Source organism: Hippoglossus stenolepis, chromosome 18 (assembly GCF_022539355.2).
Source record: "Hippoglossus stenolepis isolate QCI-W04-F060 chromosome 18, HSTE1.2, whole genome shotgun sequence".
In the NCBI taxonomy this organism is placed as follows: Eukaryota; Metazoa; Chordata; class Actinopteri; order Pleuronectiformes; family Pleuronectidae; genus Hippoglossus; species Hippoglossus stenolepis.
In genome coordinates, this window is record NC_061500.1 from 3,410,302 (window position 1) to 3,554,480 (window position 144,179).

The 144,179-nt window shown below is 44.5% G+C and overlaps 1 protein-coding gene across 1 annotated transcript; it reads right to left on the reverse strand.

Annotated features, from left to right (window-relative positions):
- Positions 1-12,229: 12,229 nt before the first annotated feature.
- LOC118125829 (leucine-rich repeat transmembrane neuronal protein 4) lies at positions 12,230-96,748 on the reverse strand. The gene is made up of 3 exons (XM_035184852.2): positions 95,883-96,748; positions 88,651-90,212; positions 12,230-13,571 (listed from the first exon to the last, which is right to left on the reverse strand). The coding sequence occupies exons 1-3, from the start codon at positions 95,884-95,886 to the stop codon at positions 13,257-13,259; spliced, it is 1,881 nt and encodes a 626-aa protein (XP_035040743.1). The 5' UTR covers positions 95,887-96,748; the 3' UTR covers positions 12,230-13,256.
- Between the last annotated feature and the right edge of the window lie 47,431 nt (positions 96,749-144,179).

Genomic DNA, 144,179 nt, shown 5'->3' on the forward strand with positions numbered 1-144,179 from the left:
CTCCCAGCGGCACAGTCTGTCTGAATACACCGAACTCTGAGAGATTAAGTACATACAGTGTGTGATGTGGACACATTGTGGGAGAATTTATTTCACAGAGAATTCAATTATATGCCAATAGCACCAATTTGACACAGCGTCTCTATCACCTCGGACGGTTGAGTCCAGGAGAGTTGAAGATGTATTGCAGAAAACTGCGGCTCCATGGATCAATGGGTGGAACAGCGTGGTTCCCAGTTGGCGGCGTGAAGAGATAATCCTTCGTCCACTTTAATGTTTGTTGTATTTCACATGTGGCAGCTGCGTGTGTGTGTAATCGGTGGAACATTGTTTGTTTGTGCCGATGCTTTGTGTCGCTGTGAAACCCCGATTGACTTGATTAAGGACACTTTGATTCAGTGGCCACGTGGAAAATAATGACGCCACCTCACCTGGGAACTTGTGTATGTTTACACTTGTGTCTTTTTTATTAACGTGTCGCCGGGAAGTAAACAACTGAGAAGGCAATTAGTATTTGGCCATCCCTCGCTGAGAGCATCACCGTTGGATAATGAGACTCTTCTGTCCCTGGTGCACAATTGCCTTGAATGCAGAGTTCGATTGCATTTGGGATAAGAGGACTCCTCTCGGTTAGCAACGCAACTCTGTGCCAGAAACAAGGGAGTGTAAAAAAGGAGGAGAACCAAAACAGAGGCATTGTCTTTTTTTATTCCATTAATCCTTTGTCAAATTCTCAAGTTTTGTGTTACAGCATTTAGAATAATGGTGCTGGAGACGGTAGCGACCTCCAGGTGGTGGAAGCATATACAGAGGATACAGACTTGAGTTATGCTCGTGTCACATGTCATGTCTTCCTGCTGCTAATGTGTCCTTGACTAACCCGAAGTTCGGCGGTTCGATCCCCAGCTCCCCGAGTGTGCGTTCAAAACTTTCCCTGGGCGAGATACTGAACCCCCGATTGCTCCTGATGTGAATGTGACTTTTACTGTTAAGCACTTTGAGTGGGCGGGACTAGAAAAGCGCGACATAAACACCTTCCGATTATATTTAAAATGTCGTGGTTTTATTTAAAATCAAACTACTTTATCATTATGTTACGTCTACTTTCTAACTGTTTAATGTTACTTGATTTATTGGTGTCCCAGTATAAGTAAGTTATGACCCCTCAGGGGGTTTCAACCCCTTGTTTGGGAATTGCTGTCATATTCAGTTCTGGGTATATGAGCACACGTGTTGTCTAATGGTTGAATGTGCTCGTGTCTTAAGCTGCAGTGCGTTGAGTCCTCTGGAATAAATGTGATTAAGTTAGTAAATGCATGTTCCTGTTCTTACTCTTACTCTCTCTAATCAATCCTTGAATAAATTTTTTCTTTGTGCTTCTATCTGAACAATGTCTCAACATGTTCCCACTTAGTGTTTCTATAACAAATTTAAAATTCCCTGCTGCTGTAAAGCTTTAATAACACCACTCACCACTATAGCCTTGGGTTTCGTTCCTCGCCTACAGAAGTCTCATCCTCTCATCTGCTCCACTTTGCTTTGTTGCGCTGTAATGAAGTCCACTTCTCCTCCGCGATGCTAAGAGCTCGACCCAGCGGAGCAGGAATCGGTAGATTTTTCAAATAACGTGCACGGGGACTTTGTGTCTCGCTGTGTGTGTTCTGCCTTGGGAGGCCGTACATCAGGGGGAAGCACCAATTTAGACAAAAGTGGTTTAAGTTGGGGAAGAGAGGCCCAGTTCTGTGGAGTGATTGCTCCCCATGAGAGACTTAAACCTCCACATGAGGTCGTTACACATGCTTTTTTTAAGTATAAAAGCACGATGGATTGAACCCTCGTGAAGAACAAGTAACAGCATGTGTCCACTGACAAGCAAACATAGAAAACACGAGTGTTCAAGCCCAAACTATTGTAAATCAATCAAGTCCTGGCTGCTGCAATTACTGTACGATGCACCAAAGATGAGTAGAAATGATTCATGAGAGGCTTTTGATTTAAAAATTGATAAACCAAATCAACTGCTTGTAGGATTTTGCAGCAAGAAGGAACCTGGAGTCTTTAAACTTTGGGAGGAAACATTGTGTTTGTCTAAATGTCAACGCAAATATTTCTGATGCTTCCTTTTGTTGGAAGATGAAGAGGAAACTGCAGCAGATGAATGCTTCACCTACCTGTGATTTCCCCCTATAAACCAAGGACAAGTACAAACATAAAAGGAAACAGGCCACAGATCTATTATTTACTTATTAAATAATGTATTTATATCATGTGCAGTTTTTTATTATGTATTCATATCAGAACAAATGTATGGTTGAGGAAACTTATTGAAGGGTTTTGTAAGATTACGCGTCTCAGAGAACTGCTTTCACTTTTGTTACATTTCTGTATTTGTCATCCTCTCGTATGTGATTCGTCCCTGGAGGGAAAAACATAAATAGCAGCTCAGATAGAAACAGCCTCACATAACAGACCCTCGATGAGAAGATTCAATATCCCAGAGACCTATTTACACATCTGGATCGTGCTCATACTTTGACAGATCTTGAAACATCAAGTTTCATCTCACCTGTGCATCCTCTGCACGCTTTATTTATGTGCAACAACATCTTTTCCTGATGTGTCCCTGATTAACTATGTGGTTTAGACATGATTCCAACACCTTCAGTGGACAGATCCCAGTTTTTCACGATTTTAAAAAACATATTTTTAATGCACTTGGTGTTTTAAAAGTTAATTTAGACATTTTCTCTGAACACGTTTGTTACTGACTTTGCGATTTGTTCAGGAAACTTTTGTTGACCTTCAATGTGCATCTTCAAATCTGTCTCTGTCTCCGACGCAGCAGTCGAGCTGCTCCTCCGCTCTGTCACCGGGGGGGTCGACTCTCCCTCGACTGAATCCATTACAAAAAGAAACTGCTCTTTCCTTCTCTAATTGAGTTTCAACATTTGAAATGCATTAGTCCACTGTCATTGAGATTAATTCCAAAGCATTTAATGGAATTTTAAGTTATATTTTTGAATATCTAGCTTTTTAAATAAAACATCCTAATGTACGGTTTCTTTATTTTGGGAAACACTGAGAGAGAAAAAACCTGCATGGATGCACAAAGCAAACGAGAGCAAATAAAGCACAACATGTACATAACGTCTATTTTTAAATGTTGACTGCTCGTTTCAGGTCAAGGGGAAGACACGACACAGTGTGTAACAAGAGAGCGCCGAGGGGAACAGGAAAAGGGCTCTTTCTATAGAGGGCGACGATTGTGGATGAAATTTACTTAAGCCGGTTGCAGACTGCGGGAGGACGCAGCTGAAAGCCAGTGGAGGTTGTGTGAGGACAAACCATTAACATCCCCGAGGAGCTCCATTACTCTGGATGTAGGTCTAACAATGCCATAAAAATCTGTGGCTGGCTGAGTCTGGAAACGGAAAAAAAAAACAAAAAAAAAGGAGAAGCAAGTGTTACGGTTGCAAATCAGAGAGGAAACAACCTGGGATTGTCTGAGACCCACGAGTTTCTCCCTCCAGCAGCAGAGTTTCCAGCCATCACACTGCGTTAAAGGTCACAGGGAATCGCACACACACTTACCAGGCCACCTGACCCGGGCCAATCAAACAGCAGCCACGGGGTTTTCTCACACAGACTGAGACGAGGTGGGCTGTGTGCAATCAGCTGAGAGAGCCTGACCCCTCAGCCATGTCAGACCTTAACCTTTCCGATAAGGTGTGTGTGGCTTTTTGCAGAGGAGAAAAGCTGGTGCCCTTCCAAAGGCTTCGCAATTTGGTGCGTTTTTTTGATTTGATACCGCTCGCAGCATTTCTCATCACACACACACACACACACTTTGGTAATTTTTCATCCTGCAAATCGCAATTGTCGCTAGTTCAGTTCACGGAAACTAGCGAATCCTCTCTATTCATACGAGCACGACTTCTTTACCAATTACTGCAGTTCTAGATGAGCCAATTTGCATTAATTAGGTCATTAGCGGTATCCATTAGCAACGCCGCCTATCTGCCGGTTCCCTGGCGAGACGATACCTCTGTGTCGACCCGCCCCCCCCCGGAAAGGTGTGCGACCACTGGAGGAGAAAAAAAAGTAAAAGATAGCGAGAGACCCCATGTCCTGAAAAACCGCTGTGAGCCAGACGGTGAGCGGGGCCTGTCATGTTCCTCCGAGGCGGTGACGGCGTGATGTGTGCACTTGAAGTGACAGCCGGCTGAAGAGAACAGATCTGCCGTCTCGGTGACACCGACGGTACACTCCCGCTCGCTGAGGGTATTCGCTTCGCTCGGAACAAGTCAGCCGCATGCGTCAAGTTGGCTTTGTGATCGTCGGTGAGCCGGCGCTGTCTCCAGAAAAGTTTTGTAAAAATAAACACCAACTCTGAAATGTTGGGAATATGGCCACTTCTTTTTTTATTTCTCTCGGGTGTTATTTCTTCCTCCCTCCCTCGACTCTGCCTCCTCAGTATTTTTGGTAACTCTCTGTGCTTCAGTTGGAATAAAGGCAGGAGTGTCACTGGTTATAGATTTTTGCACTACAACTTTATAATAACTGGGTAAAAAGCACAGCTGCATTTGCGTCCTCTTACCTCAGATTGTATATAAATATTCACTTGCATATATTCATATTCTCATTATAATTTTACATTTCTGTGCATTTATCTTGCATGTCTACTTATTTATTACTTATTCCGATCTCCTCTTTGCTGCTGCAACACAAAATTGTGATCCAAGATTTAAAGTGTTGAGATGCATCGGGGACAGATGCTCTCTTCTCTGTGTCATGTGTAATTTCTGCTTCAATTTTCAAATATTTTACCACATATCATATTTCTGAACGTTCAGCGTCTTCCTTGCGTCTTCGTCACTTAACTTCCTGTTTGTATCCGGTTTCCGTCCTCATTGGTTTCATCAGTGTCATGTAAACTTATGTATTTAACTTCTTTACTAGTTTGTCTGTCTGTGAGAGCTCCACTGGTTTTCTCTTATTCTTCGTGTGTTCAAGTTTTTTTAGATTTAGAAATTATATTTGATGTTTTACGGACCTGGTACCGATCCGGGGGTTTGTCTCTTTTTTCTTGCACGGCAGCGATCCGCCTCTGTAGCTCTGAATCCACTGCTGCGATGATCTGTGTCTGTGTCTGGCCTCATGTCTGTGGCCTCAACCGGCTCATGTGGTGTTTAGAGTCTGACGTCTGTGTGTGACACAGGTGGACCATGCATCTGCAGCCACAACAAGGAAATAGAAGTGCACTCTAGTGAGCGCTTGACTGCACTTTACATCCCATGCAGTGGATATAAATCAGTGTCAGAACGAGCCCATCTTCTCCCTCACTGGACTTTTATTCTGGAACACCTCAGTGGTTTCTTCTTATCACAAAATATGAAATAAAACTCATATAATTTGTTATTATGAAGCTGATGCTTTGTCAAACTGGAATTATTCTCTTCTGCTGGGCTCCTGTTTGAAGAACTAGAAGCCACCTCAACACTGTGTGAAACAAATATAGATATTCTGACTGAATGGCGCTGTGGATTGCTTGCTATTTAGAGGAAAATCCCTCGTCAGACTAACCACAGGCTGCCAGCGCCTGCTGAGCTCTGTTCCCGTCTCCTTGGGCCCTTGATTGCAGTCCTGCAGGTGGTGGAAGGTCCAGATTACACTAATTACTGTGAATGTGTTTGGACGAGCGTCAAAAAGTCATTACCCTGTCAGTTACACTGAAATCAGGCGCAGTTTGTGTATTTTTGGACATCGAACCGTGACGGAGTCGGAGGCTCTCCAGATACAATCGTGGCACAATGTGCTGCAGAAACCCGTACGTCAGAGCAGGGAATTGAGAAGACAGCGAGAAGGGTTGCGGGCTAAAGGAGTCGCATCTGCTTTAGCACCGATGCATCTGGAACGGAGTCCGATCCCAGACGGAACAAAGTGGATTCACTGTAAAACACCAGAGCTCATAAAAGCTCGAACATGGCGCAGAGAGAAGAGAAGAACAAATGGAAAGGACACGTTTATTAACCGTCGCTTTTATGGTCAATCACCAACAACTATTCCAAAGTGCTGGTGTTATAAAGCACAGGAACTGAGGGTATGAAGTTTAATTTAGCATGAACGGCTTTGTTTCCGGAGGGTTTTGCAAATACTGTATTTCACCGGACTCTTATCATTCTGCTCGGTGACTTACCGTAGTTTTAAGAATCACTGGACCGCTCACTGCTCGGAAACAAGCCGCCTTCTCCAGGAATCGTAGGCTATCAACTCAAAATCCATTATTAAATGTCGTCCTCATGAAATTCAGAAGCGTGTTGAATGATATCTGCTTGTATCTGCTCGTCTCATCCATGTAATCCCTATGATGAGGAACCACGCAACTCTTTCCTATGGATTGTGTGAATTATGGAGGTCAAGTGTCTGCAAAATGGATCCAGTTGTGATGTGAGACCACAGATATTGTCTCCTTGCACCAGTTGGGTTCTGGGTACTGTCAGGTTCTTGATTTTTTTATTTCTGGTAAAAATGTGCCATCTACCGAATGTGGGTTATTCCCGAGAAGAGTAGAACAGGATGCATGAGACCGGTGACGGTTCCTCCTCATCGCTGAACTGCACTCTGTTGTAGTTTCTGTCTTTGTCTAGTTGTTGTTCCCGAACATGAAACCCACACCGAGCGCAGAGCTGCAGTCACCAGAGGAGGACGCCGGGCCCGGGTCCAACTCCCCAGTCCAGTGAGCGACGAGTGGAGCGGCCACGGAGAACTCATCAACGCTGGTTAGAGAGCGCTCGGGGATTTAGTGTTGCACTTTCATGAAGTCCAAAAAGAAAGAATGTGTGTGTGATGCAGCAGAGACAATTCTGAGTTGGATGATTTAACTTGATTTGTTTATTTAAACCTTTTTTTTTGGCTTTGACTTTATTCAACTTTGAAAAATTTACTTTGGGCTTCCATCAAAATCTCTGATATGATCCACTCTATCCACCGTCATAAAATTATATCTCAGGAAAGATGCACGCTGGTAAGTAGATGTGAATAATTAATTAATTTGATAATTCAGGTAAAATATCCATGAACATTTTGTCCAACTAAATTAATCCAGGTTTAAAAAATTGTTTATTTAGAGATAAACCTGCAATTTAGTAACTTTAAGCAGCACATGTATGTTTGGAGCAGTTTACAGAACCGTACATTCAGACACCGGAGACGTCACAACTCCCATCTTCAGATGTTTATTTTTGATATCATCATCAAAATTTTTACAAAACATTTTTCTGACAATAATATACTCAAAGAAGAGCCATATTTTTGCGCTTGGACCAGGTCTCCACAAAAATGCGTAAAGGTCTGAATACAGTTAAAAGAACCCAACAAAATAAAAAAAATCCAAAATAAGAAATAAAAAAAACAACCAACTACCAAAGAAAAACAATGCAGCGCATATTTACACCCTACAGAAATCAATGCTCTCTGCAAGAAATGAATGAGGAGACAGCGGGGGGAGGGGGGGGTGTCCTGTGGTTTGTGTGGAAAGCATTTTTTTTAGAGGGGGAAAGTGGTTTGAGGCTGCAAAGAAACACAGACTAATTCTGATATTGCTTTCTGTCAGTGTCTCTCTCTCTCTCTCTCTCTCTGGACTGCGGGAGTGCAGCCCGTTTAAATGAAAGCCTTCCTTTCTTCGGCGCTCGCGTTCGGACCAATTAGGGGCATAAACGGGCTTTGTCGGACCCAACCAAGAAGTGTGTTTTTCTCCGACAGAGGTTAATGACCGTGCCGTCCCCTTTCTGTGTCTCCCCCCCCCCCACGACATGAGCAACAACAGAAAAACACAGTCAGGACAATGCGGGTCAGAGGTTAAAGACTTCCTGCTAATGTGGAACAGCGTGGAACAATAAGAATCAATGGGGACCGGCCTGAACATCAGTAATGGTTGTTTCAGAGGAGGTAGAGGAGTGGGTGCTGCTTTAGATACACACGCACACGCACACGCACACACTTAGGCCTTCTGGGTACATGCAGGGTCGCTAACTCACTAGCAGGGCTTCCTGTCTCGCTCGGCGCCTTCTTAGCACGACACACTTATTAATTCTCACCACTTTGCAGTCTGCACACGCGCTAATGACACACTAACAAAAATAGAAAGTGGAAATCTTGAAGTGGCAGATGGGGAGCATTAGCCTGTTTATTCATTCATTTCCTCTTCTTCTTCTTCTTCATCTTTTTTTCCTGCTCGCTTCCCCCCCCGATCCGTACGTATACGTGCTCCAGTCGGAGGCGCGGGGATGTGCTCCGGCGCTGCCTGCAGGTAAGACGCAGATGTGTGGCAGAGGAGGAAAAAAGGCTGCAAATCCTCGTCTGGCTTGGAATTCAATCTATTTATCAGGTAATGGATTAGAACCTGTTGACGCTCGCAGATGGCCGGGGGGGGGGTGAACTGGAATGAATGAGAACGTCAAAACCTGGAGTGCTTATTTATCAAGTGTGTGTGTGTGTGGATGTGTGTTTTTTTTCCCACTTGTGTTTTGGGATTGCAATGATTGTTTCTGCAATTAAAGACTGACGAGGTGAAGTGGATTCTGTGTGATGAAGTGCACATCATTAAACTGAAGTCCAAGAAGGTGTTTAAACTATAGATGTGTGTTTTTCTATGCACGCATGCATATTACATAGTTTAGAGGATGCAAGTATGCCTTTTGATTTGTGTGAGCCATATGTTACTCTACAGGATACTAGTGTGTGTGTGTGTGTGTGTGTGTGTGTGTGTGCGTGTGTGAGCTTGGCAGGAGAAAACTAACTCTCCTTCTGCACATGTGTCACCAGGGTCGGACGGGAATCGGCCATGACGTGTCACTTCCTGCGCCAACAGTCGTCTTGGCCGTTCGCACCAGAAGAGCATTTCTCCACAACCGGTCATGAAGCCATCCTGCTCCTTTTTTTCCCAATCACACGCTGAACTGACCTTTCTAACGACCTCATGAATTTATAACGTAAAGCTTCTCATGTGCTCCTGGAGACGCAGGCGGTTGCTACCTCTGCAACAATGACGTGAAGAGACCATTGTCTTCTGTGAGGATCTGCTGGGAGAGGCATTTTCTGCACAAATACTAATACATGGAATAACTTAAAAAACGACTCGTATTCTTTCTACTAAATTTAGTCGATGAGCCGATTTTGAAGGTCCTGGAAAATAAAAAAACGTCTCCTGCAGGAAAAGATTGAGAAAAGGTAAACACGTGTGTGTGTGTGTGTGGGCGGGGCCGCAGGGTGGAGTATCTCAATGGCATCAGTCGGGGAGAGAACGCCAGGCTGCGGCACATGAAACATGAACTCGCCTGACATTATCATGTATGAAACCGCCAATCAGATTTGTTTACCACGTTATCGAGGGTGCCAGACGCTCGGATCGTTTCCAGCCCCAATTTAACCCCTGGCTGAAGCTGTTTGTGTCATTTCTTAAAGTGGAATAAAAGCCGCCTGGGGCGTTTTTTGTCTGTAACAAAATAAAATGTCCTTGAACTTACCCATTTGTCCCTCAATATATATTCTCTGTCTCTCTCTCTCCGCCCCTCTTGCCTCTTCCGATTCTCCTCTCCCCTCCGAGATTTGCATTTAGCTTTTCCTCTGAGCATAAACACTGAAATATGAAAGTTTTCGCTGCGATTCTTCAGACCTTTATTCACCCCACCCGGAGCAAAAGCGGAAAAAGAGGGGAAGGAAGAGAACAAGCTCCCAGTGAAGACTTGAGCCCAAACTCTGAGATCGGAGGAGGAGGGGGGGGGTCGGGGTGTACGCAACCATAAACAAACAAAAGCAGAAGAGAAAATAAAGCCTGTTGGCGTTGTGGGGCTGTAGCGCGCACGGTCCTGGAGTTCAGCTCAAACATGCATCATTAGCATGCAGCGCCGGTGCTCCCCAGCTCTCTGATGGCAAAGGAAATGGACAAAAGACGAAATAATTACTGGCGGCAGGATTCGAACATTCCACTGAACGTATATCCAAACCTTTATCAGGGAGGGAGCCGCGATGAATCGAATGCTTATTAGTAGGAGATTTAATTGTTAATACACAGAGATTTGTGAGCTTTTTTTCTAATTACGCGTGAAGGCCAACGTGAAGCTTTGATCGTTGTGTTGAGGGCGATGTTGAATCGGCGTCGCTGAGGTAATCACTACATGTGGGGGTTTTTGGCAGGAGACTATTAAATGGGGAAAGTCTGTCCCCGGAGCGAGCGGCCCACACGAACCTCTTTCTCAGCCTTACACGGCGCCAGGGAATCCTACTGTAGGCGAGACCGGGGCAGGAATGGGTCGGCAGACGAGTTGCCGTAAGAGCGACGGAGTTGTCGCGTGACACGTTGCGTCTGGCGTTCGTGGCACAGGCGACAGGAAACACCTCTGTGGCTGTTCACGTCTCCGGGTCAGTGCTCTTCCCTAACCGGGCGCAAGTTTCCCAAAATATCAGCATGCGGACAGAAATAGAACATCGTTAAACAGGTTCACCCGAGTCACCAAGAGGCAGACATGAAATTCAGGCCAAGGAGTTAGCAGGGGTGATATAGAGCAAGGCAAGACAATACATGGATAGAATTGAGAGAGCTCCCATTATAAAGACATTGGCACAGCTGCTATTACAAAAGTAAACTCCACCAGCACTATGAAGCAACCGTACTGAGCGAATCAGCTTTTTATGCAATGTCCTGTACACGAAGGGGGAACTGAGCCCTTCTTAGTCTCAGACTTTTGGGGTCGCTTGTCTTTTTCGGGGGCTGGTTTTTTGGTAAAAAAACAAACAAAAAAACATTTAACACAGGAAGAAATTATGGCACATCAAAAAAGAAACATCCTGTCACAAGTTTAAACTCTCGTTGTAAAGAATATCACACTACGTCCCCTTGAGTAGACCTTAAAATGGCAGAGTTGGAATTCATCAACGAGAGGAGTGGGATGTAATAAACGACACGTCACACGGCCGCCTCCTGCACGATCAGCTCTCACACGTCGGAACGGAAAACACGGGATCTCGGTGTTTAAACGACAACAGGCCTCCAAACCCCCTCTTTTTCTTCATGTGATTCACTAAAAACGGTTTTGGATTTGAGAAACAACCTCGGTAACTTCTGTTGAATGGCGTGGTGTGTGGAATAGTGACGGGAGCAGATAGAAAAATATTTATCATCGAAACAACAGGAGCGTCGCGGCAGGAAACCTCCTCGGGACAGATTCCCGCCGCAGAGTGAATAAGGCTCCTCTTCTGGTCACAAGCAGTTTGTGTTTCAGAAGAAGTGAAGTTCATTTTTCTTTTTTTTTCTCCTCCTCCTCCTCCTCCTCCGCCTCCTCCTCCATTAAAGATTCACTATTTACACGATAAATAAGTTCTATTTGATTTTTGTCCTTTGATTAGTCTTATAGAATTTCTTGACATCATCTGTGAACACCTCGAAAAAAAAATTTGTCTCTTCTGTTCAAAGCCAGAATAACAAACAGAAACAAAACAAAACAAAAAAAGTCTATTTTTTTCTTCTTATCTTGAGGACACACCCACATTTACTGGGGGTTTATTTTGCCCCCTTATCAGTTTCATCTGTGGATGAATCCGCTGCTCTGTGGGAGGACCGAGTTTCCTCCAACTCCCGCGAGCACGTCCACTGACATGTAGAGGGATGGCCCCGGCGCTCTGCTCGGATTAAGCCGGTGGATGATGTTTGACAGGCCGTCGCGGTCGTATCCGTACCGGCTCCCCTAAGTCAATAAGTAGCAGTGCTCGACGTGGTGGCCGAGGGGTTAGCGGGTGCAATAAAGTCCAGCACCGCAGGCCCCCCCCCCCTTTGCTGCAGGGGAACAAAAGAAAAGGGGAGATGTCAGGCGATATTCCCAGTCCAGTCCGACGGGTTCACACGCAGGTCGAGGAGAAGTCAACGTGCCGGCTCCACGCGCTCCCACTAGGCACCGATGTTCTCTGTGGCCGAGACGGGAGCAACGTGGCCCGGAGCTTCGCCAAAAACCCAGCGAGGACGGCGCTCTCCAAACTGTCCGGAGCGGGCGGGAGTCAAACGGCGACTCGACAAATGTTCTGTTCGGGGCAGTGAGAGTGGTTCGGCCTTCAGTAGAGTGGACCTTTTTTTAAGAATATGTACAATTCGTTTTGCATTCAAATGTACTTATTTTTATCACAACAAAACAACCCCCCCTCCCATCCCCTCCCATCCCTCCCCCATGATTACCTCTTTAAAGCATAGTGAATAATTCAGCTGGGATATGATCATATACAACAAAAACCTGCCATTCTGAAGTGGAAAGGGCCCCGTGTCATGTGTAAGAGAAAGTTATGGATCATGCTGTGATGTGTCTGTGGTTGTTGAGATCAGCTACGATACGTAATCATGAGAAAAAAAAACTTTTTTTGTTGTTTATCTGTGCAGACGAGCTCGGTCCGCCTGAGACCACCGGCAGATTTTGGTTGTAATTGTGACGTTGAGGTTGGCAGAGGCCAGGTGACGTTTTAAGAACGGCCCTCGGCTGAAGTAGCACATGTGCATTAAAATGAAAAAAAAAAACAGAAAAAGTAAACTCTTTGGTTCGACATGCACATTAATGGAGCTCAGCATGAAATCCAACATCCGAAGGAAAAAAGAAACAGAAACTCTTGCAGTCACTCGTCTGAAGGGAGTGACTCATCTCTACGAAATAAAGAGATAGATTTTTTTTTTTTGTGAACGACTACCGACTATAAAAAGTAAAAATAATCACAGTAAGAAGCCGCCTGCTCTTCACGCCACGTTCAGTGTCTTTTTATGTTACGTTTTATGACTGAAAACTCGTGTTTATTGCACTTTCCCTTTCCCTCCTGCCTCGGCGCAGGTGGACTGTCCGTTAGGCTGTGAGCAGGAGCCCCGTGATGCCGACATGGCAAAGACCAGATATCATTTTTGTCACATTCCAGATCACCTCCCGTTCAGTCAGTAGTGATACGTTTCCAATAAGGTGCTTCGGAAAAACAACAAAACCAAAAAGAAAATGATCAGCGATGGCGTCTCAACCTCGACTGTATACTGGTGAGTCGGTGTGTTTCTGATGGCAAATCCCCTCCAGGCAGAATGTGATATATATATATATTTTTTTTTTACATTTTTTCCTGTAGTCATGTTCTGAAAACAAGGCCCCCACTGAATAAACCAGCTCACCTGCCCCTTCATTTCAAAGTCAGGGTTAATCAAAGGCCCCTTGCCCCCATTTCTAACAACCAGGCTTGGCTCGCTAGCGTCCGAATTTGAGTGTGCCGGTGCGCTCGGCGGAGGGAAAGGGCCCGCCGCTGGGACCGTCGGTCGGTGGTCTGAGGGAAGGCGGAGGGGAGCGAGGCCCTGGCATAGGGGCGCCTATGCTGGCAGCGGAGGGCACGGCGGGCAGCGCCACTGTCTGTATGGTGCCCCTATCACGCGGCCCCAGGTCGTCCAGGCCCTGTGGGGGTCCCTCGTAGCCCATGTTGAGCCGCAGGGGTTGATGGGCCTGGCAGTAGTCGACAATGGGCTGCTCGTAGCGGTAGAAGGTCAGTGCACCCATCTGGTGGGGGACCTGTTTAGAGAGAGAGAGCGGAGAGGGACGAGAAGAGGACATGAAGAAAGAGAATGAGACACAAAGGTTCTCAGCAAACTGTGGAATTCAAATTTACCAAAAACAAGAAAAACTGATGAAAATGAAATGAGAGAATTATGTCCAATGATGTCATAAATGATTATGCACAATGATCTGTTACTAGTCACATTATGTTTCCTGTTTTTATTTGATATTCATTTCATTTTAACTGAACTATTGTGTGTTGAAGCTAATTTTGTGTTTGTGTTTGACGGCCCCAGCTGAGGTTCACCACCTTTCACCCCGAATGACTGGAGGTGAGAGGAATTTCATTTGTGTTGTGTGCACATATCCAGCTGCTGTTGTGTATTTTTTTTGTTTTGTGATGCAGGTGAACCAAGCTTTTTATTTTATCTAAAATAAACACGGATTAAATGCAGACTGTTGTCCAACTAGAACAAACCCCCCCCCGGATGTTCTGCGGCGACCACAGACACAGCTGTTTACCTTTCGACATTACATCCTTTCAAATGATGTTGTGTTTGGTTAATTTGTAACACCACATTTCACTGTGCATGTGCGACTCCAACCCGGCAGCACAGTCATCTTGGCAGCTCGCTCCTGGCCCTCTGCAGTCGTCCTCACATGGCGACCACCTGAGCCTGCAGCTACCCAAAACCTGTTTGCTGCAGAATCCCTCCCCCCCCAAAAAAACGAGTGCTCTGGAGCATCTGCGACAAATCCTCTTTTTTTCAGATGTGAGACGTCTCCCCGAGTTTCCCTTCCTGCCCGTGACTTGTGCAGCGACGCTCAGTGCGACTGTCGCACGTTTACGTAGCACCTGAATGACACAAAACCACACTTGCTTTTGTGTTCAACTCGAAAGTACAAGAGTTTGGAGCAAATGGGCCTGTGCCGTGTTCGGCGCCGTGTCACCGCCAGCAGCACACGTCACATCTGGCCGTGTGTCTGATCTCGTGTTTCCCCTCCCCTGACCTCGACGCGGCGCCAGACGCACAGATGAGACTCCTGAGACGCTCCGTCTAGTCCCGGCTTAAAGACGCACAATTAAGAGATTTCTAACGGGCCGTGAAAGCAGCGGGGTGAGATGGCAGCTGACCTGGATTACACGCCGCGCCCTGGCAGAGCGACGGCTCATCACATCTGAACGCAGAGGCGACAAGAAGCACACAACAACAGCAGGAGCTACAGATATGACACCGGCACGGAAGACATGAATAATACAACCCCTGACTCCAGAGGAGGCGTTGGGAGAAGAGCTAGTGTCGCAACTGCATCTGTCTTTCATGCACACTGGTTAAACCTTCTTATCGGCCTTCACCAGTGATGGGGACCAGAGCTCTGAACCAGTACGTAATTGACCCAGTTCCACCAACTTTCAAGCCCACAAACAAACGGACGTGTTTTAAAAGAGAATCCACTTCTGTAAAAGTCAGTTTTTTTACAAGATGCATGTTTTTCTACAATGTTTTTAGACTAAAGACAACAACATTGGCACATGAAACCAAACTTAGTCACTTGGTTAAACACCACAGGTAGAAAAATGGCCCTTTTGAATTGGTGAACTGCAACGTAGAAAATAAATAATAGTCCATGCCAATTACTGCTAAATACTAAATGATGTCCCAGAGAAGCAAAGCATTAGAAGACAGGTTAATAAAGTGGAATTGAAAATAAGAGCGTCATGTACATTCATTAACTTAATATACAAAGAACTTCTGATAAGAGAAATAATATTCGAGGGACTATAAAATAATTTAGGACAGGATTTCTTAAAAGGACGACTCTCTGTGTCAATGAAATGCAGATAAATGCAGAAGGAGACGGGGGAATAGTGTCTGTTTATAAGCGAATGTGTGTGTGTGTGTGTGTGTGTGTGTGTGTGTGTGTGAGAGCGAGCTCACAGATTTCAAAGTCAAATGGAAATGGCGTCGCGCAAACGCAGCCTGGCAGTTCAGGAATTACCCTGAACCAGGGGGCGAAGATAAAGCCACTCTGAAAGCATTAACACCAGTTCTGTTTCAGATAAAAAATGGTGTTATTCCGTAACCTGGAGCGTTACAGTAACACGCCCCCGTGATGCACTGCGGCATCACAATCCAGCAATTGCACAAATAAAACAGCTGCTGAGAGCTCGCTCATCCAGCGACGGGACACATTTTCATAAAATCACTTCTCCAGTCCACACATCCAACGACACCCACGCACCTCCAGAGCCGCCACCTTCCCTTCCTTCCGTACCTCTTTCCTCCCCAAATGGACTCCATTAAGCGAGACTGACTCATTACATTATAGGCACTCAGTGGATTACTCCCCTCATTTAGATACTAAACCCTTCACCAACCCCGCCGTCGCTATAGCCGCCACACCTCCACCGCCTCCGCCACCGCCGCCGCCGCCATCCCCCGTCCTCCGCAGCTCTGCTCACAGCTCCCTGCCCAGGTCCAACGAATTAATTAACCAACATTAACTCCTTACCGTTTCAGTGGATTCTATCAAATTGTCAGGGCATAAATCTGGCCTCGTGCAGATTGCGAGTGTGTGTGTGTGTGTGTGTGTGCACGTGTTTGTGCATGGATGCCTGTCTGAATATATTTGAAAGAATAAGGAGGGTGAAGGAACAGAATGAGACAGAAAAGGGAGAGAGAGAAAATCCACTATATGTATATAAAGAGAGATGAGACGGCAGCTTTGAATTCAACTTGCACTTTTAAAATATTCAGCACGTGTAGAAGAACATGTGACGTTGAGAGATGCAAACCGATCCCTTGGCCAGATGTGGTTTGTCGACCACATACAACCCGAGATGCTCCCTGAATAAAACGTATATCATTGATATTCAGCCCTAATCCGTGTAGTTGAAAGGTACAACTAACTCATTAGGAACAGTATCAGCCTCGTTTTGTGCCTCTCAGCATTATGGGAATTATTAATTCCTCACACTGAATAGTCTGTTGACAGCGAAGACAGCCAAATATGTAAATGGCCAACATCTGGTCAGAAGAACAAAATAATACAAAACAGACACTTCAGTTTACTTTCCAAATGTCCTAGAGATACGTGGTTTGGGTGGGAATGAAACCTGGAAGGTTGCCGGCTTATCAAACCAAACCAAACACTGCAGAGAGATTATTTTTGTATTTCAGCAAAATAAAAGCATCAAAGGGCGAAGTCCGTCCTAATCGCTATAGATACAAATCGATTCCCCTTTGATTCAGTATCCACCAATGGAATCGCTTATCTCGCCTGTTGGTTTACTGCTTAGCAAACGAAACACGGAGGCCGTTATTAAGATCTAACGTTGACGTCACTTTGAAATCGCAGCAATGCATCTCATCAAAGGTACAAAACCATTTGGTTATCATCTTGATTCCAGCATCTATATATATCTTTGGAGCGATAAGCGACTGCAACCTGAGATCCTTCTGGCGGCTTCTGGGTCTAGTCTGAAGACGCCGCCTCCAGTCAGACGCGAGGACACAAAGACGCCGACTGTCTCACTCGCTAAATCTGACGCTTTCGGGGGCTTGTTGAGCGCTGAGCACATAATTTACATATCCAGCTGAATGGGAGCCCGATGACGTTATCGGGGGCAAAGTGAGCGGATGTAACGTGCTTGACAAATTGGTTCATTTTCCACTGATTGTGGTGTTTTTGCAAGGAAACACTTGAGATACTGTGTCTTTATCTGTGCATTGCATTACATGAAGCATCCTCATATCCAGGATGGAGACAGAACTGGTCCTGGCACCTGATTGCGGCTCTTTACATCGGATCAAGGGTGTGAGTTGTGCCGATCGTGAGCTGGAGCGCCGAGTACAGTAAGGAGGCTAAATGTAGCCCAGGGTCACGTCGCCATGCGCCAGGTAGCAGCGAGGCAGCAGGACATTTGAAAGGCAAAACGGTGAGCACAGCCGCTATGAATTATGTATTTCAGATTACGATAGAAGAGGGAAGCGGCGGCAATTATCCTCCTTCTGAGACGAGCAAGAAACGCGGCGACCGAGAAGGGAACAAAGTCCGTCAGGGGTCAAAGTTGAGAAGGAGCGTTGGAGACATGAAGGGGGAGCGACGGACCAAAATACCACAACGCTGTTAGAACACACAAATCAATTGTGCCGCTGAGCAGTCGAGCTTTAGTTGGTGCAGGTGCAGCCCCGTAACGTTTTATTGTCTAGCGAGCAGCTCCCATCAATTGGAATACATTTGCATTACGAAAAAAAAACACACACACACACACACTCACAACCTCTCATGCTGCAACGCTGGATGGATTTTCTTTTACATCCTTGGATCTCTGCCACCTCTATCAGCATGTGCTTCAACTCACAATGACTGGCACCCTGCCTCCTCCTGGATGTCTGTCACTGAACGCCTGAACGCTCCGCAGGGTGACCTCAGGCCCCGGAGCCTTGACGCAACCTGCCCAAGGAGACTCGGACCGCTGTCTGTCTTGTAAACCCTTTTTCCTTAAACTTTCATTCCTGGGGACTTGAGCTGCTCTTGTGTTCCGAGGTTATTTCTGCATATTTGATGGTCACCGCTGTAAAAACCCGAGTCAGAGAACATGCATGTGTTTCTTCCCCATTCTACAAAACATATATTTCTAAAATACAGCTCTAATTTGTTCGGTTTCATGAGTAACTTCAAAAACAAATCCCCCCCAAATTAATTTTCCACACCATCCCAGTGCCCCTCTGAAGTCGTGTTTTTCTCTCTTTTGCCTTCATGCTTTCATGAGCAGCTAAGGAGGCAGCGCCGGTGCCACGGGCAGACAATGCTAATGCCTCCGTGGGCTTTAGGAGCATTACAGTTCAAAAAGTCTGCAGCCCTTTCCCCGGCCAAACACTTTGATCCCCTCCCGTCACTGAATTATGGGACACAGCAGCAGAACCAAGTCGAGAGGAGGCGCACTAAGAGTCTCCCACTAAAATGTTGCCCAGGCTTTAGTTTTTTTTTTTTTTTATGACTGTGTAAACCCATGAAGAAGGGAATTGTTTGTTTACCAGTTTTGAGTGGGAAGTGTTTTTTGTCTTCCTCTGTTAACATGAGAATTATCAACATTTCTTTTTTATATTTTTGTGAATATTAGCCGTTGTTGTTCTGCTCCAACATGTCAACAATGTCTATTGCGTTATTAAATATAAAAACAATTTGCAGGATACCGATTCACTCCTGAAAGCCACCGTGAACCACGAGCTACTGGAAATAACTGTTTAATTACTCTTCTCTTTGTCCGGTCCTCGTCCCTCTGGTCCTCTTTGTAGAGACGTATTACCATAATTCATTTTTGGTCCATCTATATTTAAAGGAGACTGCAATGCATATTTGATGTAAAGGTTCAGCGTCTGTGCTGTTGGAATTGTCTCAGTGTAACCACATCCCACACAACTGTGCTGTTGTACAAAGTAGTAACTGTCACAGGGAATAAATCTCAGCTTCCACGGGGCTCTGCTTCTCTTTTCAGATATTTTCCACTGAGCTCTACATCATTTTTGGGGCAAATAGGACATAAACAAGAGTGAAATCAACGGGGCTGCGTCGCAGAAACTTAACCTACATGCAAATAAAGTAGGAAACATAGAAATAAACTACGTTGTTCATTCCATACGTCACCTTACAACATGTCACAGTGTTAATGGCATATAAAGAGGTGAGGTGTGTAAATATGTACTTGTACATATGGTCCAACGGTGCCAGATGTCTCTCGCTGACTTTCAAGTGATAAATACATAACTGTGTACTATATGCAAAATGTCACCGTGTGTGTGTGTGTGTGCGTTGCATGAAAGTCCATACGTGCGTGTGGTTCTGCTCACATGCATCTGTCTGTGCGTGAAGAGCCCGTGTGGGTGAGCGCTGCCTCTTGCATGTCTGCTGCCGTGGCGTGCGAGGGGAGGGGGATAGTCGGCACAGATGTTGCTGGGCGGGCATCAGTGACACGGAGCCCACCAGTCGGGCTTTTCAGCAGAGCAGTGTGCGTGGACATGTCTGAGGGGGTGTGAAGCTAAACACCATCAGTTTGCTCTCAGACAGCACATCCCGAGAGGAAGCCTTCCCAGCTGCATGGGGCAAGTGTGTGTGTCTGTGTGTGTGTGAGTCTGTGTCAGTATAACAGACTTATGTGTGTGTGTAGTAGTAGTAGGGCACATCTGTCTTTGTGTTAACATCTGTCGTAACATAATCAAAGGCAGCATGAGAGAATGTTGATGAAGGAGAAATCATCATCATTCCCTGGAAATTACATCTTCTTTAAGAACAAAGCAAAGTGGAACTAGAACGGCAGAAACCCTCCGTCAAGGCCAAACCCTGGAAGAGTGCATTAAATCCATCGTATGCGTTTGGACGTAGTTGTAAAAGTATTAAAGATAAATAAAAACACGTGATCTCAGCTCCAGATTGGTGGCAGTTACAGATTTGTTGCCCGATTTGTAATCTTACAAACAAACAAACCTCGACGGATCCATCAATCACTCTGAAGCTGCGTGTCCATGCATTCATTTCCTTTAACTTCATTTGATTTGATGGGACCAGCGAACCCCTCCCATCATATAGAGCCCCCCCCCCCTTGTTAGCTTGTGGCCCAGTGACACACGTTTAACCCTCTCATTTCCAAAAGTGCAGCGGCTGTGATCGAAGTGCACGACAGAGATTGATCCACTAATCCCCCCCCCTCCACAGGCTGACACCACACTACAAACAGCCCTGTAGCACCGAGTGGAGGATTCACTCTGCTGCTCCGGGACTCTGCCGTCACCGAATAATGCTTCCACTTCCAGTGATCAAATGAAATCCAGGAACACTTTGATCATATCTCCTGGTGAAATCGTATATACCCTCACGTTCCATTTCACAATTTGGGAAGCTAAAGACGCGTGTACCTGCCATTTCACTGTCTTTTTTTTTTTAAGAGCTGCATCCATTGAGTGGGCGTAAAGAGACGAGTCATAAAGGGTCAGTTAACTTCAGAGGCAGAATGTGCAACCTTGATATCCCCTCGTTGAGCCGCGTGTAAAAAAAAACAACCGTCCACATTTTTAAACTAATTGATTCTCTAAACAAGCCGTTAGTCTCCCGCTAATTCCATAATGACTTCAGGTCCTTCTATGTGCAGTGACTCTTGATTACAGGTCTCTGACACAACACAACACACACACAACACAAAACACACACAGGTACACTCCGTATTAAAATCAGGGGAAAGTGAGGGAGAAAAGTGGGGGAAAGTGGGAGCAGGATCGAGAACCCCCTTCACACACCAGTGAGCGCCCATCACGACCTCCTCCCACTTCACGGTACGTACAGTAGAGGAGCTTCTGCCGACCACAGGAAATGGGCCGTGAAATGTTACTCACCGCTCAACACGTGATCTAACACACACACACACACACACACACACACACACACACACTGCAACACACAATCACAGCAGCTAATGAAGCACTTTTTTACTCATTTTACAGTTTCATGTCATCTCACTTCCGTCCTGTACAAATCAGGGCTGCGGTTAATGATAATTATCATTGTTAATTATATTTTGGATTATTTGCTTACTTTACTTTAATTGTTATAATGTCATTAGTCTGTTTGCTTTGACTGACAAACGTTGGTTAATTTATAATGATATAAAAAACCTATTCTCACTTTTGTGAAGCTGTGAGCAGAAAACGTTTTGGTGTTGTTCCCCTTGATGGTGACTAACTCATAATTAATACTCCAGACAAATCTTCGGTCACTTAACCAATCAAGTAAATGAGTAGTTACGCTAATTGTTTCAGCCAGGGGGCGTATGATTGCTGCTATAGCACTGTTCAGCTACTTTAATAAAAAAAATAACAATAATAATAATAATACAAGAGCAATCATCTTATTTGTCTTAACACTCACAGTAATTAGCTTAACGAGGAGTAGAGAGTCAGTGTTTTGCCTCTCAGGCTGCTCCACCTTCGGTCAACTCGACAGAAATGTGAGATAATGATGATAAGAGCATCAATAGAGATTAAACATTATATATATTATGATTAAATCATTGTCATTTTTGTATGTATTATTTGTCGTCAACCAATAATTACAGCAGCTTTATTTTCAGATTAAATCCAGCACTTAACCCATTCAAATCTGCGAGATGTGATTTAACCGAACACCGTAAATGATACTGTTTGTAAATGTTAATGAAGTCCGGGCACTTGCTGATGTTGTTTCATGGCTAAACAAACAAACGTCTCCTCGTGCAGTAAATCTCCTGCGACCCGGCGCCCGGCTGTGTCTGAGGACGGCAGAGTGACGGGCCGTGTCAAAGGAGAACGATTTGTAGTTTCATTTCTGCTGTCCCACAATGAATTCAAAGTTCCCAAATCTCTTGGCTGCCTATGTCTCGCATTATGTGCGGCTTCCCACCGCGGCGGCGGCGGCAGCGGCGGCACCGGCAGTGTGTCTGAGTAATGAGCATGACCTCAACATAAACGCTGTGTGGCCAACTTGGCTCCACACTGGGAGCGTCCGTCGCACTTTAATCAGGGATATTGGGGAGGAGTGTGCCGGGGAAGGCAGTGCCGGGGCTTTTAAAGACCTGACTAATAAGACATGTCAAAGGGAGCTGGGCAGCAGCCAGAACTGATACCCACTCCCTATCTGCTCCCCCCCCATCCCGCCTCGCCGTGCACCAGCCTCGGCAGCGTGTGCACACAGATGGTCTTTTAACAAAGCTGGATATTCACTGATGCACACAAACAACACAGAAGCATCTCGAAGCAGCATGCGCCCTCATGGCTAATCATTTTCTCCCGTCTCTCTTGGCTCGACTCACATTTTTCACCCTTGTCTGACTGTTGGAAAAAGTTGGAAAAAGGTCACATACTTTCTCCCTCCCTCCTCCTCCTAATTATTTTTTTAAAAAACCCATTTTTTCCGCTCCACGAATCAACATGTTCTCTCTTCTGAACGCCAGAAATCGAAGTTTCTTTTAATTATTTTCTTGACCAAATGCTACTTGTCACTCGCTCCTCGGTCGCTGGACAAACGCCATTCGTGCGAAGATGTGTAGCAGCGTAGATAGAGTATAGTAGATGCTATAAGTTATATGATACGTTTTATGATAAAGTAAGTGTACAGTGACTTTTGGTACAATAATAGGTTTTTGTTAGCCAAGGTTATTAATCTAATTCCATAAAACCTTATTCCTGGTCCACATATTTACACATTTTCAATTATTATACATCGGATTTCATGATTTTTTTGGGATGTGAGCTGGTTAAGAAACCCAAAGTAATTAGTACAAGTTTAGCATTTTCATCCTCTGCTTCTTTTAGGTGCACAGACATGCATGGAGCTCCCTTTTTGATTCAGAATCACAGACACTAATTTGAATTAGAGCGATAACAACAACTTATTTGCCAGTAATTATGATAGATTGTGGAGTGCAGAATTAATGAGGAGGCGTATGTTTTCATCTGAAAAGGTAATTAGCCATCGGGCTTAAGTAATCGTAGGAGAATCCAGGTCGCTACAGACGCTCCCCGAGGGGACAGTTTTGCATACGCTCGCAGCCGAGCAAATCCCTGGAGAGACAACCTTTCCACTGATAAACCCTGACCCCACAGTTCCTTTGAGGCAAGAACATCTCCAGACTGAATTTCAATAACGCCGCGAAGGGAACTGAACACTGAGAACTGGAGTCGTCTTGAATTCAGAAGAATTTGCAGCAAATAACCTTTTAGATCACCTTGGTTTTCTTTGACAAGCTGAGACGACGCTGCATATCGGGTTTTTTCTCAGGGTTTATCTGCATCAGTTGGTTTTCAATTCTACTGCTTCACACATTCACCAGAATAAGTAAGTTAGCATCACGTGGTCTTTATTGTATCTCAGCTTTGTCATATTCTCACTGTGTGGTGCTGCTAACTTGTCATTTTTCATCGTATCCTTAAAATTCTCATTCTCTTTTGTGTCAAAGTTGCATTTCCACCTTGAAGTTGTTATTGTATCCACACTGATGCTGCAGCTGCAACATCTGCCCACATGTGACGCCTGCTGCACGTCTGACTTAAGTTTCTCTACCATGGAGACAAACTCATTTCAACAGTACAGTGTACAGGAAAGCTATTATTAAGCTGTTAAGACGTCAGACCCCTTGTTCAACTCTGTAAAGAAATGTGGAGAAGGAGTTTTACCTTTCAGACGATGATGTTCGAGTTCTAAGGGCAAGTTTCAGTATTTGTTTTCACATTGTTGGAATAACTTCATTTCCAGAGTTTATTGCTTCCAGGGCTTCAACAACCTATATCCTTAACGATAAACGCACACAGTCTTATTTTGTCTTATGAATAGTTGTTTATATGTCGTATAAAAACAGACATTTCTCCTGAAATAAATAAAACCACGGTCTGACTTTACAGAGTCCGTCTGTTTTTCTTTTCCGCCTCCGACACTGTCAAGTTGTTTACTCATCTCCAGGTACATGCCAATCACTTCCCTCAGTTTCCTTTGTATCAGCGTTTACAGACGTCCCACTCTTTTGTTAGCCGCACTCATTTGTGTGTCTCTGAAGAACACTGCGTGGCTGCAGCCTATTATGCTCACTACTCATCCTAGCATCTCTCCAGAGCACTTAAATCTTCATGTTTGAGAACATTCTCAACAGCGAGAACAAAAAAAACCCCGATACGTACACGCGGTTGTTTGGCTCATATTCACACTGAAAACAAAGCAACACATGCAGCTGCAAGCCGAGACGAGCACAACGCTGAGTGACGGGACCGATGGCGCCGTAGTAAACCTTGTGAGATGCCTGTTCAGCAAGTGGTAATTAAAAACTGCCTGAATCCTCAAATCCCTGATAAATATTTCATCAGGTTGCTCATGTAATGGAGCAACAATATTCAAATTGCCGTTAGTGAGATAACCACAACACACACACACACACACACACACATTCTACACAATGCAATAAGCAGAAAATATATGTATATTTGTGAAGTTACAGCAGAAATGGGTAAAACTGAGGATTTCTTTGGGTTTTAATATTGTTGGAAACGTTCCGGATGCAAGTCCCCAAGTCAACAAAATGTATAACAAAGGTGTATATGAATAAAAAAGGATAAATGTCACGGCGGCGCACGATACAAAAATAAAACTCTTCTGTTGATATTGAAATAAATATAAACTCTCAAAAAACGACTCGTGGAGCCGCATCACTTGTTTAACATCACACTTCCACCTCCAGTTCCAAACTCTAAAAATTACCCTTGTACCTCCTGAGGAGTTTTTTTTTCCCGGCGTCGGCGCTGCAGGATTTCAGAGACACATCTGTTAACAGATGAGGTTACACAAGCAGAGTTGGAGTGGTCCAGAGGGAGGGGGGGGGGTCCAAACCTGACAGAATTTTTGAACAGCAAAATACCCCAGTCTGGTGCACTTTGACCAGCAGTCTGTCCGAGCCTGCAGCGATATGCTTCCATGCACTGTCAGGCTCCCTGTCACCGTGTCTCTCGCCTCCCTCCTACGCCTCTGTGTTGCTCTATTACCTCGTCGTTTCTTATTTTTCTCCTCTCCCTCATCTGTACCTGCCTCTGTCATCTCATCCCTTCCTCTCTCGGTCGGGTCAGGGTGTGAGAATAACCAGAGGAAACGCAGTAAAATCAACAATATCACCTTTAGTTATTTTCAAGAAAAACAACTGTTTCTCAAAAACCGTGCGTCTCTATCTACTCACTGGTTTTGGTTTGCTTGTTAGAAAATGAAATACAACTGGAGTTAGGATTCAAATACCTTTTGTGCAAAGTTTCTAGCAAATGCGTGTCGCAAACTTCAATGCGTTGCTTTGCATGGGGACAGATGGCGGACGCTGTGCAAACTTTCTGTTTTCCTCATGCAGAACTAGCGTCCTTGTACCTGCGTTATAGTGCAAACCTTCCATTTCACCATATGCTGCCAGCCAAGTCAAGTGTCAACCCAAACCTGCACTCCGCTCTCCATCTGGCGGATAGTGGCGCTCTCCCTTGCCAGGCCCCAACTGACTGATTTCAGCCATCTTTGCAGATTTCACGATCAATTGCCCGTTCAGTCAAGCTGAGCGTGTAGCTGCCTTTTGTCTCTTAGTTCCCAGGAATAGAATTTATAGTTCCTCTGCTTTTCATTCCCTCCTCTTAACCTGCAGCTTTTTTCCACGTACTCAAAATTGCAATCAGCGATTGGCAGAACGGAGCCACAACTAAACACACGGACAAACCAAGCGTACACAGGCAAAAAAAAAAAAAATCAATTTATATCCTGGCATGGACTTCAACGGAATTCAAAGCTGATGTAAAATAACTGATCTGTTCTGAATACTAAACCGAGAGTCCCTCATATTTGTTAACGGTGCAGATCTGAGAGTACTTGGTGGAGAGAGGGGATGGGAATTTGGAAATGAACACCCTCTTGTCCTTGGTGCAGTAACTTATCTCCCCCTGATGGCATCACAGTCAAATTTCTTATGTTTATGGATATTAGAGACGTACATAAATTCATTAATTCAGCCAGAAGTGTCTTGCAGGCATGATCACACTGTTGGAGAATACTAACACCTTGCTTCATGCCCTGTCGAGGCCCTGTCAGACTTCTAATGGGATGTATTTGGACGTCCTTGTCAGAACAGTTCGTTATCGCTCACAATGGAAAGAATAGAAGCCGCAGTCCGGGGGCGTCTGAGGGCAATTAGTTTCTTTACCGCTCTCGTTTTTTTTCCTCTAGTTTAAATTCTCGAACGAGTTAATGCAGTTAAATTATTCTTCTGTTGGCTAATTACACAACAGCTTGTTGAGGCATTTGTGAAAGCTTGATTAAAATAATGTATTATTATTATTATTAAAATAATTACCATCATTATCATTATCGTTTTTCTACAGGCGTGTGGAGTAATTACATGTCTAAGCACCGTCGGCCATATGTTCTTGATTTGGTCTAAAGAAAATCAAAGGTACATATGTGAGTTGTATCATTTGACGGGTGCTAACTGGCTCCATCAGGAAGCAGTTGTTATATTTGCATTAAAAATAAATATAGATATGCATGTAAGATGAAATGAAAAGTATACCCAATTAAATTCTCTTAATATGGACATTTCATTAATAATCCCTTTAAATAAACGTGAAGAACACTTTAATATATTATACTTAATCTTTTCATGTGTTCTTTTATCACGTTTTCTTTGTTAATCTAATATCCTACATCATTCAAAGCATGAGAACTTTATTAAAAAGGGACATTCTGAGCTGCAGCAACAACTGAAAGTAAATCGTATTTTAAAAACTGAATAATATGTTATCGAATTGATTATGAGTCACAGATTCCAGAAGGAGCCACACGTGTGTGTGATCTTTACATCGACTGGGAGCTAAGAGTTAATACCGCGCTGTATCTTGCAGTGGGTGGTTTGCTACCCCGGATTAAACCCTGATATATTGCAAATTAAATAAAGATTGAAGTGAAACACAGATACACAACGAGAGGTCACAAAGGTCGAGTCTGTGAAATGAAACCCTCAAAGACAAATCTGCTGCAAGGGGGGGAGAGGAAAAAATATATAAATTCCCATCAACTGGACAGAACGTGTCAGATTAATGCCGTCGGGTACGAGACGTATCTCTGTATGTGAATCATCTCTTTATCAAACGCCAGATACCGGCAGCGTACCGGTGTGCATGACACGCCGCCGACTGACGATGCTACGAGACTCTTATCAGATCTAAGTGCAACACATTCAAAATGCCACGCAGAGAACACACAAAGGGAAACAGGAGATCGAGGACGCTTCTCCAGCCTCACTGACGTGCACGGAGTCCGTCCTTCGCTTCCTGCGTGTGAGCGTGGAACATGAAAGAGGCCCTGATGGCTCCTGCCTTTCTACCGCAGCCCTCCCAGGGTAATTGCAGTTTCTTCCTTACTTTTAAAGCCCTGTCAGTCTTCCTGGGCTAAATGACATCCTAGTGGTAACCGAATTACAGGGAGGAGAGGGTGCCAAGAATTACCGTCCTCTGCTGCCTGCTAAGTGGTCTGATTGTGTGGTCATGTCCTGGGCATTAAGACGACTGTTTCCATGGCGATTCCTCCCAAAAAAAACATTATCACAGAGTGTTATTTTCTGTTTGAAAAGTCAGCTCGGTTATTACTAATATTTATTTTAATTCCCTGCCTTGACAGGGACAATCAATTATTGTCCAACCATGTAGAAATCACCACGGTGTCACGTATTTCACCTGTAAACAACTTTTCTTTTTTTATATCTATTTGAATGGAAGAGCAGCCGGAATAGAAATGTTCTTGGAAAATAAATGACAGAACTATTATGCTCATGTTGAGTGTGGGAAATAAAAACATGCTCGATTGTTAAGAGGGTGTTTCGGTGCGATCGTACAGCGACGACTCGTCTCTTCAGTGGCAGAGAGATGCTGTTTGAAGAGTGGGGCTGTCGATATCACATAGTTTATTCATCGCAAGTCGTGCACATGTACAAACACTTCTCCGTGGCATGTTTCCACAGTTACATATTTCTGAATCGAACATAAGGCGTCGGTTCTTCATGCTGGCTGGATAATTTGGGCTCTGTGTTTTACTGGGGGGAGTCAGATGAGAACACAACACAATGTTCTTTATGACTTGGTATAAATATGAAGGGGATGATGATGATGATCGTATTGAATATCACAGATTTTCTCTGTTTCTTCCTCAGCTCACATGCTGATAAAACATTAGATTAACCAGCACTAATATATATTAAAGTGTCAATTTAGATGCAATTTGGACACGTGATGCGTTTGATATATTGTAAAATCTTAATAAACAGAAGTGATGCTGTTGATTTTGATGATGGGCGCGGTCACGTCGACTGATTCTCCAGTTTTTAGCTTCACCGAACTTTGAGCAAACTGGTTGAACAGCTCTGTGTGCAGCAGCGGGGGTGCAGCTTCAGGCTCCGGTCCGGCTGCAGCTCTTTACTCGCTGCAGCTCAATTACTGCAGGTGACTTTCACGGTTTCAGAAAGAAAAGCCGCAGCCACCACTTGGCTGTGAACCTGGACTTGCACTGCACCAACAAAACAATTTCCCCAAAAAACTGAATCGTTTAAATGTCATAGCGTGATTTTACTTATTGTTCTTAATCTGCAGTCGGGGGGAAGTGTCTCCATCATGTTAGCACACAAACGCACAGTGAACAAAACTCAGTGTAGAAACACTATCAGTGGAATATATTGGCAGCAGTTACTGTTTGTCTAACTCACCAGATGTCTGACTCTAGATAATTCCACCATTTGGTTCCAGCAGATTTTGGCTTCCTCCACCTGACGTCTGCTCGACGCTAACGGAATTCAAAGCCCCCCCCCCCCTTCAATCTGCAGCCACAACAAAGCTAACGGCACAGCTAGCAGCAAATATTGAGTTTACGATGGGAAACTGCAACCCACCGTTTGATTAATCGCTGGCCGGCCTTCGTGTTCAATCAACTGTTGGCTTAATAACAGTAGATGGAGAGTTTTCGAGCTACAACCTTTGCCTCTGACACTGATGCATTTTTCTTGGTTAGAAAGTGAGTTGTGCCTGATTATTATTCGCTCCTGCTCAAACTAAACCAAATTGGTGATAATGGACTGGCTGAGCAAGACTAACTGTAATTATAATGAGCTTTATTTAAATAAAGTGCTTTTTAGAACGGAGTAACAAAGTGCTTTACAGAGACGGATAAAGATGAAAACATTTATAGACTGGGAGGGAACACAAAACGGCCATAACTCATAAAAGAGGAATGAATCACAGTTGGTACGGAGAGTAGAACGGAGACACTGAATAAAAAGACAAAGACACAGTGGATGAAATGCTAATACGGGAGCAATATAAGACAGGTCCCCACAGAACCACAAAGGAAACAGGCTGGAGTCACTTGGATTTATTCCTCTGGGGACCATGAATGTCTATGCAAACAGATTCATGGCAAATCCCCTCGATAGCTGGATTGTATAAACAATGGCAATATTGATTGAATCGTGATTTAACTACGGGTTAATTTGTACCAATAACAACACAGTTCCAGGATATAGTCAGGGATTATTACCTGTGTATATATATTCCTCCATTTGCAAAGACATCTGCGGCTCAGTGACACTAAGCTGTAAACACGTCTCTCTCCGTTCTGCAGTGCATCAACGCCGCCTTAATGAAACGGTGATTATACCAAATGGTGTGTTTTAAAAAAAATCACCATAAAAACCTTCTAATGACACTGACTGCATGTTTGTAACGTGAGATTGGAGAGCTGCATTTCAAGCCGTTGCAATAAACCCACGTTAAAATTAACCCCGTCTGAATTCCGGCGGGGGAAGCTTCCTGCTGTTGATTGGTGCTAAAATGGAAGATCGCGTTCAGAGTCAAAGTTTTAGTTTTAATCATCGGGTTTCGAGGCGTAAAGGTTGTGCAGGAGATCATTTTCTCCCCGGGAAGATCGAAGGTGGGATTGTACCAGCGAAAGATCACATGGTGTTAACCTTTATCTGTTTGCTTGACTTACAAATGAATCACTAAACATGCGCCGCTATTTTGCCAGGCTTCCTTTCTCCATGTAATATATATATTTATAGATAAAAATAGACGACCGGTCACGGAACATATCAGTGTGATTATTTCTAGGTGGTTATAAAGATGTGCAGGAGGTTGGTGCAGTTTAATAGTCTGATGCATTTTGTGATCTGATTCTTTGGAATAACGGCTACGATGACATTTCACTGGCCAAGAAAATCAAGAATCCTAAAAGCGGCACGATTTCAATCCAAACAACACTGCATGATTTTTCATAATGGCTTTGGAGCGTCCTTCATTTGCTCCATTTGGGTTGTATTCCATTTAAATGATGGCAGCAGAAGCTCGTTCCGGCGCCATAAATACACGGGTCATATCCTCGATCTCGATATTTACTGCAAAGGTTCCAGAGCATCGACTTTCAGAACTGTATTCCTGTGTTGGAGATACAGTACGTGCTTCAATTAGCGTGTAAAGAAAGAACGTAGCCATGTTTGCGTGGGAAGAAGAGATTGATATGTAGAGTAACATAAATAAATGTGAGTCGAGATGGTGAAGACTGAATAAAGACGATTCAGGAAAGGTAAAGACAGACGGGGGGTTGGCGGGACACATTGAGGGAAGGAGAACGAAAGGAGAGGACACATGAGAACACAGTCATGCGCCCACTGAGCCGTGGCGCTCATGGCTGGGCTGTGGCACTCATTATTGATGTAGTAGAAAATTTGCGCCGACAGGAAACAAAGCTGCCAGCTGTCCCCCCCCATTATGACATTATCTCAGAAGAATGGCCCGACAGCGGCGGCGTGTCCCCATCACCCGAGCCGCCCCCCCCTGGCATGTCCAGAGGAGCGGCTCGGGCCCACAGAGGACACGCACGCTCACACACACACACACACACACACACACACACACCGGAATGGAACATCACATAAACATTTATTCGCAGTATCACAATCTGACCCAACTTGGTCAACGTGTCGCTGACAAACCAAACAATACGATTTAAATGAGAGCAGATTGCCCTGTAATTCACTGTGTGATACAGTTATTAAAAATAATGAGCTGAAGAAAAGCAGAACTGGACACGAGGCATATTTCTAATGTGCTTACTCTATAATGTTGCCCCGGTGTTGTCGATGGATATTGACTGGGAGAGCCGTGGCTGCAGCGTTGTGCAAACACAGGAGAGGGAAAGTGAGAGAGAGAAAAGGTCTCGTACTGTTTATAAAAACACATAATATGGGATTTGTTCGACCAACAATAAACACAGAGCATAGGACCAAAAGTGTAAAGTCACCCAGTCCCCAAGTCTTTGTCTACAAGGCTGTGGGACGTGATATAAAACTCTGCTTCGACCTCGTGGCAACAGTCTGACAACGGCTGAAAGTGAGTTTGATTGGTTTGATTAGAGGAGGAGCTGCAGCCGCCTCCATGGATCCCTGACCTCGACCGTATCAATCACCTCAGGGATCAATCACAACCTCAGACTACAAGGATAACTGCCTCCGCACTGTGTCTGACTTCATCTGATCACCTCACGTGAACTGCTGCTCCTGAGTACGTCAATTACACCTGATGTCAAAACGTGTCCTGACTGTGTCGTGTGTATGCAAATACACACTTATTTAGTTGGCGAAGACTTAATGATGTTGTTTTAACCCGATCAGGATTTAGAGGGGAGTCTGATGACAAACAATTAGTATAAGGTGATCAGTGTTGATATTGGTGCAATGGCCACAGACAAAATTAAACTAAGAACCATCCAGTTGAGTAGGTCGTCCTTAATATGTGGCCCAGGACACGTGTGTTCGAATCCCAATCCTCAGAACTCTTCAGGACACATGGGTGCATTTAGACCTTTACCGGGTTTGAACGAGGTCACAGAGACACCAAAAGGGAGCAAACTTTCTACACTAAGTCTAAACTTCTTGGTTGATAAAGTTCCTCCAGAGTTCAGATCGGGAATGACTCGAGCTTTGGGGGAAGCACCCAAGTGAGAGGGAAACTGGATTAAAGCGCCACAACAACCTCTGGCTCGTTGTAAATGTGCAGCGCTGATGTTCAACAGATGAAGACGAATGTGAGTTTCACATCCTCCTGGAGTTAAAAGGCAGTGATAGCACGCGGCTTCGCATGGATTTGAACACCGTACATTGAACCGTCTGGAATGATATGAACACAATAACACCTCGTTGGTCGGAGGGGCAGCAGCGCGCCGTGTGTACAGCTCCTGTACGCCACCTTTCTGTTTAACGCACATTCTAATGAGGATCCTCGTGCTGGGATGGTGCAGGTGGTGATGTGGCTGTTTATAGGCTCATTAAACAGAGAGAGATGGACTTTTCTGGTCGGGGCCCCGGCAGCTTCTTTTACACCTTTTTAATAGGTATAAGCCCGACATCCTGCAGAGGAGGAGCCGCTACAGACCGTAATGGATCTGAACTCTGCCTGGCAACCGGTCGGTGCTGCAGATCCGCACCGCTCCGGGTCAGGACGCAGATGGAACAGGATGGAGCGTGAACAAGTCCTCGTCTTCTGCGCCATCTTTCAAATTGAGCCGTGCAACTCATATATATCTGGACTGTTCCTGCCGTGCCTCTTGTGCAATAAGGCCAAGATGCCTCACTTTTACTTTTACTGTAATCATGACCAAAAAGGGGGGAAAAAGAGAAAGTGCACACAACAGCACTTCCCCCCCCTCCCCCCCGTGCAGCGTTCTTTTTGTAGTTTTGACTGCCACTGAGTCATCCCCACGGGAGATGAGAGAGCATTTTTTGCCTCATTTAAATTCCTCGCTACATCAACGTAGTTGTGTAGCGACTTGTCAGGATATCATCCCGCCGGGACCCGAGTTCTACTCTTAAGTGCAAAACCTGGTCATCGCCAAACAATGGGAGTAGTCGCTGACCTCTGGCGCCGAAGCCCTCCGGTACGATACAAGGCTGTCCGACGTGCTTACACCACAGGAAACACAGACACACTTCAAACTTTCTGTCTGTGTCTCTGAAGGAAATGCAACATCATCGACAAAGCTCATCAAGTTCTACTTTGTTTTACGGGCCTTGGCATCAAACAAACTGCTTATTAATTGCACGTAACGCCAACAATTATTAACTCATCTTGAATTAAAGACTCTCTGAAGAAGTGACGGACATGTGGTTGAAGGTGTAGTTCTCCTTTTTTAATTAACCACTGTCATCCTGAGGCATTTTTAAAACCAACAGTCTCAACTTGCATGCTAATTTGTCTTGTGTAACATTTTTTCAGTGCATCAATTTTGGAACTTCTAGACTTTCGATTTCAGTCACGCTTAGATGCAAGGTAAGACAGAAACGCCCCCCCCCTATAATAACAATTATTATTTATAACTATTGTTAATGTCCTGGGGCCTTTTTTTATATCATTAAAAGAGTTTCAGGTGCTTCCCTGTATTCTGCGCAGGAGTCTCAGCTCTCTCCTCACTTCTTTTCAAGGGTATTAACTCCACTTATTGGCATGAAATGATGAACCAACACTATACAGCATGTTGCGTGTGCACTGAATCCCTAAGCACTTTGCACCGAGTCGCAGTGTGGATTTAAAGTGCAGACGTGAATAACACCAACCGAATATGTATTTTGCTGCAGGAAATCAATTGGCTTTGTGTTAATATGTGTCAGTTGTTCAGGATAACACAGGGAAAGACAATGCCACACTTTATAATTACAGGTAATTCTGTATGTCCTGCGGTCTTACGGTAAATCCAACATTTCACGCGCTGCAGAGGAGCGTGATGGGGAAAGAGAAATGTGTTGGGGCTCACATGTTTGTTCAGCAGAAAAGAGGTAATGCAATGTGCTCTTTCAGCCACTTGCATGAGTATTTACAGCTCGCCTCTAATGGGATTTTCCTCAAATGGTGAAGGAAGGAAAACTGATAGGCAGCGTTTCGAAGCTCTAGCTCTCGGAAACAGGATTTCTTTCTTTTTTTTTTTTTTTGTTACTATTCTGCTGTCGGGGGAGTTTCACATGGACTGTTTTTGACTCTCTTTCACCCCCACGTTGCACAAGAGTGCATTCTGGAGGTCCAATGAATAAAAATGCCATGTCAACGAGGCAAGAAGAAAGAAAATCTCCACTCAGAGCTGTCAGTGATTTTCCCTCCTTGCTTTTTACCATGGAAAAGCTGGTATAAAAAGTTCACCTCCCTCACATAAATTGGCCGGGAGATTTATTTCTCCCCTGACATTCTCTCTGGAGATGCCACCGGGAACCTGGGCATCGGCTCTTTGGAGGGAGATGACAGGGCTATTGTTAGGGGGAGGCAGTGGTTGGAAAGCTCTTCTCTTGCCTCATCCCCCTTTTCTGTCCCTTTTCTATTTCCTCACTCTCCCTCGTTCTCTTTCTTTCCTCTCACGACGCCTGTCAGAAAGGGATGACAGCCACTTAAAAGGCAAAGGCCAAGGCTCACATCCGTCTATTTCACCTTATTAATTTCACTATCATTCCGACCTCATCATATTCAAAATCCCACGAGACAATCCATCCAAATCATTGGTGGTAGGAATGTGCAATATGACGGATGGCGAGTGTGACACTCCCTTGGGTCTAAAAATACTCCGAATTGGTAATTCCCTCGCTCTCTGTCGCTCCGTTTCCCTTTTTTCTCCTGATCTCTAAGAAAAGTGATATATACAGTGGATCAAATATGAGGGGGAAAGAAAAAACGAGAATATTTAACAATCGCTCTATTATGGCTACAGTTTAGGAATGCGGAGAGATAAGCGCCAGGCATTCTCTGCCCATAAGCCGCTCATACGATGCCATTGTGTTCCGGAATCTGGCTGACTGGGTCAAATTGCAGCTGCTGCTCCTCCGGGGCAGTGGAGGCCTCTGGGAAGACGGCGTGGGGCGTCAAGGCAACTGGGACTCGCACACACAGACATCACCGGGGCCAGATTAGGGGAGTGTGACAGGGCAGACCCCTAATCCATCATCTGGGAGATTACAGGAACATGACACAGTGCGCCACCAAAATCCCTTTAATCATCCAAATGTTCCATTCTCCGCCAATGGTGCTGCTTGAGGAACAATAAGGGCTCAGGGGAGAGGAGCTGTCGCAGAATATTTCCTCCCCAGGCCCTGCTGGCTCGCCTCATGACACTCACAAGCAGCTTAGGTTTCCGTAATACGGAAGAGCCACTCTGGACGGGGCCGAGTCAATTAAGCCAGACCAGTGTTTTTGGAAGACAGAGAAGTGGGGACGATGCTTGTCTTAGACGTCCCGTGAGCCCTGTGAGACGTGGTGGTGAGAAAGGGTAATTAAGGAATGCGTGTCATCTGAGAAAATGTTATTAGACTCAGAGAAAACAGATTGTCTTTATCACTTTCCTCAAAAACAGAAAGAAATAAGGTTTATGCATTAATTCAAAGACGAATGCTCGGTTGCGTATGAAGGGAAACACTAGAGACGAGTTTGCAAACAGAGATGATGAAAATACAGAACGTAGTTTTTCACTGCCTTTCAAAATCACTTAGATGACTCATCCGTTGCGAGTGTTTTGTGTTCCTAACCTTAAAGTTGTGTGTTGAAGTGGTGTTTACCATCCACGCCGACGTACACAGTATCCATCTGATAACTCCACAAACCCGTCTGCTTGTGTGTGGAACGGATATCTCGAGAAACATCTGAGTTATCCACATCCCAGAGGAAGTGCCGTGTCGAATTCAGTGCGATTTGAATAAATGACCAAGCAGCCATTTTGTTTCTGAGATCAGCCGGTAGCACCAGGTAGTTAAAGTGTCTCCCTGTGACTCTGTGGGTTTTATTTTGCCTCCACCTGCCTCACCCCCCCCCGCAAAGGACAAGCGGTACAGCTAATGGGCCGATGAATGATTATCACTTCATATCCTGAACTCTGTTTTTAGTTTAAGGCGATGCAATGAAATATAATGTGTGAAATATGAGAGTTTGAATTGACTGTTAAAACTTTGTTTCTTGCGAATAAATACTTCCAGCAAAACTTCTTCATTATGTTGATAAAGAAACGATGGGCATCATTATGTCTCCTTCAAGCTGTTGTTGCACATAATTACAGAGACAGGGTTAGCTGGGTAAATCCAGCACCTCCTCCAACTCCCTGCATTATTATTATTATTATTATTATGATGGAAAATGTCTGCACTAACTTTATTCAGTTTGTTTCATATCTGTCAGGCGAGGAATCTAAATGCACTTGGTCCCAGTACCCTTGCTGGAGGCGATGCAGATCAGTGCTGAACCATGGCCGCCCACCCACTGGCCTTGTCCATACATGCAACGCGTAGTGGGAGGATGTTTAATTGCGCTGAGGATGGAACTGGTTTTTGTACTTCTATATTTTTGGTTTCTTTAATATAAAAAGGTCTTTATCGATCTTTATGGCTGCAAGCAATTAAAAATTCAAATGAAATCAATGCAGAGTGGCCCTCACCAGTGGAATCTACACTGAATGGAAAAAAAGATTCTCTCCAGCTACAGAAGATGAATAAAATATACTTTATGCTAATATACATTCATATTTACTGCGAAGCTTTTAGACATAAATGCAACATAACATCTTGAGAAACAGACTAAACCTGCGTTTGTCGATGCTAAGTGAATGGGAGGAGTCTCTGCAGAGCTCCACATGCATCGCACATGTACTCACCTTTTAATTATTACTCCATAAACTGATTTTCTCTGTAAATGCAACCTGGATTTTCTAGGTTTTTACGTCACTTCTGGTGAATTCATTCCTTCTTCTGCTCTAACCTATGGTGAATGTAAGGTAACGTGTCTATAACTTGTTGAACTCATCAAAAAGTTATTTTCTGCACGTGCAACCAGCCCGATAATAAACTCCGTGCACGATCTTTTTCATATTTCAGGCTTATCTCTAATTCCACACCCACAATCCCCTCTGCTCTGCCGCGACTTGTATGAATCATGCATATGTGAAGCTGAGAGCTGCCGAACATGTCGTAAGGTTCGTAACATTAACATTCAGTGTTGAGTGGGCTTTTTCCAGTCAGTTAATTTGCTTTGAAGCTAATTGTGTGTTTACCTGATAACAGACGATCAATAAAAAAAAATACTGTGACATGCGATATTAGAAAAGATGATCTCCAGACTCCACACATGGCTTTACACAGGTGATTGGAAATTCTTATGTGGGGAAATGGATCGATAACAAGGCGAGGGTAAGCTGCGATGAATCATTCAATCAAGTGATCGATTTGAAACGTCAGAGTTTCATACGTGATCTAATATCTGTGGAGAGGAAAAAAAGGCTTTCGTCCATATTTGCCCCAAGAGCGAGTAGATTAAGTGCAAACTCATTAATCCTGTGTTATGCATCTCACAAGGTATTGAGAGGATCCAACCCTATAAACATCTTAGAAACACCTCTTTAAAACCCACAAATCTTTATTTGTCTTTATCAAAACTAGTCTCATATTGCATTTCTACCCGAACCCATCTGTGGAGGTTTTCAAACACAAGTTCTCTGGCGTCTGGCGACAGGTCAAAGTGCGTCGGTGTATTTCTTGGACCCGTCAGCTGAGAGCAACATGTCAACCGTGTCGCTGGTTCCAGGAGTTGCACCGCAGATGGAGGGGATGCAGATGAAATAGTGTTGCATGCATTTGTTTCTCAGGAGGATGATACACTCAGCTGTATAATTACCCCAAATGACACATTCATATCGTGACTATTTTTGTTCATCTGTAATATTTTTAGTCATATGGTACAGGGTATAATGGGCTTACACCCTGCTGCAGCCAGTCGGATCCGCTTTCAGGGGTTTTGTTGTGTAACTTTAACTCCTACGACAACGTATGCGGTTTTTTTTTTTGATGATGCAAAGAACTGTAGTGTTGAAAAAGCAGCGGTGGCGTCGACGCCGGTGCCGTGTCACTTCAACTCATCATCTCTCACCTGCAGCGCGCCACAGCTGCGTCAAATCAAATGCCTTAATTCAAACGTATTAACACTTAAGGCTTATTATGACAGACATGCCCGTCTGTTTCATCAGTTACTGTAACACTGCTCTCACAGAAGAATCAGCTGAGATCCTGGGAACATGGCGTGTGTCGCTGTGTGTCAAATAAATAACGTCCAGAAGCACCACAATGAGACCCAAGTTGTGACAGACTGGGATTAGCCCTCGAAGAGATGAGACAAGGGATTTTGTTTATTGTGAACATTTGTTTGTCTGATACGAGTAAGAAGAGGATTTATGAAACAGTGTTTTATGGAAAAGCTGTTATTGATAAGCACAAACCTGTCAGGAGACTGATATAGAGATGTATGCTTGAAAGATATAAAGCAAAATGAGAGCCAATAGAAAAGAAAGGATGGACTAGAACAATCTTTGCGGTAACTTAAATGATATGATATGTAATAAAGACGTCTGCAAATGATTTAAATGTTTTTTTAAATTGAGGTAGGAAATGCCAACTCTACATTGTGAGTCAACCTATTTATGTATAAAGGACCAAGTAATGAAGGAGTAAAAAAACAAATATTGCTGTCTATCAATAATCACGAACCATCTGGTATTGACGTCTTACCGAGAAGAGCAATCGGTAGACGAACATATTGTGGCTCAGATTTGCCAAATTCTAAATCTGAGCCTTGTAAGTAATGTTTGTCCCCAAAGCTGAAATCTTGCCACTACCCAAGAAGGCCAGGGCTGCTCCTCCTGCCTCGAACAAACAGATTGTTACCTGCGCTGAACAAACTCCTGGAAAACAAATAAATAAATAAACATGTCGAATCAAATACAAATGCCATTTCTCTGACTGCCTGCAAGAGGGGAGGTCACTTAACATGCATAGTGCTGCTCACACAAATACCACACACACAAATCCATCACATGCATATGATGGCAGCAGAACTGATGAAAAATTATCAAACATTTATGTTGTGGGTTTTGCTCCTTCCATTCTATAATGAATAGAACAGCCTACCTGTCCAATCGAAATGCAGAGTTCTCTGTCTAATGGAGGCTTGTGTGAGTATGCAATTCCACAGGGAGGTTGTTTTCCATCTTTACTAATGATCTTCAACTTGTATGTATGCAGATGACACAACAATATACATGCAATCACTATTCTGAGCACTAGAAAGACTAAAAAACACCTGGAACTATTACCGTGCCAACAACTCGGCCTCGATTGAATCTGATGTTCAACAAACAAAAGTTCTTGGTGTAATTCCAGATTGTAAACGGTCATGGACAGAGCATGACGATTGTCTTGTTGATGAGATGAGGAGGAATAAGACTGTTGCAATCAGGTGCTTTCACCAAACAAGTCCTGCAGACTGTGGCGTTATCACATTCCAGACTATTGCCCCTCTTGATTTGGTCCAGTGTTGCAAAGAAGGATCTACACGTCTTCGAGCCCATTAAGGTCGAATGTAAAAGAAAGTGTACGTCAAACTCTCCAGGCTGAAAGTTGAGGAAAGGTTGTTCACACATTCGGAGCTAACACACACACACACACACACACACCTTCTCCACCAGACATGTCAGCAGAGGTCTCTACACAGTTCCTCCATCTGAACACACGATAAAAAGCAATTCAAAGTGTTGTGTGAACTCAGGGATGAATAGAACTCAGATTGCTGAAGCACACAATGAAGAACAAGCTTTAAAAACAAGCTTTAAAAACACGGCCCTACGCCTGCAACCATATTTTATATAGGAATATAAGTATGTTTATGGATGTGTTGCATGATTTAACCACTTTCATGTGGGCATTTTGTTCGCTGTAGTGTTTCTTTATGTTTAGTGTGAACCCCCAGGATCTAAATAAAATCATTGTACAAAATAAACTTGGTATTGTGGCCTTGTTTGATATATATCACCATAGATATATATATATACTGTGGGGTAGTGGATTTGTATACAGCTCTTCCTTGTTTCCATGTGGAGCTAACCACATAAGAACTTCGGCTAAACTATTTCTGGATTCAGGCAGAGTCGATGGGAGCAGAGCTAAACTGAAACAAGATTAAATTTAGCCGGGTCTCAAAGCACAAAAGCTGCCGCAGATAGTGAGGGAGAGCAAAGTGCATGCAGTGAAGCACCCTGACCTGTTGACAGAGCCCCGCGTGCACCGCCGTGATAACAGCTGGGTCCGTCTGCCTTGTTCTGGGGCAGCTGGGGTGGCTTTGGGATGAGATTCAGGCCAAAGCTCATTCCCTTCGCTAGTCATCACCATTTCTCCCTTCTCCTCTCCCCCCCCTCCCATGTTTGTGCAAGACAGTGTGGTTATGCAGGCACATGTTAGAGCGTGGGTGTGTGTGATAGAGAGAGAGAGAGAGAGAGAGAGAGAGAGAGAGAGAAACAGACAGAAGGAGGGAGAGTGAAAGAAAGCGAGAGGAAAAATAATCAAGAAAGCTGCAGCCTGCTCCTGTTTCCACGTCTTAGAGGAAACAGAAAAACGCTTAGGAAGAGCTACTGCAGGAGCGGAGTGAGGACAACATGCACACATAAGCACACGTGTGTCGCATGTACACACACAGACATATACATGCATTGGAGTATGGCATGTGTGGGCCCTGCAGTGCCATGTGACAGGGGACAATCTGCCTACCTGTACACTCATCCGCTCGGCTGTGGGAGGACGGACATTAAGTCATTACCGCCGGCGCTGCCAGCACACTCATGGCTGCCAGGGTGAGTCTGCTGCCATTGGATCGCTCACGCTGCCTTTTTTCATCACCGCGGCCTCATGAGTGCACGATAAAGAAAACAAAACTGCTGTCGTGGGCACTCGGGAGACACGCAGGCCATTTGGTGGTGGAATGGTCAGAGAAATGTATTGGATGCTATTTTATCCCCATTTTCTCGCATGATGGAAGAACACTGCGGATCCGGGGGAATTAGGAAAAGCTTGAAGAAAAAGTTCTGGAACATTCGGAAAGTACGATGGATGGATTTTTTCGAACACGCTCGAAAAAACGGTGCCTACTTATTACAATCCCTTGATTTTGACTGACTTACTGACGATGCAACCGGACGCAATCTGGATGAAATAGGATTTTAAGGTTTAGTTGGAGGCGGAGTCATTATTTTGGGGAGCGAACAGCACGTGCACGCAGCAAAGCATAAAACTCAATGTCATCCACTTTGTGAAACATACACATGATTACAAAAATCATTGTGTTGCATGTTCACGACCAAAACACGGGAGTGGAAGGCCCAGTTTCCCTCTGTGAAAAACGCTGCATCACAGCAGGAGGCACGGTGCCACACTTTTTTCTCCTGCGGATAAAACGTCAAAACAATGAGCATTGAAAAAACACAACAATGTTACACTTAAGCAGAATTGAAAGGGACGACTGAGAGACTGAGGGGGGGGTGGTTTGTTTACAATGCTTCACACCTGAAAAGATTTTTGGAACATTTCAATGTTTGGAAAGAGGCGAGCGAGCCCCCGTTTTTTTGTGAGCAATGGCAGACTTGACACTCATAATGGTGGCTTCAAGCCGCCGCCGTACACCGGCAAACATCCAACCTCAGCGATGAAACGCCTCTGTTATTACTCCCACCTCCCTTTAGAGAGGTGTACCCAGAGTTTACAAAAACTGCGTTTCCTTTTTTTTCCACCCAAGAATCAACCTCCAGCCAATCTGTTGGTTTATGCATGAGATGGATCGGGGGTGGGGGGGGTATTGGGTGGAGGGATGAAAGGGGAGAACATGAGACATGAGACGGAGGAAGAATTCCTAACTAGATGGGATGAAAAAGTAAACACAATCTTCTGCAATTTGACTATCAATCAGGCCAGCATGTCTCCGGGAGAGGGGGTCTAATTACGGCCCAGATGAACATTGACTGTTCTAATGGAATTATTCAGACAGCCTGTGTGTTTGTCTGTGCCCCTCCCTCGTTTGCTATTCCCATTCATTAAGGCCGCATATTACACTTCGGTGGGATTTGGCGAATGATATCTTTCTTCGTTAATTTCAGAAGCCGGATCAGCCTCAAAGAGAATCCCACCCCAAACACACACACACACACGTCTCGTTGTCTCCTCCCGTCCGGACCCAACACCGCCCTGGTTTTTTCCCGTACTCTGGGTGGCTATTAGCAAACCTGATGAGTTGGGCAGAGGGTTGAGTCTCAGGCCGGTAACCGTGCGTAACAAAAGGAAACACTTAAAGATGAGTGGGCTTTTTCCGCCGCGCTGCATGTTGCAGGGTTGGTCTAATGGAGGTGTGTGGGGGAAGTGGAGGAAAGGGGTTGAAAACAGGCACTGAGCAACAGTCGGGGGACTTGCTGGTGGGAAAGAGCAGCGCGGGAAGAGGACTTCCACTGTCTGAGCGTTAATGAGCTGAGGGATGCCAGTAGGTGTTGCTATGTGTGGACTTCTGCCACCGGAGCTGTAAATCATCCTGAGAAGCCAAACGTGGAACAGAGAAATGGAGCGACAGAGCATGTTGTGCACAAATGACAGAGGAGGAGAGCGAGAGAGATTAAAAAATAATATCCCAGGCCTCATTCAAGCTCCCCAGCTCCTTGGGCCATTGCTGCAGACTAGTGCATCCATTGTGTGCTTGCAGTGACGTCCCTTTGCGAGCTGACCTCCATTTGAGTTATTTGAGGAGCAGCAGCGTGGTTCAAGGTGGCTCGAGGCCACGCTCCAGTGAGTCTTTTGGGAGCGATGCTCCTCTGGTTCCCGGCTCACGGACGTGGATTGTGTGTTTGCGCCGGAGAGACACGGCACCGCGAGCGGCGCGGCTTCCTCATTTGGAGTTGACGAGGCTCCGTGAAGCTCGATGTAAAGTCATCATTAAAGTTGCATAATGCCTCTTGACTGCCAACGACAATAACTTATGACATCTGTCTCAGTGTTTCGTGTTGGCTGTCACAAGCAGTTAACAGCCAGTTCTCGGGGTAATCACCAAGAAGATGGATTACTGGGGATTTTTGGAAGCCACTCCTACATTGTTTGCTGTCGTACGGCAGGGAGATTTAAAATGTCGTGAATAGAAAGGTAACCCTGTCAGCTTAGGGAGACACTAATGATGTGTACCAATACATTTTTTAAACGTCGTCTTTTTATGCAAACACATGTTTTTGTATCCGTACGTATTCTGGGTTTTGTTTTTTGTTGCTCTTTTAATGACATAGAAGGAAAAACACAGTTGACTAGACACAGATGAAACAACAGAGCCGGCTCCCGCTGCATAATGGCGTAGAAATAATAAATGCAACCAAACTAGATGGCAACATTGAGATTCTGGAGGGGAGCTGTTATTAACGTGGCGTCTTGAATCAATCTGTCCCCTCACTTTCGTCTCAAGCGAAACAAGAGAGTCAGGGATGAAAGGCTTGATCGGGAAAGGGGTGGGGGGTGCAGAAGGGACTTATGGGGAAAGGTAAATCTATTTACAGCAGCGACGTCTTGGGAAATACGAGGGGAAGAGAGCGGGGAGGAGAAACAGGGCTCCGGGAAAGATTTCACCGACGAACACGGGGAAAAACAAACAAAACCCCGAACGTGAAATGGAGCGAGAGGCAGAGCATCAAAGGTTGATTTTCAGAAAAGAACGTCATTAGCACACAGTGAACTGAAGGACGTCTCTTTTAAAAGACAAATAAATAAATGTACAACAAAAGAAAACAGCAGAGCCACTGGCCCACGAAATGAAGCCATGCAATCGGCATAGCAGGACAATTACCTTATTCTCTAATGATAGTGATAATTAAATAGAAGCCAGAGCATCATAGAGCCATCAGTGAGAGGACGCTGGGCCTAAAAGTATGGTTAACAGAATTCATATGCAGATAGAGCACATGAGAGGCACTTAGTCAAATCACTAACACTAGATGAAGAAAAGAGCCCGTAGCTCATCGACTGAAATACAAATCGTTCAGCCTCCCCTGGAAATAATTAAGGACTGTCACATCCATGAAGACAAATGGCACGTAGCGACGCTGTCGGGGGTTGTGGCCTCAGACGGCAGCGCTCCTTGGCTTTTTTGGCTCAGGATACGCAGCCGCTCGGCTCCTTTGCTCGCCACGCCGGCCCTTATGTCTCATTCTAGCACCTGTCAGATGTGTCAGTGCAAGTGTTGTGGATGTAGCAGACTCGTCCTCTTGTGCTGGATACACATCCTCTTAACCCGCACGGCTCGGTAAATTGTAGGGGACGGGAGCGGCTCCCGTGCAATTTCACTATGCCGCACCGATAAGGGGCCGGAACAATTGCAACTTCTAAGGCATTTCCAATCTTGGAATCCAATAGCGTGCGCTCTCTCGTGAAGCACCTACGCGAGGAGTGGCTCTCCAGAAGCGTTTTGCCAGATGTCTTATTTAGAATCTATCAGAGAGTAATATCCCAGCGCAACTACTGTATATCTGATAACTGACGGTGCACAACCCCTTACTTCCTCCTCCATTTCCTGAGAGGAAGCCTTCAGAGGGAGCATTGCAGAGCTGATAAAACTCACACAGCCCTTCATTTGCCGGGGTATAAGACTGCCGGAGCGGAGAAGCATTGTATAAGCGGATGGCTGCCGACGTGGTCACCTTAGAGCGCGGGCCCGCACAGTGTTTTTACAAGCCAAGAGTGAAAATAATGGGATCAGCACCACCACACACGCTCCACACGTCAGAGTCCCACAGCCGAGTTTAAAATGCAGAAATGCACGTGGCAAAAAAACCCACTCAACTACACACGGGAACATCTTTTCTCTGCCGTGCTTTTAAGTTGACAAGGCCGTGTTAACATTAACAGATTTATTATGCATCCACTTAAATTGTCACCGCTGCCTGCCGCTGTTAACCGTTCTCTGAGCGAGGCAGGGAATGGATGGCGGTTGTCCGAGGGTGCGCGGTGCACAGGAACCAATTTTAGCTGAAAAACCCACACAGGGGCACGAGGAGTTTTTCTTTCTCCGGTGCGCTACATTTTCCTTTTGACATCTTAAAAGCCATTAGTTCAGCAATGCACACCAATGCTTTGCACAATAGGACTTGGAATGGTGCCTTTTAGACATTATACGGTGGGACAAACGACGGAGCACTTGCATAGAGGGATGAACCGAAAAAAGACTATGAAGCCGAAGTACAGTAGGGGGCGATTCAGGCAAGGGTGGTGGACGGGGGGGGGATACACAAAAGCCTTTGAGAGACTGCTCAGCCAAATCCATTAAGTTTTAATAAAAAGAGCATCGCAAAGGCAGTAAACTTCTTGGATTCTGTGAAGCTCTCCACGACGTGCTTTGTTTTTCTTGAGGTTTCACTTCCCCCTCGTATAATCTTTAGATTCAAACTTTAAAAATAGAGAATAACGATTATACAAAATACATGCACGTTTAGCTCCTGGAGAATACATAACCAGCCTAGACGTTTCAAAAGGACCTTTTTGACACATAGACGGATAGAAGCGCTGACGGTTGTTTAATTTTGGATCGGATATCGAAGGCCAAATTGCAGATCTAAGGACGAAATTGTTGATCAAAATCAAAGTGTCTCTACGTTAAAAGTCCGTCCGTCAGCGGCGATTTCTCAACAAATCCATCACGACGATCAGACAGATGTCGTGGGTTCGTTTGTCTGACCTAGTTTAGGAGGCACCTTGTCATTCTCTCTGAATCCTGCACCGTACTTAAAATTCACTTTCCTTTTGAGGTTCTTTTCTTCCTGCACTCAGACTTTCAGATGAATAATTTTTGGTTATCTCTCCCTCTCCCTCACTGTCTCTCTCTCTCTCTTCCTCGCTGTCTTTTTTTTTTTGTCTGTATGTAAATGGATGACCCAGATAGGGGAAGCATTTGTTGTTCCATTTACTGATATTGGGTAAGTCAACACTGCCACAGTGGGAACAAGCCGAGAAGCTTCGCGTTTTTTTTTAAGGTTTAAATTGGTAAACAGCTTTAAAATCCTAAGTTTTGATGTCAACGCAGATCAGGGCAGATTTCAACCAACTTTTCTGTAAACAATATTGAGGACAACGATACTGGATTTTTTTCTGTCAGGGGCTTGATGCAGATACAAACTTTAGAAATATCAATCATCTCTTTTTCTGCACATCAGACACCATTCAAGCGGAAACCAATACATCTATAATTTCCCCAATACCAGTGGTGCTCTAATTGCAATTGAGCCACTTTTTGATTGACTTTTTCTTTTACCCTCGGTCTCTGAACAGATGCTGCCTGAAAACAAATTGAATAAAATAAAAAGGATTGATTGATTACAAATAGAACCTTTATGAAGTAGATCAACAAACAGGATCCAAAAGATATAAAGCGACAGCAGAAAATAGACAGAAATAAAAGCAGAGAAGGAGACGAGACAGTGTGATCATGGAGTGTGTTCGAATTCAGGGCATGTACAACTCAGCATTCAGCAACGTTACCACCATTGACTGGGCAGCAGCGTTTGATCAGCACTTAATGACACTAAACGCAATCGCTTCAAGACAGCCCTGCTTATTAAGAGCGGAACAGATGTTCACCAAAGTGATCTTGCAGTTTTAATTAGCCATTGATACTAAATGCATTAGCACCAGCAAACAGTGCAGTTTAAAATATAGCCAAGTGCCACCGGAGCCGAATCCCCTGCAAAAATGACAAATGCGAGGAGGAGCTGAGTAAAGGAAAAGCGTATGGCGGGTTGTTAGGAGAGCAAAGATTACGGGGCGCTGTCACAAACAGTGATTTGACCGTATACGCGTTCTGTCATCCGGGCGTCGAGCCGCCGTTAAGAAGAGCCATCGCCAAATCTGCGGGCGCGGGAACATCTGGTGGTTTATCTATGGAGTGGGCCCCCTGCTGCGGCCGTGGAGAACATCTCTAAGAAGAAAACAATCACCATTTCTTTCCCCGCAGGACGCGCCTTAACTGCACAATATTGCGCCGGCCGTTTTTCATTCAAACAGGTGTGCTCATGAGCCCGGTTTGAAACTCAAAGAGTACAGATGGCCGCAGTTGAAAGAATAAAATACAAGTATCATTAACTGCAGGATTGGAAACCTATAGCTCAACGAAAAAAACAATTTCAGAAGCCCATGACACCATGAGGTGCAATACACTCAAAACTATCAATTTACAGTGGAGAATTATTGAACAGCCTCGTGCTTGACACGGAGACTTTATTCTAACCACAATGAATTCGGAGGGGATTTTCCAATAGATGTCTGCTGAGGCTATAATATGAGTCCATCTACAGCAGCACACTCCAGCTCCCCTGAAAGCAATTCTCAACGCCGCACACAATTCTCTGGCTGATCCCACTTTCCCTCTGCGGGTGCATCACACACACACACACAAACAAAGGGTGCACGGGGCTGATTGCCTTTTGTCCACCGCTGAAAGCACGGCCACCTGGCTCCTGCTCACCTTCAATAGGGTTCATTATGGCGGCGAAGCACCCATCCAGCTGCTGCTTAACGCTAAAGACATGCGTGTGTCCGTCTTCCCTGCGTCCACCCCCCTGCCTCTTCTGTGCTCTCAACCCCTCGCCCTGTGTCCGCCTGTCACGCCACAAAAGGCCTTCAAGTTGCTTCCGAGCACTAACCGGCCTGCGCCTCGTCTCCACTACGGCCCCCGAGGCCACATCTTCGACTAGCATCGCAACAATAGCCATCCCTCCTCCTCTAAAGATCTCCGGGCCGGCGTCTGTAAATTACATACGGCTGATGTGCACTGTTTCCCCCCCCCCTTTTAACGGTGACGGGAATGAATCCCCTGTTAGAGATTACTGTGGCATGTAACAGCCCTTGAGCGGCCCGGTTTAGTGAGTTTAACAAGGTTAAATGAGTGTGCTGGGATGGTTAGGAAACAAAGGGGGGTGGGGGGGGCTGACAGTGGGGAGCGAGCGGGAAAGGGTGTGTGGGCTAAGTTTTCATGTCTGCATTTATAAAAGCATGATGGTGCATCATGCGCCTTCATAAACTCATAAACTCCCCCGCTCGCACTGCAGGCAGTAAATAAACGGCGAACAGGGGAACGTCGGTAAAAGCCGCGGCGAGCGGGCGGCGAGCTGGTGGCCGCCTCGATGTAAAAGCCCAGGAAATATAAAGCTTTTAATAGGAAGTATTCCCCATTTAGACTTTAATCTACCAAAGCAGCATATTAACCCGACCTGGTAATGACTCAGTAGCACATAATGCAACCGCAGCACGAAGCGGACAAAAGGTGGCGAAGCAGGGTTCACTCGGTCAGCGCCACTTAGTGCCCGCCCCCACACGCACATGCACACGCACACACACACACACACACACAGGGATTATATTACTTAGACTTGATTGACAGCAAACAAATCTGCACGTCTGAATTTGCATCTTTCTCATGTGGTGTAAATATACAACATACCTCAGCTCTCCTGCACCGTCTCGCTCTTTACTCCGTGTCTCTTGTTTTTATGCACGCACACACACACACACACACACACACACACACACACACAGACACACAGACACACACACACACACACACACACACACACACACACACACACACACACACACACACACACACACACACACACACACACACACACACACACACATTCTGTCTTTTTCACACTTACTTTAAATGAATCCCTGGGTTACCCTAAAATATTAAGGGTGTTTTCACAACCCCTCGCCAAGAAAAACCACACTCCTTCACACACTCACTTTAACTTCCCTACAGGAGGACATGGATGAAATAAATTAGCTCCCCCCTGTATTCACATTGTCACTTCCTCTATAAAGTGGCCTCAAACTATTTAAGTTGACGTCCCCAAGGTCCCCGAGCAGAAAATATCTCCATTCGTCAATAGATTTAAGATTTTCGACGGATTTATTTGTTTCCAAGTTTGTTTATTTCACAAACTTTAGGGGTTTAAGGTTTATAGGAATAAAACCTGCACGAGTATTGGTGTGTAAACATGCAGATTTACTCATTTCATTGTCTAAACAGCTCAAGTACAAACTAGTACAATCGCAAGCAAAACCTTTGCATGGAGACTTGTTGTGTTCGTGCATGTTTGTGTGTTTCCCCCACCAGAGTGAAGGTAAATGGAGAATGCCACTTGTGTGTTTGTGTGTGTGTGTGTGTGTGTGTGTGTGTGTTTCTGATGGGGACTGTGATTGTATTTTCTTTTTCCTGTCCCCTGAGGAGGTGACATGGCTGCTATTGTAATTCCACTCTCATTTCCTACGTTGCAGCGGCGACTGCAGACTTGTCACTCAGGAGGAGCAGAGAATGGTTCTGTCAATCAGTCGAGGAGCCATTACTGCAGCAGGCGGCGTCTGAAAAGCTGCGTGCGCCCTGATCCTTGTTAGCATAACTAAATTTTAACACTTTGTCCATCTGCGCTCGCCGTGATTAGTGGGAGGGGAAATGACTGGGAGCAAGAAGACGGTAGAACAGAGAGCCTGAAGGAGACCATGTGTAAAAAAAAAAAGGTGACATTAGATTATATTGTTTTGTTGGACGACAGTTCTGCAGAGAGAGGAATGTTACACTGCAGATAAGTTCTAGAGTCCTGTGACTAAACAGCAGACAGCTAACAGGTTCACTGGAGGAGACAACATTATTACAGGATATTACCTTGTGCTAAAATGATGGCAATATGCAAATGTGAGGGAGGGGGGGAGGGGGGGGGGAATCACGGAGCTAAGTATGAGACAATGATGGAGTGTCTGCAGCAGACAGATACTGGATGCAAAGACAAATACTGGCAGGCGAGAGTGAAAAGCCAACAAATGGATGGAGAGCCGGAGCAAGGCGGCTTTGAAAGCCGGAGAAGCGGCAGGAGAAAATCTCGGTAATGCAGGGTGACGTGAGCGGGGTGCGGCGTGTGACAGGTAGAGTGGGAGGTGGCTGGGTGCTCCTGCCCCACTGTGTGCCTTAAACAGAGCAGGGCTCTAACCAGAACACCATCCATCACCCAGTCAGTCACAAGTGTGACATGACAGGCGAACCCGTTCCCTGTCAAGGCAGAGAAATATGAAAAGAGAGCTCTGGGAGGACGGGGGGGGTGCAGGCTAAAACAAAACAAAAATAATAGAATGTGAGAAAAAGAGAAACTGTGATTGAAAAGAGTGGCGGTGCTAAAAACAGGCGAGATAGAGGCTGTCATTCCAGACAGGAATAGTCGGAAAGAAATCTACAGTCTAAACTCAAAAAGTGAAATATTGCTTTTGACAAATCGCTCTGACCACAGACGCAACTTCATCCTTGAACTCGGACACTCCAACTCCTCATACCCACAGTGCATACATAACAAAATACACAGTCAGTGGGTTTATATATATATATATAAATAAAAGTGAAGAGCATATATTTTTAAATGGATCAAATACCAGCAATTCTGAGCTTTTTAGCCACTTGTGCTCATTGATTTGCTTTTGTTTCACAGAACCAAACTACTAAAACAACAAAAGTCTGCAGCTGGGTAGTGAGGGACAGTCGGAGACAGATGTTTCTTCTCAAGAATTGGAGGAGACTAAAGCAGAGCAAAAAGGAGAATCCATATTGGACCAATGCATTGTCTGCTGCAGCTGTCAAATGTAATTCAGATGTCATCTCATTTCCTGATTTGGTATCCAAGATAAAGGCTAGTCGAGTATTTCTCGCTTGTAAGCCGTTGACCAGGGACTCTGCTGGACCCTGTGTTGCATTCATTCCTGCATATCGCCAGAGGAAATCTCATAAAACAGCCAAATCCCATTTAATAGTGGGTGTTTTGAATCCCTGACACAAGCCAGCGTGGACCCTGGAGAGCGAGAGAGATCATTCAACCATGTAAAACGCTTTTACTTTCCATTGTGTCTTCTGTAATTCTTTTCAAGGGCGACCGTTTTTTTTCTTTAATCTCTTTCTCATGCAAAGTGAAAACCAAACAAAAACTCACTTTTTTTCCCTCACTGCCACTGGAACAAAGCGCCCTGCGGTGGGAAAGTGTTTATTGCTCCAAAGGCCACGACGATTATGATTTCAGCACCAAGATGAAGAGCAAGACAAATGTTGTTTCTACGAGCGCCGGACTGAATGAGGCCACGTGCCATAAAGTCCCACTTTGTTTGTGCTGTAAAAGAACAAACAAGCTGCTGTTAGCGAGAGCAAATCAAGTGTTCGTCAGCCGGGATCTAACGGGGACGTAGCACCAAGCAGCCCTCTGGAGGAGAAGCCTCAGGAGCCATTCCAGTGAGCGACTGCAAAACACTTAACCCTTTCATCAGCCGGGGCCTCATTCATCGCCTTCATCCAATTTCTTATTCTGCTCCATCCCTCGTTCTCTCCCTTCACATCATCCCTCTCTCTCGAGGGTTAGTCCCTCCTCTTTTTTCTCCTTTGTACGCTCTTTTCTGCTCTCTCCTTCATTTCTCTCTCTCTCTCTCGTTCCCTTTGTCACTATATCTCTGTCTTTCTATCTCCCCCCCTGCTCGGCTGTTTCTGGCGCACAGAGCAAAGGCCTCCGCAGGGGACCAGTTATCGATTGAACTGAGTCAGCTATGTACACTTTAATTCATTAAACCCCTGCTGGCAATGCCCATTGGGCAATTCCAATAATGTAAAGGGACGAGCCAGAGCCTATACATGTCAGGGTTATGCATAGGTGTAGGTATAAGGACCTCATGGAGGCAATAATTGCATGCATGTAAAAAGAACACAGCTGCCTGGCTCATGGCTCATGGCGGGAAAATGAAAATGAATAAATCAGGACGTAGAAAGGACATCCAATAATACTTTCTTCCAACTTAAGGGGATACGGGTAATTGAATTGAAGTAATACATATGGTAATATACACGGTTTAATGCCCCATGCTTGCAAGCATGCATGATGATTTACACACCTGTAGTTGCACATTATAGATGAAGGCAAATCATTTGTTGGTTTTGAATGAGACCGACGGAGAAATCTAGAAATCGGATCTAGAGAAAATGTGACTATGGATTGAACGATTATACGAGTATTTAATGTTGGTTTGGAAACCGAGAGGAAGTGAAAAAGAAACAACAACCTAAAGAGTTCAGCCGAGCTAATCGAGCTGGATTCATCTTCAATCGGGGACGTTGCTGTTTCATCTTTTTTCTTGCTTAAAAAAAAGGGGCCGAGCATTATCACGCCCCCTCTGATCCCTCGCACGAGCTGCCCCCCCCCACCCCCCGACTGCGCGAAAGGGAATCTCAAGAAAAAGGAAAACAGAGACGCGTGCATGCAATCACATTACACACTTGTCAACTTAAAAGGTCACCGTATTAGTTTGGTGCCGGCCGCATTTGCAAGTCGCTCCAAGTCGTCGTGTTTTTCCTGCAGTTGCTACAAAAAACGTATTATTTAGAAACGTTCTGCATTTTTCTATTTGTCCCTGATGACATTGGACGCAGGCTTTCTTTTGGGGGGGGGGGGGTTGTTTTTGATCACTGCTGGGCCGGGCCCCGAGGTGCATCACATAAATTGCGACACAGGATGTGGCCGAGCGTCAGGAGTGTGACAGCAGCAATCCAACGAGTGCACCGCAGCATCTCCGCCACTTCCACACGATCGATCACGAGAGCCGGCCCCCGTACGTGTGAACATAATGTACGACTCTGCTTTCATCTGCGTTGGTCAATGAGAGCCAGCGTTCATCCATCTGCATTACTCTCCACAGATGAATCCCCCTTGGTGCTCGGTGTTCCACCTCTGGATGTGACACGTTGTGCGACAGTCGGCGGCTGACGGGCAGCAAACACTAATATAAGCCCTGTGCAGTGTTTGATCCGTGCCGCAGATCACTCCCACTCCTCAGTGTCAGTGGGCTCGGTGCAGGACACGTGCACTGCACTGTCGCTGCTCTAGCAGGGACAGTCATGGCGTTACAACATGGACACGGTTTCCCTGGTGGTTATCTCTGCCAGACACTTCATTTACCATTCATAGATTTGCTTTTAAAGTAATTTAAGATCTAGAACACATTCACCAGTCGTGCCGTTATACCTTCAAGACACGGAACATTTTTCTTTATGTGCACGGCCTCATTCTGTGTACTCCAGCATGCATACACACCTATGCATGATTTGTCCCCCGACCTCACTCTGTATACTTTGTGCACATGCGGTGGAAGGTGTGTGTGTGTGTGTGTGTTTGGTTTCCCCCACGGGGATGAAGCAGTGGTATTCACCAGCCCTTATTAAAATGCCAGTCTGGCCTAACAGAGTTAGGGAAGGCACAGGCGGCTGCCCTTGATTTTCTCATCACCCTCCAACCCACACACACACACACACACACACACACACACACACACACACACACACACACACACACACACACACACACACACACACACACACACACACACACACACACACACACACACACACACACACACACACACACACACACACACACACACACACACACACACACACACACACACACACACACTTCGCAGTCGGCTGAAACCTCATGAACACGGTTGTTTACTCGTCTATCTCACAAAACAAATAGGCGAAAGGCTTGTCGGGGAAAATGAATGACCCTGATGAGGTACATTGTATGTGAGAGTCTACTGGGATTCCAACATACTATCATCATTCATGTCAAAAGTATTACATGTGATATATATCCATAATATATACAGGGGTTGTTATTTATGAGTATTTACACCACATGTGAATAAAAAGAGTGGGTTATTCATGTATATGTTTGCCTTTGAGTTATTTACTTGCATTAAGCTATACTAATAATATGTGGGAGTAAATAACAGCTTCACCGAATCAGTTTGGAGTGAAATTTAAATTTAAATTTGTTTTCAAGACCGCTGGAGTCTTTTCAGCTACAGCAGAGTAATGACTATACTTGAAGAGGACAGGCTTCAATAATGCTTCTCTTCCTGTATGGCCATCTCCATGGCAACGCACAGTAACGGGTTCGGACATCTTGTGCGAACTGAGAGAGAGAAATGAGTGACCTCCCTTCTAAAGACCATTGAAGCTGTAACTTGTTAAAGTGGAAGTACAAAAATTAGGCTAAAAGGAAAAAAAAGACCTTAAGACATAAACTAAAAACCCAATTAAAGACTCTGATATATTAAGAAATGGCCCCTAGCCCCAATTTAGTTCTGCAAACACCCGGATTCCTTTTTATAGACGACGAAGCAAACCTCAAAAGGACAAATACATGGAAGCAATAGCTACTGATGGTACATTAAGCATCGGCTTGTCAGGATAATTACGTTGTTGACTTATCGTACGATATTTAGACTTGACTACGAATATTTTTGCCATCCTCGATATCGCTTGTTTGTTTACCAGTTGGATCACGTCACCAAACAAATACATATTCATTCCATACATGTAGAAGCCGAAGTCGATGTTAACTTGGAAAGACAATGTGATTAGAGAGCTTGTGGTGATTAGTGGCTAACGCTGGTGTCGACGCGCTTTCCGCCCTTATTAATATACGATAAGTCCGGAAAATGTGCGGCTATTTCCCAGAGTTCATGCCTGAAAACGACTTCCCTGCGTCAACTGCATGTGTCACATCCGTCACTTCGCTGTTCTTCTCCTCTGCACATGAATCCCTAAGCAGCTGCCAGCCCCATTTTTTCCCCCCCATCATCATCCACAAGCAAAATGTGCCACTGAACTGTCTGTCGGCTTAAATAAGTGAATCTCTGCTCCTCCATCTCCATCCCTCCTGTGTCTCCGAGCACGAGGTTAGCACAGTGCGAATGGATCTGCATGACTCACATCACTCACACAGGAAACTGTACATTAAGGGAAAAATCCCTCGGCAAATGGGAAGCCTGCCACCACCTCGTTCACACTTGTTCTGCATTCACTTCTGACACTCCATCTCTATTTGTCCCTGACGTCCACAGGGGAAGACAAGTGCCTCTGAAGCAGCACTTCCTCTCACAGAAAGCTCACCTTCAGAGCCTAATGAACATGTTGAAATCCAATGAATTTTAATTTGCCGTTATATTAGGACAAGGGATAAAAGCGGGTGGATTTATTAGGAGGGGAAATTGAAAAGAAAAGGGGGCCACACTTCTTGATTTCCTGCACATTCTCCAGGAACAGAATAAGGAAGAAAGAGGAAAACAATTAGCTTTGAAGCTATAATCTCCATCTTAATAGATGGAAAGGTATTTAAGGAGGAGTCTGGGCTTATCTCGCTCACTCTGTTTTTCTCATGCCCTCCAATAAGTCTCCGTTTCTCAGGAAGTTTGGTTCACGGAAAAAACAAACAGACACACAAAAAAAAGGAAAAGAGACAACAAGGTGTTGATGTGTTGTTTTCTGCCCTGAAGGTTTCTCCTCTTGAAATGGTTGTTTTCAGAGGAAGAATAAGGTCATGGAAGGAAAGTACAGAAGCCAAGACTTGACAGAAAGCTGCTCGCCCTCTGTCTTATATTTCCCATATGTAATATTTCTTTAATATGGATTACTTACATTCTGCTACTGATGCTATTTATGCATGGTAAAACCTGGAAAGCCGTTTTTTTACGTGTACCCTGATGCATATACAAGAGGTGCACATGCAAACAGGCACGTGCACGAACATCATGCACAAAAGGTGCCCGGATGAACGCTTGCACAGTGCAGCATAGTTATAATTAACAACTGGCCTAGTAATTTTTTTCCTGCAAGTCTGCCCACCAGGCAAACTCCTCCTCCACCACACACGGAATACAACCAACGGCGTGGCTCTGGCTGGTGATAAGACCTCCTTTAAAAATAAAAACACACACTCCACTTTTCCTCGTGTGGCACAAGTGATTTCCACACTGCAGAGGATATGAAGTCTGATCCCGCGGGTGCAGGTAGCAGCCAGTCGGCCGCTGTAAAGCATGGCTTTGTCATTGAGGGTGTCGGCATGAACTGTCACCTGCGAGTCACATCCATCACGTGGAACTATCGGTTAGAGTCAGTGTCTCCTGCTGTCGCCGACTTCCTGCACCGTCTTGCTGCTATGCAGAGGACAGGGCGGAGGGCTGAGCACATGTAAAATGTAAAGATCTTGGGCGTTCAAAACAGCTATACAATTGTCAACAAACAGCTGGAATTACATTAGATGAAGGCTGATATTTAGAATTTATAGAATTAAACTCTTCGGCACCTAGTGGTAAAAAACTGTGAGTGCAGCATATGTGCAGTCGCTTTAACTACATTTATTACGGTTTAAGAGCAGCAGCCAGACATCACATCTCTTAAAAATAAATTCCTCCGACTCTCTTTGCACTTAATAATAAAGCCACCAAATTGTCAAAGTTGAAACTTCTAAAAGCGTAAATACTTTGGGGTTTTCAGCAGGTGCACTTATTTCGCAGCAATAAATTACGACCTAAGTGGAAAGTGCGGCTGCACCTGTTTCTTTACCCACTCGACTAAAGACGCAGGTATGGTGGTGAAAGTCTCGGGTAAAAGCAGCGCGGCAGTGACCTGTGTGAAGCTCCTGCATCGTCCTCCTTCTAACACGTGAACTATGTCACCCCCCCGACTTTATCCTTTGATAATTATTCTCCCCATAAATATTACGGCTGCTAGAGGTCGCCCGACACTAAAACCTAACTATAGGTCGTAATAAGCTGCTTGCACAGACGACCTATATGGGCTCAGAGGGTGCGATTTATTTTTTACTGTACGTGTTGGAAACTTGCAGTAATACCTGTATTTATATACAGGTATTACTGCAAGCGACCGGTTACTAGAATAGCTCCCTGGGTGTGTGGGCTGTTTCATAACCAATATTCTCAATGCTGTCATTTAAATGCAACAGATACTGTCACTTAATACTTTGCTGTGCGCACCGGGGGACTATGGCGAGGGGGAGAAGAAACAAAACAAACGAACTCTTTAATCGCTCAACATAGCAACTCCAGCAATGCATCAAATTGAACCATTAAAAGCTTCTGCGGCAGAGTGAGAGGGAGGAGATTAAAGTAAAAAAAATACATAATGCACCAGGAGCTCTTGTACAAGTTAATCCAACAAGTTTGTTTATAATTTCCTGAATATCGGAAAAAAAGACGAGAAAAATAAAATAAAAACTTATAAAAAAAGATGTCTTTCAATATCACTGGCTAATTAAAAGTTATTTGTATGAAGCACGTGAACGTTTTATCACATGTATTCAAGTGGAGAAGAAAATACCTGCCAATAACTGATAACTACTTCTATACGGGCTAATGAGAAATAAATCCTCCCGCTTTAAACAATGAGCGACCTCGTGCACTTTGTGAAAACAATTATTTCTCGAGCTGTCATTTCTCTCTCTCTCTCTCACTCTCACTCTCTCTCACACACTCTCTCTCTCTCCTGCAGTAAAAGCTCAGCGCCATTTCTCTGGCAACTTGATGTGAGAGCATCAGCGACGACTTCCAGATATTTCTGAGCAAATGGAAATTACTGCAAACCGAACGCTGGTGGGCAGAGAACATGAAATGGTGAAGCGCCACAATTCGAAATGTACGTGCAGATGTGACGTGCACCCACAAAGGAGAAAATAAGACGGTGTTCTAACGAACTTTGCAGCCGTTGGTGATTTATTCCAGCGTGTGGGATGTGCCTCGATGACATCAAACTCTATATCTCATCCTCTTCCCCATCCGTTCCTCCCTTTTGCAGGGCTTAGCCACCACCGTCACCCCCCCCCCCCATCCCTCCCTTGCCCTGTTTGCTCCTTACTCACTGGTAAACATTTCATCACTCCTCAAGGAGAGCCATAAACCACAGTCACAGCTCAGTGGCACGATGCACCAGGAATCCACCAACACACAGTCGTGCACTTAAAAAGGGGGGAATGGGAATCAGTTACAAATTGTAGGGACAGAAAATAAATTATCTATGCAGGCTTTTAATTTGAAAATTAAAGATGAGGAGTTCCCTGAAGCAAAAGACAGAAGAGAGCCAGAGCAGGGAAGAGAGGATGGATAATGTAATGTGCTCTTTCTTGTTGCCTGGATACAAGAAAGACGATGGTCATTTCATCTTGTTAGGTATGTTCTGTTTGAAATGAAATGCAAAGCAATGCATTTTAAAGAACTGCCACTTGTTTAAAGAACAACCCCTATGACTGTTTACAGGCTGAGGTAACCCTGTAAAATATTCTCATAAATGACAAAGCAGAGTAAATAAACCCCAAAAAAATCTAATCAGTTCTTTCTACATTTACCTTTAAAGCCCCTCCGCTGTTCTTATACGGATTAACACGACTTTCCCAAACAAACAATCCAGTCCTGCCCCGCTAAGTCTCTCCACGGAGCACGTTCAGAGTGGGAGCCTGTCCGCCCGCCGCTCTCACTCGCATGTGAAGTGCTGATTTTTCGCAGCTAAGCCCGGAGGAGAGAGGAGCTCATTACGAACTCTGAAAGATTTACGAGCTATTACCGAATGACTCCGACTGTTCATTTACTTAGATGTGCTTTTATTTGTTTGCCTCTGTATTAAAGCATGGATTAAGTGATTAAAACTAAAACATGAAGGTTGCTCCTCGCGGGTGAGGCGAGCGGCAGCGTACCCCTGTACCTCGGCTTGTGGGGGGGGGAAAGCGGGACGTGACATAACAGCTTCATGACGGGATCAAAGCTTTACCGAGAATAGTCAAATCGTGTGCTAAGCTGTTAAATTAGCATCTTAAGTGGCCGGTCTTAATTTCTCACAGTCAGATGGAAATGTCGATGGTGGGGAGGCACCGGGAGCCTCCGAGGAATTGGCTCCTTACCTTGTCTACTTTGAATACAACGGCGTTCGTGTGAATCCTTGTTAAGCTGATCTGAGGCATCTGTTTTTCTAAGATGGGACAGATTTACATTGTAATTTGCAGGTACAAAATAAGAGTTTTGATAAACTGCCTTCAGAGAATCCAGAGGGACGTCAGTTACCGGTTCTTGCGGGACATCTGATCAAGGGCTGATTGGTTACATATGCTTCTTCTACAGAAGCATATGTGATGATTTAGTTGTCAAGAAAATGGGAAAAGTTTCCACAATTACCAACCTCTGCAGTTTAGCTCTCGAGAGGAAGAACAGAGAACTTTTCGTTCCAGTCATCCCGTCAACATTATAACTACAGAGCCATATCGGCCTAATGTAATGTCAGGAAAATACAAGATCATTAGAGGAAATGCAATAAAAATGTCATTTAATCTACATAAAAAGTCAATTCTGTTGGTCAAAACGTGCAGATGTTTCTGGTGCAGACAATGCTATGCTGATTTATGTTGTACAAATTGGAAAGTGGGGCTTAGCTGGGTTATTGGACGGGTAAGAAAGTGCTTTTAGGATAAAACATGAAACTGGGTTTAGTGAAGTGAAAGATACTGTATGATCTGTTTTTTTTTGCCACTTTTGGAGTTAGCTTTTTTATGCGTGGTTTTTCTCCAGGTACTCCAACTTCCTCCCACAGCCCAAAAACAGTGGTTAGGTTAATTGGGCACTCTGCCCTGACCGATGGTGTGACTGGGAGTGTCAATGGTTGTTGTCTGTCTCTGTATGTTGGCCCTGCGACACCCTGGCTGGACCCCTGCAGGGTAAATGGTACCGGAAAAATGATGGATGGACGATTATATTGTACTCACCAAAAGCAATTGTAAAGGCAATAACAAAGTAAACTGATGATAGGAGTAGGAAACATTTGCTCAAGATTATGTAATAAGCCATTTATATTTGAGGTAAAAGTGAATGCATCCAGAATGTTATTTATCAAACAATCAGTAATCGCACAGGTTAACGGGTAAATCTGCAAACTGCTGTATATAATTACCAGAATCCATCAGTATATGGTAATAGATGTATGATCTCTCTCTGCAGATGGACGTCTGTTTGACACGTGCTGAGTACAGTGTTAGTGTTATTTGTAGGCGTGATGGACTAAAACGATAAACCTTAGACCCACGTCTTACTGAACCAAAATGGCATCGCGAGGGGGCAAAGAAAATCAGATTGGAGAAAAAAAAAAAGAAAGATGGAGAGAGTGGAAGATGGGCGGAGGGAAGAGGAAGGAGCCGGCAGTGGAGGACGAGTGGGTAGAGAGAGAAATGTTATAACTCAGGCCGGCTCTCTGGGGTAAGGTCTCTAAATTACAGTGAGATGTGGACAGCTTGTCAATGCCAAGGCCTGAGCTAGAGCTGTGGAGCGACACCACATGCAGCACACTCTTTAAAAGCCCACTGCTCGCTGTATATATCTATCTATCCATCTATCTATCCATCTATCTATCTATCCATCTATCTGTTTTTCTTGCTGACTCCAATCTGAATCCTCCATGTGTTACCATCAGAGCATGGCCGTCCATACGTACAGCTAAGACTTCCACAGACGTCCACTGAAGCAGAAAATTGGATGGTCCATTCAAATTTCCTGCTGGCCACTTTTCCTTTTTTTCTTAAGCGAGGAGGCGTTTTCAGTGTATTATCGAAGGACCTGCTGCCTCTCGTCTTGATGGCTCCATGCATGGATTTCATAGAGAGTTGACTGGGATGTTTTTATGGTTCACCGAGCTTTCACCTTTAACGATCGGTCGTCCACGGACGTAATTAAAATCAAATGTGTTAATTTGTCATGTAGATTTCATACTCTGAGTGAACAGGAAACATTGCAACGGCTGCATCTTCTCGCAAAATCAATTTCAAATGCATCCCGTCTATGTATTGGTTCAATGAATGTCATTTCTTTCCCCATTGAGGCAGCTCACGGTAAATCAATAGGATGACCTCGGTGCATTCAGTGTGTATCCAATGCAAATTAAAAAAGATATTAGCTTTGGATCAGCTATTGTTTATCAGCATTACTCCAGAGTATGTTTAAAAGTTATTGAAACCGTGTTGTTGCCGTTATCCTCCGACCCAGAAAGTTTGTATTAGAGTTCTGCATAAAGAGCTGAAAGGAGACAGTCCCAAAGTAATATGGGAAATTAAATAACTCATTGAAATGTTAATATTGTTGCCAGACGGCTTCGATTCAGTTAACAGAACAAGTGCAGGAGCTGGGAAGTGAATGGAGAAGGCAGCAAAAGACAAATAGAAGAAAATATGCTATGAGATAATTTGTTTTATCAAGATCTTATATTTGGTGAGCAAACTATATTATTCTCTTTAATATATAATGCACAACTTCTCCTCCATAGTGTCCAACTACAACAGGTTGTGCAGAAACTGTCTCTTCTGTCTTGTTGCGTTCTCCGAGGACTCTGCACGTTTTTCTAATCGTGAGGCTGTTGAAAAGAAAATCTCCAAAATCCAGTGTTGTATGCTGGAGTAAATAATTGGAACACATAATTTAACACATGACTGATTCTGCTGGCGTGTTCAAAAGACACCATCAGGTCCTGCTGTTCTGCTGCAGGTATACATCTCTATTTGCTCAATAATTCATCCGGTGAAATGCTTTATTTAGTAGAGCCCCTCAACTCTATCTACCTCTAACGTCTGCCTTTAGGGACGCGGAGACAGTATTTATAACGGAGAGGGGAAAAGGGTGGTGGTGGTGGTGGCGGTGGTGGTGGCGGTGACTAACAACATCCACACCCACGTTTATGGGGAAAGACAAAGTGAGAATCGACTTAGCCGTGTCCATGCATCTCTGCCGAAACACTCGGGCAGGATTCATCATTTCGACGCTATCTAAGGAGAAAAATAGCGGCGTGCTGCAGCCGTGCTGTTTCTTACGAATCCAGCCATCAACCAGCTGGAAGACAGTCAATTAGCCCGGCGTCGCCCTCCTCTCAGCAAGCTGCTAGTACCCTTAGTGTCAATCAATGTGGATGACTGTCAATCACCCAGCGAGTCAATGAGGGAAAGAAGAATCCAGAAGAATTCCGTAATACTCCCACTGTGGCTCAAAACTGCTCAATGATTGGAGATGTGGAATCTGCACGTCTGGTCCGAGGCCTGTTGGCCCCTCGCCTCACGCAGCCGCCGCCATCGGATGACCCCCCCTCAACTCCCCGCTGTCAGCTCTCATGCTCATTTACAGTCAAGCCTGTGTTGTTTTTATGTGATTCATTCTCTCCTGCCCTGCCACAGGCTTCTGCACTTCTGTCCGCCTGGTGTCCGACTCCCTCTGAGAGTCGGAGACGGATACCTGCTGAGTGGAGCAAAGCTGCTCCGTCACCGGCCTGATGCACCATAAAGGACCACGAAGGACGGCCAGGACCTGCAGCAGTCTCCCGGGGATCAGACTTGTTTTGACTAACAAGAAGGGACAGACTGGAAAAATTCAAAGTGGGAAAAAGTCGGTAACAGTCTTGCTTGGCGATGCTTTTGTTTGAAGAAGTTCTGAGCTCGAGGAGAAGGGATGCGGCGGATGAAAAGGGTTTGATCCTTCACAAGGTTCCAAACGAGGTTTAGTCATTTTTGACACTAATGGAGGAAGTTGTGAAACTGGCTTTTAACTTTTTACCCGAAAGTGACAAAAAAGAAAGATGCCGATGCTTGCACATGGACAGAAGCCATGAGGATTTAGGCAAAAGGAATCTGAGCGGACACGCTTGTTGTTCGCCTGCAGAGCTGCTTCACAGTTATATTGTTGATCCTTCCCACCTCAGTGCTGCCCAGTTCAACCATTGCATTCTATTTCTGGTAACTGAATAGCTCTACAAGCAGCGATACTCTTGTATTCAGTGACTCAGGAGTATACACAAAAAACACTGCAGCTTCCTGGGGAGGTCGAGCTGTTCTCCTTTCACTTCTGCCGCCTACTGAGCATTTTCCAAGAAACAAAACATGTCTTGACTTGCACATAAATCTAAATATTATATTTATCTTGCAGATAATTGCCTTATGTTCTTATATTTAATCCCTTGTGGTGTATCTTTTGCATTTCAATTACATTTGTCATGTTGAAATCTGTGTTACAAATGAATAATACGGTACAATAACTGGGTTCCAGTTCAAATGGACAGTGGAACTGTGTCAAACAAAACCTGACCAAGCTGAAAAAAGACAGTAGTGTCCATGCTTTTTACTCTGACGTGTAGCGTTTCACTTTCTGTCTGTCCCAGGCTTAGTGCAATGTATCCTATTAATAATACATGGCCTCACCCAGCGTGTGGCAGGTGGAGGACTGGTGTTCACAGGGCGCCTTCCAGTTTAAGTGAGTTCTTCTGTCACTGACGCCACACGACCAGGTTACGCACAAAGTTTAAGCAGGAGGCTCGTGTTTGTCATTATGACGTGACAGGGAAATAGTTTCTGAGAAAAGGGGAAACACAATGTAACGGAGTATATAAATAAAAAAGCACACATTCGCATACCATTGATCCTTTAGCACCAACTATGAATCTGTTCTCCTCCACACCCTCAACATCTCTCTTTCAAAGAAATAAAACAGAAATTTCACAGCCCTGCTTGCGTCAGGCAATTTTCAGGAAAATATGCAGAGATTTGTTCGGCTTAGCCGCGACGGGACACGGCGAGGAATCTAAACAAGCTTAGAGGGAGACGGGAGACAGAGGGAGACGGGGGGAGGGCGGAGGGAGGTGGGACGCACCGCAGACGACGGAGGGAGCGGCAAACTCGATGCAAACTCCTTCAAGCATCTGAGCACCCACTTCCCCGAAGAGGGGCTTAACTCCTCCCGTACCGTTACACAGAATGCACCTGGGGAATAAGAGCGCCAATGAGGCCGTGAGTGGCACATTGAGACTCATCTGCACAGAAGGTGATATGAGCGAGGGGGGGAAATGATGCGAAGAGAGCGGGACTTGAGAAGAAGGGTCATTAAACTATGTAGTTGTTTGAAAAACTTCCCCCAACTGGATTTCCATGCAGAAATTTGCATTTACCCATTAAACAATGTTATTCTTTAGTTTCTACTTCCATTTTGCTTTTATTCATGTGCTTCTAAACCTTAATAATCACTGTTGTTGTACTGTTGCTATAATGTAAATTGATCAATAGTAAGGAAAGATCAACTCACATTATGAGGTTCCAACAAAAATACAGAAAATACGAATTTAAAATCGATGCCCCAAAGTGTGTGAGACAGCCTGGACTGGTTTTGTATAAGCTAGACCTGCTCATCCCACTAAAAACCCAAACTTCGGTTGACAGGCTAAGGTGTGGTGACAAATTGAATCTGTAATTGGTCGAAAGCCCGAGCATCAGCTTAAAATTGCCGGTAATTGATACCAGCGATGTGAGATCTGCCGATAGCGGCAGGAGTTTCTACTGGAATTCCTACTGGCGGCTGCCGAGGGGAGCTGCACTGTACACAAGCACAATTTACCAGGGGGCTCGTTAGATGCGCATCAAGTCTGAGCCTGTCATAACTGAGCAATGTACACCTCTGTGGCTCTGGGGGCCCGGGGCCTACGCTGTTCACCTCACACCTCGCTAATGGCCATCTGTGGTCATTATGGCCCACCGATGAGTCATAGCCGTGCTTCTGAATGCAGCCGCTGCTCCTCCCGGGCCTCCATCGCGGGATTCACTGCAACACCGCCGCCGATGGTTGTTGTTGTTGCTTACCCTGGCTGCTGTTACTGATGTTTACTCTCTCATCCTACCCCCTCAAACACACCACACTGACCCACCAGCACGCCTGCAGTCATGCACGGCGTTGTTTATCCGACAGCAAGATGGGCGAGATGCACACACACACACACACACACACACACACACACACACACACACACACACACACACACACACACACACACACACACACACACACACACACACACACACACACACACACACACACACACACACACACACACGTCAAATACGGACTCTCTAATGGAGGATCCTCTCACGCTGTTTCTCCTCGCAGAGTATATCCTTTTCATTCTGGTTCAATCCCCCGCTCTCACTCCGCATCTTTTCTATTCAGCTCCTTCAATCTCCCTCTGTCTCTCTGCCCTCTCTCTAGTACATCAGCCAGTGTCTGGGCCCAGCTGTGGATTAGATCACAGTGGGTAAACCCATAGTTGTGTTCCATCAGGCCTGAGAATGGTGGGCCATTTCATCAAAAAACTCATTTCTCATGTGAGAACTAATGCACTGCGGGCGAAGTCCCGACTGTGCCAGTGCAAGGATATGTGGATTTGGCTACTGCTGCCGCCAGATAAAACCCCAGCAGCAAAATAAAAAGTACAACCCATAAAGGGCTGTGGAGGGAAATTCATCGGGGCCAATGGCGACTTTATCTGTTTGTGTGCAGGGGCGGACAGATGCATTTCCTCAACGTGTGACTACATGGCCTGCTGTGTGAGCGCGCATTTATATGAGTGTTTTTCAGTGTGCGATGTGTGCATGGATGATCTTGTCCAATTACGTGACTCAATATCGCCGTGTGTACGTGCATTTTGTTTCCGTCAAAGTTAGGGGGGGGGTGGGTTTTATCGTCTGTCGCACACTGGTTGATGAGGGTGGATTTCTCTCCCTGCCCACTAGTCGGCGGCTCACGGCAGGCTTTCCACAAACTATAAAATACAGCCACCTCCCCGTGGCTTCAGTAATTACACCACCCATCAGGGCCAAGAGTGAGGAGGAATACCAATGAGTGAGGAGAGTGAGGACAACAAAGCTGCCACGACAGCATGGACGGTGATTTATACGTACGTGGACCAAGCCTTGTCACGAGCAAGGAGCCAATTCCAAAAGGATGAAACCACTCACGGCCAATGCAATATAACAGCAACTCCATACAAATACAATTACACACTATTCAGCAGTGGGAGGTGGGCAAGGCAGAAAGACCCCCGCAAGGAGGAAACTGGATGTTGAATTAAATTCGACAGACAGGACTGTTTTGTTTTTTTTTATCTCATTTACGCCGCACAGATTTCTCATCCCGGCTCCCGACCTGACAACTGTGGCACGCGGCCAGTTTCTGGCAGTTGAAGATGAGGTCAGACGCCGCACGCAGTGTGACTGGGAGGAGGATATCGTGTCACTCAGTCCAGGTAGGAGCCATCTTCTGTTTCAGGGAGGGAGGTGCAGGAGACGCCGTAGAGGAGAGTGATGAGGCAGAAACGGTGCAGAACGTCAACCTGGTGCTGCAAAGGCCAAGTGCCAAGGCCTTTTGGGAGAGTGAAAGACCCTAGTCCTCTCAGACCGGCTATTATCTGGACCACATGCCCTAAAGTTCAGGGCAGAGCAGTGATATCTCCACCCCAGGGGAGGAGAGAAAGAAACTGAGCAGATACAAACCCGGGGAAATGAGAAATCTGCATCCCTCTTTGGTGAAAGTCTGTTTGGAGAAATTCATGTTGTTTTTTTCCCCCATTGATAAATGGCTGCGGAGCGAGCGAGTGGGCATTGTGCCTCACTCTATCATCCAAACAACAGTATCTCTCTCAGGGAGTCCTTCCGCTTCCAAACCACCCCCACTGGCTTTGGCTCTGGACAGATCTGCCAAGCCTTCTTGCCCGTCGTGGCCAAACACAGAATTATCCATCGCTCTCTTGTTCTCTCCCTCATTTCCTTCCCTTCTCCCTCATCCCTATCTCCCTCCTTCAGTGGAATGGAGCCACTGACAGGCAGATGGGCAGATGGGGATCGACAGTGTTCCCCGGGCCGAAAGCTAATTGGGAGAGACTGGAAAAGGATTTGGCGCTGCTGAATGGTCCTGACATGATGGGAAAATCAATGCACACTTCCAGTGTATTTGCATCATGCCGAACTGAGAGACCACAGCCTAATGTTGTGTCTGCTGGGAGTCGTGAAGAGTTTCGTTTCAACTCTGACCCCTCGATCTGACAACTGGAGTCTGATTGAGCGGAGCGCGGCTGCCAGTGTCGGGATCGGGGAGGTGTGTTTGTGCATTTCTCGTGACAGCCAAGTGCCTGAACTTACTGTACCCGCTGTCAATTTAACTCTTGTACATCTCCATACCACTCAATAATATTTTCATTATTTTATGTTTATCAACTTTTGAAGCTTTTTCACCTTATTTTTAATATATACCTTTTAATTTTAAGGCCATCATAAATACTTAAAGGTCCACAGTCCTTTACTGGCATTAGGCGCCTATGTACTCAACAACTTTTACTTTTATAAGTGAATGTAATGATGACATCAATGAAAAACAACACAACATGGACACCTAATCAAACCATATGATCAATAACGTGATATTTAAAATCCATACGTTCATTGATTAAAGGCGAAGATTGATTGTGAAAGTGGCAACAGAAGAAAAGACAGATATCTGATTGATTATGGGAATGACTAAAAACTAAGATCTAAAGTTTCTTTGCAGAAATCACAAGAGAATTCTGCCTTTATTTGAAAAAGGTTTTTACCAACACAAGTTCTGCAACATCTGACAAACAGCCTCCTTCTCTTTGTGTGTTTTTTTACAGACGAGCATGTTGGTGCCTGGAAATGAATAAATTAGATTTGTGGGAAAACTCGGGGTTTGGAGAAAGTTAAAAGAAGCCTGAGCTTTGCATAATTACAAAATCACACTTTGTCATACTGTTGTGCCATAGTGGTAGAAGTTGGACTCGGATGTGATTCACTGTGTCGCATACAAGTGCTTATCCTCACTCCACAATTTCTTCCAAAACTTTTTTGGGATTTTCTGTAACGACTGCGCTGAGGAGGCAGAACTACGAGATGTCATTCATCACCGGATTCATACCATTAAATTCACAACCATTTGATTTCCTCACTGACATTTAGGAATGTTTTATACGATGGGAAAATAAATACATGTGATGTCTGGGGAAACAATTGTGAAACCAAAACACAATATACTGATATATACGGTGTAATAATCTGCTTCAGTGAGGGTGAAATGGACCTTGATTATAACCGCTGACCAGAGTAAATACATATTGCAAACAGTGCGTGCTGCCGCAGGTCTGTCACTGTACCTGGGGAAGTGACTCGATGTCAGGCGGGGATGTCGGAGTTACAATCTGTGCTCCAGAAGAAGAGCCCACCTACAGCTCCCAAAATGAGCGATGGTGCAGCATAATGCAAACGTACCGCCTTAAAATCAAGAAGCCTACAGGGGACTGTCTCTCGCCGCATGGAACAGATTGGCCTCATCATTTTCCAACAGGGTGACAATGGGAAAGTGGCCTCTGATTCTGCTGGAACGCGTCTCTCCTGTCGGCTTCAGGTTTGATTGTGCACGGAGCCAACGGTGCCTCTGCAATATGAATTAGATTAAGGGCGGAGAACCTCAGACCTCCAGGCTTCATACCAGAGGCAATTCGAACTGCGAGGCTATTCATACGTACAAAAAAAAAGGCGACTATATATATATATATGTATATGAGTAAACGGTCTTGGAGTTCGGCTGTCCAACAAGCAGCTCTCACAGGACTGCACTCTGACAGAGACTAATAGCTAAGAGGCTGAATTCCAACAGGATAATTTTTAGTGCTCGGTCGCCACTGTGGACCTGCTAGAAACCAGACAAAGCAAAAGAGATCTTCGGTGTCAGTTCGTCTCGAAGCACCGAACGCTGACGGACGCCTCAAGTCATTTTCAGACATAACAAATACCACCAAACTGGCCATTTGTGCTCGTGGGATCACTGCAGAGTTTTGTACGAGGGAGGAATTGCTGTCTCTGCAAGGCATGCGGGGCCCGACCGAAGGTGAGGATTCGTTTGAGAAAAGGTATCTGGGCTAAAACCTGACATCTGAAGTCAGATGCCTTGCAAAGAGAAGCAGGCAGAGAGGTCGGTGTGATGCGTGTTCGATAATTCACTCTGGCCCCGTGAAGGATGTGGTAGAAATTGAAACGGCCCTCGATAGGAAAAGGGTTCTGCAGCCCCCCGTGTTAGATCGTATCTGAATCAGTGCCATTACTTACAGCTTCCTTCTAATGGAAAAAGCCTCCTCACACAAACGCTGACTTCACTTTTAGTGTTGATTCACCCAAATAACAAACGGACACATATTTTCTCTGAGTGGCCTGGAGATAGTTTCTTTTTTTTTTTGTTATTACCTCCTGAGGATTTGAGACATCTGTATCTTAGAATTCTTCCAAAATCGACGGATGTCAAAAGATTTGATGTTTTTTAAAAAATGAAAATGCTAAAGTTACACATTAATGTGTCATGTGTCCCCCGAGGACGATCTACAGATCTCGCTGTGAACAGACAAGGAGAAATATCAAATGAATATCTCAAAACTTGGGTGAATGCAGGTCTCGCTATAGCTGCATGGCTGTATCCCTGCTTCGCACCCCCACACAATCACCAGAGGTTTTGGGATGTTCCCTTATTAAACCACTGGGATGACCTGAATCGCTGCTGTGTGTCAGTATGCAGCGGCGCCTTATCCTGGATCACAGCACTGATACATTTCATCCTGGGGATTTCATGGATGGAGCAGGAAACATCCTAAACCCAGTGGGTTGCTGTTATCTTTACAGATTGCCTTGGGATTGTAACCTGTGCCCTCTTTGTTCCCGTCCCGACAAAGTGAAATCTCCAGTGCCTCTTTTCCCCAGCTCTTATCAGAACACGCCTGTGCACAACTCGCAGCGTTTGATAATGCGAGGGTGACAACTTGATTGTTTTGTCTTTAGATGTTAAACACAGATGTGAGACATTAGTGGAACCATGACACAACAGTCTATAAATTTACTCCCACTGCCTGCGTCTGATGTAGAACAAGCGGAGTGACGATCAAAAGGCGCCGCTTGATTTGAGCAGAATTAAACAGCAGCGTGGAGGAAACTGATCTTAAGAGCAAAGGGACGACGACAACAAAGAAAGACGCAAGATTGATCTCGCAGCGTGGATGTGGGGGAAAAAACAGAAATGTTCCTCTCGTTTAAGTTCTGTGGAGGAGCGGCACGTCCCTGCTTAAAGACCTTATCCCAACAGCGCAACACAAATCAGAAAGACGGGGAAAAATTCCCAGTTGTCATGGAAACATTGTCCGTCCCGTTGACATTGCCCCTGTTGTGACAGGTGCTTCTGTTACGACGACAGGTGAAATGAAAAACAGCCGATTCTCATTCTGCACCACTCCGCCCGTAATATATGAACCGTGCTCTCCCCTCGCCATCTCTCACCCGTTTCCTGTTCCCCATCTTGGGAAGACAAACCTCCGCGTCTCCCTGCTGCTCTCTCAAAGAAAACCACCAACACAAACTCTTGATAAGTTGTTTATGGTGCAGCCACGCAGCCTCCTCCCTGGGGGGGGGTCTGATGTCCCAGAAAGCCTTGCAAATGCAGCGGGAGATTAGCTTTTCCCGAGATCTGCCTTCCATCGCCATCTTTCCCCATCGCAAATACTGAAGAAATCAATGCAAATGTGCGAATGCAGCCGATCATTTGCTGTGAACTTATGCATTCGACACTTCAATGTGAATCCAGTTTCTTTTTCTGTCTCTCTGTAGGGAACTCTGAAAGGGGGGGAATAGTGGAATGCCCCTGAGGTGTATGGAGAATAGCTCTCAGGTTGACAGGTGAAGACTACAAAGTGTAGATATGTGGGTTTTTGCATATAGTCTACTGATGTTTTATGCTTTTCTTTTTAGTCATCTGTATATTTTTATTTCATATGTTAATACGGTGTCTTTGCATGTGTGTATGCATGTGACTGCAAGATAATAGAAAAAGGAAAAAGCACAGAAAAACTAATAGTCTAGTGTAGTAGGTAATGGGGCTCAATCCCAAATCATCTCACACCCTAATATTTTGAATACGTTTCAAATTTAAACCCCATAATAAGCACGGAGGAAATCAGAGCACGGATTTGCAAGCGGCGACACACACTCCTCTCGAGTGAAAGAGGCACAGCTGCCCGTCCTCGACGAGCTTCAGCTGCCGCACATCCGAAACTCACGTTTGCAAAAGGGACTGAGACAGGTGGGAAAATAGTAAAGTGACCGTTGCGAGACGTTCAGGAACACGGACAAACTCGGGAGTAATGTGCGCTCTCTGCTGACGGATCAATAACTTTAATTAGCAGCAGATGCCTTCGAGGTGTTTTCTTGTCCTTTTCTCATGAATCTCCGCACTCGTACGTAAGGGTGTAATTCCCTCCGTCTCTGAAGCAACTCCTCCCGCAACAAGGCAGGTGTTCATCATTCTCTGAGAGGGTAACTCAGATTTCACACAGGACTCGGAGTGGGAATTACGCGGCGCAGATTACGTCCTAGTGCTGCGGATAACTGAGTTAATATGATTATTGTATTAGGTGTCACTCTGGGAAAGACGGGAGTTCTCTTAACCCTGCAGATTTGTTTGGTCAGTTCCTGGAGAGAGAAGTGTGGTGCAGAATGGTATCACAGGCATTAAAGAGATCAAGTCTTAAGTGGATCAGTTCATTCGGGAAAGCCCAGTGGTAGTCACGGCAAGGGAAGTGTTTACTGCTCAAGTGTCTGCTCCTGGGTATTAACCAAACCCCATACAGAAAGTAGGCCATGCAAATGATGCCGACGAGGCCCTGGGAAAGAGAGCGCTATAGAAATAAAAGACGCACGCAGGACCGAAAAAACCCACACGGAAGAATTGGGCCAAACTGAACACACCAAAAAACTGTTTTTTTTCCAACCAACCAAAGAGATGTTCTCAAAGAGGCGATTCAAAGCCGGTGAATCACGACGCCAAACACAAGAAATGTGGGAGAAAAGAAACTGGAGCAGACTAAACAGATTTGTGCTCGGTACTCAGGGACTGCGATGGCAAAGTCTTCAGACCGCAGCGTAGTGGTGAGTCACCAGTTAGAGCGCCCAGATCCCAGTCCCACACAGCGCTGGGGCAACCTGGGATTATACCGGCCAGGGGTGAAGAAGTTCCAGACAAACTCGCCGAGCTGTTTTACGGCAAAAGTTAACACCTCCTGCTTGTGTTTTGGCCACACACTCTTTTCCGGAGGAGGCACTCTATCCTGGGGCTGAGCTGGATGATATGCTCCAGCTTACATAAAGTACACAATGTTCACAACTAAAATCATAAACTGGTTTAGTTTCCACTTTGAAACACAACCCTGAAAAAAACCTGAGACTTTTCCACTGCAGTCACCAAAGACTGGAGAAAAGGGGATTTTTTTTTGTGTCTCGACCCTCATCTGGTCTCCTCCCCCAATGAAATATAAATATATTATATATATACTGTATATGAGAGAGAGAGAGAAGGTGATGATGAAAGAGAGCGTGAGAGAATGAAAAAGTGTTCTGTGGAAATGCAGCAGGGATAGAAGATGACCTTGTTACACAAATAGCTCGTCTTTACAAAAAAAAAAAAAGTTTAAAAATCATCCCTTAAGACATTTATCACATTATGGTCCATCTGCAACTTTTTCATGACCCTGAACCTGAGGGGACGCCGGTGGTTTAAGACCTGTCTCCTTCAGATACATTATTAAAACCCATCAAACTCTTTGCTTCTTTTAAAATTTCCCTTTGCTGTATTTTTGGATTTCATTATGTGGTAACTCACCTTTCATTCCAGTCGTGTTTTTAATGAAAGAAAATGCATAAAAAAATAAAACCTGTAAAGCAGTTTGCAGGATGAGCATTTAGCCTGTGGTAGTTTATCAATCCGAATTGCTTGAGGGAATAGTTTGACATTTTGGGAAATAAGGCCATTTACTTTCTCGCTGAGAATTAGATAAGAAGACGGATCCCACTCCCACGGCCGAAGCTACGGTAAATATGTGGCTGCAAATAGCAGTTCCACTATATACAGTGGCAACATCTTCTTCATCGGCTTGTTAATAACTTTTTCCTGTCAGGAAGCTTATGTTATATTTATCGGGGCTCAACACACACACACACACACGCATATATATATATTTATACTGTATATACACATCTTTATATGATTGAGTAATAATTGGGTAAATTTGAAGACGGGTATATTACCTATCCTGCAAGAAAGACAAGCAAACCCTGATGAATTAATCATGCAGCTCATTATAAAAACCAGCATGGGCGCGTGTAAGAATGTCAACAGTTAGTTTTGATCAGGATCCACAGTGCAGTCATTTTGAATGGTCGTGGCCACTGGTGGAATAACTGCCTCATTATCCTGAGCGCAGAGCGAGCGGGTCGGGCCTCTGCGTCGCACAGCGTCATTAAAGTCAGCGTGTTTGAGCATAACAGGCTTGGCCATGGTCACAAGCTACTGCCGTGGCCTGTTATCCCCCCACGCTGGAGACGAGCATCCAGTGTTTCCTCGCGCTCCTGTTTGCAGACGACTGCCATGATCTGCACGAGGAAGGTGCAGTGCGCAGGGCTCCGCGCCATCCCGCTGCGCGGCGATCACCTGCATTGTGAGACAAGCCGTATATCTGCAGAGGTAATGTGGTGCAGGCAATCTCTGGGCCTTTGTCTGGTCCTCTAGTGGCAACGCAGGCAACGGCACAAACAACCACAGTGTTGCCTAAGCTGCCCTCAGTAGCAGCGTGTGCTTGTTTATCACCTCGGAACATATTGTCAGCATTCGGTCAAAAGCCCGGAAAGATGGCGAACCAGACAGAGCGGCGGAGGAAGGGAGGAAGACACAGTGCACGTATAGGTGGGAGAAAAGAAGAGGGAGCGTTGTGCATAAAACGGCGAGAGCAGAGGAGGAGAAGGAAGCATCAGAAGATCGTCGAGTGCGTCAGGAGCGGAAGAGAGACTAATTAAGGAAGGCTGGATTAATTAGGCTTCCAGTCTGCCTGCCTCTCATACTCCCTCAGAGCTCCGTGCCAGTACAGGCCCCAGACCGACTCCCGAAAAGCCGGGTCCATCCATTGTTCCACGGATTTCCCATTCATTCGTCGGAATGTGGGTTTTTTCGCTATCAGCTCGGGCCACCATGGAGTTTAAAGCCACGCTGTAAATTCACTAAATTACAGCAAAACAACCTAGAAAGGACAGACACAACATTGCACGGACAGATTGTGGCTGCATGTGAGCAGGAGATTCACCACAAGTCATATTTTGTTAATGATGCTTTCATTTGGAAAGAGTTGAAATATTCTCTGTTTGAGGGTCTCTGGCTTTTTACTCTGTGAGGCACCCTAGTTGGGTTATATTGATTGAGTGCTAGTTATCTTTGCAGCCTTCTCAAACCAAACTAAAACCTTTGTATCTGCACCCACTCGACCATTTGACTCCCAGAGTAAATTAATTCAGCCTCAGTCCATCCAGAGGCAAAGGTAGGTAAAGAGGGTTCTTAATCTTGAACAGATGCAACAAGACATCCCCCTCGATGCCTCTTTCCCGTCTTCTGATGAAAAACAAATGGAGTCGAAGGGGCTTAGCGGATGATGAGAGATCAGTGTCTTCATTTCAGTCGCTACAAAAAGAGCCGGAGACAAGTGTCCCCCTTTACGCAGTGTTTAAATTAAGCAACGAGCTCAGCAGCCACGAACCGGAGACACCCAGAAATCAACATGAGAATTATACATCTGCCACGGAGGAGAAGGGTGAAGCTGCAAAAAGTGATGATTAATTAACTAATGGCAATAAATACTCGAGTAATGGTGGATATTAAGAGATGCTAAATAATCTAAGCTCCAGTAATTGTCGTTATATATATATTTCACATGGTTTGGATGGAGGAGGAACAATAACTGCCTCTGTGGTTGTTGGTTTTACTAATGAGACCAGAGGAAATCAGTCCTTTTAATAAGTTCCCACCCCTGCTGTTCGTGACACAGATGCCCCCTCCCAGCCGGAAAGTAATTCAAACCTGCCTTCAGCTCTTCTGCATCTAATATTCTTGGCCCTGTCTGGGTCGGGATATGATGGGATGAATATTTATTGCGGGTCCGGGCTTTGATGGGCCGCACTGAGACTGGAGCAAAAACAAAGTGAAGGGGGGAAAAGCTGCTATAGCCGTTTCTGGCCCTGACTGACGCTCCAGCTTGCAGCGAGTAATTCATTCTGAGAGGAGGCACAAGTGCCCCTGCTCCTTCTCCCAGCTCAAGTTTATGATAATCCTAATAAATTATGATGCGCTGCACAGACATTAAAAACTCTGATTGGCACTAAATCAAACAGGCTGTGCCTCTCAGGTCAGAGAGAGCTGGAGGAGTGACTGCGATGCTCTCCCCTTCCTGCTATCATCTCCTCCCTGTCCTCAAATCCTGCAGGTCCACCTCCTCATTTCTGTCTCTCCTCTCTACTTTTGTCTTCCCCCATCTTTTTTGGCTCAACTTGTAATTTTCCATTCCTTCTCTGTGCCCTTTTCTCCACCAAACCTTCCTGTGCTGCTGGCTTGATAAATTTAGGTGACAGGGATGTTTCCCTGCAAAAAAATAAATAACAAAAACAGTGTGAGCTATGGAGCCAGGTCCCGGTGCCCTGGGAGAACGTGTCATTGCAACTCTCCTGCATTTGTCATGATTTGTCTGCATGGCTCTGTAAATACCTGTGTCCCATTTGCAGGTGATTTAATTCACGGATGAATGGATAACCAGATTTACACCCACCATTTTCATTTTACCTGAGCACTCGTGCACTGTGTCGATTATTCTACCTCCATTAACTCCAGCGGTCACAGGTCCAAAACATCAATTTGTTAACCCAAATCTGAATAGCCTGATGTTGATTGCTGCCCGGCATGGCCCCCTTATTATGAGGAAATCGAAATAACTCCATCTGCCTTGATTAAAAAGAGTAGAGGACAAAAAAAATCTGCTTAACTATTTGAGTTGTGAGCAGTTGATCTCTTTAGAAAAAACACGCAGAATGTAATTATCGCGGGTCAAACGCACGTCTACTTTGTTGATGGTTCTCTGTGAAAAGGTCGGGGGTCTTTTCTTTAGAGTTTGGTTATGTCACAGGAGAGGAGCCGCGTCGTCAAATCAGAAGCAAAGTGTTTAATCGATCAGAATAGAGGTGAAGGAGAATAGCTGGAGATGATTAAAATTTTCTATTTGCATTGATTGCGATTGCACTTTGGAATACATCCCATTTGTAAATCTCCGCGTTACAAAGAGCACATCCTCCCACTTTGTGAGAGCACCCGGTAAATCATATTCTCTGATGAATGTTTTACTGTTGAGGGTAGTGACCCCATCCATTCACAGACAGACTGCTTGTTAATGGTTATAATCAGTGGCAAAAACAGCACCGGGGATCGTATCTCAAAGGCGGCACATCAGGTACGATGAATGATTGACGTGTCAGATACGCAAAACAGACTGTCGATACTTTTACTAAATGCTCATTTGTGATGCCTTTACAAAAAAGTGTTTCAAATTACGCAATCATCGCTGCACCCATACTCCCATGTGCCCTGTACGTTGGCATGGTCGACCAATACATCCAACAGAGGGCAGCACAGAGTCGAGAGTTTCTGACAACAACTTGGTAACGGTGGAGGAGGCTATGATCACGCAACTCTTTCGAAAGTGGTCCAACTAATGAAAGGGCGAAGTCTCAAGAATCTTTACAAATTCTGCCATGGTTAGGGTTAGATACATCCCCCCCCCCCTTGCACGATTTCCAGTGGTATGCTGTTTTGTCTGTGTCTTTCAGAAAACATATAGAAATACGAATGAAAACACACTATGTGAATCTGGATGCCACTAACGATGATTTGCAACACGGATTAAACAGACATTCTCTAACCGTCAACAGTCCAAAATATGTCGGTTTCTTTGCACAGCAGCGTGAACGATTGAAGACGTGTTTGCTGCAAAAATGATTTTCAGTCAAATTCACAAGTAATGAGCAGAGCTGGAACATCAGTGCAGCTGAGGGAGGATTTCTTTCTGCCCTTTAAGAAGCCCGAGAACACAGCTCCTCGTTCACGGTGTGAGTCATTACGAGGGTAACAGGAGGCAATGCGTAGTTCGATATCTATGTTGGATTTTAAATGTTTTATTCTCTTGTATTTGCACTGAATTGAGTAAACGTCTCGGATGGGGCAAGATTCCCCACCGCACAAAATACACAATACACTCAAGGATCTTTTTTTTAATACAGTGAAACTAAAGCAGGCACACAAAGAGGGAAAAAACTGCCCTGGGACCCAGACACAGCTTTGTTCACAGCGGACAATTGGAAAAAAAAGATTAAAAAAGCACAAATAGTGACGCAGCCGAGCCAAAGAGATGTTTCTTGGTATTCCACTCAGTCTTTTTCGTCACAAAACCTGGTCCATGCCCACAATGTTAAGCATTCCAGCACTTTAAAGTAAATTCCCTGCGTGTGCGACCTCTCGTCCTCGTAGTGATTTTGGCCTGTTCTCCTGACGATTTTGGCACCTCTGCCATCTCTTGTGCTGACTTTCGTTTCACCGGACTTTTGTATTAAACACCTTGATTTTGAGCCTGATCCTTTGCCTCTGACCCTGATAATGTCGCCCTCGGGCCCAATTGACAAGAACTCAAGTTTTGTCAATCGAAGCAATGTGAGCAGACTTTGTGCAGCTTTGCTCCTCAAGAATGATGATTTGCAATTGGCACTGATATTGTATATGGCACAATGCAACCAATCTGTATTTCGTATCTTTCTTTACTCCCTCTCTCTGTTCCAAATTATAATATAGTGGTCACATGCTTACCTGGTGCACATTCATAAATGAGCTTCAGTCAAATCCCTACACACCAATTACCACGCAGTAAAACCTGGGGCGGCCATTATTCTGCCCTCGCTGCTTCCCCGACGCAGCCCTGCGGATAGCTAACTCTTCCCTCGATGACTCACTGAAGTAATTCTCCTTCGTGAACTTTATTCACGTTTGCCACTCAAGACAGACAAGAGTGAAAACGGCAGTATAAAATACGAACCACCATCCGTAAGGCACAAAGTATCACATTCACCATAAAGCAAATTAACTGCTCAGTAGTTTTAATGTACACTCATGGCAGTCCAATCAACCCCCATGTGACAAAATAAAGCCAACAGGCTAAGCTAGAGCAAGCTGGCTAACAAACAAGACATGCTAACCAGCTAATGCTAGAGCCATTATGCTAACAACGTAGAAAACTCAAGCCATGTTCACATAAACGTAACTTAGACTTGATGACAACTTACAGGCTGTGCTCAGCATTAGCATACAGAGCGGCAGGCTTCAGCATGGCTGCCAGAGAAGATAAACAGGTGGACTTCCTACTTCCTGTTTTAACCTTTAACTTCCTGTCACATGACAGGTCAAAGTGCAACACAGTAAAAACAAACCTTAAATCTCTAGAGACTCATTATTCAAGCTCAGTGGCAGGTTGGTTTAATGTATAATGTAGCTACGTTGGAACATGTCATACTGGAAATTTTCAGTTGGAATAACCGCCCATGAAATTATCCATCGTTTAAACTGGCACATTAGTCGGTTTTCTTTGCAAATTACCATTTCCCCTGTCACTGCAAATACCAGTATAATTAATTACAATATGAAAAGCAGTGAATTCATTATTCTTTAAAACAGGAAACCTAATGCACAGGGCGTGGAACCAAAGGCGGCCATATAGTCACAAAGAATAAAAGCTGTCAGCTTGAGATCAACTTGGAACTTTTTTGAATGACGTAATTGAGAATGATTATTATTATTATTACTTCAAATATATATTTAGTGAAAAATTTAGTGATTTTGAAACGCCACGGTAAAAGTCAAGGTTTATCACAGACACGAGGCTCAGGTGCGGTGTGCGGTCTCTCATTGGATCATTTTATGATCCTCATTATCTGTGATATTGTTCTCCTGTGGAGCGACGGGCAACAGATACAGAGAGGGGGGGGGGGGTCCTCATCCTTAAGTAGCCTCACTAGCTTCATGGAACAATCAATCCCCAACGTATCCATTGTCACTTTTGTCAATACAAAGCTTTTTATTACCTTGCTAATCCAATCGATGAGAGGGACCATTATATTTTACGGTGAAAGATGGACTGCAAATGTACGACATTTGCTACATGGAGCGTGTTGCATTGTAGAGCAGATATTGCTTGAGTGTGTGTATTGGAGAGCGATAATGTTCCAGCCACTGCTTCTCCCCCGTCGCAAATGTCGTGGGATCTTTGTCTGTGCTGGAAAACCATTCATGAAAACAAAACAGAAAAATGTGTTTGGATTATGTTCTTTTTTCTTATACTGAGAAATACTGAAGTGAAGCTGAGGGACGACAGAAGTCATCAATCATGAGGGGTGCACATGTTCCTGCAGTGGAAGACAACCTGCACCGGGCTGATGCAGTCAGACCACAGAGTGGGATGCAGGAGGTTGACAGAGACAGGTAATTAACTAAAAATAATATGTTCTTGACACGGTAGAAAAAAAACGGCCTTTAAAAGGAACAGGAGACGCATCGAAATGAAACCTCCGAGAATAGCCCAGCTGGGGAGATGAAGGTTACTTTGTGTGCCGGCATGAGTGGATGCAGCACATGCAGCCGCCTGCTTCCACACCTACACACTGTGGAAAGATCAAACTTGACGGCATGGGAAATATCATTGGACATTCAACATCAATATATTGCACTCACCCACATCCCTTCATGTGAGTTCTTTATATATGCGGCATAAAAGACTGGCGGCACATCACAGCGGCAGCGGAAATTTTCTGTCCGATTGCGCCTTTGAACTTCGTGCGGTGCACGAGCCCTTTGATTCGAACAGTTGTTGTAAGAGAAGCTAAGTGACGTGTGCGTAGCGTGAACCTTGGGAACCAATGAAAATCCTGTAAAATGAAGAAAGAACACAAAGCACTGAGAGAAAATCTACAAGTTGCTGTCGCTAACGAACCTTTCAACAACATTTGGGTAGATTTCTAAGCCATACGGATGAGATTTGGCCTCTGAGACTCCATCGCCCTTGAAACTGGGTCAAATTGATACAAAGCAAAGATGCCAAACTTGATTACTTTCATTCCACTGATACTGTTCCCCTGTGGTTTCCAATACTGGCGTGATCATGCAGAACAACAGCCTAAAATAACTTTGTATTTGCTGCTGCAACTAACAATTTAATCTTTCTTTGTGTTGTGTGTATAATTGACTTAATCACTTGTGCACAAATGTGCAAAAAGTAATGAAATCACAGTCATTACAATTTTCTGGAACCCAAAGTAATCTTCAAACGTTTATAGGGTTTGACAAAAGATCCAAAACCTCAAACTATTCATTTTCTGTCGGCTGTATTCAATCAACTAATTGTTTCAATACCAGAAATAACAGTAGTGAAGACTATGTCAAATAAACTGCAGCAGCTTCTTTTATACTGACCAACACTTGAAGTCTTGCATTGTCACCTCAGCTGTAATTATTCAAACTACTTCCCTTAAATAACCGGACAACTTTGACACGGTATTGATCATGTGCCTTTAATTCTGGAAACGCACACTCCTGCAAAACTGTTCTGCCCCGACCACCGTGGAAAACATGCCAATCTGCCGCGCCTCGCCTCAGACTTATTATCTTTCCTCAAAAAAGCTTGGAGCCATCACCGATCGGAGGACGGACAGCTGCTCCGCGGACAAAGGCCTACGTGTCTTTGTGGACAGACGCCTGCCAATCTAGCTGTCGACTCTGGATGACTGCCTGATTTTCTCGGGCTTGCTAACTGCGTCTCCTGTTCAACGCACGTCTCTGCCAGGTTCACCTGCCTTCCTGTCTTACTCCACATCAACCCTGAGTGCCAGTCTGTCTTTTCTGCCTGTTGAGTCCGCTGAGCAGCAGGACTTCAATTCTGTCAGTGCCAATAAAATCGCTAATGTCTCCTCTGCTCTGGAGGTGAGGGGGTGTTTGCTCTGACTTATACATGATTTCATAGTGTATTGAGAATACCGTGTACTTTTTAAAAAGTTTGACGCAAAAACTACGCAAGGAACTTCTGAATAGAAATGAAAAATATGTATTAATGTTGATGTTCTCATTCAGGCAAAGTGCTGAGAGGTGGTAATCAGTAGAATAACCTGATGGGGTTTAAATACCCCTCCAAGGTGTCATGATGACACCTGGGTTGAGAATTAAGAAAGAGATCTGCTACAGAAATATGTTTTTTCTTTATTTGCTTCTTACTTTGTTGAATACTGACTATTTTCAAGGCCGGGCAAGAAAAAGCCTTATTTTTATCCTTAATACTCTGTCCACCCCAAAGGACGAAGCCAAGACGAGGCCTCTGCCCTCTCTTTTTGATGAATATTCTTCTTAATTACCGCAGTTAGTTAATTAGGACGAGCTACAGAATCAGATAACGAGTCTCCCTAGAAGCATTGAATTGAGAGTTTACTTCTTTGAAAGAGTCCGTCTTAAATTCCAAGTATGTTTCTCGACACTGGGCCCTGAGAAACCTATTAAACAGAAATATAGAGTTGAATATGAAAAGCTAAAAAAAATTCGACAGCTGCGTTATGTAAAGATGACAGGCTAATTATACTTGACTCGGTGTCAATTCATGAAATAGCGCATCATTTTCTGGTAAGAGAGATCCACTCTGCACAAGTTCAGCAAAAGTGCCTCCTCCGGCAGCGAGTGTTGCTCGGATAAAAAAGTGAAAAATGCCCATCACAGCGATGGCTTGGTTTCATTTTACGTCTCCATTTTATTGCACTTTAAGCCTGAACAGATGTACTGCTGCAGGTGCTTAGTGGTGTACTTAGATGCAGAGCCGTGAATGACTCATCTGCATCTTCCCCTCATACCTGCTGATTTACACGTATTTGAATTTTGTGACTAATGGGCGAGGTGATGGCGAGGCTGTCCAACCTTACTGGAAATTATCATATAGTTAATGAGAAAAAACGAGTGCTCCATTGGGGCGCTAATGTCCTCTAACCTCGCCTTGAGTCCACACAACTGTCAAGCATTCGAAATTGCAGGCAAGACACCCAGCGCCCGCCGTGAAAGAAAAAAGGAGAACCTCTCTTGAAATGTCAGGATCTTGTCTCTCAAGTTCGCTAAAGTCATAGAACAGATTTAGCTGTAGATTCACAGTGGAATAATCTCAGGTATTAAAATTGATCTTGATTTTAATGTAAAAAGCTGCTTTCTTTGTGTTAAACTATGGAAAGTCGTCAAATGGAATAATTCATGATAGAGAAAGATCCATCGTCTTGCACAAAAGCTCATGAGACGCCTATGCAATAAGCTTTTTTACGAACTATAATCATAATTTCTTGTTGGTTAACCTCTAGCAGCCGTGGCAATTAGAAAGAAGTCAGGTGACATAGTGTAAAGGTCTAAAAAGAGAGGATCCATGCTTTGTTTTCCTTGTCAGCGCATATGTCCCCTGATCTTTTCCTAAACCCGACAAAACCTTGACTGAACTTGCAAAACCTTAATCACGTGTTTATTACTGTTACCGTGGAGACAAAATGCTGGTGCTACTGCCACCTGCGAGCTCCTTGAAGGTTTATTAGTGTCACCATGACGACAAACGTCCAGGATTATTATGTATTAGTATGCAACTAGGGCCTCGTCCGAAATACAGGGACATACTTTTTTTGTAACTATGTGTGCTTTGTGCTTGTTGCCAGTATACAGCGCTGTTAGAGACACTTAACAGGGCTGTATGCTGCAGAAAATGTAGCTGAAGGATACATGGTAGTCTGGCAGGTCAGGAACACTGTTGACGCAGCTCTAATGTAATATTACTCTTCCAGGAATTGTTCTGTCACTTGAGATTTTCTTTTATTACACCCAATTTATAAAAACAGGACGTTGTTTTGTTTTTTTTGTTGCTTTGTCCTGTTACACATGGTCACAACATGTCATTGATGTGTTCCCATCCATGAGGAGGGCTGAGGAGAACAGGCTGTGTGGAGTAACAGGACTCGTATCAGTAGGTAGTGAAGCAAATAAGAGGTAGTAAAACAGACAAGAGGCCTCTGTAAAACAAATGATGCGCAGCTGTGAAAAATGGCTCTGGAAGTAACCAGACCAGTCGAGGGGCCGGGGGATAAATAATGACTGCAGAAGGAGAACGTACAAACCAAGTGCATCAGATGCAAATTATAAAAAAAAAAAGGTTTTAAGACGGGTATCGCAGGCAAGAAGAAACGATAGCAGAGGCCGTGCATCACGAAGCTTAGCATTAATGATGCACTTGGGTTGCATTGTGAAAAACTCTGAGAGAAACAAGACTCTTCTCCAGGTAATGTAATTGCTGTACTTGTGATCTAACGCCCTCATTAAGCATGGATCAAACGCGGGTGCAGAAAAGCAGCGTCATGGAGGCAGAGTGTGAAACAGACGGGATTAGCAGATGACAGAGCTGCTCACTCACGCGCGGCGAAAGTTTGAAGTCTCCTGCGCGGCTAATTGTCGACTGTAGACACAAGCGTGGAGAAGTTCTGCCTCCCCACTGAATTACAGATAGCTCGCTTGCCCTTGGCTTGCCTCCCAGCGTTTGTGTTGATTTTCTCTGAGCAATTAACAATCTGACACCGTGACCTTGGACCGAGGAGAGAGAGAGAGTGAGGGAGAAGTAAACTGCCTTGTATCTTCAAAGAATAGCTCCTGCTGTACGGTACTAGATTTTTTGACATCGTATAAGAACGTGTGGTTCTCGCTAATTTCCGAGTCTTGTCTCATGGGCTGTGAATTACACAAAAGTAGCAAATCTCAGGAGCAAGGTCAACAATGAGTCATTGACAAAACACCACAACTAGACCCGGCCTTGGATTCACTCCGGGGGTATAAATCCAGGCGGCAGGTAAAGTTTGTAGTGGTGCATGTCTCAATTTAAGACTAAAATCCTCTGCTGTCCAAAAGTCTAAGATCACTTTCCCAGAATGCAAAGCTGTAGACCAATGTTTACAAAGCAACCTGTTGATGCCGTGTGAATTAACTAATACTTATCATACTTATAAGTATGTTCTACTATTGGTAGGGGGGGTTATTGTAGTTGATTGGATGTAGAAACCATGTGACTTTGACACTAACCCCTTTATACCACAAATGTACCGGTCTTGTATTTATGTGTTGGACATTTGTTGTCCGTTGTTTTGTTTGTTAGAGTTGAGAGTCCTCAGTGTAAAAACTGTGACTGTGGAAGTAAATAAACTTACTCTTTAGAAAGAATGGTACATTCAAGCATCTACTGCTAAAGGGACAGTTAGTAAGAGCATTACGTTTTGGTATTTAAAGGTTATAAGATTTTCATTTTGTGTAATTTGGCATTTCTGCTTGAGATTGCTCATTTGCTACGATCCTTGTTGCTTGACTTTGAGTCAATCATCTAATTCACAAATAGATTTTGTTTAATCACAACAGATCAAATGTGGTGAGGTCTGCGTATAGCTGAGCAGACAGGTGTACAAACAGAAAGTGATGTGAGTGACAGCGATGATGATGCTCACGGTGCTAAAGGGTAACACTATCAAGAGAAGTGGTATAATTGTCTCGCTCTCAAAAATAGGAACAACATAATTAATTCAAAGACAGCCATATGCAGTTTGACATTATAGTAAGTGGCTGATTTGCTGTTTGGAAAATGTCAGAAGCCGTCTTCAAAAGAAGAGATGAAGCTACCTCAAAAGGGCATGAAGAAGTCCTGCTGGCACAAATGAGTTTAAAGACTTACTTAGAAAAGGGTAATGCAGAGTATGTTTGGGAAGATGAAACTGTGATGGCTGGTGCACTACTTCCAGAGCCAACCTGGCATTTCAATCAATCACCCTATCAAGGAACAGGATTTGAGCTACTTTTTGTTGGAGGCAAAAAAAAAACAATGTCTGCTCAGTTCTTTCGGCTTCTGGCCGCCGAGGTGCAGCCGACAGCAAATGAGCAGATCTGTGCGGAGCGAGGCAGAGGTCAGAGGATGATGATAGATCTCTGAGAGATGTCAAAATCCTATGAAGTGAAAGAAGATGAGAGGAGAAAAGGGAAGCAGTGGTGAAGGGAAGAAGGAGACAAAACACAGATGCTTCCACATCGAAAAGAAAATGGATGCTCTGTGACATGAAAAGGTGACATAAGGCCACAAGTGGAACAGACTCAAGATCAGGATTACAGCTATAAAGGAAAATATCAACGAAAGAGAAAAGAAATAATCAAAATAATCATCTCTAAGCGAAGGTTGAAGGGACAACGGAAAACGAGGATTGCACCATCTTCAGGTAATTCACGAAAAAGAGCTGCCAACCTCAGTCATATCAAGTGGACCGGGGGGGTTCAGGGTGAGTTGTGGCACAGAATCCAAATGAAAGACAGGGGTAAGAGTGACACAGGGAGAATAAGAAACTCAGCAGAGATGAACAGAGTATCTGAGGCCTTACGTCTGAGGACAGACGGCGAGAGCGGTGGGGAGAGTGCGGCAGGTGCCTCCGCGTACTGCCGAGTGATTTATGTCTACGCAGGGGGCAACAAAATGTAGAAACAAGATCGGAACACATCCTGCGATGAACTCAGGACTTTGCAGACTGCTGACTGATAGTTCCTGTCTCCCCCCCTGCACTGCTTGGAGATGAGACAGAGCGACAGATAAGGCCGGGGTGAATGCATTTTCAAGGATGTGTCACGAAACAAGATGGAGGAGTGAGCGAGTGGGATTTTTGGGGACAAAGAGAAGCTCAAGGAAACAGAAGTGCTAATGTGACAGGAGTTAGCAGAGTGCTGTGTCGACACTCGGCTTTCCTCTCCTCGCAAATACTGTAAATGCTTTTCTTGCAATATGCCACGTAATACGGCTTTAGCTTCGCAGGTCGTGCGCTATAAGAGTCCTGAGGCCAAAATGTGAAAACTGTTGACAATAACAATCCCCTACAGATGAAGTGTTAATTAGCAAATTGCAGAGGAAGGAGGGGCAAGATAAAGTCTTGGATGAAAACAAATCAGCTCATGGACACGAATCCCAAGGAGCACGGCAAGAAGTCATTACTGCTACAGTACCTCTCGTATAAGCCCTCGTCTTCCATGCAGGGGAATTTCAACTGTCTTACGTTCAAATATATGATGAATCTACAATAAGGAAATAGGCTCCCAATCATATATGATATTTATAGTGTATTATGAATATGCATTTCACCTTTTAGCCTTATTTAAATCCCCTGTGTACAGCAGGTTGGGCTCTCGCCCTTCGACAGCTTACATAAGAGAGGTGGGTCGTGTCAGGGATGATAAAAAACTGTTGACGACCAAGCTATCAAAATGACATTTATGAGAAACCTGCACAGTTTCAAACTTTTATTGGCAGTCATCGTTGCTCAATTATATTTTATTAATTTTCTGGCGTGTAATGTTTGCCCTTGATTGAGGAAGGTTCTTGCTGTTCTTTATCACCACCCTGTACTCATGTTGCACTGGATCTATTCCAGCATCACCCTGAAACTATACTTTTCCCCTTCTTTTCCTGCTCCTGCATTCTTGTCAACAGTCCCTTCATGTGGCTCGTTAGTTGATGACTTACACATATTCCCAGAACCTCAGAGTTATTACACTCTTCTGGCTCTGTAATGGCAGTTCAGCCCTCGCCCCTCTTAGCAGGGGGTAATCCCTGCTTTATTTGGCTCACGGGATAAAAGAGTCGGCTAAATTGCCAAGTTTAGTCGAGTCAAGATGAAAAGACTTCCATGATTTCCAGCCCGAATCGAGTTTACACTGCTGGCGAGACGGTGGTGCTCCGTGTTTACTTTTTAAGTGGAAGTGGAGGGCACCTTTCATGGATAACATCTCTTACAGGCCCTCCGCAGGCCTTTCATTATGAGTCTGATAACAGTCCGGTCTCACTGGCGTGGGGCAACAGGAATAAAACTGAGAGATAAGAAAGACAGTCAGCCATTTCATCTCTTGTAATGTGAATCATTGGAATGCACCCAGAGTATTTTGGTCTGCCCTCACCTCGTGTGACAGTATCCCCTCCTCTGCAGCGCTGTTAATTCCTCCTGATCCTCAGTGCTATAGCCTTCTGTTCTTTACGTAATATCAGTGTTTACAACACTCAAGACACGCGATTACATTTGTAAGTTCTTTGATTTAAAATGTCAGTGACTAGGTCCAACACACACAGACAAGTTTGCAGGGCAATTAGTCAAAGAATTGATTATTGACAAGTTTAACAAATAAGCCGGTCAAAATAATTACTTTGATCATATTCAATAAGCTGAAAACTACCTTTCTATATGTATTCATAATTCATTTAGGCTAACAATGCTACCAGGTAGAGTGCACACACTGCAGCTCTAAAATTATCACAGTAAATTGAAGTGACCGATCCACAGGTCGACACAGAGGGCACGACAGCTCCTGTTTTAATTTTCTGCCTCTGTAAATGGTAAATAATATTTACACAGCAGATCAATTTGTACTAGAAAATAATGCATTCCCCTCCAGATCTGACTCTTCAGAGCAGCATCATAACAAAAAAATCCACATAATACACAAGGCAGCACTTCATGCCTATGGGAGGCCCAGGGAGGGCAAGGTGTGATGTGTGCTCGCTCCTTGCAATCAAACCTGCGTGAGCAGCCTGCATGTATTACATATACCAGGTGACCTGCCTCGAGGAAAGCCAGACAGTCAGTAACTAAAATGGAAAACAACGTGGAGGATCGAGCCCTCCTCCTCCTCCTCCTCCTCCTCCTCCTCCTTGCTGTTTAAACCTATACACTCATTCCTCCAGAGATAACACACCAGATATTCATGACATGGATATGCCAAGTCTAGGAGATAGACTGAGTATGAGTGGGCCGCGAATAAAAACACAAGATAGAGAGCTGAATATCTCTTACACGTCGGGTAACAGCTTTGCAGGGTGGGCTACCTGATCCAGGTGGGCTTAGCCCATCATTAGCCCCGTCTTACAACTGTTCCAGATGCATGTCTGCAGAAGTCTTACTTCTTGTAGCTGCAGTATTTTGTGCAATAGGACAAAAAAGGTTTCACCAAGAATGGAACAGTATGTCAGGTACACTAGACGCTAGTAATTGAAAGCAAGAACAGAGGGAAAAAAGGTATTCCCACATTGCTGTAGTCTGTAAATACTGTTTTGAAGGAACACTCGCCTGTGTACAAAACATTTCAGAAGATTCCAATTCCTTCTAGGACTATAAAACACCATTTGCGTGTCTGTGTGTGTGTTGTTTCATTCCATGTATGAGCTTCACAAGTTTACAGTGAGTTCAGCGAGTGCTGTCGGGAGACGATGAGCATTAGGTATTTTCCGACATCTGTCATGAGTCATCGATATGTCAAGAAAAGTGTGAAGTCATCACCTCGGTGGAAGCTGAGCTCAGTGACAAGAGACTCTATCAGTATTCACATCCAGTGTCCAGAAGTGTATCTCTACCATTCAGCTATTCTCCGTACACAAAACGGCTCGTCCAAAAATTGAATCGCAGTAGAGCAAACACAAAGCACTAAGTCTGTGTTATGCTGGAGGAAAAAAAAAAGAAAGGTAAATGAGAACCTAAACAAGCACAAACAACATTGCTTACGCTCAAGCTTACGCAGAACAGAGAATGTAATCATACTCATTTATCTGTATTTCTCTACAATTGTGCAGCAAAAACAAACATTTGCATCTTAAGAGAGATTGTTTACGCAAATATACAAGCACCTTTCTGAAAACCTGAGATGTCTCGTTATACACGACGTGCTCCTACAAACCCGATTCTGCTTTTTTTTCAGTGAGAATCCAGGGTAACACCGTGTGCGGGCAAGTAAGCAAGTGGCAGACGTATCATCTTTCAAAGCAGCACAAATATTTACCTCTGGTCGCTTCACTGTGGACAGAGTTTTGTTTAGGAGAAGTGGTGGCGGTGGTGTGGGTCATACCTCGCATTCTCGGGAGCCTGAGATAGTATAGGTGCAGGGTCCTGTCCCATTGACAAGCACATCCATGGCCTCAGAATTGGTGGGCTTGTAGTCCACATAGTACTCCTGCAGTGGAGAGCTCAGGGTGCGCTCCGTCTCCCTGGCTTTCTTGCGGCGTTTGCGGGCGGCTGCCGAATGCTCCTGCAGCTGCTTGACGCTGCTTGGATAGCGCTTCCAAGACACGTAGATCACCAACAGGATCATCGCGACGGATAGAAAAAGGGCAACACTCCCGGCCACAATCTTGTGGAAGGACACGGGCTCCATGTCTTGCTCTGGGGGAAGAGCCACAGGTGGTGTCACCGCCGAGGAGGTGGAGCCCCTAACAGAGCCATCTCCTCTCTTTCCGGATCCAGTGGGTGAGGCCAGAATGGCCGGGCGATGGTCAGTCTGCACCGGGACATTGGATGGGGTTGGGGCGATACTCTCAGAGAGCGTTGTCCCCGCGTTTGATTGACAAACACCAAAAGCTTCAATAGCATCCATCACTTTCTCACCCTGGGCTTTCTTGGGAGAGGCGCAGATCATGGTGGTCTCCTTTGCTCCTCTGAATTTTCTCAGCCAGCCCACCAAGGGGCAGATGGCGGGGCCACAGTCCCATACATTCCCAGCTAAACTAATCGTAGTCAAAGAGATCCAGGCATCAACCACCTCCTGGGAAACATTGGTCAGCTTGTTTGAGTCCAGGTTGAGCGTCTGCAGGTTGGGTAGACATTGGTAAACCACAGCATCCACCTCCGTCAGATCGTTCCCAGACAAATCCAGTTTCTGGATGGAGGCCCAGGTCCAAGTCAGGCCCTGGCTCATCGAGCGAATGCGATTCCACTGCAGATAAAGAGCCCGAAGATTGTAGAGGCGAGGAAAGTGAGAGAAATTGATTTTTGAGAACTGGTTATGCTCCAGATGCAGCTCAGTGAGCTTGACCAGGCCTGAAAATGCATTCCGGGTGATACTGCGCAGGCGGTTGTAACCCAGGTCCAGGAACTCAAGATTTCTGCAATCTTGAAACAGACGCACTGGGACAGTTTTTAGAGAGTTTGAGCGTATGTGGAGGCTGAGAAGCTTCCTCAGGCCCTGAAACTGCCCAGGCTGCAAGGCCTGCAGTTTGTTATACGACAGGTCCAGGTTACGCAAATTAGGGACTGGATGGAATGTGGTGTTGTGGAGGGATGTGATCTTGTTGGAGCTCAGGATCAGCTCCTTGAGCCTGCGGACCCCTTGGAAGGCCATCCCATCCACAGTGGCAATGTAGTTGTGGTCCAGGTAGAGCCAGATGAGATGGTTGAGCCCCACAAACTGGCCCGCTCGCAGGCTGGCGAGGCTGTTGTACCGTAACGACAGGCCCTCGCAGCCTCCTGACAGGTTCTTAGGAACATCACGAAAGGCGCTTGACTCACAGTAGACAATTTTTCCATCACATCGACAGCTTTTGGGGCACGGGCGCTCACTCAGAGAGGGATTCGCCGCCAGCCACACCTGCATCAGGAGTTGGACCACTAGCCAGCGATGCCGCAGAGCAGAGCCTATGGGAGGAGGAGGGGGGGGGGAGAAAGAAAAGGTGTTTAGTAAAAGTAAAACTATCAACTTCCTTCAACCTGGAAACTCTCTACCTCCACTCAACCGTCACGAAAATAATGTTCGTCATCCATTTCATTTTCCGTCTTGGTTTACGTATACTAATCATATAATAATGTAATATTTTATACAGCCTAACCTAACTTGAAGGTTAAGTTCATGACCTAATCACAGGGATTAATGGTATTACTCCAACAAATTTAAATTAAATTGGTTGTGAACTGTAAATCATCAATCATTACTCCTTCAAGTAATCTGTAGTGTAGTTTACTTTATATTGACAATTTATTTGAACTTAATTGTTCATTTGGTTTCATAAGAAGTGTTTTAACTTATTTCAACAACAGAATATTTTCACATCGTGTGGACTAATTTCTAGAAATAGGTCTTGGCTGTTGAAACTGCTGTACTTTGTGCCACAATGAATTTGCATTGAAAATCAACGTTTAATCAAAGCCACTTGTAATTTACTCAGTCGTATATTATCTGTATTTGTATTCACTGCAGCAGCAGCAGAGGCAGGTAAGTCATAAAAGGAAACCGATGCAGAGCAGATTAACATTCAAGAGCTGTTGGTTGTGTCAACAATCCCAGAGGCATTTCAATTTCGACTCCGACCATTTTGTGTTTGCCTGAACCAAAGCAGGACAGGTTCAGCTGGAATCGTTGCTCCTGCTTTCCACTGGTCCAAAAGGAAAAAGTCTAAATAACCCCGATGGAATTACACAATTCATCTCTGCTGCAGGAAACGGCTGCGTGTTTGCCAGGGCTGTCTGCGGAGAATGACTATCTATGATGCAAATCTCCTAATTTTATGGGAGTAAATGCTGTGTGCTCCTAATGTGATTTTAAAAGTCAAGCAAAATGGTCAGTGGCTTCCTGATATCGCTCCTTGTTCTGAGGTAAGACAGAGTTGTTTCCATTAAAATCGTTCCCCCTTACAGAGCCTCTAATGATCTGTCATTAAGATGCATTGATTTCCCCTTGAGGAGGAGGCATGGAGGGATTCACTGCTTATGTGTGTTTCTCAAGGAAACATCATCAACTTTGGACTTTATTACCATTATCACAACGAGATAAGACGAAGATGTCAGGATACAGGAAGTCCGCACTCGAATTAGCCCACAAAATGTATTCTCTGATGTGCTGGCAGGTGCCGCGCTCGTTAAATTCATTGCAATGAATGTGTTTTTTTCGTAGCCATGTTACCATTACGAGGAACTGGAGCTAAATTTCCAGTGTTTTCCATAATTTTTACAGGATTTGTCAGAAATAATTCCCTGACATCGAGTGCCTGAGAGGCATCATACAGCATATGCTATCTAACATAGCCATTTCACTCATTGCCAAGCATCTGCTCTTCCCATATGGGTGTTGTATTTGTGTGTTTGCTTGTGTGTGTGCGTGTCCAAAAGTGTGACCGAGAGAGAGAGAGATGGAAACTGTTTTCAGAGGAAACTTCCATCGTTCCCCTACAGAAGTGTGGAACTGTTCCAATAACTTGCGCCGACTATTGATTGTACCAACAGATACATCCGTCATACATCTTCGTTTCCCTTTAATGTTGCAGGGAGACACATGGTGATCACAAGACGCCAGGTTTCTGCGCGTAGCCAATTAGTTTGTCTCAGGTTTTTCTGAATGTAAATTAATTCGGCAACAACTCTTGTGTCTCAGAGGCTTAGAAAAGGAAAAGGTAGCGGCGGCAGAGGAATACCGATATAGAACAATTCCCATGTGCAACGTTCCATGTGCATTTACAGGAATTTTAATAGACACACCGCCTTTGACTGGGGAACAGAGTGTGTGGGATGTTAAACATGAATGCGTGTTTTGTAAATTTTTAGTGTTGGTCTCGAATCCCGGGAGGACGTGGCAACGACCCCCAACTGCTTTTATTTCCCATGTGCATAATAGTCTTGCTTTATTAGAAGCGTCTCCCTGCCATCTCTTTCAGATTGCGACTGTCTCACCAGACACCTCTCTCCCCTCACTGACACTGCATGCGGTTTAATGAGCGCTCTGTGCGCTAATGCCTCGGTAAGCCATCTCCTTCCTCACTACTGCTCTAATCTTATTCACAAAGGAGCACAAGTCACTCTCTGATGTGTCACTCATGGGGCTTGTGTCTCCATAACCTCTTACCTGATGTACTTCTCACAATTACTGTTCTTCTGCTGTATCTACTTAGACGAACACTTCTGCTCCCTCTGTTCTCCGTCCTCCTGAAAATATCCGAGGTTTCATATCCTTGAACCCTACAGCCATCCGGGTGTTTTTTGAGGATATTAAGTCTGTTTTATGCATGGGGTCAAATCCATCTTCACCCCTTTCATTCCTCTTGCTGATTTACATTCTTCCTCCCTTACCTTCTTTCTTTCCTCCAACTTTTCAATGTTTTCCTTACTTTCCTTTTCAGTGCTCTGTATAATAATACATGGATCTTTTCTACTCGTTTTTCATCGTCACCCTCTGCACTTAACTGTTCAAATCTAATATGGATGGATAAGTCCAAGCTAAAGTTTGTCTAAAGGTATGTCCCTAATGCTTAGTTATGTAGCAGACAGCCCTGCTGTCCTCAGCACAAGAAGATAGCTATTTCTGCCTCTCAACTCTAACACATAGAGAGAGTAAGTGCACTTTACTGCTGACCTAAAATAAAACCAAATGTAGCTTAATAACTTGGCAAATGGACTCACTAACTGGTGCACTTTGAGTGCACACAAGTGGCTCATTGCTATTTGGTACCTGTCATTGACAAAACTGCTTCCAGCCTCAGCCTTGACTGCACATAGCAGCTGAACAGCAGCCCGGCACATAGGGAAGGACGTATCCAAACCAGCCTGAGCCTTCCTATTAGTCCCCCATTATCTTTAAGATGGTAGCAAGGTCTGTCAGGTTAGACCCATTTCAACTGTGGTCTGGAAACATTGTGTCCCGGACTGTCTGTCTGGCATTTGCAGAACTGATTGGGCAGAATAACCCGACACAGTGTTCACACGAACACACACACACATTGTATTGCATTGTGAAACTGACATTTGTGTTAGGAGACTCTGGAAGTCAGATCCTATTTGGATAAAGTAACAAACATGCGCAGGTAAATAAATAGTTACCAGGGCACAGCTTTCCTCCAGCTGATAATATTTGTGGATAAAACATTACTCATGGAAATTGTGTTCGAGGCACTTGGGTTCAACACATGTTGTGTCATAACTTCATTTGTAAAAGTTTCTCTATTTCTTCTATAATGTCTTTCACATCCTGCAGAAAAGACGCATCCTGATCAGGTTCAATAAATCCAGATTGACATGACTGTGTTCGTCATGGAGATCATATTCAGAGTTAAAGTAAGTAGGTTGTAGTAGTAGTTGCTAGGTGATGGTCGGGGGCTCTGAAATGCATCATGCTATTAGGAGTCCTTGCAAGTATAGATGTTTAGATACCTGGCAAAATATCAGCTAAATGATCAGACTGAATTATGTTAAGCTCATCTGTGATATTTAACATCCACATTAAATCTGGGTGCAAGACACATTCCTATGTCCTTCTTCAACTGCAGCCATTGTTTAGCAATCTGTGTTTTAAGTATGCATGTACCAAGAGTTACTGGTGATCCATCCCAGTGTGCACTCAGCTTGTAGCTCCGTGCAGCCAGGCCCTGCAGTCCTGAATGGTAAAGGCAGGCCCACTGTAGATAATGGATGTTTCCCCTTGTGTTTCACAACCCATTGACTTTGTACTTTGAAAATAAGCAAATGTAAATAGCGAATTCCTGGATATGGCCCTTAAAAGGCCTGTTGAATCTCCTCTCTGCACTTTGTTCACCTGACATTTCCAGAATGCTGCCTGTTGGATGCTGTGAGGCCACGAGAAGGTCATCTGTTATCTATATTGTATGATACTGATTTTATTTCTATGTGGTTACATTTCATCTACATTTATTTTATTTGCTATTATGCAGACAGGTGGTCATACTTTTTTTCCCCCCCGCAGCAGATAGATGTGAAATATCATTATGGTTCTAAATTTATCTTAAAGCTCTGCACGTGCTCTGCTGGCTGTGGCTTTTTAGCGTCCCCCTTCCTGTGTGCAAAGCAGATCTCTAATGATGTGGTCCATGAAACATAAGTGCATCGCATGCTGTTAATGAAGAGCATCACAGTCGGCTACAGTTGTAGATAACCGAAGCTACAGTGCCACGTAATCACCAAATAATTGTGGGCGACAGCAGGAAGCTTTATGGTTGAAAAGGCTTTTTGTTTTTTTTGGGGGGGTGCACCTGGACACACGTGTGTTTGTGTGCACATGCGTGTGTGTGAGTCTCAGGGTTTTCTGAAATTCAATTTAGAACCAGCCATAAACCGCACTTCTATGATTAACCATATATGGTTTCTTTGCGGTGTACATAAATTGCATCTGAGCTCCCAGGGCCCGTACTGTAGGGCTTTGTGTGCTGTTGTAGCTTATATTGATGTGGTGCAGTAACCCACCGAGGGTCGATATATCATGCGGCCTTGCAATTAATGGCACAGCACCACCAGTGAACTTGGCCATCTGTATGCTAGTTAAGAATGGCTGAGGAGATTAGACCACATCGGACGACAATATCAGATGGAGAGGATGCATAGAGGTGGAGGGATCCCAGACTGATGGAGCATTTGTGAGAGAGGGGGAGGAATAAAAACCCAAAACAGTGAAATACCAACAGAGGAAGAGGACATGATAAAGTGGTGGTGGGGGGGTCCTGTGCGCGCATGGGGGACACCAGAACAGGGCAAGATTGGACATTTTAATGGCACAGAAAGGAAGGATAAGATGAGAAAAACATGCGTATTGACGACGCACACGCAGGGGATCGAGGAGAGAGGGCTGAGACATGGATGCACAGTTTTACCCTGGATTCTTAGGGAGTCCCAGGTGAAGACATGCGAAGCTTTTCTAGAATCAGACGCAAAAATAAAAACCCTGCACGAGCCGGCTCCTGCAGAACCACAAGAGTTTTTTTGGGGAGGCGGCTGAAAACTGGACAATGGGCTCCGTGCGTGCAGATTTAAAACCAAGGCAATGATTATGCAGGACCACGCGTTATAAAGTTGACTGGCTTCCAACATTTACCGTGATTAGCATTCCGCTCCATGTCAATGAGGCAGCCCCTCTAACTAGTCAGGACTAAGAATGGATAGTCCTCACTCCCCCAAAACAGATTCCCCCTCGATTCTCCCCAAACATTTTTTGGGGATCAAATCCTGATGCGCAAAGTCTTGGAAAACCAGAGATTGTGTGTCCTCGGTGTCTCATGATCGATACCGCTCAGGAAATGGAGGGAACAGTATATTGCAGCTCTGCGACTATACGGCACAGGCTCCATGCACATTCCTCAAGCTCCCTGATCCACTTGGCTTAAAAGATGCCCAAACCCCTCAATAGACGCTGCAGAATGAAAAGACGATGATGTTTGACGCAAAACCAAGATTTACACCAGATTCCTCTCGGAGAAGTCAATGCATTTTATAAGGGGGGGGGGGTGCATAACGAGAAAGGAGGACAACTGGAGCATCCAACAACCCACGCAATGTAAGGAAAAAAAACAAGATGGTACCACGACCAGAACTTACCCATATCCGCGGATCTGTCAGCTCCAGCCTACAGGTTTTAATGGCTTCTGGTGCGCGACGTCCGAGTCCGCATGACGCGCTCTCCACAGGCAGGTACCGTCCTGATGATCCGCGAGCCCGGTGTCTCCGCGCAGCCGCCGACTCCAAAGCGCACCTGCCCTTTACTCTCCCCCGGTCCCGGATGCGCTATCCGGCTCAGTTCTGCATCTGTGACCGTGAGACCGAACCGGGGCGAATGTCATTTACTTCCAATTCCAGATGTCAGGGTGGGAAACAATCCCGCGTCTTTACTCCCTCTCCATGTCTTCGCGGCGCAAGGAATCGTCTCCTCTCTCCTCTCTTTTATTTTTTTCAACTTACAGCCAAAAAGAGCACTGCAGTGTGCGCATACAATAACGCAGCGCCATCCAAGCGACGCATGTCAGTCGTAGAGATTCCGCGAAAACCCTGTGACACAACTTCACAAATACATCTGCACGATGCGCAAAGAAAAACACACACACACACACACGGCGTAATTTCCCCCCCAAAAAGGAGTCGAGCAGTAGATTCCTTCCTCTCGCCCGAGTGAGACCCCCGGCGTCTCTCTGTTCTACAGGATGCTCAGAGGGATCCGCGCATGGCGCACAGGGTGGTGGGGGGGGGAAGTAACCACCTTATCCACAAGCTGTCAGCGAGACCCTGCGTATCCAAAAAATCCGCTTTATCTCCCCAAAACGTCCCCCTGGCTTCTCCCTCTCGCAGCTCGGGGTTTGAAATGCAGCACGACGGCGCCGTTAATCACGTCAAGGCAACTTTGCCAGGCAGAATCTGGAATGCCCTCTTCTGGTGAGACCGCGACCCGCGTGAGCTCCGTCGTGAGTTTAAAAACATTTCACGGTGGCACGAGCCCTGTGAAAGACCGCCCCCCCTCCCCCCCTTCATTTTTGAGCAAAAATGCAAATCGTGAAGCTGAAATAGTAGTTTTCTCTGCAGCCTGGTGTGTTTGGGAAGTGCATGTGGTGACGAGGCTCCTCACAAGTTGCCTGCACACACACGAGCACCAGCAGCCTGCGCGCGTGTGTGCGTGCGTCCCCGGTGCATCCGGCTCCCGACCCCCTGCTGCGATCCAATACAGGGCGCTTCACCGGGCGCTGTCCGTGGTGCTGACACGCTCCATTTGAGCCAGTGAATGCGGGCGCACCGTTATCCAGGCACCGTCCAAAGGGGGTTTGATTCCCCTTTCCCCCTCACTTCGTGTTTCTATGGAAAAACCGACTGGAGCAGAAGTCATAAACAGAATCCTACTTAACATTCTGCTCTAACCCCCGTATTGGAAATGCAATGGTGCTTAATCGACAGCAGGCCTCCCTCTGCGTCACCCCAGCTGCCTGTATTTAAGGAAGCAATGGGCAGCTGAATTTTTAATGTGCATCGCATCTGCAGCGGGGTTGCTAATCTATGTAGCCCCCTTTCCCCTTTCAGCCTCCAACACAACTGGCCTCATAATGAAATATATACATCCCCAATGAAAAGCTTTTAAGATATAATGATCCGCTAACACACGTCTTAAAGAATTTATGAAGCTTGATCGTTTGTGAAACGTCCTCATTAGCAGAGGTGCTTGTGTTTTTTTTAAAAGTGGTTTGTTTACTTCAGCTCCGAGATATTTGAGTTAAATATAGTACTTTTACTACCACTATATATGCAAATCTTTATCCTATATATAGGCAAATGATGTAAACTCACAATGCTCTGCAACACGTCAAACTCCCAGTTTTCCCAAATGGTCAAACTTAGCACCAGCTGAGCCAATTACAAACTCAAAATCCCACAAAATTATGATTTTTCTTCCCTTTTCATTGTGCAAAAACAGGACTTTTTTAAATTGAAATTGCTCCCAGAAGATTTTTCATCTGAAGCTCAAGGGGTTTATTTCCTGCCGCACCTCTAACACTTAGCTAATCACTGCTGTAAGCGTGCCACCAAACGCACCTCTTCACACACATCTTCCACTCTAGTACATCGTATTCACAGTGTACCCAGGTCACTGTGGATAAGAGTGTGTGTCACGTCAATGCCAGTGATGCCTGCGTCCTTCAGGTCTTCTCCACGGTAACCCCCCCCCCCGTCCTGATGAATTAACCATTTGTCATGATGCACCCGTTCGTCCGCTCACTACCTGTTTCCAGAGCGGCAGATATTCTAAAAAATTCAGCATCTCGCACTGTAGCCGCACAGCGTCGGTCTCTGCTCCCGTGCAATTTGGCTGATGACTTTACTTCTGGATGCCATTCAACAAGCCGAGGCCATTCTGCTGACGGCGCTGAGACAATTAATACACTGTGAAGTTATGGAGACACGGACAGCGCCAGTCCACAGGCTCCAGCTGTGATTTATCTCCTCAGGAAATATGACTGGATTGTTTACTATCCGCTTTTTTTTACATGACCGGTGAATTGCATCTGTTCATCCTTTGCAAGATTGATACATACAAAGTAAAAAGAAAGTTAAGGACCTTGAACAGCCGAGACTCTTATGAACAAATTCTAGTTTTAAAAGTAGTTTATCAAAAACACTCTTCATGAGCAGGAAATCTGTTTGTTGCCTGGCAATTTCCAGGCGCTGAACAGTTTCAGGTCGCGGGTGTTGAGGCCTTGAGTCATTTCAATAGCGCTGCTTTCCTGAGCTCTATTCATTTATCATATTGAACAAAAATCCTTCAAATGCTTATTGTTGTTTTTGTTTTTCATTAGATTGACATTATAAACATCAAAGTCTCCACACAGAGAACATTATGAATAATGTACAAATAGAACAATGCATAATGAAATAAGAAACAATGCTGAAATTGCAGTGGCGCGCAGCCTTCTACAAATCAATGTGTTTCCTGTATATAATGGACACAGGAAAAAGCTTGAAATTATAAATCCAACAATCCAACAACTGAACGCATGACTCAGTGATTTAAAAATGACCTGAAAGTATCTTCTCAAGCTGCTCGTAACATCTGTCCAGCTTCGTCATCGTCGACAAAGCAGCAGTTAGAAAAATACAAAATCTGCTAGAAATGTAAAAAAACATATTCGTTCTTGGGAGATAGAGCAGAGTAGAGACACCAGACATGTACAAAGACGGATTGGAGGGGCTGTGAATCGTTCAACGACCAAACTGCATGGGTTGAATTTCTGGCCTTCACAGGTGGACGTGATCTCCTTAGCGATTCTGACTGCAGGAGATATTTTCGGGCTATCTCCAGGGTGAGAGACGGCTCTGTTCTGTCCTTCCCATGTTCACATTAGACCGGGACTTGTTCTCTTCCACTGTTCTTTTTTCTTTTTCCATTTCCTCTGATCTTAAGCCTGGCAGAATAATCTTAACTTGCCTCAAGGCAATTTTCAACCTGACACCGAGTTTCTGGAGTTCACCTATGAATGTGAATCATAGGAGCAAATATCCAGGGACAGCTTATACGGTAAATACAGTGCCGTGTGAAAGTAAAACTTTTTTCTCTGCCTTTGCTTTTTGTTTGTGTTTATTTATTTTTCTTTTATAAAAAAAAAAAAAAAGATGTTTTTTTTGGTAGGAAGAATGTTACATTTCCAAGGTTGCCACAGCAGATGTGGTTGTTGTAAATCCCTGTTTTGCAGTCTCTTCCATTAACCTTTACCCCAAGCTGGGTTTCAATCTGGACGGCTGTGTAGCACACACTGCAGCTCAGGTTGGGGCTGAGTTGGAAGAACATTAAACCAGATTGGATCATGTAAAACAAACGTGATCATTCACTCTGTTGGTGCGAGTGACAATAAGACACTGTTGTTTCATAAGGACAATGATTCTGGATGTTTTAGCTCAACTGCTGCAATCCCCATACTTCAGAAACGATTTGCAAACCAAGGTCAGGTGTTTTTAGAAATGTGATTGTGTCTCTGCTTCAGTTTCTGATGCATTCTTTTGAGTTGAGTTCTGCACAAAGGAAACATCCATTAGCCGACTCTGGAAACACACTTCACAGTGTTGGGCAGTAATGCTTCACTTAGTAAATAAGAAATATGACTTTTTATCAATAAATAAGGCTACAGACCTGCACGATAAAGGACAAATGCTCTGTTTCTTTGCTTTGCTTTGGATGTGCTTGAATGAGGGTTGGTTTGAGTTTGAGCTCCCATCAACTCAAAGCTTCTGATGAAACTTTTCTCTTTGCAGAAGTTTGTCCCAGTGATGACTTGGATCAGTTATGGCAGCTTTATTGATTTTTGTCCATAGTTGAATGTCTTCCACACGGCTCGACTCCAGTCTCGCTCTAAATATCAGGTCCAACTTCCAATCAGTATGATTTATGGTGTAAATTCAAATTTGTTGAAGGATGCCAGATGTTCACATACGGCACCACTGGGTTCTTTAAACTGGTTTCTTAATCTGGAAATCATACCCATTGTTTTGATTGTCTGATTTCATCTATGATCCTCAGATATCTCTGATAATATCAGAGGCAGTTATCAAATAATCTGTTTCCACCCCCCCCCCTGTAAAGCTGATAATCCACTTGATAATTGCTCTCTAACCCTTTGTGCTACTCCACATGTAGGAATCTCTTCAGATGTTTCTTTTAGTTCGTGCAGCAGATTTACATTTTTACATTTGTGGAGGATATTATGAATAAAGGCTGCTGCACACTAGAGGATAATCGGACCAATTTCAGACCTGATTAGCCCCTGCCCACAATCGAGGGGGTGTTCCCGACTGGAGGTAAGTCAGTGCCGATTATAATAATTATCCTCAAGTGTGGGGGGGTTTACAAAATAATCTTAATAGTCTAGCTATTGAGTGGCAGCCTCCCCGATGTTATAAATATCAGACGTTTGATATTTACGATAATCGGCTCTGACAGAATAGCCAATAAGAGCGAGCCGACTGGGAAACGTCTCCAGCCAGATGTTGCTGCGACTCAGAACAACGGTACGTTTCTAACTCAACAGCAGCTCGCTCCGCAAAAATGTACAACTCAACTCCACCTTTTCAGCCAATGACTCTATCCATAGTTTTTCACTCTTAAACAGAACACACGAGGTTAGTCGTCCTTCATGTTTGATCTTCTTCTGAAGTCAGGTTCGATCACACCAGTTTTCCACACTCCGTTTCAGAAATTGACGGCAATCACCTCAAAGTCGTTTGCCAACCACCATCAAAAACCGAAGAAGAAGAATCGTTTAGATTTTCAGTTTCGTGTGTGGTCTGACGATGATGAGATTAAAGATCGGTTAAATCATTATGAGCTCATTGAAAATACTCAGGAACATAGATCCTCTATAGAAACGTTGGGACTCTGACATTGTATATGATTGGCAGGTATAAAGAATAAACTCATTTGGTGCTTCAGTCTTTTCCTGTATCACACAGAAATAAAGATATACAAACAAACAAAAAAGCCAATTTTAATAACATTTACTGGATAAAAATCTCAGTTTTGCATAGTTGTGGAACAAATTGCATAAAGAGGACAACTTATTGTTGAACACAGAAAAAACAACTGTTTCTGTGCCAGACACGACAACACTGAGAATACAGAATTCTGCTGATTTGACACAACACACATCTTTGTAGTAGAAGAGTGTGTGTTTCTTCCCTCAGCGTTCCTCCCTGGATTTTGTTCTCGACTGCTTGATCCTGTTGTCGGCTTCATGTGTTTTGTCTTGGCAGAGACGCGAGAGATAAGAGGTGGGCATCTGTGGATGGTAGTGCCTCGCCATCTGTCCACTGCCCATGGGGTCTCTGTGGACATAAGCTCACATGGGTAGGACATGGGCAGGCGGCGACTACTCTCTGCACTTTGAGGGACGCTCGACGCAGATGATTCTTCATTTTATTCAGGAATCAAAGAAAATATAAGGGAAGCAAAAGGAGAATGAGGACATAGTCGATCTTAAAGTTGAGTTTCCTCCCAGAAGGATCAAGGGAAACCTCCATAGCTGCCATGTGACCCCATCGTTCCCTCCGATGCACGGGATGAATGCAGTCTTGCGTAATGCCTTTCATTTCCACTGAGTCTCTTATACAGGCAGCCTTTCACAACCATGTGGGTCACAAGTAAAGTCACAAGGGATGTCTGCTAATGCTCTTGGGAGATGGAAGAATTTACATAATGTAAGATGATAAGGATCTATAAACCCAGCAGATCAATGAGGTCCAATTACAGGCCACTGGAGTTTCTTATCTGCCTCAGTTTAACTTTGTGCTGCCTGTGGTCCTCCACTTTCATTAAATCCCCAATGTGATTAGGCCGGGGTGATTGGCAGCAGAAGATTATCACGGAACGCGATCGCTGTTTGCCTGCTTACTTTTGTGTTCAAAGACACAAGAGAAGCCTCCTCAAGGACACGTTTTCATGTCGTCGGCGACAAACAGCGTTTGTTGTGCTTCTCGTTAAGCCATTATCACAGTGTGTGTCTTTATTTTTCATAATTCCCGCAAGTTAATGAGTCTTTTATTTGTGACCTTAGCTAGTGTTTTTGGTTTGTCCCCATTTTGCAGTTTTCTGGGGGCCTTTGGGAGGCTGGGAGCTGCGGGGGGGGGGATGCACCTTTGTTAAAGAGCATTCACCTGTGAGAGAGGCAGAGCTGTCCAAGGTTATAGCCAGGAGGCATCGGGGGAGAAACACACACACACACACACATAAATATACAATACACACCTCAATATTTCCCATACCCCTGTTTCATCTGCTTTTGTAATTCCGAGGCTTTTGTGCTGAATTCATTTGTTTGTTTGATGTTTCCCGTTCACGACTGTCATCTGAATGCACAGCGTTTGACAGCTGAAGAGAAAGAAGGCTCTTCATCCTTTCCACTTGACTCGTGGATCACACACTCAGCGTCTCCTGCTCGAACTGCGGCGGAAGGGGAAACAGATTCCTGCGCGGCGTCGAGAGTGTCATGGTAACACACCGGAGGCGCCGCAGATTAGCGCGGCCTCCGATCAGGCGCCTCCACGTGACTCAGCGTGTTCGGCCAATTACTCAGCGTGCTCCCCGCTCCCTTTCCCCCCCCCGACACACCCACTCTGTGCCACCTTCCTACGGTGCAGCGGTAGCACCGTCTGACTCGGTCCCCCCCCCCATCCCACTACTCGCTCCCCTCTTTTCCTCTATTTTTGGCATCAGAAATTCTGGGCACGTAGGCCTCAGCACAATGTAAATTATTCAGCCTAGCTTTCCAGAGGCTGGGAGCGAATCATAAATCGCAGATGGTCTCGGGCTATTTCATGCGGGTGACCGTGGTTAAACACCAATGCACAGAATCATTTTCCGAACCCCACACAAATATAAGGTTTCATCACTTGAAGCAGGGTGAGGGACTGTTTGATTTGGGGAAGTTGTGCGACTTGCTCCTTTGTTGTGTTCGAGTGTGAATTGTGTGCTCGTGGCGTGTGACACGACCTCGAGTCTCTGGGTCGACTTCAAAGGCAAATCCTGAGGAGGTTAATTAACCCTCAAAGGATGGACATCTGATCTATCCATCTGTCCGTCATCCATCCATTCTATCTATCTATCTGTCTGTCTGTCTGTCTGTCTGTCTGTCTGTCTGTCTATCTATCCATCTACCCATCTACCCATCTACCCATCTACCCATCTACCCATCTATCCTTTTTGCCAGATGATAATAATGAGGTCAGCTCCAGCAGGTGAAGTAAAGTTAATTCTCGGTGGGATCTCATATTGGAAAACAAAACACTCAGCTACTACTGTGTGTTTTTCTCAAGACGTGCAGATATTAAACTCACGTTGGCATTTATTAGCTCCGATACTCTGAGACGAGGCAGCGACGAGAAGTGAGAGAGTCTCACCTCCTCCTTCGGTGCTGTTGTCTTCCACGTTTCATGCTATTTTCCCCATAAAGAAAAACATAAAGCTCATCTTCAAAGTGTGGTCTTCGCCTCTGTCTAATAACTGGCACCTCTGCGTCCTGGGAGCTGCGGTATAATGAGGCAGTTTGAGATTCGTAGCTTCAGGTAAAACAAAGATCCCTTTGTGTTCCTCGCAGTTCCTGACTTTCTAACCTGTCACGCTGACGGCACGGCGCCGCAATTTTGCCCCTCGTTTGCTCGTTGGCTTCTTCCACGGTGCAGAGGAGCGGCGTGAAAAATGGGCGGGGGAAGCCGGTCTGGTGTCGGGCACAGATGCCAGAGCGGGGAGGCGCTCAGTAGGGCAGCTTCCATGTTTAGTGAGGCAGTTTGCTGTTTAATTACACACTGTGGGAGTCACCTTCCTCAGACCTCGGAGTTCACACGCTCGGGCCAAGGCCGCTACACACTGCTTCCTCTGACCTGGATGTGGGATTACACACAGCCGATGTGCACACAGAACAAACACACACACACCGTCGAGCACAGTTTACGAGACAATTTGTGGACTCTCACTCATCCCCTGGAGGCTATTTTCAACCTGAACTTCACCCTAAACCCGTAACCTCCCTCTAACAAGCTGTAAACACAACACTTCTAAACTGATGTGATCTGATAAGGTGATGTTTGGAGGAAACGGTTGCTTGTTCACATGCTCAGCAGACACACAACAGCATTAGCATGTGTTCTGAGCTGTGTTCTTGGCAACCTGCTGAATGTAAGTCCAATGTTCACTCTGCTTTTAGCTCGGTTTTAGTCTCCACCAGCTCCTGGTTGCTAAGTGTTCCAGTGTTTGGACCACGTGGATGGCACTTTCTATTTATGCAACTAGGATATGTTGTTAATTATCATGTCAGGAAAATATTCACAGACATTAAATATCTGATCTTGCAGAACAATATCCACTTGTAGAGCCCACATCACAACTCCATGTTTTAATGGTTCTGTTTAGGCAACATTACGTAAAGACTGATTTGGTTTATTACAGAAACATCTCTCTATCTATCTCTCTATCTCTTTCTATCACTTCATAAACAACATCTTTTCCAAACCTTAACCAAAGGGCTTCTGTTACGTAAACCTGACCACTCAAAGTCTCTCTGGAATCAAACCCTGAACTCCGGTGTGACAGCCGTGTGCTTTTCACACCCACAGTCCAACACAACCACCTCCTGGCGACTCCACTGCTGCTGATGAATGTAGTTCTTTATTCAACCATGGACAAAAAAAATACATTTCCACTGAATATAATCCAGCTGTTATAGAAACGTAATGTCAAGGAGACATGGTTGATTTTAACAGCGTCCACAGGTCATTACACTGTGTTAGTCGGAGTAATAAAACTGACTTGAAGCCGAACAGCAGGTTCCGGGGTTTTGTAAAACAGAAAAAATGCGCCTGACATTCAAAAACCTGTGAAGATACTTTAAGAGAAAACTTTGTCCCTGATGTGTCACGGACAGAAACACACACACACACACAGGCAGCGATGACATTAAGATGCACACGGTGGTAAACACGTAATGAAAATCATGAGTCTGTCCGCTCAGTGTTGGTGAAATGCTCGACTCCATCCTCAGTGACCTGCCTCGTCCTCGTCCTCGTCCTCGGCCTCTCATGGTCACACGTGGCCGATTTGTCACGGCCACATACTAGTAAGAAAAGCACTCCTCACTTTTTCGCAGTTTTCCTCCACACGGCCTCCGAACTCACCCTCCGTCCCCGCTAATTTCCACTAACGATTCGTTAAAGGATAAAGAAGCGCTGGTGCTTTTCACACATGGCTAACAAGTCGAAGGCGCTCACCCCACACAGATTAAAGGCAGGCTCTTTTATACACTGTGGAGTGAAGACCAATAAATCCCCATTGATGCTCTAGCGGTGTAATTATCACAGCACCCGGAGGCAGAGATCAAATCACTGCGTGCTATTGACAGGGCAGCTTGATCCAAACAGGTATGTTGGATCGGGGGGGGGGGCCACTGTGGGGTTTATCAGTTTGACTTCATCAGTCCTTGATAGCTTTAAAAATCTCACACTCCTCTTCATCCCGTCCCCATCGGGCTTCGTCATTTTCACCGGCGCAGTGGAAACGTGTGATTTATAAACGTGGTCAGCAGATTGAATGTAAACGCTCGTCCACAGGGACAGGGGGCGCTGGTGAGAGAAACCTGCTGGTAATATAAGCACACAAATAACAACTAGAGTTCTGGAAAGCATAAACAGCTCCGCCAAGGCCCAACACTCCATCAATTCTGCACCATATATCACATGCATTATATCAGTTACAGGTTTTTATCCCTATTTGTTACGGTGCAGCGCCTGAACAAATCCTAAATCCACCAGATCCAGACTTAAATGAATCACAGACACTATATCAGTCCCCTAATGGGCCTGTTTTTTATTTTTCCATCTAAAAAATTGTAGAGAAAGTGATGAAAACAGATGCACGTGTCCATGTCCGATCCTTCCAAGTTCCGTGGAGATCTGATCGGTAGTTTTGCAAAATCCTGCTTTAAAATAAAAACCACTACAGCTGGACAGAGGTGGAAACACAATCTCCTTTACAGAGGTGGTCACCATCTGAAGAAACTAGAAGCTCTGACATCAAGTGCCCCGTGCACGTGCTGCTTTTATTGAATTACATCTTCTGTCATTACAATGAAGATCCACAAAAATAGATGTGTGTGCTTCACTGATGCCATGCGCAAAAATTATTTGTGAAAAAAAACCCCCACACAGCTGAAGGGTTTTGAATGACAGCTTTCCACACAAATCCCGGTTTGATGGGGTTCGCAGCCACGGAATAGGAGGAAAACAAGATAATCTCTGAATGGCATGAAGTACCGAGGGGTGGGAGAGGCCGGGCTAAAATAAACAGCTAGTGGAGAAGAAGGAGAGAAAGCGATAGACAGAGAGGAAGAGTGAGAGATTCTTTCCTCCTCTGGTTCTCGGGGTGTGTGTGGTGTGTCTGCTCTGTATGCGTTTCCGTGCCTGCAGAAGCAGCAGCGGTGTTTGTGTGCACACGCTGATGGTTTTGACAGCCCGGCTGTATCAGCAGAAACAAGGCCTGTAAATTGCAATGGTTTCAGATGCCTTGCACAAGTATTGACTGTTAATATCTTGGGTTGGAAAAGCAACGAGCGTGAACCAGACACGGAAATACGTGTTATCTCAGAACAACACTGTAATTCTGCAGGCGGGGCACACGTGTGAACATGCTGCGGACGCAATATACATACATACATTTTAATTCACAGGTGCGTGCTCACCTTTTATCTCACATGTACGGCAGCATGTGCAGTAGTCACGCACACGTATGACCTCAGGATACTGTGCTCGGATTAAAGTCTGAATGTGACAAGTTTGTTTTTGCACTTTTACTAAATATTCACCGATTCGGCAACATTCACCGAGGCTCCCCTGACACTGCAGAACAGGGGGAACTTCGGTGAATGGGTAATGGAATGCACATTTGGAGGATTTGTTAAATCACTTATGCAGGGTTTTAAATGCAGTAGACCCAAAAAAAAAATCAATCTTAATTAAAAAGGAGCAACAAAACGGCTGCATGAGTAAAAGTGTTGAGGACCTGAGATCATATTCGAAAAAAAAGGAAACCAAGTCACACACGTGTAAATATCGGTCCCCTTCAATATGCCTGAAGTTTTTCCATCAAGGTCCATGAATTATTTACTGGGAAATCTGGTAGGTTTTTTTTCAGTCCTACAAACAAACAAAGGGACAGAGGCGAAAAACATAACGTCCTTGGCGAAGGTAAAAAACTTGGTGTTCACCCACGAGGCCGACGTGAATGTTTGAATCTGATGTCGTACGCATCTAGAGATGATCAGTGTTATATGAATAATATGAGTTATATGCATCATATCCACTTTTATAGAAGCCGGATTAAGCTGCTGACAGAAATGAGACGCTAAACACCAGAAACGTGCATTTTAACCAACATACAGATAATTCTAAGCTCTATTAGGCTCCAGACTGTTTTTAATCAGACAATATATTGATTATTTCGGTTTGTAACATCTATCTGAAGATCTTTGTTTCTAGGTCAGGAACTATTGTTGCTAAATATCAGGGATATTACACAGTAAAAATCAATTTGACAGCAACAGGCAGAAGAATCCTGGTGACGACTCTCCCCCCCACATCTAACCTCAGAGGCTCGTGACGCCGAGGAGGAGGAGGAAGACGATCTTCATCAGCATTTAGACGAGCTGTGACTCTGCAGAGACTCTTTACGAGAGCGAGGTGAACTTCACTGAATCCTGCATGACTTTTTTTCTTTGGCTAACACGTCCTCACTCTCATCATCTAAATCAAACCCTGATTAAAGTCCTGTCAATATTAGGGACTTGGATCAGAATCAATAAGAAGCCGCGGCGGCGAGAGAGCGATTCACCGCTGGAAACGATTCTGGAAACAGTAAACTGATTTCCCGCAGCCCGGTGCCCCGGCTGTGTGCACGGTACCTGTGTGCAGCAAAGCCAATGAAGCAAAGTAAAGACGGCGTGTAAAATTTATCTACCTACAAATCCAGTAAGAGCTAATCTTTCAGAGTGAGTCGGGTTAAGAGGCTGTAGATCCAATCCATGTTGCGGGGATCTCGGCATTCCAAGACATCCGTTAATGCTCATTAATGGGATACTCTCCGGCTTACGGCTCCAGGCTGAGCTCTGCTATAGTGGGTGATGCTTTGCTTTTTATTTTTTCTTTCTCCGCAGCCATCTGGGCCGACCAATGAGTGGATGATGAAGCAAGAATACTGCCAAGGTAGTGCATCAGAGGCTGTGCCAGGATGTGAAATTTGTTATTATTAGACAGGAATACATCCAGCAGTTCATTTTATCAAGTGAATTTCGGAGCTTTACCGCAGGGCAGCTTGATTTATCTGTGAGTGTTGATTCTGCACAGCGACACGTTGGCACGGGCTGCGAGCTCCCTGGGATTCTGTTAACTCCTTGCACCCACACCAACGTAGGATCCCCCGTCTGGTTTCTGCACACGGAGCAGAGGGGGGGGGGGAATACAGTCGCTGCCTCCATTTGTGCGCACGTGTCCTGAAGCCGGTCATTAATTTTCATTAAGTGCCGTCAGTAAGGACCATTAACCAGGCTGGAGAATAATCACCTCCCCAGAGTGGCGACCCGTTTATGGCGCAGGTAAGGGTTAACGGAAACAGCCCACCTTCGATGTAGCAACACAACACACACACAGCTTCGGTAAACCTTCTGTAACGAGCCCTTCTTTCTCCACCACAAGCTAAAAGATTAATCTTGTATTTTTCTGGTTCTCTCGACATATGGACAGATTAAAAAAAACTACTAAGGATTTTCTTTTTTTTTGCTTATCTCAAAAATGCCAGGATCTTAGATTTAACTCCCTACTTATCAGTTTAAGTTCTCCAGGAACATTTATTTGCATCGGATGTCACTTTTGGAAAAAACCCACTTTAGCATGTTAGCGCATGTTGTCGCCTGTAGTTTGACCTTAATCCAGTGGATAAGAGCATTATGGTCTGTGTGTCACACCACAGCTGTAATCACTGGGATTACAGGGAGAATCACGTGAACATCTTTATCAAATGCATCTTTTAAGATTTCATGTGTTCGGCGGTTTTCTTTTGAATCAGAATCGTATTGTGAAGTTCTATAAATCCTCTAGAATACACGCAGGAAGTGGGATTTCTATTGTTTCCAGCAGAACCAATGTGTGAACTATGGGAAGCACCAAGAGGAGAGTGAGAGAAATATGCTGCTTTTTACCAAACTTTACTTTTTTCCCCCACAATGAATCTTGTTGGAATTGTGTTTGTTGTCCGTTTCAAAAATCTGTGTGGCCGGAAAGAGGAGTAAGGGATTTGTCTGTCACTTGGCAGGAGGTGGTGGTGGTGAGGAGGAGCAGGTCGGAGGTGCAGTGTATCCGTCCTGATCTGATAACATCTTTGTGGAGAGGGAGCCGACGCTGCACCGACCGGAACTGCTCTGTCATTGGTGTCTTCACATTGCAGCTGTATAATAATTCTATAAACTAATGTTGATATTTCTCTTTCCAGCTGAGGAATGCAATACAAATATAAAATAATGAAAACATTGCACTTGACATTTTCCGATGTAAATGACAAGTCGAACAAATGTTAATTTCCGAATGGATTTTCCAAACGGTGGCACCTTAAATATCCGTCTGCATCCTGTCACCTGTCACACTTTCTGCATAACAACTTCACTTCTACTTTTTGAAAACAGTTTTATAACAAGGACCCATGCAGGGGCTGTGCTGAACTGTGGAAATATTTGTCTTGTGGGTTTGAAACCCTGCTAGAAAAGTCAGCGCTGAGACTGTCTGGGAGAGGAAAAGGTCAGGTCCCGCTGAGGAAAGAGAGAGAGTGGCATTTCCTAGTCACAGTCCTGAAGAAACACAAAAAGTTAATTGAAAACTTGCACCTTTCAGCATCTCGAGAGTTTTCCTCGAACTGAGGAACTGGAAACGGCCGCGTAACACACAAATGCTAGAGACGTGATTTGTATGTGAAATAGTTTTCTGGATAATAACATGCGTCTGTTTAATGCACTCTCGTTATAATGATCGTGACACATTGTGATCGTGGGCCTAGATATAAAAGATATGGTATTATAAGCCTGTGATGGCTGATCCGTAATCAGAAGGTCTGGTCTCAGCGCTGCCAGATGGGAAATGTTGAAGTATCGTATCAGAAGCTTTAAATTATCGTATTGTGATGACAATTATTGTACGCGAGCAGAGAAGGGGCGGGACGCTCAATACCGACCTTTCCAAGCTGTATCGTTATTCTGAAGGGATTTAGTGTACAGACACAATCCTTTTGAAGTCACAAGGCTTTTATTTTGAAACATAAGACAGGAAGGACTTTAAAGAGGGCAAAATTATCGTACAAATATGATAATTAGCGTATGTCCGGCAACACTGTCTGGTCTATGAAGGACCTACGTGATTTGCGTCACCACCTTGTCCCGCCGTCACCACCTTGTCCCGCCCTGGACATGACCACAAAGTTTTAATGTTCTTTGGTCTTTTAACGTGTTTACCGTTTGGTTGGTTGAGTTGAGGCCTGAAAGTGTCCGAATCTTTGGTCTGACGCGATTATCTCTTTGAAAAACAGTTTGTCATCGAAGCGCTGGATGTTCACTGCCAGGTGTGAATAGATTCATATCACTTCACAGATACTCTCATGATTTAAAAAAGGTAAACTCAACCTTCGAAAACAACCGAGGAACACAACAACATGTTTGGTCACAAAGCCTGCAAACAATATTTCGATTTTTCTCGATATTGTGGTCATGATTCCTGCAGGGCTCTGAAAATAACCTTTTTTAATATGTTTCTGAGAGACGTGACTTACAGGATTTCATGTTACATCGCTTCATGTCATACAACATGTACAAACAGATCCTCGAGCTTTAACATCAATAACACAAGTCTTCACATGTCGGTTCAGATAACTGGACATTAAACCTGTAGACGCACTAACCTCCTCCTCAGACTCCTCTCCGGTATATGAGCAGTTGCTTTTCAGTTGTTCGCATGACACTGCAACAAAACCCCCCATGAGTAATTACAGGCCTTATTTAAATCACTCCAAATCTGACAGACCCCAGAACAGAGAATTTAACAAGAGTGCGAGAAATCCGTATGGCTGCTATTAAAACGTCTGTAAATAAAACTTTTATTTAATGTTTCATAAAAAGACTTCTCCAGATGGTGGGGAGTTTTTATTGAATGGACCTCAGAGACACGTTTTCACCCTCTGAGATAATAAGTGCACGAAGGGAACGGTGAAAACAGAGAACAGATTGCGGTTGCATGATATACTGGACTGTGGACCGACTGTAGCAGTGTCCCTCGGTGATGAATACAGGAAATGAATACACCGGGCCCACTCGTTCTTAATGAACATTATGAGCAATCGACCGTCTCCACACTGGGTTTGAACTGCGACGAGATTCTTCATAAAGCATTGGAGAGAAAAAAGAAAGAAAAGAGCCAGTGAGAGAGAAAGAAAGAGAAAGAAAGAAAGAAAGAAAGAAAGAAAGAGAGAGAGAGAGAGAGAGCAAGGACGGCACAATAAACCAGCGCGAGCTAGCAGCAGATGTTTCACACCCGAGAGGGTAAACATCATTTGTAGGGCATGAAATTGATTCAAAGCTTTTTGATGGGGAAAGAGAGCAAGGGAAGAGGGTGGTGGTGGTGGGGGGGGGAGCATTTAGGTAAAATGGATGCAACTTAAAGTTCATTTCATGCAGATTGAAAAAGAAAATGGTGAAAGACAGAGAAAACATATGTATCTTTAATTGCATCCAAAAGGATATTTCCTCTGAAGGCCGGGGCTCAGCGAGGTTAGCGAGTTTAGCGACTGATCCCAGCAGGCACCTCACCTGTCAGTCCTGAGACCCGGGGGGGGAGCCGTGTGACACTCCCATTGTGCAATTGTTCCCATAAAGACTTTGGTTTGAGGGGAGATGACATCTTCTGGAAGTACAGTGAGCTGTCAGAGCCCCGAGGCTGCGAGAGAATGCTCCTGATTTGAATTTCAAAATAAGCGCTGGATTAAAATAGAGAATGAAAAACATGCATATCAATGAAATGTTCACAGACGATGTATTTGTTTTCCACCACAATGCTGGATTATATTAAAGTTTTATTAGAGTTTTTTATGGTTAGACGCTCACAAAACTTGGTTAAACTAAAGACAGTCTGGTTTATTACTGGTAAAGCTGCCTCTCGTACAAACAGACCTGGGTGAAAACATAACCTCCTCGAAACGAATATATCAAACCTTTAAATTGCTTAATTTACACTCTCACAACACATAGTTAGAATTAGATTGTAGTCTGGTTTTCTATAATCCCAGCAGTGAATGCATTTCCTAGCTGCACATACAGAAACATGATTTCCAGGAGAAACTGCAGGATGATTCAGTCCAAATCGGAGCAGCAGCATAAAACAGTTTCTCTGAATATCGTTTGCACTTAAATCAGATGTTTTTTCCGTCTTTTCCAGTGGCAGCGTTGACTTCAGAGGTCTGGACCACCTCGGGCGGCACCGCACGCTCTGCCAGGCCAAACACTTAGTTCTCTCCTCGGCAGCCACCGTGTAATCCCAGATCAAAGGTCTCCGGAAAATCAGGGCAGATTCTCGACAGTCGCGAGTTGATATCTCACTCCTGCAGGTTAAACTGGTTTAATTGGTTTATACGTTGCTATTCTCGTTGATGTTGGTTTGTTTATGCACAAATATGAATCTGGTTATAGTAAATCTGAGTTAATATTGAAGTGGGGGATGAAGAAGACACGAGCAAACCCAACGTCTTTAGAGGAACTGTAGCAGTTTAGAAGATGTTTTATATTAACAGGTTTTCCATCAATATAAAATATAGATAAGGGACATGCTAACAGCTCTGTGTGGCTTCCCTGAGGCACAACAGTGATTTAAGCTAATTGCTGGTGTCCATGTGCTAAAATACAATGAAATCAACAAGCTAAAGTCATATTTACCATCTTAGCTTAGCTCAGTTTAGCACTAGAAGTAAATGTTGGCTGTCGAGGGATCAAAAGTTAGAAGAAGTCATCAGAACAGAGGCGTGAATGTTTGCACCAGAGTTCATTGCAAAGCACCAACGTTGTCAGTAATCATCTGATGGATAACGGAGCAAGGCCAAAGTTACGGGCTAACCGACCGACATGGCTAACTTTCACATTCACCATTTCCATTTGCCAAACCTCCGTCAGGATGGATATAGGACCTTTGTATGCATTGTTCCATTTTGCTTCTGGACCCTAATATCTAGAATTAAACATTCGTGAGACAGAAATATTTGATGTTCGTCTTTCCAATCAGGTTAATCATCCGCTAACCCCACAGATTTATCTTTTTTAAACCTCTGGGGCCGATCCCAGCCGTCAGATTGGGAGCGATTGGCCTCAGATAACAGATTAGAGATGTTTGACCAACACGGCTGCTGCAGTGTTTGGCAAAATCGGTTTAAGTTCCCATCTCTGTGCCTGTGGAGCCTCGTGCAGATGAGCCGCAGCCTACAGGCGATCCATCCGTCTGCACAGTCATTCTCATTTGGGCTTGCTGTCAGGTTTCAGGTGTGGATTAGACGATGAAAAACAGAGAGTAGTTTGTAGACGGCAGAAAGTTGGTGAGTGGGCGGCGAGCGGCGAGCGGCGGGGCCGAGCAGACAGCTTCATTTGTTTTTTCTCGCCGGCTCCGTCTGCGGCTCCGTGCACATGTGCCGTGCAGCGGCTGTATTTCTTAACCCGGTGGAAAGTAATGTGACGTGTCACACAGGAAAATCCTGACTTTGCCAAACACACAAACATGCAGCAGCCAAACACACACACACACACACACCCACTCATCCACCCCCCACTCCCCCACACACACACTGACACATACATATAGCACCAACCCACGGCCGCAGCTTGTTGTGTTGTAAATCTTTGCCCTCTCGCTGGTCTATTAAGATATGGAAAGCTCCACATGGGATTTATACAGTCAATCTATTTTACTGTGCTTTGGTCTCAGTGCTGCCATCAGGTTTGTTCCTTAAGTGCCTTATCAGTTAAATGCAGCTGTGATGGACCTTGACTTCCGCTGCAAATTTGAGTGTAACTTAAGCGCTAAAGTGCTCTTATTGCCTATGTATGCACGCATAAAATATATATATATATCGACATGATATGTGTAATTTGTGCACAAATATATTGTTTGCATGTGTATTTTTACAAAACAGCAACGGTTTCGGTGTCTCTCATTCGTTTTGAGATCTGCTCCCTTGTGTTGAACCACCTGTGGCAACATCCTCGAAACAAACCCAACACAAAGTCTGAATTTTTTAGTTCAAAACATTAAAACATATTTATATCTGCACAATTTCATGATTTTGACAGCAGGTTGTCAGTCAGGGAGGGAGAGATCCTGATCTCTGAGGCGACGCTGCCACAAACACCAGCATTTCCATGTAAATAATGTGATTGTACAATTGCTTGTAAAAAAAAAAAATAAAGCGTTTCCAGAAACACAGCGAGAAACTAATCATTTCACCTTTGAGGAGGCTGATGTTTTCTATGCAGCATCACATCGTAGCTGCAGTAATAAAGACTGTGCCGTGGCCTGGGATAGAATAAAAAGCCTATTTCGTTCTGCTCTGCTTTAGTGACGTATACACAGAGGGAAAAAAAAGATAAAAAGCAAAATCTCCTCTCATGAAAGGCTGTTGCAAGTGTTGGATATTGCATCTGTGACTCAGGAGTGAAATCCAGGATCAGTTAGAATTCAAGATCACTTTACAGAGATTTTAAAAAAACTCTGGCACCAGCGTCGAAGGTCACCGAATGAATTCATACACAACAGCAATAAACTGCTGCAGTTGTGCGGTTTCAGGGAGGTGAAGATAACAAATAAAATGCATTTTGATTTCAAAGTCACACGCAGAAACTTATTTCTTTCAATTTGGGATTAGACGTGAAACGCGGTCGTAAAGCAGCCCGGACGTTTCAGGGCCGTGCGCTCGGAGCAGCAGGCGGCTGCATTTCACAAAAATCTTGCAGGCATCAGTGATTCAACAAATGATGTCACCGGTGCCTCTTTTCTCATCCTCTCCTCTGCTGGCGGCTCCGACCACAGCAGCTGTACCGAGGCATGACACTGCAGTCTGTCGGCAAAACACATCCTGAGCAGCAACTGAACACCGAGGTTTTCTTTCAGTCGCAGTGTGGTGAAGAACATTATCTTTATGTGATGATACTGTATGTGTTGTGAAGGCTGAGATAAACTCACGTTGTCTTTAACTAGTCTCTTGTTTACAGGCGAAGCTGTTGTTCTAGTACATTTAGTACTTTACTGTGTATTCTAGTACTTTCTTGTGTATCATTTACTTAGCGAGTGAGTGCAGTTTTTAATACATTTTATGTTTATTACATTCTGTTTTAATTCTTCGTATCTGTTTCATTGCTACTTTGCTCTGTGTGCAATGCCCACAAGCTGCTGTAATCTATCTATCTATCTATGAATATACACATATGATGAATGTATGAATAGATACTTGGCAATCCTAGTACACTCATAAATGAGCTGTGTACACGCGACAGCACAAATACTGAGAGTGACGGATTTTACAAGACGTCAACTCGCTGCCACTCAGGAGACAAGAGACATTTTGTTGAACTCGGTCCAACTGCTTCAGACCTGGAGCCAAAAAAATAATAATCTCTGCAAAGAAGAAGAAGAAGAAGAAGAAGAAGATGGAGGCACGGGACCATGAAGTCAGGTGTCAGCCCAGCCTGGTTTTCCCTGTGTCAGTCAGGGTCTGTGTTGCAGATCAGGACCAGGCACATGGATGAAAGGGACATGCAACAGATGACACAGTGCATGATAGGAGGAACACTGAGGAGGGCAAAGGTCCTGCAGGATGAAGGGAGTGAGCAGAGGGCAGTGGGAGACAGGGACGAGAAATGAAATCAATACTGGGAGTAAAGAGCAGCAGCAGCAGGCAGTGAAGGATCATGGGAAAGTGGTCGACTGAAAACATATTCCATTTGGTTCATACATTCAAGAAATGCATAAAACTACATGATTAAAAGTTGTTAGTTCTGTGGTGCCTCACATATGGAGGTGTGCACAGCAGCTACCTGTTCCCATCACCAGTGGACACGTCGGGGGTTCGATGCCCTGGAGGTGCGGGCAGCCTGCCGACTGCATCAGGTCAGTGATGGTGTTACTTTTTCAGACATGTTGCCAGCTGAGACAGAGACAACCTGGGGACGACATACAATCTGCAACTGGGGGTTATTCAAGCATCGCTCTTTCCAAACTGATAGAAATGAGATGGTTTGTGCAAATAATAGGTGAAGACATTTTAGCAGGGGCTGAATATTAATTAATTATAGTAAGTATAACGTATATCTGGATATATCTTAGATTATATTAACGGACAACACATAGTGAACATGGTGTTGGTTGTTTTTATTTAACTTGGATGTAGAGCTGAAGTTCAGTGGACTGAAATATCTCCGGCTTTGCGGCTGCATTCATCTTTCCTCTGACAGGACATTTACAGTGCGCGTTGGCATTTAAACCCCCCCACCTCCACCTGACCCCGTCTGGGTCACCTGCAACTATCACTTTCATTTATATTTCCACTTTTTTACTCTGTGTGTGTCTGTGACTTTGTCTTTGAGCCAAGAACAAACTTAAATTAGCACGATTGTGAGCTGAACGAAAAGCAAATGTTTAAATAAAAAAAAAACCCGCGTGTCTCGTTTGGCGCCGTCCATCACATCCTGTGGAGTCAAAAAAAAAAAAAACTTCTGCGAGTTTCCGTCCCTGTTTTTCTCCTCCGATGACAAACTGAGCCGGGGACAAACAGAACAGAGCCGGGATCGATACGTCCATTTACAACATGAAAATTACCTGTGTGGAGCGGAGGAGAGGAAAAACAAACCGATAATCTTCTGACTGTCATTCCCCCTTGCACATGGGGGGGGAAATCAATCACTGGTTGAATTTCATACACTGTGCACCTTGGAATCCACAGTCGTACATCACAATAGCCCTGCACCCTGTTTGTGGAGCCTGACGGTAAACACACTCACAACAGAGACACACACACACACGGGACTCTTTATTGAAAAAAAAACTATTCAGGAATCACGTCTCTTTGCTATTTTTCGAAAACACATAAACAACAAAACCTTTTGGGGGGGTTTTGATGATTAAAACCAACCAGAAACATTGAAATATGTAATTTAAGCCTTAAGTTTGTTGTCATATTCAACTTTTTCTCTATTTTAGAAGACAGTTAAATAAAGCTGGACAACACGAAAGATAAAGAATTGAATTATTGGTCGGATTCTTCATTGTTGTTGTTTTTTCTGGGGGCATTTGGCTCTTCACAGAAGTCTCTGCAGAGCGAGCGCTCCTCTCCACACAAACATCAGCTGGTCCCGTCCACTTGGTGAAGACGTCTGCGACAGGTTCAGGCAGGTGAGGAACCCGAACTCAGGGTGAGACTGAGCGAGACGGTGGCCGCTGCCCGGAGGACGAGAGGCAGCTGCTCGCTCAGGCTCCCAGATAACGTTATCTGCTGCCTTCTCTTTAGAGGTGGGGAATTTATAGGTCACAGAATAAGTCTCGGGCTTTTGTCTGGTATCTAGTGTTGCGGTTTCTGATCGTTGATATGCACTTTTAATTTCTGGGGGGAATTAATTTATCATATCAGCTGTATAGTGAGAGACAATGTCAGAAAGTACACAAGTGAATAGTACAGAAAATAAAGTCTAGCGCTTTAATAAAGCAGTGCTTGTTAGGTTTCAGTAAAGAAAGTATTGACTTCGATGTCCAATATTCATCCCGACGAGCCAGATTTGATTCCACTGTCGACAGATCTACTGAACAGGCCTCACATATTAATCTTGTCACTCACACTCACAGATTTTAATCTTTATTCTCTCTGCACGGCCAGGACCTGCAGCCTTAACCGCTCGCACACGATTTGGCTGCTTGCACTTCGCCTCCAGTTTGTTTTCTCCATTGACAATTATGTAACGTGAGGAGCAAAAGCAGACGGACCATCGGACGAATATATGATGAAATAAACACGATGAGTCACGAGATGAAGTTTAGTTTTATATCAGAGTTCAGTTACAGTCAGATTAGTGTTTCAGCTACGAGCTCACTGTAGTTTCTGGCAGCAGCCACGTGGGACGTCGGGCAGCGGAGGCCGGCGTACTGAAACATTTCTGACATGTAGGAAATCCGAGCGTTCGTCCTGCGGTTACCTCAGATCACTGATTTGACGACGTTCCCCTCGGACTGAAGCCAAACAACAACTAGAAGAGATTCAGAAAGATTCACAACCTTCAAATCAAGGTTAACACGTGGTTTGATCCATGGAGTCTGACTGACAGGAACATTTTGAGTATATTTCACTCTGCTGGCACTTATCACCTGAGGGTTTGTATGTGTTTGATTCTCCTTGTTGCACTAACTCTTCACCTTAATCACTAGTAAACCCCTGTATTTCACTGCTGCATGATGGGAAATCTGTGCATGTGTGTGTGTGTGTGTGTGTGTGTCTGCAGTGAGCAAGCAGAGATCTCATCTCACTGCGGCACCCCCCCGCTCCATGACTCAGAGATGTCCAGTGTCAAGACTTTGCCTGTGGGGCTGTTGTCATGGGCAGAGCCAGAATGAGAAGATGAGGCACGCCAGCATCGTATACCTCCCACTCATCATGCTCCGCTGCCGTCTCAGCCCAGCTCCTCTATGGATAATGACCACGCTCCTATCTGGTCCGTGCACGGGATGTATGCACGTGTGTACATGCCCCACCCACACACACAGAGAGAAAGTGGCAGAGAGGAAGCCCTAAAAACGTATGTTGCTGCTTCGAGCAGAAAGTCGGACAGAGAAGAGGAACCTCTGCTCAGCGAGTGAAATGTAATAAGTATGAGCTGAAATTCATTATTATGAAAGTTCATCCACATGAGAGTAACGTAAACAAAATAAGTAAATGGACAAAAATGTAATTTGTTGTTTGAAAAAAGTCTCGTATCTGAAAGTAAGAAAACAAAAAAATGACGTGCATGTAAAAATGAATTATAAAACAATGTATTCAAAGTAAAACATCATATTTAAAACTATGCCATCATTCATCATATATTTATATTGTCTAGATTTGGATTTTTAATTGGATCTAATGAATATAACGTATATGAAACATGATTGTTTTTACATCAAGATTCTCTGAGAAATTAACAAAAATGTTAAAAAACAACCTCACACGTTAACAAAAATGAAAACAACTCATACATATTTTATCTATATTTATTTAGCATTATCTCACACTCATTCTAGTCCCTTACTCAAAATGAAAACTATTTAATAGTACAATTATTTCATTGCTTTCTTTGCCTAACACACGTGTAAAGATTCAGAATCCACAAAATCAACAAATTATGTAAATCATAAGTAGCTTAAAATCGGAAAGAGAACTGCTATCGCCATTGCAACCCATCTATCTCTCTGCCCATCCATCCATCCATCCATCCATCCATCCATCTCTTTCCCTCTCCAGCTTTCACACACCGCCAGCGTCTCCTCTACACAAACACCAGTTTCATACTGATGGTGTTTGCTGAACAAACCCAGCGGCTCTGACATTCAGCCTTTCCGTGGCCCTGCCTTCTGCGTTGTGTTAAACAAGGCAGCTTTGAGATATCCACTCCCCGCCGCGCTCGGGAAGCCGGGGCCCAGGAAACGCTTCACAGGGCCGCAGGACGATAAGATGACGCGCGGGCCGGCGATATAGATGGCAATGAAGATAGCGTGTGGCGTGACAATGAATAATTACATCCAGAGAGATGTCGGAGCTCGAACAAAAAGACGGTTTTGCCTGCTCCATGTCGGCCACGGTCATGAGACCTATTATGGGATGAGTTTATCACCGGGACAGGTTACTTGTTTGTGAAGATCACTGGGTGTGTCTGTGCAGCCGAGGGGGGGGTCAAGGGCAGCTTCTGTTTGTCTTTCATATAAATCACAGTACGTGAACAGCATCGGGGCAGAAAACACCTTATAGCCAATATAGCTTATTTATTTACGATGGAAATAAAGCAGCTGGAAACACGTTCTTCCATCACAGACCTTTTTATGTAACCACAGGTCGTCTTTGACAGATTTTCCAGTGAGGAGCAGCAAGAAGAATAAAGCCTGTGTGTCCAAATGCACGAATAGATGACTCTTGATAAAGTTGGAAGTTAAAGGCATCAACAAGATTAACATTTTGCCTTTTGACTGCTGCACAAAGTTAAAAACATCGGTGCCGTCACAGTGGTCATTCTATTTCGTGCCTTCTGCCTTCAAAGCCATCACTCTGCTCCTCCATCCGCTGTCACCTCCCCCCCCGAAGTGAAACTCTGGGAAAAACATGTCAGACACAGAATATTTATTTCTCATTTATATTGGAGCCGTCTTACCTCAAAACTACTGTTCACTCCTGTAGTTTCTTTATAAAACCATCCACAGATGTGTAAAATCCAGATCTCTGACCAGAACCTGTTGGGACAATGAAACATATTCCACCTGTACACAATAAAAACTTTCATATTGGTTTCCATCTTATTCAGGCCTTCCTCCCCTTGATTGTGAAAGCACATCACTGATTATGTTGCCTATCTATAAAATATATTTTGTAAGTTTTAACCAGGTTCCTATCATAAATGTACTGCTTTTTATTTTCACAGTTTTTACCCTGTACTAAGCCCTAAGTTGTGTGTGGGAGGTTTTATGTTCTTACTGTTTCGAAAATGTAAACACAGGAAACAACCCCCTGGGCAGATCTGTACATTCAGCGCTCCAGTGCGTTTCTGCAGCTCCAGACGTTCCTGTCAGTCTGGCAACACATTCCCATTCACAGCCGAGATATCCTCTGAAACGTCTTATCCGTCCTTTGCAGCCATCTGCTGCGATGTTCTCACACGCTGCATCCCCAGCAGCAGCAGCAGCAGCAGCAGGAGCATCTTAGAGCTTCAAGGTTGTGGGAGGAATTCCATCATCATCATTCTGCCGTGTGTTGCAGAAAATCCTTCCCCGATGGTCTTGACGTGATCAAGCAGAAGATGTGTGTTTCATGGCTTAACACGTGGCCAGATCCACGGACGTTCAGCCACACCTTCTGCAGCCGGCATCGATCAGGTGTGTGCAGTTCCAGTTGATTCCTCTTCAGCCCAGAAGAGACGGAAGAAGTTTTACGAATAACAAAAACACATATTTTCATTTTGGACAAGATTGCTTTTTCCTTTTTGATGGAGAGAAGCTGCACACAAACTGGTTTCATATCTGTGCAATGGTCTGTAGCAGGATTTTATGTTCGAATACAAACAAATTAACAAAGCAATTTGAAAACACCGAAGCACCGATCAGCTTCCTGTTTTAATGTTAGTGTTCATCTACTGTACACTGTAAAACATGAAGGGTTTCAGAGGGTTTACACTGTTAAAGTACAGGGCACCCTGTTGGATTAGATACCTGTTATTCTCCCAATGCTCAGCTACAACCTTTGACCAGCCTCGGCCTTGGCTGCTCTTTTTATATTATTTGTATTGACTTATCTTGTCCCACACACACACACACACACACACACACACACACACACACACACACACGCACACAACACACACACAAAATCGTTACCCGAACCTGAGCCTAAACAAACATGCATTCACTCGCACCTATACCAAAACAAAATCATTACTCATCACCACATGTGAGGTCTAATTACAACCCCCTCATGAGTAGGAAGTCTCCTCTCTCTCCCCTGTTTCTCTGTTACTCGCCCCTCTGCTCCACCTCTGCTTCAGTTTCTCTTTCTTTCCTTCGCTGTCGGTAGTTGTTGGACTTTGCTTGTTTCCCTGTTCACTTAATTTAAGTTTACACACTGTATACCTGCCTCGCTGGTTGTTCTCCTTTGGGTTCCGCCAGAAACACAAACATACAAAAGCAGTCAAGAGTCCAAATACTCTCCGTTGTCTGGCCATGATTGAGGATGTGCACATATCGCCCTTATTTAATCAGAAACATATATCATAGTGGCGTCTTCTACCTGTTTGGCTTCCACCACGCAGCCTCTGGATGTTTATTTCCTTGTTGTTGTTGTGTCAGACATTGTAAAGCTGTGGGTGGGATTTTGTTCAGCTTGGCGAAAAAAAAAATCTACAAAGCTGCAGAGCAATGAAACCAATTATTTAGAGTGACATGAAGTGTTGGCTGCACGTCCCATGAATACCAACGTGTCCTTCGTTGTCTATTTGCCTATTTTTCCTACAGTCGGTCCCTCCATCCGTCCACCTTATTTTATGTTTACTCATTTACTATCATTCCAAAATATTGCAACTGTAATACAGCGTCATTTGCAAGAAATTAGCATAATTATAACCTCCCTGTGGACCGGGAGCAGTTTTTCACCCGACTGCACCCCCACCTTTACGCCTTTCCCACCTGGAATTCCACATCGAGCCGACATTCAAATGTCAAACAACGTAAACTCCCCCCTCGCGAAAAAAAAAACGAGGCAAACTTCCTTGGCAGTGACGAGCGGAGGAAGCTTTTTTGAAAACCGGAGTAAAGCTAAATGTCAGGATGAATACACAAATCCAATCCGACTCCTTTTCATCAGTCCGTCAATCTTCTGTTCCTCTGACTCGCATCAAACAGCTCTTGTCATAACATTGAACCTTTTAATGTGTGTTTTCGTTCATTGTGCTGCCTCATGCAACTTGTCGTTACACCTTCAAATAACTGCCGTGATCACTTTGTTCTCTCTCACATCTGTGATAAGGTAGAACTGGAACTGTGATGAGAAGACGTGAGCCCAGCAGCTGTCAACACACAAAGAGTCGTTGGATTCATCAGTGCAGTTACAGTAGTACAGTTTTGCATCTTAAGTTCGTTTTCTCACTTTGTCGATGCCGAGCATCTTGCTGCAGTGGTTTTTTTCAGCCCTTCAGAATGATCCTTACTTTAATCCTCTCACTCGAGTGTATAACTTCCCCCTTTTCCATTTAAAAAAGCATTGAACTTACATTCAGCTTTATGCCTCGGTCGCAGCCGGGGCTGAAACGAATGAGCTCTAGAGTCTCCCGGTAAGTCACCGGAGTTTTCCGCATGCCAGGTACGAGATGTTCGGTGCGACACACAGAAAATTTTAATCGCAAATATGCCCGCTTGCACTTATGCCTCAATTCATAAAGTCGTATGCAGCCAAACTGCTGCCCCCGCTGTTGTACTTAGACCATCTGAAGACTTTTAGAGCCCTAAATGGAGAAGGATGGGAGAGTTGATCATGTTTATTAAGTCTGCTTGGCTTCATGTGCGGAATCGTGCTCTGCAGCAGCCTACAGGAAGAGTGCGGCGTGAGGCTGAGTAGATGTGAAATGTGGGCACAAGCTGTGGGCGAGATCCACTTCCTCCGTCTCCACAGAGATGACAGGGAGACAGGAAGGCCCTCTGCACACTAGGCCGTCACTAATCCAAGACGGCAGCCGCAGTCAGAGGAGCTGGCATCTAATGATAATGTGTCTGAGGAGGTCATTGCTGGTGACAACAGTGCAAAACATCTGTTTGTAGCTACTATGTGAAATACCTTGTTTCATTTTCTGCTTGACGGCTCTGTGTCCGCTGCCATCTGCCCATAATGTAACATTCATCAGTGACATAGATTCACCAAACTAAGGCCATCTGCTTCGTGAGAGAAGGTCTTTTACCTTCGTGGTTGTCCTCCATGACAATAGTGTCTCATGGAAACTGTCCTGACCGGCAAAAAGACAGCAACTCGTTTTAGATTATTGATGAGAGAGCTTTTACAGTCTCTGCCCCGAGAGTTGTATCTGTTCAGAGCCGGTATCAACACCTTTGTCTTCAGGTGTGATCCTTCCAGTACACAGCCAATCTTCCAGAGAAGATCTCGGGTATTCACACCTCAGATCCTGGGTTGTGTGATCCCGTCGTCCTCTACCAAACCCTCTGTGTTAGCCTGAAAAATACACAACACAAATACTCCTGTCGTTCCGTACACCTTCACTGATTTCCCACTTAGTTGTTCACAACAGGAAAACAATCCCATAGCCACTGTGTCCTGGCTGGAAAGTATCTGGGCCCAACCTCTGTCCTCTTATCTCCGCTTGAGGCTGAAAGCTCGAGTTCTACATATTAGCTGCGACTACACCTGAATTCCCGAAAAACCAAAACCATCATGGTGGCTGAGTTGCATTGGGGGGGCAATGAAGGCACCCACGCCTCATCTCTGCTTGAGGCCAGATGCTCGAGGCTACATTAGCTGCTTCCTGCATGACAGGCACAGATATCCTATGGAACTGTCAAGGTCTAGTTGCATTGTGGGCTGGATGGAATAAAAAAGGACATTATCACATTGTTAGGATCGCTTTAGGAGGTGCTACTTATCTCATTTATACCATAGTACATATACACAATACACTGAAATGGGATGCAGCTCCATTGATGAGTAGGTCATATAGTACACAAGCCTTGACGGTAATTCAGAATCTGTGAGAGTAGGTTTCTGTCACACAGGCATAAGAGCAGCTCTTTGACTCGGAGGTTAAGTGCAACGTTCAGAGTCGGGGCCCCCCCGCGGTGAATCCTGTACCCGTGTTCGGTGATCGGCTGTCTCCTCTTATAAATTGGCTTTTTCCATTCTCACTCGGGCACAAGAACAACTGTTCTCCCTGATCTCAGCTCGTCTGTGTCTCCTGACATCAAAAGGCAACAGTCACCGGCAGTCAGATTCAATTTGATGTCGATGTGACTCCAGTGGGGGGGTGGGGTGTGGGATAAAACCTGGCCCTCACGCAGCCTATCACCGCGCCAGAAGTGTATATTTATGTGCTTGACCTTAATAGCCGTGATTGGATAACCTCCATTTAGCCCTCTCCCAGCATCCTGTCAATAAGTCAAGAGTGAAAAGATAATGGTCCCCGTCCAGAGAGAGGTCCTCCACTGAGAGCCGGGGAATGGGAACGCGCCCCCGCTGAGTGACGCGTCTTTTTACAAATCCTTTTAGTCAAAAAGCGGTTTAACGTGAGTCATTAAGAGTGCGTGACGGGTTCGGCTCAAACGGGCAGAGACTGGATTTTGTGACGCCACAGAACAAATATGTCGACACACGGGGGCGGGGGGGAGAAAGACATCAGGGAGGATTGGACAGACGGAGAAAAAGGGACAAAGGAACGCCAGGTAGAGGAGCTGATGATGCGTGCTGTGAATTCCAGCCTTTTATTAATCCAATAATGAGAATAAGGGCAAATTAGAAGAGACAAGCACTGGTGTAATCCTCTCCTCGGTTATATCACAGCCCAAATCAAGGCTGAGGGTCTCTTATTCCCTTTCATTTAAATTCAAACTCAACACAGTGAATTTAATTAACTTCTTAATTGTGTTGGTGGTCTCGCCGTCATCTCGGAGAAATAACACCAACAGCTGCTCGGCGCCGCCACGCTGTTCCCTGTTCCATCTTTATGTTATGCTTGAGACGCTCGGTACTGAGGCGTTGAAAACTGTTTCGTCACAGACTGAGAGGGTTTCCAAATAACCCGGGCATTGTTCTTGTTCTCGAACGTGTGACTGACGGGTTCACAAACACGAGCTCGGGTTCGGCCTTGAGGTTCCTCGCGACTCTTCAGGCTCAAACTTAACTATGCAAAGTCTCCCTTGGAGTTGAAGACGAGTCCGCCACGTGTTTGATAAAAGCTCGATAAAGCTCCTCTGTCACACTCGTCCACTTTGTGTTTCATTACCTTTTATGCCAGGTTTAAAACCGTCTGCCTGTTGCCATAGCAATCGAGCAACTTGGATCTCTTTCTGTGTGTGTGTGTGTTGCTATGGTCATTTTAAAAATGTATTTTTCATACAAAGTGCTAAATTTATCGTTTTTGTAACAGATGTTTTGTAACTTCAAGATGAAATGTTGAAGTACATGTCTGATATACTTCATACTTCTCCACAACAAATCACTGGGAACTACTGCAGCGTTACTACATTTATTTGTCAGATCTAGTGACTAGTTATCCAGACTTAACATGAAAACGTTTGATTAGCTCATAAAATATGGAACACGCTATTAATGATTAAACCAGTGGTTCCCGACATTCTCGCCTCGAGACCATTTATAAGAAAAAAGCCGTGTGATAGTCCAGATGTCGGAGTTGTTAGCAGATTCCACCAGAGACGTTTCTCTACACCTCTGGAGCTGTTTTAAATAACTGTGAGGCCGTAAGAGGAATAAAATACAAAATAAAATAACAAAAATACCACATAGTTGATTTGGGCGAGTAGCTCATGACGACTTGTGGTGACGTTTATTGGTAAACGGTGATAAAAAGACTTGTTGGACAGCGTCAGTCGTTAACAATCAAGTCATAAAGCCTGATAGTGGCTGTTTACGACAGAACAAAGAGAATGTCAATGTTATATTATTATTTATGTCCCTCTCCGAACCAGGTATATTAACTTTTGAAACTCTGAGTCCATTTAGCTGATAAGAATGTTTGTACTTTTACTTTTAATTGGAGCATGTTTTATTTATGATGAAGTACTTGTGGTACCTTTACTCCCAGAAAGGATTTAAGCACTTCTCCACCACGGCTCAAACTATTCTAGACCAAGTTTATTTTGGTTACCAGACAACTGCATCACCTCACCTTCACATAATATTAAAAAGAAAAGAAAATACTCAAAGACCTGAATTTAATTCTCATTAAATCAGACACAGGAGATCGGATGGTGGAAAATGATGATATGTTTGGATGTTGTGTTTAATAATCTACTCAACCTGTTAATTAAGCACAACATCTAAACCGTCCATCAAAAACACATGGAAACTGAAGAGGTTTGTTTTTTCCTCGCTCTTGTATCTCTGCTGAATTGAATCTTTCAAACATGCAAAGTATGTTTCGCGAGCGAGGATGATAACATAACTCTGTTGAATGGAATCATCAAAAAGAGGCTCTGCCCACGTCGAGACCTTCGAATCCCCCGAAGAATCCGAGGAATTGTGACTTTCACGGTCATTTGAATTCCTTTACTTCTGCGTGACCTGACCAAAATTTGTTAAAAATGTTGCTGGAAGAAAAACGGAATTTGATGTCAGGACCCGGCATCTTTGTCCGTGTTGATGAGCAACAGGAGCTGCAGGAGAGAGAGAGAGAAAGCCGGGGGCGAGGGAGAGCCATGAGGAAAGCCTTTCTCTTCGCTCGTCCTTTGTCTTTGTCTATTATTCCTTCGCTCGCTTACTCTCTCCAGTCGCACGCTCTCCTTTGCTCCACGGCGAAGGATGAAAAACCGAAGCACAACAGAGGAGGCCAACACGGCGACGTTTTTATCCGCGTTTGTGCTGACTCGGCCGAACTCTCCCTCTGAGAGGCTGATGAGGAGGAATGGCCTCGTGGAGGAACCAACCGGGCGCAGCCATAGCTGTCATCATCATCTGAATGCAGGACTGCTGAGTCCGCAGCTTTGGCCCCCTGCATGGAAGGGAAATGACCTGTCTGTGCCGGGCTGACACCCTTTCTGTCTGCAGCCAACCCGCTCCTCCTCCGTCCACAGCAGCACAGCTCATCCCTGTCTGCGTGGGTTGATGGGTTCTTTCTTAACGCCAGCACTGACGTCAGCTCCTGCCTTAAACTTGTGACTTCATTTTTCATCCGTGCCTGAGGGCGTGCTCCTCTAGGAGGAAGGAGCACAGGTTCTTAAGAGGAAGGGGAGTAAAGCTACTGGGAAAAAAAGGACAGCTCACCCAATACCTCTGTTCTGAGGTCCTGGGTTTGAGTCTGATGTTTAATTCAAATGCCAAACCCACAGAGCTAGACTTTCACAAAGTCCATAAATCTTTTGTAGACGTGCCCATCTTCCAGAGATCGACGGGACATAAAAGGAGCATTGTGCCACTAATAATGTACAAGCAGTCCATGCTGGTGTCCATGCTGTGCACTCAAATAAAACTGTAACCTCTTTGGCACCACTCGCACCGGTGGAGAAAAAAAGCCTCCTCCTGGGCTCCGTGCCCACACGGAGACTTCACCTTCGCCGGTGCCAAAACATCGAGCGAGCTTAGAGGTTGAGCCTTTCACGCGGCTGTTAGCCAAACGCCATATTCCTCCTGATGATCCTAACGCGACAGACTGACTGACAGACTTGACATTAAAACATGTTGGCAAAGCACGACTCTGCTGAATAAAATGTGGGGAAAAAATAGATTCCGCAGTAAAAAAAATGCAGCGAAGCTCAGTTGTTGAGCTTTAGAAAATATAAATGTTTGATTCCCAGCACACACACACACACACACACACACACACACACACACAGACACACACACACATCCAGGCTGAATTGGAGTTTGCATCCATCGACATCACGATGCATCAGACGATTACAAACGCAACTGAGGCCGCAGCATCTAACCACAGTGATGAAAGCATTAGGAATGATATAGATTTACTCTGACTGATAAGGAGTCAGAGGATTGAAGCTGCACAGACGGTTAAACACGTGATTTGTGCTGCGGATAAATGCTGAATTTGAAAATGTGTGTTGATATATGTTCATAAACAAGAAAAGGCATCAGATACATCACTGTGAAAATGCTTATCTATAGTAGTTGGGCCTTTTCAGCCTTAATATCTGCTTGTATCGCTCTCGGCTATTCTCCGGCTTCCCTACTGGTGGGATCCATAATTCACAGCTGGACGAAGAAGAAACCATCAACCCCAGTAGCTAAAGAACCATGGATTTATTTATTGTTTGACCAACTTGCCGGCTAAATTAAAATGTCTGAGGAAATGGGCTTTACCTGGCTGACAAACTAGCAAGTCGACAATTTCCCTCGCAGGAAGAGCTGTTCCAATGTCAAACATGCCATTCTCCCTATTATACGTTTGTGTACCATTTAAATGATTCTGTTATCTAAGGTAAAAAAAATTACCCAGTGTTGCTTTAAAGTGAAGAAACTGTGCCGACAAATTAAACTTCAACAAAAGAGTGAGTCCTGATGACTTTGAATAACAATGAAGACGTTCTGTCAGTTTGTGGAACAGCAGGACGCCTCACTCTGTCTCTACTTCTTCCTTTGTACTGAAAAAATCTCATTACAAGTTATAGTCGTTTTATTAATATATGAAATGATCACGACCATAAATCACCAATGTTTGTGTTGCCTCCTTCGGCCCATTGTTCCTTTCTAATGATCCAGATGAAGCAGTGAGAGAAAACATCTCTTCTTCTCCGTGTTAATGATAATACTCTTATTCCTCTGACTACATGCACTGAGATTTCTCTTCTCCACCCCAGTTATCATTCACATATTTAGCACCGGGCTTATCTCCCCTGAATACCCCCCCCTCACTCGAGCTCGGAGCTTGAAAAACAGGTGAATCCATTGTTTCCTCCTTCACTAATGCATCCGTTATGCATGTGTTGTTTTGTCTACTGCGTTTAATTTGAAAGGTTTCGCTGCAGGCGGCTTTGTGACTGCAGTCGCTGTCACTGCTGAGGTGCAGGGTTGCGGCTTTCATTTTCTGTGGGAACATTGGGTTTTCTAAGACTTGATGGTTTGGCGGCTGGTTGGCAACCTCTTTTTCTTTTTAATTGGTGAGGCAACATATCTCACGAGGGCAAAAGTTTCCCAAAAAACAACCACGGGTGCTCGGATCCATTTCTGAGTAGGACGCACGCTGAGCTCAGGTCTTCACTTGATGTATTATCCTCCCTTTTGTAAGATAATTCTTTCCTTCCTGCTCTTGCCCAGGTGCCTCCAGACTTCCGGCTTTTGATCCATGGTGATTTCACGAACCCAGTTGGACTGAGCCCGTGGAAGCTGCGGCCTCCATCTGCTGCGGACTGTGCGGCAGCAGGGGGCGGAGAGGACAGGTGGCTGCTCACTCACCTTTATGAACGCCTGTGTCGGTGCAACTGTGTATTCAAATATATGATATTTTTGAGCGTGCGCGTGTCTGTGCCTTAGGACCGCGTTCGACTCGTTCTGGGGAAAGAAGAAAAAGGTTTAAACGGGTTCAGGCATCAAGGGAAGAGCTGGTGAAGAGTGCGTGTCGACGCTGCTTCGGCCTCTTTATCCCACGGACTGTTTGCAACTGGAAAGCAACTTTCAATAAAAAAGCTACGCGGCAAAGCACAAGCACATCTCAGCCGAGCCCTGTCTGAGAAATGTAGATAACTAAAAAGTCCACGAGGGCTCCTGCAAATATACAAACTCCGCATACGTATCGACAGCAGCAAAACAGAAATCCATGATTTGTGAATCCTTTGATTACAGTTTGATGCCCTATCCATATTTATGGGGAGCTGTCAGTATTTTCTGCGGAACTGTAAATCAAACCCTGTCATGTCGGTGCTGTTTGACAGAATGCCAAGTAAGTGGAAGGCTTCTACGTTTCACTTTAATCATTGCACATGTTCTAAATATGAAACGCAGTCGGTTTGCGTGCACTGGTACACAGCTAAAGTAGGGCACGGATAACAGGAAGTACTTCTTCTCAAGTGTTGGAGATGCTCACGGACGGAAAAATGTCCAAACATTTCACAGATTCTATTACAAGCTCTTCATTTTACACACTTCTTTAAATGGAGTATAACACATTTTTACATAATTGTGCACGAATCAAAACACAAAGATAAACGAGAAAAAAAAATGTTTCATCTCATAATCGTTTAGATCCATTAATTATATCCTGGGAAATTGGTGAATAAGTAAAAAAAAAAAAGAAGGTTGAATAGTTTTTGAGTAATTCTGCTAAATAACAGATAGAGAATCAAACGCTGATTGAAAACCTCTTTGGTGGAGATAATAAAAATAAAAACAGTAAAAAACGAATCTGTTAAACCAGATCAGATTAAATCCTGCAGCGTTTCCTGTCCCCCCTCGATGCGTGATCGAGAAACACAGCTTTACCTGATAGAACCGGAGTTTCCATGAATACAGACTGGAATTATACAGAACAGTGAGTATAGGATGAAATAACATTACATATTCACATTGATAACACTTTATAAGTCGCAAACCTTGGTCTTCAATCAATCACTAAATCAAATGTTAAGTGTGTTGTCGATATCCACAAATCACAATTCCTCCATTTGGATGCTGCAAACAATCGTAGGCACGAATGACCACGTGCTAACGGCTAGCTTCCTGGGGGGAATCCACATTTTTCACATTTACTGTTTCTGAGAATGAAAAGAAAGAACCACACTGAACCTTCGTGCTGCACCGAGTGGTCGTCAATTACTCCCCCCCGCCCCCCCCGCCCCCCAGCCTGCACTGACTGAGCAGATTTGACTGGCAGCTGTGGCAGCGGTAATGAATAGTAACAAATTGCCAGAGAAGATAGAGGGAGACGTGCGTTTTCTCTTTCTTCTGCTGTTTCCATTTGTTATTATTATTTAACTTCAATTAAACATGTTTGCAGACAAGCGTTCCTGATCCAAATTGCATTTTAATACAAATGAGGTGTGTTGGGTCCATTTGTTAAACGTACATTTATGTATTCACACTTTAAAGGTGTATTATTTTAATAAAATAAATAATTCATGTCTATTGATTTTTGTTCCTTCTGCGTGTGGCAATAAAGCTTAGATTTTTTTTTTTAACATTGATAAAATCTGTTTTATAGTATTGCACAAACGACACATTCATTAACTTGGAGCAAACAGAGTTACCGGGAAATTGTGAGTTTCCTGAACCCAAAATTACCAAAGGTTTCCTGTCATCATTAAGTTTTATTCCAACCCCCCCCGAAAATAGATCAATATGCAATTAAGATAAATTATTCAGAGCTTTACTTTAAGGAATAATTGCAGTGGCTGGAAATGAGCTCGAAATTATATTGATCCCCAACTTCCCCATTTATCCTTATCAATCCCCTCAATTACTCAGCAAATCCTTTTCATAGCTGAAACCAAAAAGATCCCTGAGTCGAGGTTTTATTCAAATTATCAATTGTCGCTGAAGTCAAACCATTAAAATCTGGATATTCTGCTGTTTTTCGTTACATTCACATCAGTACAATGGGATATTGTGTTAGGAAGGTTAACAAATGATGAAGAATTATGTTTTATTCAAAGGCAGAATATTGAGATCACCAACCACTGGCGTACTTTTAAAAAAATCCTTGGCACATCCCTCGCAGACTGAAGGGTCATTGTTTACAGGCTGAAGCAAAGAAAAACGTGTTTCCATCAGGGACAGAAACGTTTGACTCATTAAACTGCCTTTTCAAAACTTTTCCCATATTTAATTTTTTCCACACAGTTATCGTCGAAGCGCTCGTCCCAGGGTGCCGCTTCAATCTTTTTTTTTTTTTTTACAAAAGTGGCTTTGCAGACATTTGCAGCAGATAAAATAAAAAAAGTACAGGAGCCTTTGTTTTGGATTCCTCCCGGCAAGACAGATAAAGGCTTTGTCGTTGTTTGTGTTACATTCACATACACAATATGCCACGGTGCATCCGCCACTACAGCATCAATGAAGAATGAACCTATTGCTCCTGACAAAACAATGTTGGAGCCGGGGCCGAGCGGCACGAGGACGCCGGGCAGGCATCACCTCAGATGTACGATGGAGAATAAAACGCGTGACAGCTTAGCCCGGGAGAAGCCCGGCGCGTCCTCATCAGTTTCTATTATTGTGGCGTGTGCTCGCCGCGTGTTGTCGCCTGTGTTTGGATCCGGCTGCAGGGTAATTAATGGGCCGGGTCTGACAGGCAGGCGCGAGCGAAGGCCGGCCCGGATGAATAAAGGTGAGGGATCGGCTCCTGACGCAGTGAGATCGAAGTGGCTTAAACGGTTATCAGCCCACAGATATTGATGTATTTCACCCGGGTTCAGCTGACGTGAGACGCTTCGCTGAGAGCTGCACCCGAGGGAGGCTTGTATGTCACAGCGGCTTTACACACCACGACCATAAAGATCCTTAACATCACCTATGTGGCTCCAAAGCAACAGAATTGGCATATTCTTGAATGTTTTTCACTTAGATGAAGTGGAAAAAAAACAATCAACACGTGAGATCTGTCAAAACCGAATGAATGAACCCACGGATGCTTCAGGAAAAGGCCCCGAAAACTGTCACGTTTCATTTCGCCATTAAATTCTCTGTTAAACACCAATTACAGGAGTCTAAATATTGTCGTATCTATCGGGATTTGTGGCGAAACTCAATTTGTCCGCTCTGGAATCGTTCTCGGTAAACACGCGTTTGACTCACGCTTACACTTCACTGTGTTTTGCAAACAAGAGGCTCGTGGGGGAACAAAAAACAAAAAATGGCTGCGGTGAGCGATGTCACGTCAGGCGGCGTCGCGCTCGGAGCCAGAGCGCTGTCAGCACGTGGACACGCGGGTTGTTTATGATGAATGACAATCATATAAAAACCAATACCTCTGGACTCATCCCTGAGCCGCCTCTCAGGGAGCGGGATGATAGAGGCGATGTCAGCGGGAAGAAGAAACGCTTTTATCCTGATTCACATTCACTCACGTTATTGTTTGTTTACTCATTTTCCTCTTTTTTTTTTTAAAGCTTATGTCACAGGCGCCGTCAAAGTAATTATTTCTGTGCAGTCATTAGCCGTCTTAATTTGTGCCTTTCGGTTAATGTGTTGAAATTACTGGAGACTGGCAGCCTCCAGTCGCAGGAGTTATTCTCATTTAAAGGTGTCGCCATCAGTGGAGTTCATATGAATTGTGCAGAACTTGTGTCACCTGCACACGTCGCTATATGCAAATCACTGATTGTTATGTTTTTGCTGTAAAAACACGATTCAGTCTCATTCTCGTTGCTTCACTTCTGCAAACAAAGGGGCTCAAATTGATGGATTCTCTGCTTTGTACAATATTCAGGTGCCTGCATTAAGAATGAAACTGTAATTATACCTTCTGTTCCATTCGGAGTTTAACAGCTACTACGTCGGAAATTTAAATGACTTCTCGCTGAAAAATTGGACCTTCGACTTTTCGGGAAAATCGACCGAATCAGTCCTATGATCAGAAGCAGTAAATTCTCCAGGACCCTGACCTGTTGGTGAATGTGTTTGTGGATAAGCAGCCGGATAAATTATGCATAATTAATTAATGGTGCATGCAAACAACCAATCAGAGTCACACCTATGGTTAATGTAGAGTCTCTAATTAAACCCCCCCCCCCAGTCTGCATGTCTCTGGACTGTGGGAGAGAAACACATGCATACGTGAGGAGAACATGCAAACTGCTCCCAGAGACACCCAGGCAATGCTGGGATTCAAACCGACGCTGCGAGGCAATATTGGAATAGAATATGTGGTTTACCAGAGAACAATGATAACCGACTTCTCCGAGACTTCACACCGTCCGACACCAACTGTCACAACAGACAGAGATAAAGTTTGCTGAGCGGTACTTTTCAGCTCTGGCCGACTTTCCCCCGGTCGCAGGGAGTTTTCAGGCTGATAGCGACTCGTGCCAGCAGACACAAGACGGTCAGGCAGTTTCCTTTAGTAGCTTCCTGCTAAAAGGTTTGCAGCCATGAATTTGAGGCCTGTTTCAGTTTTAAAAGGAAGAAGACGATGCAGGAGGGATCTAAGACCGGGGGGGGGAAAGGCTTGGCTAGGTCTAGTGGTGTATTACAGGCGGGAAAATGGCACATCGCACCACGACTGTAATTTGCCTCGAATGAATATTCATGACTTTGTTCCAAGGAATGGGGGAGGAATTAATCTGGAACGTTTTTTTCTTACTGTCTTCATTTAATTAAGGTTTTATGTGGAAAAGATCACATCCTCACTATGAACAGGCAACGGTGGATCTTAGTGTAAATTACATGTAATGGTGTTATTCATGGGATATTAGGGAGAGAATAATCCACGTGCAGCACATCAAGGAATCATTCTGAACCATGTACAGGAATAATGATGATTTTCTGTAAAGACTATGTAGACAAACCCTTCAGATCATCTCTGCTCCATCAGCGTTTGAATCTGGTTGCGTCCTCTTCCTGGGATCCACGGCGCCGGTGACCCCAGAGGGTCCACTAGTGGTTTCACATCCTGCTGTTAAGTTTATCATCGTGTCAAAACACCGGCCCCTCCGGCTGGAAGAAGTTCCTCCACTGTAAATTCTCACACTTTTTATTATTACACATTTGGCAGAACTTGTAGTTTCTGAGGGCTGCGGCTCAACAAGAGAAGCTGAGTGGACAATACATGAAGTCATCAGTTAATTTGACTCTGTCGTCCCGTTTCCACTGATCCAAAAAACCCCCCACCAACAATCAAGTATTCTGCAGGAGACACAGGTTTTTATTGGTTCAGTGATGGAAATATAAACACACGCATACACAACTAATTTCTTCTTCCTGTTGTTCCGTATGTTGTCAGTCTAGACGCTGCTGTAGCTTCTTCCAGAGCAACACGTACAGTATTGATCCTCCGGGCGTTGGCACGTAAACGGCTGTAAAACGTTTCTGTACTTATTGTATTTTACATCTTGGGAATAAAGTGCTAAACAGTTTTTTTTCGTTGTATTGTGCAAGACGCAACACCTGCAAAGGTTTCCACGCACTCATCAGAATAAAAACAGAAAGGTAAACTCCACTACTTTACCAGCCTTTTTAAAAAACTAGCGTGTACCTGCAGATTTTGTCGTAGAAGAGTAAAAACAGACAAGTGCAGACTGGAGATCAGGCTCAAACATTATGAACAGTTGGAATCTGACAGTTACATTTCACAGTGTTTACAGGATTAAACTTCATTCAAGGCAACAGCTGTTTAAAAAGGACTTAAACACCTGAAGATTAGAGATAAGACTTAAATTCCCTTTTAATTTAAGGGACTATGATTTGGTATCTTTTCTTCTTTGGTATTTACTGCGACTGTTTCATGCATTTACTCTGATTCACCTTCTCTTCATCCATCCTTTGCTTTGTCGTTGTGTTTTCATTTGCCAGGGTTGTAAAGAAACTCCTGTTATTATAAATAAATGTGACTGGACTTCACCATCAAGACGTGAGACTCCGACAGCTGCTGGGATCTGAACACACTGAACCGAGAAGGGGTTTCAAACTGTCGTGTTTAAACTAACACTGTCTGTAAATTCACTTGACTGCCCTCACAGGTCGGTAATGAACGCTATGATTAATTAATGAATAGCGCGACCATTAAGCGGACAGACGTTTTGTCAGCTTTGCTTTTGTTTTCCCTCGGTGCTCGAAGTGATAGAAACAGATGAACGTGTGGGAGAAGAGACAAGACAGGATGTGAGAGGAGGGACGATGCAGAAAGTCCCTTTTTTGTTCAGGTGTGCATGATGCACAACTGCTCTTTATTTATTTATTTCTTGAATTCTGTTTCCTGTAAACCCGTGGGAGGGAGCGGAGCAGGGGTGGCCGGAGAAGAGATGATGGGAGGCCGCAGTGGGGAAGAGGAGGAGAGAAACAGATGGTGAGGAACTCTCCGGGTTTATTTCAGGAGAGTTCAGCCTTTACGGCTCATATACCGACTTAATTATGAGACAGAGGGGAGAGCGAACCCCTGGAAGACGGATTTAAAGAGGCAGGGAAATCTTCATTAAGCCCACGAGGAGAGCGCGGCACATTGAAATGACTTTGCCATCTCATCAACGCCACTAAAGAGGGCAGAAGGAGCTGGGGTTGAGGCAGAAGTCAGGCTGGGAGGAATAACTTTGCCAAAAAGACATGAACAAAATGGATATTTATACAATTACAAGGTCAACAATAAACCTGAGCTGCTGTCGGAGATGCACTGAACTCCGGATATTCTCCTGAGGTTTTCCAGAGTCCCAAAATTAAAGAGAGACAAAAGAAGAATGCTACTAACATGCTGTTACTTATACGTGACGTCCTGCCTCCTGCCTCCTGCCTCCTGCCTCCTGCCTCCTGCCTCCTGCCTCCTGCCTCCTCACCCAGACACCACCACCTCCGGATAATGTCCTCGTACAATTGTCTGGACGTTATCTGGATTTCATGTCTGAAACCGGCTCTACAGTGATGAACAAAATCTGCTCATATCCAGCTTCTTAATTTTAATAGGTGTCTTTTGAGCCTCTGTCTCAAGCACTTGGTTTTAGCTCCTGAGTACTGAGGAGGCGTTTCAGGAGCAGTGTTTTCTGACTCCTACCTCAGACTTTTTAACTTTGCAGACCTTTTGCAAACACAAAAATAACACACTAGAGGAAAGAAAAGCTGAGTAGGCGTTGCATGTTTTCTTTAATAAATTAACAATAATTTGGAGATTCAACATCAGCATAGTTCTTTGATTTACAAATATGCAGGAGCATTGAGAGCTGAACATTTCACGTGCACAGGATCCACCACAAATATCCAGGGACTGACAGAAAAACCAAGAAGCCCGAGATAAAGAGGAGGCCGCTCGTGAACGACACCAGTGGACAAAGGCTCCATCTCGATGTGAGGAACCGGGGGGGGGGAGACAGATGTGTGAGGGGAGAGAAATTGGATTGAAACGTTTGAAGAAAAGTTCATGTCAGCCTCGTCTCTGATGTGTCACCAGCCTCTTCAGGCAGGATGCAGTGAAGCCTCCTTTTATCTGGTGGAGGTATTCACGCTTTTAAGAGATGAACCCCTGCGATTTTAATCATTTCCTTGTACTTGTACTGACGGGGAGAGGACGGAGGAAAACACATGTCTGGGACAGGGGGCCAGATGCTGGAGGCCGCCCAAACTTCCCGCTCCCTTGTAGCCTTTTCAAATGCAATTATCACCTCAGATGGCCAATTTGATTATCTTCACCCCGGCGCTGCTGTTGTTCTCACGATAACAGCTCATCCTTTATCTGCTCCTCCAGAGATGATACCGCTTGGTTGGGTTTTAAGACGAGGAGGGAAGAGACGCTGCTTCACAGCCGGCATCAATGTCAGCGAGGCTTTTATATTGCAGAGTAAATACAGCTCCTCTGCATCGGGCAAACTTTGGAAATCGGAAAACATAAACAAGAAAGAAAACTATAGATTCCATGTGAATAAAAGAAGTCGGAAAAACTTTAACAACTACGTATTGATCGCGGAAATCCAAATATCAATTTGTGCACTCCATATTTAATAACGCTGTGGTTATTTAAAACAACGTGGACACAAAATGGAGAAGCAGCTGTTATAGATGAAGAGGAATCAGCCTCATCTTGGAACCATGTGGAAGCTTTTTTGATTTAATCATCTCGTAATGAAGGAGAGGCTCGAGGTGACACTTACAATAAGCAGCTGTTCATTCGCTGTGTTCTATTACAAGAGGGGTTCACACAGGATCTGAGCTCAGAAGGAAACATAAAACAGATGAGCGGAAAATAAAAAGACACTGGGTAAAGAGTGTGGGAGTTTTTCTTTTCTTATTTGATGAAGTTAAAGGAAATGCAGCATTTTAAAAGGTTTCACTGACGGGTTAATTTAATAATTTCTCTCCAGGGAGGCTCTGAGATGAATGATAGTGTTTCATCATTCAAATTAAAAAACGTTTAAAAAGAGAAACTTCAAGAATAAAAACTTCACAACCAACTCTGTGTCGCAGAAGTGAAGTTTCTATCAAAAATAAACTGCAACTGCAAAATGTTGAACTGTAAAGTACAAGACAATAGGATGTGTTATAACAAAATCTATGATCTTAAAGGGAAACATGTACTTGTTGATATCACTCCACTTTTTTATTATGTTGTGTTTGGACTCTCACAGCATTTGAATCAGGTAAAGTTAAATTCTTTATCTGGTTTATTACAGAAAAAGTTTTCACAGTGATATCAGACAAATGTAATTTGTTCTTTCCATGTTCAATTAAAAATCCGAAATGAGAAACTCATCATTTGTTTATTAATCTGATACCAAAAAACAGATTTTCATCCTTTTGATTTTATGCTTGAATCAAAAATACCAAATAAAAAAATGGGCCTGGGGCCAAACTAATGAATTCATTTTTTTGACATCACTTCAAGAACTAAATAAACAAATATGAAACTTTATTGGTCAAAAAATACTTTGCCTCAACATTTTACAGACAGTAGGTTAAGAAAACAAAGTATTATGAGAACAGTTTCTTAGGTGATAAGGATATAATTTACTGTATCTGATGAATAACAAGAAGTCAAACCTTTCATTCATCTCCCCCGAACCTCCAATGGAGACGCCTGTAATTCCTTATTCACAATTCTGTGAGGCCGGAGGACACCGAGGTGTCAGCGGGTCTCTGGGTTACACAAACACTTCGCAGGTTCGAGACGGATTAGGCCGAGGGCCCAGGGACGAGGAGAAGCCAAATATCGATGCAGGCAAACAGCTGAGTGGGAGCAGGTGCAGGAGGTGTTGGGGAACGAGGAGAAAGGCCAACATGCATATGCTAAACCGTGCTGGTGTATGAGCAGTGAGGCCCCAGCTCCTTGTTTGGGAGCTGCTGCTTTAGGCCCCTCCACACGTAGGAGGAAGAAACTGAATCACTTTCCTCTGGCCGTTGTTTTCCTAACGAGAAAGACAATTCCCCCGCAGCCCGGGACACGTCGATGACGAGAAGCCGAGCAACACCTCGACGCTGCACCGTGTTCTGTGTCTTTCTTCAGGACGGAGAAGAACTTAATTGATCCTCTGATGGAGCTGGAAACTGGTGTTAGAGAGCTGCTGGACAGTTGTCTCCTCCGTCCCATGCTCGGCCTCCAGCTCGTCAGTTTATTCTCCAGTGTCCTCGGGGGAGAGTTCAGTTACTGCTGTTGCTAACCAGCGCTGGTGGTGGTGGTCAGACTGGTCGGTATCTGCTGAGATCTCATTATAAGTGAGATCTGGCTATAAGCAGAATAAAACTCTGAGACTCCACAGAGACGGTGGAAGTGTTGGTTCAAAAAATGAATAAGTGAAAAGCACGCAGCAGGGTACAGAGGGGAAAAAAACAAATGCTAATGCCAAGGCGAGACCAGCAGGACTAATTACAGCTCCGCAAAACTACCACACAGGCAGCGAGGAGACAAAGCAGGAGCCGACCGGAGTAAATTTATCTGAACAATTAATGTGCAAGAGATCAACAGCGTGGTTTTCCTTGTGTTTCTATGAATTAGTTGAAATTTAAAAAAGTTAAATCAGGGCACGTAGGCGGTGCCGGCATCTGGTGAAATGCCACGAAAACAATTGTTGCATGGATGTCGATCAGAATCAGTTTTATTGGAGTGCACATATATACAAGGAATTTGACATTTTCCCCTTTTTACACGTGCATTATTTTCTTAACTGCAATTCAAATAAGTGATATTTACAGGGGTGGATCCAGGGGTGGATGCAGGGGGGGCACTGGCCCCAGCTGAAATCGGATGTGCCGCTTTCCTGTCTGTTCCTGGAGACAAAGTCTAACTTCAGCTGTGTCTACCTCTGCAGAACCCGGACTCCTCTCCCCCAATTTTTCATAATACAAATAAAAAACATTTACTTTATGGTCATAATGAGATTCCGGTCCCCACGATATAAGAAGATACCTCGACCGAAGGTGAAAAACAACATTAACCACGCCGTCTCTGCTGGTAACACAAGCCGGGCTGATTTGTCTGCGTGAACGTATTTAATTGTAGTTGTGTGTCGGGGGTTGTTATTTCAACCTGCTGAGACAAGCTGGCTTTGTTGTTGTCGCGCTTGATGTGTAAATATTAAATATTTCTTTGCTGTGCAGCGATGCTCAAAGCTTTGCATGATGAGCAACATATCCAGGAGCACATTTTAATTTTTTAATGAAAAATACGGTCCTCTTGTATTCGGAGCACAACTCGTCCATTGCATAGCATTACAGATTATGCACGTGTAATATTACATAATTTAAAGACGGTATAGAGTCCAGCTATGTAAGTAAGCCAGTTCACTGCCTTGAGGTAATCCTGTTCCTGCCACTATTCCTTCTTTCCCTCAAGGCCCTGACTCACAAACCACTGTTAATATAAGAGAATATGTTATTTTGTTTGCCTTCGGGCACAATCAGTGATGCTGCACAGACGATCCCTAAATTCAACCCTCCCCCACCGGAGTGCACACAGCCTCTGGTCCCTCTCTCTCTCTCTCTCTCTCTCCCTCTCTCTCTCTCTCGTTTGCATCTACGTCAGACACAGCTTCCTAAAAGTGCTGAGCCCGGCTGCCTGAGACAATTACTGAAGTTAACAATGAAAAGAAACGGCTGCCTAGAGAAAATTCAGATGATGTACGGGACGGAAGAAAAGGGAGGCAGCGGAGCCAAGAGGTACACTTGACTGGAAGATAAGATGGGGCTTATTGGATAGATAAAACAATGTAAAGTACTTACAGAAAGTACTTCAACTCCGATGTAACATAGATACAGGGTCACACTTTAGCTGAATCAAAAGGGCAGCAGTCTTGGGGATGGTGAGGACTTGAATTGTTTTTTTTATTTTAGAGAAGACGTGTGGTTCATTTCCAGGCTCCGATAAACCCAGTGTGAGCTAATTACACAACGGAAAACTGCCGACAAAGTTAGCAACTGAATTGAAATGGGTGAAAGTTAGTGCAAAGTGTAGAGACTGGATTCATGTGACAGAAAAGTACATTTAGCAAATAAACCCTCAAATATTTTCCTTTTTCATCCAACAAGAGTTAAAAGAATAATAAATATTGGACAGATATTCATCCAGTGGCGAGAAATGTGTCCTGAAACGAATACCGATGCAGAAAGTTGGATGCAAGTCGAGCATCTCCAGTAGGGTTGTCAGCTTTTCCAAAAAAATCCAAGTTCAAAATACATCCTGTTGTGATTGTCAGGAACGACTCTGCTTGGTAGCATCCTCCATTTTCACAACAATTCACCATAGTGGTACTGGCTTTCTTTTCTAAAAGGTCAATAGGTCAAGCTGGGAGTGAGCGCCCCCTGTTGGAAAAGGAAACAAACTACTTCTCATGGTCTGATGCACTTCGAAGTAGAACTCCTTTCATTTTTGTGTCATTTATTTGTAAATAGGCTTCAAGTCAACCCACAAAAGTTGCTCAACTGTGCGGTTCCTTTAGTTTTCACTCAGATTTTGTGTTTAACATTTTACAGGCAAACACTCGCCTCATTTATTACATTTGACTGATGAAGACTGATGGCGAAACAGAGCCGTTTCATTTTAATAATTCACTCTCGCAAGATTAATGTTGATGATTCAGTTTTAATAAGAATCATAATCACTTATTTGAAAGTTGTTGGTTTTTTTTGCCGCTCGCCCTGTCGGGATTTCAAGTGGCGGCTTGTTGTTGTGAACAGGTGGTGAAGGAATCACAGAGTAAATCAATTTCACAGAGATAATTACAGCAGTCGGATAAAGAGAAAGACTTTCTCGCTAATTCCACACGTGCTTTCAATTGAAAAGTCAAATTAATTGCGTCAAACACAGCAGCACAATTTAAAAAATTACGAAATTAAAACTTAGTTGCACCGCTGCATTTCAGCATTAAAGTGAAGTTCAATTATTTCTAGAAATTCCATAGAACTGTTTTAATTGCTTGATTACGCTGAAATGATCAAGTTGCGCATAAAACTGTTTTTAAAAGCTTTGATTTTTACATTTCTTTGCCAATGTAGTTGTTTTAAAATGGCTCGTTTGAGAAATACATTTTTTTACCAGTTTCGTTTGGAATAACATCTTAAGATTTGCTCTGGTTCATTAAATTTGTGTCACCTCTTCATGCAGCTGCAGCACGGAAAGTGCAGCCAGGATAATATTTATATATATACATGTGTTAATATCTAAACAGCCACTACGGGCATGTTACACGTAATTGTGTGTATGGATGGAAATCATCCCACACAATCACACACTGTGTCTTCATACACAAACACACACACTGTGTCTTCATACACAAACACACACACTGTGTCTTCATACAAACACACACACTGTGTCTTCATACACAAACACACACACTGTGTCTTCATACAAACACACACACTGTGTCTTCATACAAACACACACACTGTGTCTTCATACAAACACAGCAGTGGGAGAGAAGGAGATCATTTGTTTCCTCAAGAACTCAGATAATATATTTAACACACATGCGAAGCAGCGACTCAACGACGTGCTGGATTTCCATCCTCCTCCGAGTTCGGCAAGATGTATGGGGGGGGTGGGGGGGTGCTTTGTTAGCAGAAAGGGAACCGGGGCCATATTTAAGATTTAATATTTTCCATGAGCACTTCTCCCAGTCCTTACAGTACAATTAAGACACTCTACAGTCTGAATTTTGCACACTCTCATAAATGGACTGAAGGCTCAGTGTAAATGGTGCCTTTAAGTCACGGCCTCACACGAGGTACGGTAACAAGCTCGTTCACAAGTGGCTGCAGCGATTAGAGTCGGAGGCGGATTCATGTTTCATCGAACAAGCCGGGTGTAAATACATAGAAGGTAAAGCAGAAGTGTTGTATATATATATATGTTCTGGGCTGTGCTAATAAGTGCCTGAGCTATTTCAGAGGGACTTTAAAGGCGGCCGTGTTCGACGATGAAAAATGCAGAAGACGTAATGTAACGATAAAGAAAGGTCACCTCCGCAAAGGCCGACGCGGGACGCGAGACCGTGAGCGGAAGAGACAGCGAGAGCGGGTTCACCGCCCTTATCTGCAGGAGCTCAAATTCAGCTCCATTATTTATCAAGCTCAGCAGACAACAGTTACTCACTGGATATGTCAGGTCAGCGCTCGCTTTAACTTCAGACCTAATGCTCCTCAACACGGCTCACTCTCTGTCAAGGAACGAGAGTCGACCCCTCGCTGCACTGGATCCGTTCACTCCCACGCTCGCGCTCGCTCTCGCTCTCGTTTGTTTG

Coding starts and splice junctions, on each gene's coding strand:
- LOC118125829 (XM_035184852.2), bottom strand. Junction 13,572..88,650: donor CAGGCTCCCGAGAATGCGAG/GTATGACCCACA, acceptor CTCTCTAAACAG/GTCCCCCACCAGATGGGTGC.